This window comes from Scyliorhinus canicula, chromosome 20 (assembly GCF_902713615.1).
Source record: "Scyliorhinus canicula chromosome 20, sScyCan1.1, whole genome shotgun sequence".
Taxonomy (NCBI): Eukaryota; Metazoa; Chordata; class Chondrichthyes; order Carcharhiniformes; family Scyliorhinidae; genus Scyliorhinus; species Scyliorhinus canicula.
In genome coordinates this window covers 33,447,759-33,589,870 of record NC_052165.1, presented here as the reverse complement: position 1 = coordinate 33,589,870, position 142,112 = coordinate 33,447,759, and the positions used below count along the sequence as shown (strand labels likewise).

General features: G+C 47.3%; 1 protein-coding gene across 2 annotated transcripts; it reads left to right on the top strand.

Annotated features, from left to right (window-relative positions):
* The first annotated feature begins 21,967 nt into the window (after positions 1-21,967).
* On the top strand, positions 21,968-105,247 carry LOC119955259 (SCAN domain-containing protein 3-like). Of its 2 annotated transcripts, none has more exons than XM_038781311.1 (2): positions 21,968-22,019; positions 104,115-105,247. In XM_038781311.1, the coding sequence occupies exon 2, from the start codon at positions 104,122-104,124 to the stop codon at positions 105,076-105,078; it is 957 nt and encodes a 318-aa protein (XP_038637239.1). In that variant the 5' UTR covers positions 21,968-22,019; positions 104,115-104,121; the 3' UTR covers positions 105,079-105,247. The 2 variants fall into 2 exon arrangements, with proteins under 2 accessions (XP_038637239.1, XP_038637238.1); XM_038781310.1 differs by lacking the exon at positions 21,968-22,019 and adding an exon at positions 103,898-103,984.
* Positions 105,248-142,112: the final 36,865 nt, after the last annotated feature.

The window sequence follows — 142,112 nt, the reverse complement described above, 5'->3', positions numbered from 1 at the left end:
TGTTGCGTGTAAAACAGGGAACAAAGATTTTGGATTTATTGGTCTTGCAAGATGCCCAGATAATTGTGAACGAGGAAGGCCATTCAGCCCATCTACATTCATCCAACCAGAAAGATTCAGAAGTGGCCACCCTACAGTGTCTAATCATTTCTGGAAAGGTTCCAGGGATTTTTGTCTTCTCTACAATTCCAGGAGTCTATTCTGTAGATTAATCACTTTGAGTGAGGAAAATTAAATTGCTGACATTTAGAAGGAGCACTCTTGTGCAATATTATGTAGATGATGTCTGGACGAACCAAACTCCTTTTATTGAGCTGCAGAACAACAGGGTTGAATCTGGCTGTATCCAAGAACATGTAAAGTGGTGAAAATCAGCCTGGAAAACAGATTGTGCTGTAATTCCAGGAGAACTTAAAAGCTGTCGAGTGAAAATTCAATCCTAGGGCGTCGCTGGTTAGGCCAGCATTTATTGCCCATCCCTAGTTGCCATTCAGAGGTTGGTGGTGAGCTGCCTTCTTGAACCGCTGCAGTCACCGAGGAGTAGGTACACCCAGGAGGAAATTCCAGGATTTTGACCCAGCGACAGTGAAGGAACAGCTATATATTTCCAAGTCGGCATGGTGGGTGGCTTGAATGGGAGCTCTAGGTGGTGAGGTTCCCAGGTACCTGCTGCTCTTGTCCTTCTAGATGGTAGTGGTCGTAGTTTTAGAAGGTGCTGTCTAAGGAGTCTTGGTGAGTTCTCGCGGTGCATCTTGTTGATGGCACACATGACTGCTACTATGCGTTGGTGGTGGAGGGAGTGAATGTTTGTGGAAGGGATGCCAATCAAGCGGGCTGCTTTTACTGGATGGTGTCAAAATTCTTGAGTGTTATTGGAGCTGCACTCATCCAGTCAGGTAGAGTGCATTAATTAATTTCTGGATTCTTTGTTGCTTTAAGAAAATATTCCATGCTCTTATCAGGCTTGTGCAATCATACTTCACAGGAAGAGGCCATTTGGCCCATCGTGCCTGGGCTATCTCTTTTGAAAGGACTGCCCACACGCCAGCTTTTACCCCGTAACCACCAGAAAAGTCAGATTAATTCCACCACCCTTGCGGATAGATTGGAACAACCTTCTGTGTGAATATTTTCGCTCTTTTTTTTCAAGGAATTTCCACTCTTTGATCAAACATTCGAAAGCTCAATACTCTACAAATCAAACCTGCCTAACTATCACAATTACATCCACATTTCTTTGAAAGTGTATGGGTGTGTGTGAGTTGAGCTATCAGTGACGATCAGTAACACAGCTGAAATCCAGCCAAGAAGGCAAAGATTACATCGAGGCTGGACATCTGAAAGAGTAACAGAAAAATGCTGGAAACACTTGGCAGTCGTTCAGTATCTGCGAAGAGAGCTGATGCGTTTGTGTGTCAGCACTGAAATTACTTACTGTTTCCCTTTCCTCATTCAGTGTGAATTTTAATTCATCTGTCAAAAATCCTCATCGCTGATATCCTTTTCGAGCAGGATGGACATCTGGGCTAGGGGAGCATGCTCTTTAATCTAATCATCCAGCCCATGGTGACATGCGTGTTCTCATCTGATGAAACCTCCAGTTATGGCCTTGTACACTATGTTCTCTCTGGTCAAGTTCTGTTCCACAAAACGTCCATTACAAAGAGTAAGAGTTACGTCTGGCTCGTTGAAGACCTTTCAGAGGGAAAAGCTTCTTCGGATCAGTCAGAGATTCAGTTCAAATCTCTTTTCCTTGACCTAATACATTTCCGAGGGGCTGGATTTCATCCAGTCCATCACCATGGGAACCATAGTAGTCGGGCACATGCCATTATATGAGAGGTCCCTGTCAGTCTCTGGGTTGCAGCTAAACCTCTCCTGAGTACACTGCAATTTAGTGATGCCTCAGGGATTTGACGGGGACCTCATGTTTTTCCCATGCCCTCGGAAGGCTACTCAGCAAATGCTATTGGTTTTGCCAGTGGCTTCCCTAGTGGGAAGGATCCCTCATTATTCCTCATTATCAGGCATTCTGCCTCTTCGGGCGGGGCAGAATTCTCCAAATCCGCCTCCTTCCTCTCCCATGACCCTGCATGCCCCTATCCTGCCCTCACTTTTTAGTTTCGGATCCCACAACATTCCAAGACCTCCACATGGATGTTGACTTAGTGCCAATGAGAATCTGTCGACCTCCGACCGGCTGGTAGCTCTTGATGGGCGAGCCTTCTGCTGCCGGGTCCTCAATCATGGGAGAGGCTTGGTGGTGGAACTTGTCCAGTCGAACTGGTCCCAACTGGCGAGTTGAACTGCTCCAAACTGGCAAGTCAAGCTGTTCCAAGTTGGCCAGTCCAGCTGGTTCCAGCTGGCCATTTGGATCGGTTTCCACTCGAACAGTCAAAACTGGTTCTAGCTATCTCGCTCAAATATGCAGATTTGCTAAAAAGTGATCCCACCCTCTATTGGCTACGCTGCCCCACAGTGAGCTGCTCTTCAGGTGCAGCGAGGCCATTGGATCGCGCCCTGCATTTAAATTAAGATACGCAAAATAGTGCAGATGCTGGAATCTGAAACAAGAACAAAGGATGCTGGAAAAACTCAGCAGGCCCGACGGCATCTATAAGGAGAGAAAACGTTTGACTCCTCGTCGGAATTAAAAGAAAGGGAAATTGTTTTGGATATAATACCGGAGCTGGGAGAGATTGCATCAAGATGTAGCAGACTTAAGAACAAGAGACAGGTAGCCTGGTGTGTGTGTGTGTGTGTGTGTGTGTGGGCGGTACCAGAGGTAGTGGTGTCCATGGACGTGGAGAAGGCATTTGATTGGGTGGAGTAGCGGTACTTGTTTGAGGTTTTGGGAAGGTATGGGTTTGGGCCGAGATTTGTGTCATGTGGACAGTTGCTGTATGTGGCACTAAGGGTGAGGACGAATGATATGAGCTTACAAAGCTTTGCCTTCCACTGTGGTACGAGGCAGGGGTGCCCGCTGTCACCGTTGCTGTTTGTGCTGGCCATAGAGCCATTGGCGATGGCTCTCAGGGGGTCGGCAGAGTGGGGAGAGATTATGAGGGGACAGAAGGAGCATCGGGTGTCACTCTATGTCGATGACCTCTTGCTGTATGGTTCGGATCCATTGGAGAATATGGGAAGGATTATGGGCCTGCTGGGGAGCTTTGGAGGATTCTCAGGGTACAAGCTGAATGTAAGGAAAAGCGAGATATTCCCAGTGAATGAGCTGGCAAAGCGGGCTAATTTAGGGAAGTTGCCATGTACGGTAGTGAGGGATACCTTTAGGTATTTGAGGATTCAGGTAGTGAGGGAATGGACGGGGCTCCATAAGTGGAACTTAACGAAGCTGGAGGAGGAGGCCAGGGAGGATTTTAAGAGGTGGGATACACTGCAATAAACGCTGGCGAGGAGGATCCAAGTGGTGAAAATTAATATTTTACTGAGGTTCTTGTTTATCTTTCAAGCTCTCCCGATCTTTATACCAAAGGCCTTTTTTCGGAAAGTGGACTCGATCATCTCTGACTTTGTATGGGCGGGGAAGGTGCCGAGGGTGGGGAGGACCCTGCTACAGAGGCAGAGACAGCAGGGTCCTTCCCACCCAAACTTGCTTCATTATTATTGGGCGGCGAATGTGGACAAGGTGCGGCGGTGGTGGGAAGGAGAAGGAGTAGAGTGGGTTAGGATGGAGGAGGAATCTTGTAAGGAGTCTAGTTTGAGGGCTATGGTGATGGCAGCATTGCCAATGGCTCTGAGTAGGTATTCAAGGAGACCAGTGGTGCAGTCCACGGTGAAGATATAGTATCAGTTGAGCAGGCATTTTAGGGTGGAAGGGATGTCGGTGCTAACGCCGCTGTGCGAGAATCATGAGTTTGAGCCGGGGGGGATGGATAGTGTATACAGGAGGTGGAGGGAAGTGGGGCTGGTCAAGGTGAGGAATCTGTATTTGGAGGAAGGGTTTGCCAGTCTGGAGGGGCTAAGGAGAGGATACGGCTGCCGAGGGGGAGGGAGTTCAGATATCTGCAGGACGATCAACACTTCTCGGTCCCCATTGGCCCCAGGAGCCAGATGACCATCCTCTCTTAAGTAGACCAACTCTACTTAAATGGCATTTTTCTGACCACAATCTATTTGTATATTTACATGGCTTTACAAGGATAGAATATGGTCATAAAATAGTTTTGTATTTTCTGAAAAAGAAGCGTCCAGACACTATAATGTTATGAATACAGTAGATCCTTATGAACACTGCATTGGTTTCAATCTGTATCCATGACTCAGTATTGGATCTGAAAGGATGGAATGATCTGATGAAAGTGTGCTGTTTTTGTCCAATTTTGGTTTGGTGCTTATGCATTTACTTCCAATCACAAACAATCAGTTTTTGAAAGGTGTCTGTGTTTGAGTTCCTGTAATAAGCTTATTTCATACAGTATTGCACATTTTATTGATCAATGGTTGGACAGAGGAATAATGCAAACATGAACAATCCCCGTGAATTGATTCAAGCTGTAAATAACTGACTGTTTCCGATATAATTGGAAGTGGTTGGAAAATGCAATCCTACAAGGGTTGGTAATTTTCTAGGATTATGAATTTCAAAAAACTGAGAAGGAACCAGTTAGTTTGAAATTTATGAAATAGAATTGATGACCTACAGTGGTAAGAACATAAGAACTAGGAGCAGGAGTAGGCCATCTGGCCCCTCAAGCCTGCTCCGCCATTCAATTAGATCATGGCTGATCTTTTGTGGACTCAGCTCCACTTTCCGGCCCGAACACCATAACCCTTAATCCCTTTATTCTTCAAAAAACTATCTATCTTTACCTTAAAAACATGTAATGAAGGAGCCTCAACTGCTTCACTGGGCAAGGAATTCCATAGATTCACACCCCTTTGGGTGAAGAAGTTCCTCCTAAACTCAGTCCTAAATCTACTTCCCCTTATTTTGAGGCTATGTCCCCTAGTTCTGCTGCCACCCGCCAGTGGAAACAACCTGCCCGCATCTATCCTATCTATTCCCTTCATAATTTTAAATGTTTCTATAAGATCCCCCCTCATCCTTCTAAATTCCAACGAGTACAGTCCCAGTCTACTCAACCTCTCCTCATAATCCAGCCCCTTCAGCTCTGGGATTAACCTAGTGAATCTCCTCTGCACACCCTCCAGCGCCAGTACGTCCTTTCTCAAGTACGGAGACCAAAACTGAACACAATACTCCAGGTGTGGCCGCACTAACACCTTATACAATTGCAACATAACCTCCCTAGTCTTAAACTCCATCCCTCTAGCAATGAAGGACAAAATTCCATTTGCCTTCTTAATCACCTGTTGCACTTGTAAACCAACCTTCTGTGACTCATGCACTAGCACACCCAAGTCTCTCTGAACAGCGGCATGCTTTAATATTTTATTGTTTAAATAATAATCCCGTTTGCTGTTATTCCTACCAAAATGGATAACCTCACATTTGTCAACATTGTATTCCATCAGCCAGACCCGAGCCCATTCACTTAACCTATCCAAATCCCTCTGCAGACTTCCAGTATCCTCTGCACTTTTTGCTTTACCACTCATCTTAGTGTCATCTGCAAACTTGGACACATTGCCCTTGGTCCCCAACTCCAAATCATCTATGTAAATTGTGAACAATTGTGTGCCCAACACGGATCCCTGAGGGACAACACTAGCTACTGATTGCCAACCAGAGAAACACCCATTTATCCCAACTCTTTGCTTTCTATTAATTAACCAATCCTCTATCCATGCTACTACTTTACCCTTAATGCCATGCATCTTTATCTTATGCAGCAACCTTTTGTGTGGCACCTTGTCAAAGGCTTTCTGGAAATCCAGATATACCACATCCATCGGCTCCCCGTTATCTACTGCACTGGTAATGTCCTCAAAAAATTCCACTAAATTAGTTAGGCATGACCTGCCTTTTACGAACCCATGCTGCGTCTGCCCAATGGGACAATTTCTATCCAGATGCCTCGCAATTTCTTCCTTGATGATAGATTCCAGCATCTTTCCTATTACCGAAGTTAAACTCACTCGCCTATAATTTCCTGCTTTCTGCCTACCTCATTTTTTAAACAGTGGCGTCACATTTGCTAATTTCCAATCCACCGGGACCACCCCAGAGTCTAGTGAATTTCGGTAAATTATCACTAGTGCATCTGCAATTTCCCTAGCCATCTCTTTTAGCACTCTGGGATGCATTCCATCAGGGCCAGGAGACTTGTCTACCTTTAGCCCCATTAGCTTGCCCATCACTCCCTCCTTAGTGATAACAATCCTCTCAAGGTCCTCACCTGTCATAGCCTCATTTCTATCAGTCGCTGGCATGTTATTTGTGTCTTCCACTGTGAAGACCGACCCAAAAAACCTGTTCAGTTCCTCAGCCATTTCCTCATTTCCCATTATTAAAACTCCCTTCTCATCCTCTAAAGGACCAATATTTACCTTAGCCACTCTTTTTTGTCTTATATATTTGTAAAAACTTTTACTGTCTGTTTTTATATTCTGAGCAAGTTTACTCTCATACTCTATCTTACTCTTCTTTATAGCTTTTTTAGTAGCTTTCTGTTGCCCCCTAAAGATTTCCCAGTCCTCTAATCTCCCAGCAACCTTTGCCGCTTTATATGCTTTTTCCTTCAATTTGATACTCTCCCTTATTTCCTTAGATATCCACGGTCAATTTTCCCTCTTTCTTCCGTCCTTCCTTTTTGTTGGTATAAACCTTTGCTGAGCACTGTGAAAAATCGCTTGGAAGGTTCTCCACTGTTCCTCAACTGTTCCACCATAAAGTCTTAGCTCCCAGTCTACCTTAGCTAGTTCTTCTCTCATCCCCTTGTAACCTCCTTTGTTTAAACACAAAACACTAGTATTTGATTTTACTTTCTCACCCTCCATCTGTATTTTAAATTCCACCATATTGTGATCGCTCCTTCCGAGAGGATCCCTAACTATGAGATCATGAATCAATCCTGTCTCATTACACAGGACAAGATCTAGGACCGCTTGTTCCCTCGTAGGTTCCATTACATACTGTTCTAGGAAACTATCCCGGATACATTCTATAAACTCCTCCTCACGGTTGCCTTGACCGACCTGGTTAAACCAATCGACATGTAGATTAAAATCCCCCATGATAACTGCTGTACCATTTCTACATGCATCAGTTATTTCTTTGTTTATTGCCTGCCCCACCATCTCGTTACTATTTGGTGGCCAATAGACTACTCCTATCAGTGACTTTTTTGCCTTACTATTCCTGATTTCTACCCAAATGGATTCAACCTTATCCTCCATAGCACCGATGTCATCCCTTACTATTGCCCGGATGTCATCCTTAAATAACAGAGCAACACCACCTCCCTTACCATCCACTCTGTCCTTCCGAATAGTTTGATACCCTCGGATATTTAACTCCCAGTCGTGACCATCTTTTAACCATGTTTCAGTAATGGCCACTAAATCATAGTCATTTACGATGATTTGTGCCACCAACTCATTTACTTTATTCCGAATACTACGAGCATTCAGGTAAAGTACACTTATGTTGGTTTTTTTACCTCTGTTTTGAATCTTAACATCTCCAGTTTTATTCCTTTTGTTATTACTGGGCCTATTCACTGTGCTCCCCTCAGTCACTGTACCTTGTACTGTCGCCCTTATGGATTTCTGACTATGGATTTCTGACTATGGATACTGGCCCACCTCCCCCAGAACCGGTCCCAATGCCCCAGGAATTTGAATCCCTCCCTCTTGCACCATCTCTCGAGCCACGCATTCATCCTATCTATCCTGACATTCCTACTCTGACTAGCTCGTGGTGCTGGTAGCAATCCTGAGATTACTACCTTTGAGGTCCTACTTTTTAGTTTAACTCCTAACTCCCTGAATTCCGCTTGTAGGACCTCATCCCGTTTTTTACCTATATCGTTGGTGCCTATGTGCACCACGACAGCTGGCTGTTCACCCTCCCCCCCAAGAATGTCCTGCAGCCGCTCCGAGACATCCTTGACCCTTGCACCAGGGAGGCAACATACCATCCTGGAGTCTCGATTGCGTCCACAGAACCGCCTGTCTATTCCCCTTACGATCGAGTCCCCTATCACTATAGCCCTGCCACTTTTCTTCCTGCCCTGCTGTGCAGCAGAGCCAGCCACGGTGCCATGAACCTGGCTGCTGCTGCCTTCCCCTGGTGAGCCATCTCCCTCAACAGTATCCAAAGCGGTATATCTGTTTTGCAGGGAGATGACCGCAGGGGACACCTGCACTGCCTTCCTACTCTTGCTCTTTCTTTTGGTCACCCATTTTCTATCTCCCTCAGTAACCTTCACCTGCGGTGTGACCAACTCGCTAAACGTGCTATCCACGACCTCCTCAGCATCGCGGATGCTCCAAAGTGAGTCCATCCGCAGCTCCAGAGCCGTCAAGTGGTCTAACAAAAGCTGCAACTGAACACACTTCTTGCACGTGAAGGAGCCAGGGACAGTGGACGTGTCCCTGAGCTCCCACATCGCACACGAGGAGCATGACACATGTCTGGGATCTCCTGCCATGTCTTAAACCCTTGGTAAACTTAAACAACTAGAATTTCAAAATAAAAATAAATAAATTCGACAATGAAAAGAAAAAGAGAGAAAAAAAAAGAAAAAGAGAGACTACTTACCAGTCACTTACCAGGGTTAAAAAGCACCTCCTCACACTCTGCACCGAATTACCTCACTGCACCAAATTACCAAGTTTCAATCTCCCACTCTGTATGAGTCTCACTCCGGATGAGTCTCCTGGAAAAGTGCTCGCTTACTTTGTGCGCTGTCTGTCTGTCTTTTATACAGACCTCAGCTAACTGATGACTCAAAAAATACCTTAACTTCAAAGAGAAGAATACAATGTGCCCCTAAACAGGCCTCAGGTGATTGACAGATAACTGCCTCTCAGCAATTAGGGTGGGGGCAGCTTCAACCAATCAGACACTAAGCTCCACACTGCACTTTTAACTGAAAAACAGCAGAATTAGATTTTCCACTTACCTTTGCTGATTTACCTCACTGCACCAAATTACCAAGTTTCAATCTCCCACTCTGTATGAGTCTCACTCCGGATGAGTCTCCTGGAAAAGTGCTCGCTTACTTTGTGCGCTGTCTGTCTGTCTTTTATACAGACCTCAGCTAACTGATGACTCAAAAAATAGGTAGGAAATGTAAAAGTCTTCTGACCATCTTACTCACCAACATTGCCACTTTCTTGGACCCTATTGAGCCCTGAGAAGGCATGCGGCATGCTTGCCTTCCTCGGCCGGGGCATTGAGTGCAAGAGTTGGCAGGTCATGTTACAGTTGTATTAAACTTTAGTTAGGCCACATTTGGAATATTGCGTGCAGTTCTGGTCACCACACTACCAGAAGGACGTGGATGCTTTGGAGTGAGTGCAAAGAATGCCTGATTTGGAGGGTGTTAGCTGTGAGGAGAGGTTGAATGAACTTGGATTTTTTTCGTTGGAAAGGTGGAACCTGATTTAGGTCTACAAAATTCTGTGAGGTAGAGACAGGGTGAATAGTCAGAGGCTTTTTCCCAGGGTGGAAGAATCAATTAGAAAGAGGCACAGGTTCAAGGTGAGAAGGGGAGAGTTTAGTGGAGATGTGTGGGGGGTGGTGGGTGCCTGGAACGCGTTGCCAGTGGAGGTGGTGGAGGCAAGCACGATAGCAACGTTTAAGATGTGTCTTGGCAGACACATGAACAGGCGGGGAATAGCAGGATACAGATGTTTTGGGCAATAAATAGTACGTCTAAATAAGGAATCTGGACCAGCGCAGGTTTGGTGGGCCGAAGGGCCTGTTCCTGTGCTGTAATGTTCTTTGTTCTTTGTTCTCTTTGTTTTATCGCAGGCAACCATGTACCAACCACCTGGTCATTGCAGCAGTGCTCCAGAGCATGGCCCAGTCACAGCAGGTCATCACTCAGCGCATTGGCGGCATTGCCCGGGCGCTAGCCGATGTGACCCAGTTGCAGAGGGAGATGGCGCAGTCACTGGCTGATGTGACACAGACCCAGAAGGTGGTGGCACAATCACTGGGTGATGTGGAGCAGTCCCAGAGGAAGGTGGATCCACTTCCTGTGCTCCATGGCCGTGAGCATGGAGACCCGAGTCGAGGTGAGAGCGGGCCTCCAGGACTAGCAGTGCCAAGTGGCGGGGGGGGGGGGATCCTCAGGGGTTAGCTCCGGTCACAACCCCATTCCATGGAATAGCCTGGGGGCCATTGGGCACCCCGAGGGAGGAAGGGTTGATGGGGCCCGTGTTGGTGACTCCCGCAGGGGGGTTGCAGGAACACCGCAGGCGCCTCGAACTCCCACCCCCTTCCCCTGTCTCTGGCGCATCACTTGGGCAGCCGGCAGAACAGGGTGGCACCATGCCAGCTGGGACACCTGAGAAGCAGCTGGGCTCATCTAGGCCCGGTCCGCCCACAAGACTGCCACCAAAGGGGACCCAGGTCATAGGGTGGGAATCGCTGCAGACCGCCCCCACTCCTGATGTACTGGCTGGGGTTCCACCTAGAGGTACTGTTAGGGCCCCTAAGGCCAGAAAGGTAGACAGGAATTAGGTTATCATGGGTGCAGCACATAAGATAGCGATAGGGGCTAGGGTATTAACCTGTACATTTTTGTTCACAATAAACACGTGTTCACTATTTTACAACCTGCCTTGGTGCTCAGAAGGGTGTGAGGGATGGAATGGGCTGGCTGAGGGTGGAGGGGGGGGGGGGGGGGCGCTGCTGGGCAGAGGGTCGGGGGGTGCTTGGGTCAAGGATCCCAGTACAGCCAGCACCCCCATGCCCCAACCCCATTCCCCCACGTCTGCCACCCTAATGGTTCGGTGGAACCGTGTGAAAGAATGGCCAGCTCGCATGCAGGGATCACCCAGGTGACGGTGGAAAGTGCAGGGGGACATTGGGGTGCTTGAGCTCATCGGAAAACGGGTTGTCATCATCCTTCATCCCATGGACGAGGTCAGGAAGGAACCGTCATGTGTGCCAAGATGAAGGCATCGTGCACACTGCCAGGTATTGGTTGAATTCCAATATCCATTGTCTTCAGTGGTGAAAGGCCGATATGTTAGCATGGTGTGTACTCCCTTGTCCAACCAGGTCTGAAGGGCTACATAGTGACACTGGTTTGCATGGCGGACCCTGCCCCCATATATCCCCCCCACCCCCACATCTCCGCACCCCCAGCCCCATTGGTGCCTGGCACCGTGGGGGCCTTTGGCCCTGGCGCCTGTCCTTGCTGCCAGGGGTACTGTCGGCTGGTGCTGCCCTTGCCAACGGTACGCTCCATGGCCCCTGTCTGGCGTCCCCTATAGGAGCTACTGTGGGCGCTGTCCTAGGGTAGCATGCAGGGATCACGTGCTGCCCCGCTGGAGGGGGTGGGCAGTTGGGGTGTGGGGAGTTGTAGGGCGGAGGGTGGGGTGTGGGGGTGGTGGTACCCGTATTGTTAACGGCATGCTGCAGAACCACGGGACACAGTGGGCGGTCAGTTGGGTCTGCAACAAGATGGCTGCTTTGCAGGCCGCGGCAATGTCTGTCCATGTCTGGACACTCCAGTCCCATGGGGGACGTCATGGCCCCATGGCCCGTCCCCTGATCAAGCCCCCACCCCTCCCTCCGACACTAGCAAGGCCAACATCCAGATAGCCTGGCCTGTGTTAGGACCGGCAGCCCACGGTCGCACCTCCACGTGTCCAACCTCCTCTCTCTCCCTCATCAGTCACGGCGCCTGCTTTCCAAATTTTAAAAGCACAAGTGGACCTCGCCGTCGGGAATTCCTCCCTGTGGAGGCGGGGGATCCCGGAGGCCCCGGAGAATACCGGGTCAGACCTGCTAATGATATGTGAACGCCGTTTACAGTACGTGCAAATGGAACGCATTGACGCGCGATTTGGCGTGAACCCGGCGGCGGTCACGATTTTGATATCAAGACCGATTCTCCACTCAATTGTCTTTCCCAATTCGGCCGATGGAGAATCCAGCCCAATGCCCTTCCATAAGATAAAATGCCATGGATGAGCTTCCGGTGTGCACCATGGAGTAAGTGGTCACACACAAGGCAGCTCCTGCCCAAGGTTACAGAAAAGAGCTCCTTTTAATCATTACGGGGTGGAATTTTGAAAAAAGATATCGGTGAATGTTGGAGGAGTATTTTCCCCCAGGAATGGTATGTCTCTTGGTTACCAGACCCGGCGGAAACAAGGAAAGATTTGGCTGAAGCTGCAGCAAAGACAAAAGCCTCTTCCAGCAGGCAGGTGGGGGAAGGGTGAGCTTAAAGACCTCAAGCTGACTTGAAGGCCTTTATTAAGGCTGAATTCCGGCAGCAGAGGGAACAACTGTGAAAAGTTCTCGCCGAGGCCATTGAAGAAGTGGTGACGAGACTTCCGGTGGCGCCCATGGAGGAGTAGGTCGCACATTCGGCAGCTCCTGTCTGAAACGGACTCTCAGACCTTTGATCAGGAGTTTTCACGGACTTTTTGGGGCAAATTAGTGAAGTGAACACTGCCAAAGGGATTCCCTCTCTGTTGTATGGATAGCTGGGCCAGGAGTGGCCGGGTGAAGCGTTTAAGTCCCCACAGACGGAAGCGTGTGGAGCGGGCGCCGAGGCACAGCATGGCGGCCGGTATAGACCAGGGTGCATGGGCACAGGAGCAACAGGAGTTCCTTAGGAGCTGCTTTGCTGATCTTAAAAAGGACCTGTTGGCCCCGATGAAGGCATCAATAGACCAAATGATCACAACTAGGCGACACAAGGGAAAGCGATTAAAGAGATGGAGAAAAAGCTATCCGACCATGAGGACGGGTTGGTCGTATTGGCCCTGAAGGTGGTGCAGGATGACCTCCACAAGAAGTGGCAGGAGAGGCTGGACGACCTAGAAAACATGTCCAGAAGACAGAACTTGAGAATTGTGGGCCTTCCCGAAAGTGTAGAGGGGGCGGATGCGGGAGCATTTGTGTCCAAGATGCTGGAGACACTGATAGGGGCGGGGGTATTCCCTCGACCCCTGGAGCTGGATGGGGCGCACAGAGCCCTCACAAGGAAGCCCAAGGTGAATGAACCGCCGAGGGCCATGGTGGTGAGATTTCATCGCTTCTCGGACAAGGAACTTGTCTTGCGGTGGACAAAAAAAGAACGGAGCAGCAGGTGGGAGAACAGTGTAATACGCATCTACCAGGACTTGGGTGTGGAGCTGGCCAAGACGCGTGCTGGATTCAATCGGGTGAAGGCTTCCCTCTTTAGCAAGGGCGTGAAATTTGGGATGCTACACCCAGCGAGGCTATGGGTCATGTACAAGGAACGGCATCACTATTTTGAGACGCCGGACGAGGCGTGGTCATTTGTCAAACAAGAAAAGCTGGACTCAAATTAAAGAAATGCGGCGGTGGGGCTGGGTAACACGGTACCGTTTCTAATATAAGATTATATGCAACGTTGGGTTCGTGTAAGGGCTGTGGTGGTGGCTGGAGGGTGCAGTGTTTTCGGCAAAGTTGAGATACGGAGGGGGGAGGGGCACCCTGTACTTACAGCTCCCGCGGGGGGGCGGACCCGAGGGGGGGGGCGGACGCGGGGGGCGGACCCGAGGGCGGGGCGGGGGGGACTGAGCGGGGGGGCGGACCGAGCCGGGGGGCCACCCTGGGGGCGGGCGGCCACCGCGCATGCGCTGGTTGGCACCGGCTCAACTGCGCATGCGCGGGACCCGAGTCTCTGGCGCCCCCGAGCACATGGCGCCCCGGGCAGTCGCCCGAGTTGCCGGTGCCTTGAGCCGGCCCTGTGTACTTAGTGCGATTTTTCAGGAAGTTGGAGCCTTGGTTCAACAAGAGTCTCCTCACGGAGCAATGTTAGTGTCTTCTGTTTAGTTTTGGTTTCGTATTACTATTTGCTCACTGGGGCTGGACAGGTAGTTTAATTGGTTTATTCACGTGGGGAGAGGGGTCCGGACAATGAGGCGACAGTCTGATCGGCACCAGGGGCGGGAGCTGCCAGGGTCAGCATAGGTCAGCTGACTCTCGGGAGCGTAGTGGGGGTTGAGCAAGTGCCCAGCTAGTGCTTGGCAAGGGGTTTTGGGTTGTGCGGCTGTTGGGGGGGTGGGAGGGTCGGATGCTGCTTTGCTGACAGAGGAGGTATCAATTTTGGGTTACCAATTGAGGGTCGGGGGTGGCGGCTCCCTGTGGGGGCGCTCGAGGAAGCGAAGGGCACAGACTCGAGGTTGGCCAAGGGCGATGGCTAGTCGGCAGGGGGGTGGGGTTTTCCCCCAGTCCAGGCTGATCACGTGGAATGTGAGGTGTTTGAATGGGTCGGTCAAAAGAGCGCGCGTGGTCGGACTTCCAGTTGCGGCTATGCCTAGGTAGGTCACACAGTCAGCAGCTCCCGCCGATAACGGACTTTTGGGCCCTTTTACGGAGCTCCAGCGGCACTTGGACGATGATTGCCGGTCTGGGAAGGAAACAGTACTGTATGGAGTGGAGCGAAGTAGCAGGTGGGTGAACTGTGAGATCCGTATTTACCAGGACTGGGGTGCAGAGCTGGCCAAGAGGCTTGTGGGATTCAACAGGGCAAAAGCGGTCCTCCACAGCAAAGGGTGAAGTTCGGGCTGTTACAACCGGCGAGGCTGTGGGTTACATATCAGGACCGGCACCACTATTTCGATACGCCGGATGAGGCGTGGACTTTTATCAAGAACGCGAAGCTGGTCTTGATCTAATGGACTGCAGTATGTTGTTGGGGCATGCTGGTGGGGTGGTGGGGGCTGGGGGGCGGGGGGGGGGGGGGGTGTTGGGTTTTCTCCCCGTGCTCTCTTTTGTTTTTGTTGCTCCCTATACCCAGGGCCCTCGGGGTTCTGGGTTGGGTCGCAGTTGGGAAGAGCTGCGTCACAAGTGATGGGGTCGGGACAGACAGTGAGAGCAGTTTATTCTCTCAACGTTGGGGGTAGCACCAGAGTTTGTTTGTTTGAAAGAGTTGTGTGTTTTCTCTGTACACACGGGATGTAGGGGGAGGACTCTCTATACCTCACTTAGTTGAGGGGGGGGGAGGTTGGAGACCCATAGAGGGAGCGATATGTTTTGGGTTGTAGGGATGCGAAGACCTCCCTGGATGAGGGCCTGTGGGCAGACGCCCTGGGCAGGGTCAATTCCTCCTCATCTTGTGCCAGGCTCAGCCTGGTTCAGTTTAAGGTGGTACACTGGGCGCATATGACAGTGGCGAGAATTAGCAAGTTCTTTGGGGTGGAGGACAGGTGTGTGAGGTGTTCAGGGAGCCCAGCAAACCATGTCCATATGTTTTGGGCATGCCCGGCACTTACAGAATTTTGGAGAGGCTTTGCAAAGGCTACGTCCAAGGTCTTGGACACTCGGGTAAAACCGAGTTGGGGGATAGCGATATTTGGGGTGTCAGAAGATCCGGGAGTGCAGAAGTCGAAATAGGCCGGAGTCTTGGCCTTTGCCTCCTTGGTAGCCCGGAGAAGGCTCTTGTTAATGTGGAGGGACGCGAAACCCCCAAGCGTAGAGACTTCGGTCAGTGACATGGCTGGGTTTCTAAGTTTGGAAAGGATAAAGTTTGCCTTATGAGGGTCCGTGCAGGGGTTCTCCAGGCGGTGGCAACCGTTCCTTGACTTTCTCGCGGAACGTTAAGTGGAGGTCAGCAGCAGCAAACTGGGGGGGGTGCGGGATGGGTGGTAGATTGATTTTACTTGTAAAGGGCAGATACCCCACCTTGCTTTGTTAAGTTGTTAATTCGTTTTTCTTTATTATTACTATTATGTTTTTGTTCTTTTCTTTCTGTAGTGGTTTGCGCCCACTCTGGAGACTGGATGTGGGGCTGCTGGCGGACGAAGTGGTTTGCGGGCGGATTAGCAGGAACATCCAGGATTACCTGGAAAAAAACAATACGGGTGAGGTAACAGCGGCAATGGTCTGGGAGGCTCTCAAGGCAGTTGTCAGAGGGGAACTCATCTCAATTCGATCCCATAGGGAAAAGAGAGAAAGAGCCGAGAGGGAGAGACTGGTGGAGGACATACTCCGAATGGACAGGAGATACGCGGAGGCCCCCGAGGCGGGGCTACTGAGGGAGCGGCGGAATCTGCAGGCGGAGTTTGAACTGCTGACCACAGGGAAAGTGGTAGCACAGCTGAGGAAGGCAAGGGGGACAGTCTTTGAGTTCTGAGAGAAAGCGAGTAGACATGCTGGCACACCAACTGCAAAAGAGGGAAGTGGCCAGGGAAATTGGGGGAGTAAAGAATAAGGAAGGTAGCATGGTCTTGGATCTGGGGGGGGAGGGGGGGTTAAATGGAGTCTTTAAGGAATTCTATAGTAAGCTATACGAGTTGGAGTCCCCGACGGGAGCGGAAGGGATGAGGCAATGTTTGGACCAGTTCAGGTTTCCAAAGGTGGAAGAGGACCTGGTGGAGGGGCTGGGGCCCCGATGAATTGGAGGAGATTGTCAAGGGTACAGAGGGCATGCAATCGGGTAAAGCCCTGGGACCGGATGGTTACCAGGTAGAATTCTATCAGAAATTTTCGGAAATATTGAGCCCACTCATGATGAGGACCTTCAATGAGGCTAGAGAGAAAGGAACCCTCCCCCCAACAATGTCACAGGCCTTGATCTCACTCATTCTTAAATGAGGGAAGGACCCGGAACATTCCGGGTCATACAAGCCAATTTCGCTTTTAAACGTGGATGTCAAATTGCTAGCTAAGATTCTGGCCACAAGAATTGAGGATTGCGTCCCAGGGGTGATAGAGGAAGACCAGACTGGATTTGTTAAAGGCAGACAACTCAATACCAATGTCCGGAGACTTTTGAATATTATTATGATGCCCTCAGAGGGAGGGGAGGTGGAGGTGGTAACAGCGATAGACACAGAGAAAGCCTTTGACCGGTTGGAATGGGAGTACCTGTGGGAAACGCTAGGGAGGTTTGGGTTTGGTGAGGGCTTTATTGGCTGGGTGAAATTGCTGTACCAGGCGCCTGTAGCAAGTGTATGTACAAGCCAGCTGAGATCGGGGTACTTCGAGCTTCACCGGGGAACGAGGCAGGGGTGTTCCCTCTCCCCGTTACTATTACCCCTAGCTATAGAACCGCTAGCTATGGCGCTGAGAGCCTCGAGGAACTGGCGGGGACTGGCTCGGGGGGGGGGGGGGGGGGGGTGGAACATCGGGTCTCGCTATACGCAGATGATTTGCTCCTGTACATTTCGGACCCTGTGGAGGGGATGGGGGAGGTTCTGTGGATCCTGAGGGATTTTGGTCGTTTTTCATGGTACAAACTGAACATGGGAAAGAGCGAGTTGTTTGTGACCCAGGCCAAGGGGCAGGAGGAGAGACTGAAAGAGCTGCCGTTCAGGATGGCAGAGAAAAGTTTTCGTTCCCTGGGTATACAGGTGGCCAGGAAATGGGATGCCCTGCACAGGCTCAACCTGACTCGGTTGGTGGAGCAAATGGAAGGGGACTTTAAAAGGTGGGACATGCTCCCGCTGTCACTGGGAGGGAGGGTGCAGACTGTGAAAATGACTGTCCTCCCCAGATTTTTGTTTGTCTTTCAGTGCCTCCCCATCTTCATCCCTAAGGCCTTTTTTAAGCAGGTGAGTAGGATCATTACGGGCTTTGTGTTGGCGAATAAGACCCCGCGAGTAAGGAGATCGCTGTTGGAGCGCAGTCGGGGTGAGGGGGGGGGGGGGGGATTGGCGCTGCGGAACCTTCGCAACTACTACTGGGCGGCCAATATAGCTATGATTAGGAAGTGGGCGATGGAGGGGGGGGGGGGGTCGTGGGAGCAGCTGGAGGTGGCATCATGTAAAGGTACTAGTCTGGGAGCTTTGATAATGGCTCCTTTGCCGTTCTCGCCGACCCGTTACTCCAAAGTCCGGTGGTGGTGGCAACACTGCGGATCTGGGGACAGTGGTGGAGGTACAAGAAGGTGGAGGGAGAGTCGGTCTGGACCCCGATATGCAACAACCACAGATTTGTCCCGGATAGGATGGATGGTGGGTTCCAGAGCTGGCAGAGGGCAGGCATCAGAAGGATGGGAGATCTGTTCATAGACGGCTTTCCCAGTTTGAAGGCGCTAGAGGACAAATTTAATCTGCCGCCAGGAAACGCCTTTAAATATCTGCAAGTACGAGCCTTCCTGAAAAAACAGTTAGTGGCCTTTCCGACGCTGTCGCCACTGAGGATACAGGACAGGGTAGTCTCCGGCACCTGGGTGGGGGAGGGGAGGGTGTCGGATATCTACCAGGAGCTACAGGAGGCGGAGGAAACCCCGGTGGAGGAGCTCAAGGGCAAGAGGGAGGAGGAGCTAGGTGAGGGGTTGGAAGCGGGTCTGTGGGCAGAGGCCCTGGGCAAGGTTAATTCCTCCTCATCATGTGCCAGGCTCAGTCTAATTCAATTTAAGGTGGTCCACTGGGCACACATGACGGCAGCGAGAATGAGCAAGTTGTTTTGGGTAGAAGACAGTTGTATGAGGTGCAAGGGCAGCCCTGCAAACCATGTCCACATGTTTTGGGTATGCCCGGAGCTTAGAGTGCTCTGGCAAGGGTTCGCGAGGGCAATGTCCAAGATGCTTAACACACGGATGGTGCCGAGTCCAGAGATAGCGATCTTTGGGAGTGTGAGAAGACCCGGGAGTTCAGGGGACGAAAGAGGCCAACGTCTTGGCCTTTGCCTCCCTAGTAGCCCGGAGATGGATTTTATTAATGTGGAGGGACTCAAAGCCCCCGAGTGTAGAGACATGGCTGGGTTTCTCAGCCTCGAGAAAATAAAGTTTGCCTTAAGAGGGTCTACGCTAGGGTTCTCTCGGAGGTGGCAGCCGTTCGCCGACTTTCTCAGGGAAAATTAAAATGTCAGCAGCAACAGCGATTCGTGGGGGGGGAAGAGAGGAGTGCGTCATTGGGATGGTGTGGGAAGACTGCGTTGCGTGGGGTAATGTCTATTTAATTGTTATTGTATATTCTATTTTTGCACTATGTTAATGTTCACTCTAGTTTGTTTTGTTATTATGGTTGCTACTGTTTTATTATGAAAAATTCTGCCAAACCTGAATAAAAATACTTTTTTAAAAAAGTCATGGAAGAAGAGGGAAGAGAGTGGATTGACCACAGGAATCTGTGCTTGGATCTGTCTCTACAGCTCCCCTAGCTTAAAATGTCAAGACACTAACTTCAACTAGTTTGTGTGCCTGATTATATTTCCAACAATTAAAAAAAAATCTGGCCCAAATTTTTGGGACAGTGCGAACTGACGGATGGAGTACTAATCCGAATGATAGGGCCATGACATTCTCCCATAGGTTAGCTCAAGAACTCAAAATCAATTTTACTCTAGTTTCATAACGGGAGACATTGTAAATGACAAATCATATTTTGCTCATATTATTCATTGAATAAGTATTGAATTAATATAATAACTTTCAGATGTAAACACTTGGAAAAAATGAATGTTATTGACATGGGGAACGTGGAATGAATCAGGCACAATGAGTCTTTTTTCCCCCCTCATGGTTTCACCTGTTCTCCATTATAAAATTATCCGCATCAATGGCAACAATAACATCACATGTGGTATAAATTAGGGCAAGATATTAAATATCAGCACAGGACACCTCAACAGAGTGAATGGACGACCAAAGAATGAACCAAGTAGATTTCTAACATTGTCTGCCAGTTCAGTTACTCGTTATTACCATACTTGGTCTGCTGCTGTACTAAACACCAGCCTCTCCCAATCAACACATGGCAAAATATGATAATAGGTTGTTTGGATCAAGCTTGAAACACTGCGGCCCAGAAAAACTCACAAATCATATTCATCTTGCCGCCATCTATAAGGTGTAAGCCAAGTGCGTGATGGATCACTTTCCACTTGGCAGAATTGTACAACTCCAACAACACGCAAGATTTTTTGGTACCTTGCAGGAGAAAGCAGCCAGCTTGATCAGCAGCACATTCTTTTACCTTAAACAACCATTCCCCCCATCAGAGTGACTGCGGTGTGCACTATCTACAGGATGCACTATTGTCAATTCATTAAGGCTCCTTTGACAGCAGCCCCCTCCCCCTGAATCCTGTCACCTTTCCCACCCTAAAGGACAGGGGCATCTCCAAATTCCCCTCCAAGTCACACACCGCCCTGACTCTGACAGATATCGCTATTCCTTCATTGTTATTCTTTTAAAATTACGCAGTAAATCTTTTTGCTGGTGTTGTCTATTTTGTAAAGAATTTTTTTTAAGAACAGGTACCCCCACCTTGAGGAATATTTAGTAGAACCATCCTCAGGACTTTTTCTGAAGTATTTTTTCAGTTACAATTGTTTTCTTTCCATTAGGTTTGGCCCACAATAAATATCAAGATGGAAAACTAACAAAAGGTGACACAAAAGAATTGACAGCTCCAACACACGGCCTCAACATAGACCGTACAAGACTTAAGGCCATCGGGCTCCGCTGAAAGTGCGGTGAGATGTTTGGCCTGGATTCTCTACCCTGTGTCGTCGGTAACACTGATTGCGATCGGGCAGGGAATCGGGCATTTGGCTGCAATCGAGGTTGACGGCGGGCACTATGCTCCGGTCCCCTGCTAGCGGTGCCAACAAGATCTGCTCCTTACGCCAGCGTCGTCAATGCAAAACTGGCATTTGCATGCATTTACATTTCATTATCAGGTCCGACCCAGTATTCTCCACACTTGCACGCTATTCCGACCCTGTCAGATGGAGGTCACATGGGCGTGCTTCACTACAGGTATTTACAAGCTGGGATTGGGCTGCTGAGGAAGAGAGGGAACGTAAGAAGCATTATTAGCATTTGCTGGGGGGGGGGGGGGGGGGGGGGGGGGGGCGGGAGAGGTGGTGGGCTGCCAGGGATGGGAGGAGTAGAAACGGGGATGTGTCTGTTGACATATCAGAGGATTTAGGGTGTCCTCTTCGAGATTGGGGTGGCCTGTCAAGGACTGCCATTGCTGCAGTATTTGTTTTAGACAATCTATTTGGCACAGGTTCCAGGCCCCTCGCTCTTACTGTCTGACTGCTCAATGTGTCACAGAGCCTCTGGTCATTTGGAAGCCCACCCAGGCCACCCCTATGGCAACCCTCAGACCCCAGCTGACCCATCAATGGGATGGGTGTGGCCAAGCTCAATCAGTGGTACAGCAGGTGCTGTCGCTCCTCAGTGCACTCATCAGAAGCGCAGCCCCACTGCAGAGGAAGCAGGGGAAAAGCAGAGCTCACCCCAAACATGCACCATGGACTCTGGCACCCTCCCTGACATATTGCCCCTTTCGGGGCAGAGACCTCACCAGTGACACTATCAACTAGCCCACTCCGTGGGACCACCAGCTGTTTGAAAGCCATGTCTGCCCAATGCACCCCTACTTCCATCCAGCCTGCCTCTGCACAGCTTATCACGACCTGTGTGTCACACCCAGGACAGCACACTGCAGCTAGGTTTCCAGCCCCATGCTCAATGGGTCCACACACAAGTTTCTGAGCATGGAGATGATGGGCGGCGCACCGTGATCCCCTCCACTGCACAACCAGGTGCCATCCTGTGGAGGGATAACATAGGGCCCAGTGAGGATGCCCACAGTAGACCCCACTTGTGGTGTAAGGACAGCAGCTGCAGAGCCTTCACTGACATAGGTTGCAGCAGCCACTTGTATCCCTGTAGACAGGGGCAGGTGGTGAGGATCGAGGCTCCCCAGTGCCACACACTGATGGACTCAGGGGTGCAGTGTGGAAGGTAACACACCAGGGGGAACAGCTGAGAGGTGGGAGTGGGATTGGAGGGAACACGTGGAGCTGAAGTACAACTCAGCATCACCATGTAGCCTGTTGGAATTGGATAGGCAACGGAATACTAACATTTCTTCTCTTTCCCCCTCCTGCAGAGAATGAATTTAGTACAGCCAGGAATGCTTGCTATCTACTTGGCTGCAGCTGCCATAACCGTTGACCACATCAAGCAGAGGTAAGTGCATTACACACTTGAGTGATTAGAATGCACTTGGTGCTGGGGATGCACTTACCTCTCTTTGATTTGTCTCTTTCTTGAAACCATTTAATAATTCAGATTCTACCGCGCTATGGGTCTGCGGGTTCCACAAACCCTCTGCAAGAAGTAGTTCCTCCTTATCTCAGTTCTAAATCTGCCACCGCTCAACCAATATCCATGACCTGTCATCGCAGATTTCCTCACAAGGGGGAACATTTGGTCTAAATTTACTTTATCAATCCCATTTAGTATTTCATGCACCTTGATCAGATCCCCTCTCATCCTTCTAAACTCCAGCGAGTATAAGCCCAAACTGTTTAATCTCTCTTCATATGTTAACCCTTTCACCCTCAGAATCAATCTGGTGAACCACCTCTGAACTGCCTCCAATGCCACCCCATCCTTCCTCAAATAAGGAGACCAAAACTGGACACAATACTCCAGATGTGGTCTCACCAACACCCTGATGGAGGTGTCTGATGGGGGTGTCTGATGGGGGGGGTCTGATGGGGGTGTCAGAAGGGGGGGTCTGATGGGGGGGGGGTGCTGTGGGGATGTCTGATGAGGTGTCTAATGGGGCTTTCTGATGGGGGATCTGATGGTGTCTAATAGTGTGTTGTGGGGGTGTCTGATGGGAATGTCTGCTGGGGGTGCCTAATAGAGGGCTGATGTGGTCTGATGGGGGTGTTTGATGGTAGTCCAATGGAGGGGGGGGGCAATGGGACAGTCTATAGGGGGTTTGATTGGGTGTCTAATGGGGGGTCTATTGGTGTGTCTGATGGGGAATTATTAGGGGGTTTGATGGGGGTTTGATGGGAGTGTCCGATGTGGTCTGATGGTGTGTCTGATGGGGAATTATTAGGGGGTTTGATGGGGGTTTGATGGGAGTGTCTGATGTGGTCTAATGGGGGTGTCTGATGGGGGTCTGACGGGGGGCTGATGGGGGCATCTATAGGGGGTCTGATTGGGTGTCTGATGGAGATCTGATGGTGTGTCTGATGGGGGTTTAATAGAAGGGTTTAATGGAGGGTTTAATGGGGGGTGTGATGGAGGTGTCTGATGGGGGTCTGATGAGGGTGTCTGATGGGAGTGTCTGATGGAGATGTCTGATGGGGGCTGGTGGGGCGGTCTATAGGGAGTCTGATCGGGAGTCTGATGGGGATCTGATAGGGGGGTCTGATGGGGGTTTAATAGGGGGTCTGATGAGGGTGTGTGATGGGGAGGCTGATGGGGGGTTTGATGAGGGGTCTAATCGGGGTGCCTGATGAGGGTGTCTTCGAGGAGTGGCTGATGGAGGGGCTAGGTGTGGAGGGGGGGGGGTTGGATCTGACCCCCAGGACCCTTGGGGACCTCCCCCACTGAAGCCTAGCAGCAGCAGTGGGGCGCTTTATCAGTACCCTGACCCCCTTGACACCCCCCTCGGGCTCCACCATGGCAGGGCTGCTCTTGCCCAACCTCACACAGAAGCCCGCCCGGTGAAATCCCTGATGTGGCAGAACCGTCTTGTCCTTCCGAAGGTGAGCCTCCCATGACGGGTTCTCCTGAGGCGGCGTGGGTCAGTCACACAAAATGATGTCAACTTTGGTGGGACCGGAATATCCTGCTGGCAACCAATGGCAAGCGGCCTCTCCCACTGTAAAACATGGCTCTGCAGAGTGGGAAAATCCCGGCCCAGGATTCACTGACTGATAGTAAACAGCAGAGGACATGGAGAGATATACTCAGGTCACTCAATTGATCGACAATTTGGGCTGTTTATTTTCAAATATTTCCTTTGCTTAAGTAATCTCTTGTTGTGAACTATATGGAAACAAATAAATTTTAAAAAGCGTTTGGCAACAAGAGGTTTATTTCAGATCAGTTTGGTTTTCTGAAAAAACTCTGGTCCTGAAGGTAAAATTAGACCTAGAACAGATCTTGGAACCCAGCCTGGAAACGTGACATTGAAAATGTTTGTATTGCAGAATTAAATTAACTCTCAGTTCAGCAAATTAACATTTGCAAGAAAAAAAATGATTTTGCTTTGCCAGTGTAAATAAGTGTGTTCTCGCTGTGCAAACATTCTGTCTTATTTTCCTTTAATATTTAAAGAATGTTTGTATCATTTTGCTCAGAGTCACAAGTATTCTTTCACTTTTAACACCGTTGCATTTACATGCTGGCTGTGTTACATATGGTCACAACCCCAACCACTGTTGAATGGTTTCCACTGTGCTACGCAGTCAAAATGTAGGCTTTTTGGGCCAGTGATACAACTTTCAGTGATGTGGATAAGGTTTCAAATAAAGACAGCACTTGATTAACATCTGACTGATAATTTACACTGAGGCTGGGTTGACAGGATGTCAATGGGCTCAACTGAATGCCAGCAGGGTGTTAGCCATAGCTCAGGAACAGGACTTCCGCGGATATTGTCTTTCAGAGATGTTGAACTGAGGTTCCCAACTATCCTCTCAGGTTGATGTAAAATATCTCACAGCAAAATTAAGAACTGGAAAAAGGGAGTTATCCCTGGTGTACTAATGAATATTTATCCTTCAACCAATTCATTACAGAAAAAAAAATCATCTGGTCATTGTCCGTTTGATGTGGAACCTTGCTCTGTCCAAATTGGCTGCTCATAAGTTCATAAGATATAGGAGCAGAATTAGGCCATTCGGCCCATCGAACCTGCTCCGCCATTATATCACGGCTGATATGTTCCTCACCTGCTACCTACAATGTTACAGACCGAGAGCTATATTGTGAAATCAGCCAGAGCATCTCCTCCCTAGAACACATGACCTAGGAGCAGGAGGAGGCAATTTAGCCTCCCGAGCCTAACGGCCTCAATGTGATCATGGCTGATTCCATCCTGGCCTCCACCGGCCTGGCCGTTCTCCATAACCCTTCAACCCATTACCAATTAAAAATCTGTCTCACTTCTTAAGTTTACTCACTGTCCCAGCATCCACCACACTCAGGGGTAGCAAATTCCACAGATTCACAAGCCTTTGGAAGAAGTAGCTTTTCCTCAAATCTGTTTGAAATTTGCTCCCTCTTATTCTAAAATTATGGCCTCTCATTTTAGAATTCCCCACAAGAGGAAGCATCAGCTCCACATCTACGTTATCCATACCTTTTACTATCTTGTATATCTCAATTAGATCTCCCCTTCCAAAGAACTTTGTTTTGAAAATATTGAGGTCATCAAATGTGCTAATTTTCCCCCCTAATTTCTTCCTGGAATACGGACATCGCTGGCAAGGACAGAAAGTACTGCTCACCTTCAATCACCCTTGAGCTGAATGGGCTTGCTTGACCATTTCAGAGGGCAGTTAAGAGTGAACCAATAATGCTGTAGATCTGGGGTCACATGTTGGCCAGGCTGGGTAAGGATGGCAGATTTCCTTCCCTAAAAGGCATTAGTGTACCTGATGGGTTTTCAACAACGAATCAGAGCTGGCCATGATTATCAAGACCAGCTTTACATTCCAGATTTATCAACCAAATTCAAATTCCATCATATGGGATTTGAACCCGTGACCCCACAGCATTATCCCAGATCACTTGTCCAGTGATATTATCACAACTCCATAAACATGAAAGTATTTTATTTGATGACAATTTTATGACAACAAATTTTTTAAAAATTGAGCCACAAAGCGGAACTTGTGGATTGGGACAGTTGGATTAAAGAGGCTTTTCTTTAAAAAGGAAATGCACAATTGGCATGTGACATTGAACCTGATTAATTTTTAATCTCCATCATATCAAAGGTTAAGAATGTAGAGTATACAATCTTTTGGATCATGGGCGAATGATGGATTTTTTTCAGATTATTGAATCTGCCAGATTATTATGCAGAATTGGGGTCATGCATCTAAACCACGTGAGAGAAGGAAAAGACTGGGGCTGGAATTCTCCAGCCATTGAGATTCCCTGTTCCTGCTGACAATAGGAAATCCCACTGACAAACGGCGCAAGAAGCCAATCCCGCCACCACATTTGCTGCCTTCGCCGGGCTGCACTAGGTCCAGGGGGTGGTCGATGGCATGTATGTTGCCCTGAGAACACCTGGGGATCATGGAGTGCCCTATATTGACAGGAAAGGGTTCCAATCATGCATGTTCAGATCATATATGACCAGCAGCTTCGAATCATGCACGTGTGTGCTTGCTACCCTTGGAGTGTGAATGCCAGCACTCGGAGATCCCTGGTGTCTTTGAGGACCATTCCAGGATGATGGGTTGGCTCATGGGGGACAAAGGATTCCCGCTGAGGTCACGGCTGATGACGGAAGCCTGAGATCGAGGCAGAGACCTGTTATAATGAGGCCCACATTGCTACCCGTGCTATCACTGAGCAGTGCATCGGCCTGCTGAAATTGCAGTTCCGATGCCTGGACCACTCTGGTGGGGCACAGCAGTACACCCCCAGAGGGTCTTCTGCTTTGTGGTGGTCTGCTGTGCCCTCCACAATCTGGCACTGCAGTGGGGCGAGATGCTGGAGGAGGAGCAGATATAGTGCTCCAGGATTTCCACTGCGGTCGCCACCCGAACAGTGTTTGCCTCCGGGCCACATATTATCAGCACTATCTCCTGCACCTGCAGCCTTGGGGACTCCTTGAATCGGTCTTGCAGTTGCTGGAGTATCATTGACACCCCCTCCTAGAAGCATAGAATTTACAGTGCAGAAGGAGGCCATTCAGCCCATTGAGTCTACACCAACCCTTGAAAGAGCACACCTCCACCCTTTCCCCATAACCCCGCCTAAACTTTGGACACTAAGGGCAATTTAGCCTGGCCAATCCACATAACCTGCACGTTTTTGATAAATTCACTCTCCTCGATGTCATGGCTATGTCCTATCATCTGCATCAGCTATGGGAGAGTCGTGGCCATTTTACATTTATTATGGGCTAGTGTCTCCTGCGGGGACAAAGAGAGGGAATTGTGAGCCACATGCTTGATGGGTCGGGGGGGGGCTCTATAGCAGATGGCATGTGTAGGCATGGCACCTGGAGATGATTAGGTTCTGGCGGTTGGTACCAGAGGGATATGAGGAACAAGAATGAAGATCGGATGTGGGGAGGGTGTAAGGTATCAGCCAGTGATTTGTTGGGGGGTTTGGAATTTGAGGGGTGGCTGGCGGAATTGATGCCAGGAGAGAGGTGGTAACTTATCCTTGCAGCTCATTGGAGGTTGTTTGTCTTTTTCCTGCATTGGACGGCGGTCCTCCTTGTCATCTGCCCGCACTGACAGCCACTATCTCCCAGGCAGCATTGCTGACCCTGCTGGTGGTCCTCCGATCCTCTCAGGGGAACAGGGTCTCTCACCCACAGCATCGAGAAGCCTTGCGAGATCGGCATCCCCAAAGGGAGGAGCAGGTCTATGCACTGCCATGCTTGTGCGTTGACTAGGAGTGAGTGATGAGGGAAGGTATAAAAGGAGCTCTTCCTTGTTAGGAGCGAGAAGCTGAGGTACAAGTTGGGCGAATCAGACGCTGAAGGTTCCAGTAATGTTGAGAATCTCTTGGGGCTTATTTCTGGCACTGAGTGCCATTGAATACGGGCCGCAATGTCGTCAACAAGGCCATCCTGAAACATCCCCCCCATCCCCCCAAATGTGTCCAAAACCGGACTTTGAGATTTTCAGTTGTATCGTGCTTGCGATATAAATGGTCAGTGACTGAACAGTTAATTTAAGCATGGCCAGTGGGGCTTTCAACTGAGAGAGGAATCACAGAGGAATTTTACAGTTTTTTTTACTCCCTTATTGACTTTTTTGTCCCTCATTGATTAATGAATAGAACCTCAAGTGGGCTGTGAAGATGGATGTGCCGTCATCGTTAACGACCTGACAAGTGTGCTCCCCAGAATACCAAATGGTGACATTTCCTAGGGATCTGATATCTCAATCCAACATTAACACGAGTTAAACTTAATATCCTGTGATGAAAATAACTTGTAAAGCAAATCAAAATAATTATAATCTGATAGTCAGGTTGAAGTCTGGACAATGCTGCACATTCCTCACTGAATCAATATTATTCCTGTCAGCTCCTTTGATTTATTTGCAATAGTTATTGCTGCATGCTTAATCTCAGAGCAATGCAGGGATGACACTAGTTTTTAAGTGCGCAACAGGATTATTTTCAAGAGTTTTAAAGTATCTCTCCAAATGTCTGCACTCGAGGTTATGGTTCAGCTTCAATAACTGTCTGTTTACTTTGACCTGAGTCCACATCCAGGCTTAACTAATCAAGCAAAGTGAGCAGAGATCAGTTACCAAACTCTCAATTCAAACACTAAACAATTGAATCATTGTGGGGTGCATTAAAGTTGAACCTGGAGTCCCACTCAGTAGTTTCTTCACTTCAAGGATATGTTGTCTGCTGTGAAACACTTTGCAACATCCTAAAGTTGGGCAATGAGACTGAACAGTTTAAATTATACTCCTTCGGGGCCAGAGAGGTTGGTTGCCGATCATTGATCGGCGGGCCGGCCTCTCCCCCACCCGGGCCTACTTTGTTTCGCTTCCGGCCCCAGAACCCCCCCCGCCATATTGCATCGGGGCTGGAATGTTGAAGAAGACCCCCGCGCATGCGCGGGTTGGGGCGGCCCAACTGCGCATGCGCGGGTTGGTGCGGCGCCCATTTGGCGCCGGGAAGGAAGGCTGGAGCAGCGTGACCCACTTCAGTGCTGTGCTGGCCCCCTGTGGGGGCCAGTAACGGTAGTCCCTGCACCCGTTTCGCGCCGTCGTGAAACGCAACGGCATTCACGATGGCGCGAACACTTAGTCTCCATTTTGGAGAATTGCGCCCTAAGTGTTCGCGCTGTCGTGAACCATGATGGTGCGAAACGGACACGGGGACTACCGATTTTGGCCAGCATGGCGCTGGAGCGGTTTACGCCTCCCCCCCCCCCCCCCCCCCCCCCCCACAGGCCGCCCCCGACCCTTCGTGCAGTGTTCCCGCTGGCAGCAACCAGGTGTAGACGGCGCCGGCGGGTCTCTGCCGTTTTCGTGCGTCCGCTCTGCCCATCTGGGCCGGAGAATTGGCGGCACGGCCACAGACAGCGACCGGCGCTGCGCCAAACCTGCCAGAGCAAATGGCACTGATTCTCTGCACCCCGTAGAATCGTGTGCCAGCGTTGTGGTGGCATGGCGCGGTTGTGGCTATTCTCTGGCGCGGGGCTGGGAGAATCGCGCCCCCTGTAGGCTAAATTAGTGCTGGTAAAAGTACAGTTGCCTTACAACTATGATTGCATATACAGCAGTAAATTAGATGATTTTGCATTCAGTCTGGTTAAAGGAAGCATCTGCTGCCTCTTCAATAAATAAAAGACTGGTGGCTAAATTGAATTGGCCCTGAAAATGAGCATGGGATCATGATTAACCCATACCAGTCCAATGTAATACAGGCAGCACATCATCTTCCTACTCATGCAAATGATTGCTTCATGCAGCCAGCACTGGCCATGCAGTTAGTTGGTTGCAGATATCGGCAATGGTCAATGATCAAGCTACCACCATCTAAAGCTAACCTAAACTGCTTCATGCTACCGTGTGCTTCCTAAAGGGAAGGTACATTGTGAGTGGAGCAGCTGATAGGACTCATCAAGGAAGTGAATCTGACCTGGGAAAGTGTGAAGAATGGTGGAACATGGGGGAGAGCAGGCTCCAAGAATCACAGAAACATACAGTGCTGAAGAGGCCCATCGGGTCTGCACTGATGCATGAAAGACATCTAATCTACCTACCTAATCCAATTTTCCAGCACTTGACCCGTAGCCTTGAACGTTATGACGTGCCAAGTGCTCATCCAGTCACTTTTTAAACTAGCCTCTACCACCCTCCCAAGCAGTGCAATCCAGACCATCACCACCCTCTGGGTAAAAAGGTATTTCCTTAAATCCCCCTTAAACCTCCTGGCCCTTACCTAGAACTTGTGTCCCCTTACAACTGACCCTTCAACCAATGGGAACAGTTGCTCCCTATCCACCCAAGGTTTCCGGATACTGCCTTACAGGGTTGCTGGATGAGGTGGAGATGTCCCGTTTCCAAAGGGCACCAGGAGGTTTTCCAGACACACACTCAAACAGCAATGAGGGCCAATAGACTTTGAGGCGAATGCCAACTGTGAAGCCCAAGGATCTGGATGCAGTGTGGCAACAAATTCAATAATCTCACATGAATTATTAACAATAATCTCCAGTGAATGTATCTTCAAATGCCATCTCACACACACCGCACCACTATCGTCAGATACTGCACGACACCTATGGCCTCTGAAATGTGCACCAGGGCTTAGACAGAGAGGAACAGATACGCTTGTCCTCATCCTCAGCTGGCCATTATTGCGATTCCCATTGTCTTGGGGCTGAAACCATTCAAAATAATACCTAATCTTCCTTGTGTCATGGAATATGGACCTTTGGAGTATTAATTCCAACTGGACACTTTACTTTAAAACAAATTGGAGGTAAGAGGCCAAATGACCGTCTCTTTCCTGCAAATGCACATGGAAATATCAGATTTTTGAGTTAATCTTCACATCTGGACAAATAATTAAAATACAAATGGCCTTTCTGGTTGCACAAACCAAGCATAAATAGGCAACATGAGTGCATTATGTTTAACTCTCTGAATAAACCCTCAAGGAGGCAAGAAAGATAAATTGTTTAATTTGGAATCTGAATTTGAATCCCGCCCCTGCCGGCAACCGATTTCTCCAGCGCCGGAGATTTGGCGGAGGCGGGAATCACGCCATGCCGGTCGGCGGCCGCTCTCAATGCCCCCCCCCCCCCCCCCCCCCCCACACCCCCCTCCCCCGGCGATTCTCCGACCCGCAATGGGCCGAAGTCCCACACGTTCTATGCAGGTCCTGCCGGCGTAAATTGGACTAGGTCCCTTAGCGGCGGGATCTGGTGGTGCGGGTGGGCTCTGGGGTCCCTGGGGGGGTGTGGGGCGATCTGGCCCCGGGGGGGGGGGGGGGTGCCCCCACGGTGGCCTGGCCCGCGATCGGGGCCCACCGGTCCGCCGGCGAGCCTGTGCCGTGGGAGCACTCTTCTCCTACGCGCCGGCCATGTAAGCCTACGCGATGGCCAACGCGAAGGTGAACTCCCCCTGTGCATGCGCGGGGATGACGTCAGCAGTCACTGACTCTACCGCGCATGCGCGGATCCGTGCCGGCCGGCGGATTTCCTTCGGCCCCGGCTGGCGCAGTGCCAAAGGCCTTCTACACCGGCTGGCGGGGCGCAAACCACTCCGGCGCCATCCTAGTCCCTGAAGGTGCAGAGGATTCTGCACCTTTGGGGCGGCCCGACGCCGGAGGGGTTCATGCCACTCCGTCCCGCCGGGACCCCCCGCCCAGCCGGGTAGGGGGGAATCCCGCCCCGATCTTCTTGAAATTGTCAGACCATTAAGAAAACCACATTTTCAAAAATTCTTTCATGGCAATTGACCTTTATCACCCTTGAACTCAATGCTTCACAGCTCCAGGGTCCCAGGTTCGATTCCCGGCTGGGTCACTGTCTGTGTGGAGTCTGCACGTCCTCCCCGTGTGTGCGTGGGTTTCCTCCGGGTGCTCCGGTTTCCTCCCACAGTCCAAAGATGTGCGGGTTAGGTGGATTGGCCATGCTAAATTGCCCGTAGTGTAAGGTTAATGGGGGGATTGTTGGGTTATGGGTATACGGGTTACGTGGGTTTAAGTAGGGTGATCATTGCTCGGCACAACATCGAGGGCCGAAGGGCCTGTTCTGTGGTGTACTGTTCTATGTTCTATGTTCTATGGCTTTTTTAGCAACAGTTGAAGATAGATTCATGGATACCGTTACTGAGATGAGGGGTGGAATTTACCACGTGACTCGCTGCGTGTTTGGTAGCGGCAGGAGACGGACGGCCATTGGCGGAATCTTCTGGTCCCGCTGTTGTCAGTGGGGTTTCCATTTGAAGGCACTCACTGATGCCCTTTTAGTGGGACAGGAAGATCCCACCGGTATGAACGACGGAAAGGTCCGACCTATCTTTCGATTGCAGATTTAGTAATTCATTGAATTTGAATTTCACCCGTTGCCATGGTGGGATTTGGATCTATGTCCCCAGAACATTAACCTGAGTCACTGGATTGATAAACTAATGACATAACCACTACACCACTGACACCCCAACTACTGTGGAATTGACACGGTGACGGAGACAGCAGGAGCATGCTTCTGCTGTTCAATCTGTGGATGAAACAACCCCCGGGTTTATTAAAAAACACAGGTAATTACAGGCCAGCGAGTCTAATATCAGTGGTAAGGAAATTATTGGAAGGAATTCTGAGCGTCAGAATTAATCTCCACTTGGAGAGGCAAGGACTAATCAAGGATAGACAGCATGGCTTTGCTGGGGGGAATCATGGGCGCAGTTTACCGTCTGCATCCCGGCAGAATCAGAGTGAGACGCAGAGAGTAGATCCTGGGAGAGGCCTCCCCTGGGATTCCTGACGGTATTTGTGCCTTGCGAGATCTAACCAGATCTCTTGAGGCGTTGCGATCAGGATTCCACCCATAATGGGCAGGACCCAGTCTTAAGCAGCCACTTAACCGCACTGACGCTAGACCGGCTCCAGGCATCTAACAACCTTCCCAGAGCCTGCGCCACACAGCTGCCTCCGCGTTCTCCAGCATCTGGCTGCCTGGATTGCCACCAGCACCGTGAAGGCAGCTGCGGCGGGGTCCAAAATACCATCCATAATGTGATACTTGTGAGGAATGAGAGAGAGTGAGAGACTGACAATCAGTTATGGCTTCCACCCTGGTATCCTTGACACCCCTGAGCCTCCCCCACCTACATTCCCTGCCTTCTCTCTGGCTTCCACCATGGTACCCTTGAGTCCCCGAAGCCTCCCTCACCTACGTTCCCTGTCTTCTCTCTGGGTGCTACCCAACAAGCCGGTTGTGCTGCGGGATCCCAGCCAGCAGACGCACCCCTGGACACAGCAGAGGTCCCAGGGCTCAGACCCAGATCCCGCTGGGAACATTACTTGGACTAGGCTCAAGTGCCCCCTCGCTCACACACTCACCCTCTGGTTGCAGGGGTATGCTCAGTGCCAAGGCCCAGCTCCAGGCTGTTTGATTGTTGGCTCCTGCCTCTGTGGTGTTGATGCCTCCAGTGTTCAGGCAAAGTATCCAGGCCTCACTGTCTGATTGGGATGCCAGGCAGTAACACCTGAAAAAAAAACCTGCCTGCAACATGGTACGTCTATAATCGGGAATACACTTGAGAGCTGTGCAGTGCACAAACTACTAACATTGCCACTTCCCTATTAGCAATAGCCATCAACAGTGCAGCCAGAGGCCGGTACGGTCAGTGGAACATCTCCCGCCATGGAGTGCACCAAGGTCTCCAGTGTGGATGCCACCCTTGCAGTGTTGGCTTTGTTGCTTCAGATTAACAATGAAACAGATGGGGAAAGTGTAGGCTAGCGTCGTGCCGACAAATCTGGTATGCATGGGAGGTGTGGGAGCGGGGATATGAGGAGGGAGGAGCTACTGGGGGGATAATGGGGAGGGAGTGGAGGGCGAAAGGACAAATGTTGGGGCGCTGTTAGGTGGCTGGGAGTGGGATCACCGTGGAGGTGTGATGGATGTGTTAGGCAGCGTTTTTCAATCTTATTTCTGGGGACCCATTTTTATCAAATGGCCAACCTTCGGGACCCACGCCGGCCGATCTTCGGGACCAGACCCTCAAGTTCATGACCCTCCAGGGGTCGCTCGCCAAGGTCATCTCAAGCACCAGGGTATGGAAGTCAGCAGACCACCTCATCCTCATCCTGGGGAGAGACCTAGATGTAGCGGGAGGGTGAGAAAGGTGAAGAATAGATAGTCACGTAGTGGGCATGGGTGAACTTAGGCACAAATTGAGATTAATCACCACTAAATGTAATAAACACCACATTGATCGCTCATAAAATGCCTGTTCGCTCTCATTTCATAGAGGCATGCTCTGCCAACCCTGGCGCAATGCCAGCGCATCCTCCATTTTCTCTGAGAGGATGGCAGATCACTGGTTCTCCCCTTCCCTCTGTGATGACACAGTCACGCTGATGTGATCTCGTCCTGACTCTCACGGGTTTTTGCTCTCGCGTCCCCGCTTACACTGACGGCTAATATGGGCTGAAAATCCCAGCCACGATCCGGAATGTACCGCCTGAAAAGCTGATGGAAACAGATTCAATGGTAACTTTTGAGAGGAAATTGATATGAACGTGAAACTTTGTATGGCTTTGTGGAAAGAGCAGTGGACTGGGATAAATTGGATAGTTCTTTGATAAGGGTTAGCACAGGCACAGTACAGAATGGTCTCCTTCTGTGCCATAAGACTACATGATTCTATGAAATTAAAGGCAGCTATTGGGGAAAATTAGACCAAATGTTTAAAATGTTGAGATCACTTAAAATAAATATAAACAGATTGTTGAATTTCAATTGAGACTGGAATTGAGGGCACAGGGCCAAATGGACAAGTTTCAAGTGAAACTAACAATGGGAGTAACATTTTTTCTCAGAGATATTCATCCAACAACTCAACACATATAACAAGAATAGAGATAATGCTGATTGGGTTGAGATTAAAGGCTATGTGGATAAATGTGGGCAGTGGTTCTTGTGTTGTAACCAAAGTATTGTTGTTTACGTAAGGGAACTCTGGGTCAGTGGTTCAAAGTAGAGATTTGGGATACTCAAAGATATTCTGGAGATTTTTTTTTTTAGTTATTCAGGGTAGGAACAATGATAAACAGTTACTCTCTTGAAGGGATTAAATAAGATGGTGGAACCCAAAAAATGATATATTCACCGTTCAACTATAATGGGCGGGATAGTCCGTCGGCTGACACTGGAATCGGGAAGCACGATTGGGCGGAGAACGTGCATCAGCTAGAAATCATGGCCAGCGCCAGGCACCAAACGGAATGCCATGCGGCCCCTTAACACCGGTGTGAATGCGTTCTCAACCACTCGTCGGCATGGCCATGCAAATTGTGCAGTAAGCACTATTGGTTTTTCATTAATGGGCCCGTGCTGGTATTCTTTGAGTCTCCAGTGATACTCCGCCTCCGCCAGGAGGAACTACTGACGGAAAGATTAATTCTTGTATATAAAATCAGGAAGCAGGTGCCGTGGCTGCTGAGGGAGAGGGAGGAGGGGGCGAGGTGAAGGGGTCGGTGGGTGATGGGGGTCAGGGGGTTGCCACATGTGCTATGGGGACATCGCACTCCATTGGGGGCTCACTGGCTTCTCCAATGCCAATCTCCGCCTCGGCGACTGCTTGCTCTCTGGCCCCACCGATATGGTCCGTTCAGCGACAGTGAGGGGCCGCATGTCTGGCGGGCCGCCTCTGGTCTGCTCTCTCTCTACAAGTTGGGGCTGCCTTCTCATGGGGGACAGATAATGTACAGTGTGAGACACTCTGACTTGAGCAGTAAAGGGGATCCGTGGTTGATGGCCTATGTGTGCTGGGTACCTGGCCATGGGGGGCGGTATGGTTGTTGGCATGTGGTGCGAGTTGGGATATGGGCGACCTGCTGCTCCGTGGGGTTCGATCGCCCTCTGGGGGCAGGGGGTGGGGGTGGCTATAGGTGTGTTGGACAGACGTTGGCGCCAGGGTGGCAGCTGCCTTCCCACCCCAGGGAATAAGGTGCCCCATCTCTCCTCCATTGCATCCAGCAGGGTCTCAAGCTCCGCACTGGCAAAATGTGGTGCTGTTCTTCAGGGTATCATCTTGTTGGCTGGAATTAATGTTTGTTGGGGGTGGACTGTTTATATACAGCCGTAGCTTGTCAGGCTCCCAAGTGCCAATCCCCATCTTGGCGAAGCAGACGCCGTCATGCATTGGAATTGCGCAGGTTCCACATGATGCTGGTGCTAGCCCATTAACGGGTCTTGAATTGATCTGGGAGTGGCGTTGCTTTTGTCAACGCAGAACACTCGCGATTCAGTCCTTGCACCAAAACGTAGTCTCTCAACCGGAGAATTCACCCTAATGTGTCTCCTCGCTACCATCCCTCAAAATAGTTTGGAATGAAAGTAAATACTTCTGCTGGTACTTGTCAGAACATGTTGATAAAAGGCCAAACTCGCACAACCAACAGCAAGGTTGTATATTGTAAGGTTGTCTGTTGTCTCATGAATTAGCGTAGAGGCTTGGATGGTTAAACAAAACTGTTTATTAATAATACATAATTATAGATATATATATATAAATAGGATTCAGTCCTGCCTCGGTGCGATCTTGGTGCTAACTCACCATCACACTACTACTCCCATGTGACTCTCTACATCATAACGTGGGCGGTACCGTCTTCCCAGTCCCACAGAAGTCCGAACACCCTCATGCTACAGTGTCCACAGGCAGAGAGAGTGGAAGGAGTACGATAACATGGCTGGCCTGATTCACCGCTTCAGAAGCCAGCGAGCCCAAATCTCCCGTCGAGAAAGTTACATTGCAGAATCTCTCTGACAATTCCATGCTAGCTGCTCTGACTGAGCAAAGTGGAAAGTTAAATCAAAATATGTTTTTGTTCCACAGTATATTAAAGCTGGCCAAGACTTCCATCCGGATTAGTTGTTCCTTCAGCATCTGAGGTTTTGACACAACTCACTTTTGTGCATGAGCATTCCAAGAAGATCTGTCACCACCTCTTTCCTTTTTATGTATCTGAGTGGTTCTTTTATGTTTCCCAGTGCTAAGGACATTTTAAGAAAGATCAAAATTTCAGCAAGAAGTTGTTTACCTTCATAACATTTAACTGTTATGGATAGCTCTCATCTGTTTCTTATTAACTGGGAGAACTCTGTAGTCATTCAGAAGGTGTCTAGAGTGATGGAGTGTCTAGAGTGATGGAGTGTCTAGAGTGATGGAGTGTCTAGAGTGATGGAGTGTCTAGAGTGATGGAATGTCTAGAGTGATGGAGTGTCGAGAATGATGGTGTCCAGAGTGATGGAGTGTCTAGAGTGATGGAGTGTTGAGAAGGATGCAGTGTCGAGAGTAATGGATTGTCTAGAATGATGGAGTGTCTAGAGTGATGAGTGTCCAGAGTGATGGAGTGTCCAGAGTGATGGAGTGTCTAGAGTGATGGAGTGTCCAGAGTGATGGAGTGTCGAGAGTGATGGAGTGTCTAGAGTAATGGAGTGTCGAGAATGATGGAGTGTCTAGAATGATGGAGTGTCGAGAGTGATGGAGTGTCGAGAGTGATGGAGTGTCGAGAGTGATGGAGTGTCGAGAGTGATGGAGTGTCGAGAGTGATGGAGTGTCGAGAGTGATGGAGTGTCTAGAGTGATGGAGTGTCCAGAGTGATGGAGTGTCGAGAGTGATGGAGTGTCGAGAGTGATGGAGTGTCGAGAGTGATGGAGTGTCGAGAGTGATGGAGTGTCGAGAGTGATGGAGTGTCGAGAGTGATGGAGTGTCGAGAGTGATGGTGTGTCTAGCTGCTCTGACTGAGCAAAGTGGAAAGTTAAATCAAAATATGTTTTTGTTCCACAGTACACAGTAAAGCTGGCCAAGACTTTCATCCGGATTAGTTGTTCCTTCAGCATCTGAGGTTTTGACATATCAACTCACTTTTGTGCATGAGCATTCCAGGAAGATCTGTCACCACCTCTTTCCTTTTTATGTGTCTGAGTCGTTCTTTTATGTTTCCCAGTGCTAAGGACATTTTAAGAAAGATCAAAATTTCAGCAAGAAGTTGTTTACCTTCATAACATTTAACTGTTATGGATAGCTCTCATCTGTTTCTTATTAACTGGGAGAAGTCTGTAGTCATTCAGAAGGTGTTGAGAGTGATGGAGTGTCTAGAATGATGGAGTGTCTAGAGTGATGGCGCGTCTAGAATGATGGAGTGTCTAGAGTGATGGAGTGCCTAGAGTGATGGAATGTCTAGAGTGATGGAGTGTCGAGAATGATGGAGTGTCCAGAGTGATGGAGTGTCGAGAGTGATGGAATGTCGAGAGTGATGGAGTGTCGAGAGTGATGGAGTGTCGAGAGTGATGGAGTGTTGAGAGTGCTGGAGTGTTGAGAGTGATGGAGTGGCGAGAGTGATGGAATGTCGAGAGTGATGGAGTGTCAAGAGTGATGGAGTGTCGAGAGTGATGGAGTGTCGAGAGTGATGGAGTGTCTGGAGTGATGGAGTGTCGAGAGTGATGGAGTGTCCAGAATGATGGAGTGTCGAGAATGATGGAGTGTCTAGAGTGATGGAGTGTCGAGAGTGATGGAGTGTCGAGAGTGTTGGAGTGTCGAGAGTGATGGAGTGTCGAGAGTGATGGAATGTCGAGAGTGATGGAGCGTTGAGAGTGATGGAATGTCGAGAGTGATGGAGTGTCGAGAGTGATGGAGTGTCGAGAGTGATGGAGTGTTGAGAGTGTTGGAGTGTCTGGAGTGATGGAGTGTCTAGAGTGATGGAATATCAAGAGTGATGGAGTGTTGAGAGTGTTGGAATGTCGAGAGTGATGGAATGTCGAGAGTGATGGAGTGTCGAGAGTGATGGAGTGTCGAGAGTGATGGAGTGTCGAGAGTGATGGAGTGTCTGGAGTGATGGAGTGTCGAGAGTGATGGAATGTCGAGAGTGATGGAGTGTCAAGAGTGATGGAGTGTCGAGAGTGATGGAGTGTCGAGAGTGTTGGAGTGTCTGGAGTGATTGAGTGTCGAGAGTGATGGAATGTCGAGAGTGATGGAGTGTCGAGAGTGATGCAATGTCGAGAGTGATGGAGTGTCGAGAGTGATGGAGTGTCGAGTGTGATGGAGAATCGAAGTAATGGAGTGTCGAGAATGATGGAGTGTCGAGAGTGATAGAGTGTCGAGAGTGATGGAGAATTGAAGTGATGGAGTGTCGAGAATGATGGAGTGTCGAGAGTGATGGAGTGTCGAGAATGATGGAGTGTCGAGAGTGATGGTGTCGAGAATGATAGAGTGTCGAGAGTGATGGAGTGCCGAGAATGATGGAGTGTCGAGAGTGATGGAGTGTCGAGAGTGATGGAGTGTCGGGAGTGATGGACTGTCTGGAGTGATAGAGTGTTGAGAGTGATGGAATGTCGAGAGTGATGGAGTGTCTGGAGTGATGGAGTGTTGAGAGTGATGGAGTGTCAAGAATGATGGAGTGTCGAGAATGATGGAGTGTCTGGAGGGATGGAGTGTCGAAAGTGATGGAGTGTCGAGTGATGGAATGTTGAGAGTGATGGAGTGTCGAGAATGATGGAGTGTCGAGAATGATGGAGTGTCGAGAGTGATGGAGTGTTGAGAATGATGGAATGTCGAGAGTGATGGAGTGTCTGGAGTGATGGAGTGTCGAGAGTGATGGACTGTCGAGAGTGATGGAGTGTCAAGAATGATGGAGTGTCGAGAGTGATGGAGTGTCAAGAGTGATGGAGTGTCGAGAGTGATGGAGTGTCGAGAGTGTTGGACTGTCTGGAGTGATTGAGTGTCGAGAGTGATGGAATGTCGAGAGTGATGGAGTGTCGAGAGTGATGCAATGTCGAGAGTGATGGAGTGTCGAGAGTGATGGAGTGTCGAGTGTGATGGAGTGTCGAGAATGATGGAGTGTCGAGAGTGATAGAGTGTCGAGAGTGATGGAGAATTGAAGTGATGGAGTGTCGAGAATGATGGAGTGTCGAGAGTGATGGAGTGTCGAGAATGATGGAGTGTCGAGAGTGATGGTGTCGAGAATGATAGAGTGTCGAGAGTGATAGAGTGCCGAGAATGATGGAGTGTCGAGAGTGATGGAGTGTCGAGAGTGATGGAGTGTCGGGAGTGATGGACTGTCTGGAGTGATAGAGTGTTGAGAGTGATGGAATGTCGAGAGTGATGGAGTGTCTGGAGTGATGGAGTGTTGAGAGTGATGGAGTGTCAAGAATGATGGAGTGTCGAGAATGATGGAGTGTCTGGAGGGATGGAGTGTCGAAAGTGATGGAGTGTCGAGTGATGGAATGTTGAGAGTGATGGAGTGTCGAAAATGATGGAGTGTCGAGAATGATGGAGTGTCGAGAGTGATGGAGTGTCGAGAGTGATGGAGTGTCAAGAATGATGGAGTGTCGAGAGTGATGGAGTGTCAAGAGTGATGGAGTGTCGAGAGTGATGGAGTGTCGAGAGTGTTGGACTGTCTGGAGTGATTGAGTGTCGAGAGTGATGGAATGTCGAGAGTGATGGAGTGTCGAGAGTGATGCAATGTCGAGAGTGATGGAGTGTCGAGAGTGATGGAGTGTCGAGTGTGATGGAGAATCGAAGTAATGGAGTGTCGAGAATGATGGAGTGTCGAGAGTGATAGAGTGTCGAGAGTGATGGAGAATTGAAGTGATGGAGTGTCGAGAATGATGGAGTGTCGAGAGTGATGGTGTCGAGAATGATAGAGTGTCGAGAGTGATGGAGTGCCGAGAATGATGGAGTGTCGAGAGTGATGGAGTGTCGAGAGTGATGGAGTGTCGGGAGTGATGGACTGTCTGGAGTGATAGAGTGTTGAGAGTGATGGAATGTCGAGAGTGATGGAGTGTCTGGAGTGATGGAGTGTTGAGAGTGATGGAGTGTCAAGAATGATGGAGTGTCGAGAATGATGGAGTGTCTGGAGGGATGGAGTGTCGAAAGTGATGGAGTGTCGAGTGATGGAATGTTGAGAGTGATGGAGTGTCGAGAATGATGGAGTGTCGAGAATGATGGAGTGTCGAGAGTGATGGAGTGTCGAGAGTGATGGAGTGTCGAGAGTGATGGAGTGTCGGGAGTGATGGACTGTCTGGAGTGATGGAGTGTTGAGAGTGATGGAATGTCGAGAGTGATGGAGTGTCTGGAGTGATGGAGTGTCGAGAGTGATGGACTGTCGAGAGTGATGGAGTGTCAAGAATGATGGAGTGTCGAGAATGATGGAGTGTCTGGAGTGATGGAGTGTCGAGAGTGATGGAGTGTCGAGAGTGTTGGAGTGTCTGGAGTGATGGAGTATCAAGAGTGATGGAATGTCGAGAGTGATGGAGTGTCTAGAATGATGGAGTGTCGAGAGTGATGGAGTGTCGAGAGTGATGGAGTGTCGAGAGTGATGGAGTGTCGAGAGTGATGGAGTGTCGAGAATGATGGAGTGTCGAGAATGATGGAGTGTCGTGAGTGATGGAGGGTCGAGAGTGATGGAGTGTCGAGAGTGATGGAGTGTCGAGAGTGATGGAGTGTCGAGCGGTGGAATGTCGAGAATGATGGAGTGTTGAGAGTGATGGAGTTTCGAGAGTGATAGAATGTCGAGAGTGATGGAGTGTCGAGAATGGTGGAGTGTCGAGAGTGATGGAGTGTCGAGAATGATAGAATGTCGAGAGTGATGGAGTGTCGATAATGATGGAGTGTCGATAATGATGGAGTGTCGAGAGTGATGGAGTGTCGAGAGTGATGGAGTGTCGAGAGTGTTGGAGTGTCGAGAATGATGGAGTGTCGAGTGGTGGAATGTCGAGAATGAGGGAGTGTCGAGAGTGATGGAGTGTCGAGAATGGTGGAGTGTCGAGAGTGATGGAGTGTCGAGAATGATGGAGTGTCGAGAGTGATAGAATGTCGAGAGTGATGGAGTGTCAATAATGATGGAGTGTCGATAATGATGGAGTGTCGAGAGTGATGGAGTATCACAACAAGATGTCACCGAGGTTGGACTTATTGGGGCGCGAGCTGGCATTCTTGCCTTTAATGTAAAATGGTTCTGGATGCGAGTCCCACTCCAGGATGTGAGTGTGCCAAGCAAAGCTTGTGCTCCAGTGCCATTGTGAAGGAGTGCTACACTGTCAGAGCTGTCATCTTTTTGATGGGACAGTTAAACCGGTCTCCAGGTGGTTGCAAAGGATCCCGTGGTGCTATTTTGAAGAAGAGCGGGGGAATTATCCCTAGTGTTCTGTTCAATATTCAACTCTATCAACCTTGCAGGAACAGATTGGTGGAATTTCCCAGTGGTGGAATTGGTGTTCACGTTGGCGGGAACTGAAGATCCTGATGGTGGAAAGTGCTGGAAGATTCTGGCAAATATCTGGTCATTGTCCGTTTGATGTTTGTGGAAGCTTCCTGTGCGCAGATTGGCTGTGGGGATTCCTACATTGCAACAGTAACTACACTTCAAAATAATTACTTCATTGGTTGTAGAGTTCTTTGAGATGTCCAGTGGTCATGAAAGGCACGATATAAGTGAAAGCTCTTTGGTGAGCTCCTGCCCTGGTTTTGGCTTGAATCCACAATTGCTGCCTCCGATTTGGTGGGTTCTATTTGAAGCACTTGAGAAACTGAAGAGATTCATTGAAGGAATGCAAAGGGATTGGATGTGGGCTGGTTATCTCGGTTGGCTAGATGGCTACCATGTGGTTTAGAAGAACACCAGTAGTGCAGGATGTGTCGAGAGATGTTATTATTTTTTATATTTTCGGGGTCTAGTATGTTATTCTTTGAAGCAGGCTTGTGGGTGTGTTAGTGTGTGAAAATAATTTAATTAAGCAGGGGACTGATTGTCTGATGGGATTTGGGTGGCACGGTGGCACAGTGGGTAACACTGCCTCACAGCATGACCCAGGTTCAACTCCGGCCATGGGTGTGTGGAGTTTCTCCCCGCGTCCACGTGGGTTTCCTCCAGGTACTCCGGTTTCTTCCCCCAGTCCAAAGAAGTGAAAATTAGGTGAATTGGCCATGCTAAATTGCCCCTGAGTGTCCAAAGATGCACAGGTGGGGTTATGGGGTTACGAGGATAGGGTTGGGGAGTGGGCCTAAGTAGGGTGCTCTTTTAGAGGGTCAGTGCAGACTTGATGGGCTGAATGGCCTCCTACTGCATGTAGGAATTCTATGGAACCCACAATGTTCAATCCACAGAGGGACATAAAAGGAGCAGAGATGTTAAATGTATGCATTTGAAATTGGTATGGCCGAGTGAATTTCCATAGCAGAGTGGAGTGAGGTTGAGGAGTCCTTACTACAACATTGGATTTGCCTTGTAGTGATACAACTGGAATTTTGTAGTTAAACATCTATTCAGTAGTGTTGCCTAGAGAGTATTTACCCGTATGTCTAACCAAGCGAGGTTTATTTGAGGGATTTACAGTGAAGCATACTTTGACCATGTAAGTATAATCTTGTGTGCTTAAGTTTTCTTTTCTTTTGTAAATAAATACTTTAATTTAATGTTTAAAATCCCAAAAGTGTCACTGGAATTTGTGGCATCTGACCATGAACTCAGTAGATTATTTTTCTCGTTGTCGGAATAGGGTGGCATGGTGGCACAGTGATTAGCACTGCTACCTCACAGCGCCAGGGACCCAATTCTGGCCTTGGGTCACTGACTGTGTGGAGTTTGTACATTGTTTGTGTGGGTTTCCTTTGGGTGCTCCGGTTTCCTCCCACAGTCCAAAGGTGTGCGGGTTTGGTGGATTGACCGTGATAAATTGTCCATTAGTGTCCAGGGATGTGCAGGTTATGTTATGGGATTACAGGGATACGACGGGGTGATCAGGGGAATGGACATGGATAGCATGCTCATTCGAAGGGTTGGTGCAGACTTGATGGGCCAAATGGCCTCCTTCTGTCATGTGGGGAATCTATGATTCTATGAATACAAAAATAAGTTGTGGCACATGAGCCAAGTGTCCCTTTGGTTTGCGCAGCAATTAACAACAACAAGGGTTCAATTGCCATTCTGGTGAATTTGGGGCCTGCACCAGAGTAAAACTGCAGCATTCGCCATGGCTCGGCAACCCTCAAATAATTGAGGACGCCCACCATCAAAGGGTCAGGGCAGACAAACCGATTTTGTTTCCAATTAAGGGGCAATAGTGTGGCCAACCAGTACATCTTTGGGTTGTGGGGGTGAAACCCACGCAGACACGGGGAGAAAGTGCAAACTCCACATAGAAGTGACCCAGGGCCGGGATTCGAACCCGGGTCCTCAGCGCCACAGGCAGCAGTGCTAACCACTGCGCCAAGTGCTGCTCTCAAAAATTACAATTTAATCTTCTTTTCATTTAAGTGTGTTTGGACAGATACCCTGGTTCATAAGTCTTGTCCAATTCTCTCGGTGCAACAAATACAGCGAAATTGGGTTCATTCTGAAGGATGTCTATTGAATCTAGGCACATCTTGGCTTAATGGTTTGGCAAAAGTCTACGTGCAGAAAGTCGGAACTAAAAAAGATTGGAATGTTTCTCCAACCTTGCGCCCAGTTTCTTCATATGAAAGGGCAGATGTAAATTTAATTACCGCTTGTCCACTTGCAGCTGAGGTCCACCCACCCAATTTGTCAAATGGGCATTGAGATTGGCAGATGTGAACCGTGTCAAAATATTTTAAACAGGGCGCAAAGCAATGACGATGTATTCCTCACAACCCCACAAATATCAATGCCATAAGATAAAAGCAAATTACTGCGGATGCTGGAATCTGAAACAACAACAGAAAATGTTGGACAGGGGAGCTGGTGGTGTAGTGAGTGGTATTGTCGCTGGGCCAGTTATCCAGAGACCCAGGGTAACCTAGCTGAATTCACAGCCAAACTGACATTCCCATAACACCCCACCGCTCCAATAAACACATCTCAAGGTGCTCTGTGTACAATAATGATTTAATACTGTGTTGCCAAGTAGGCATCTTAGTAGGAAAGCAAGATCCGACAAATACCAAAATTGAAAGCAAAACACTTTTGAAGTGTTGTCATTTGTTGCAATGAGGAAAGTTAAAGAGCTTCACCTCAATGTCAGGTCCATCGAGCAGAACCTACAGTAATTCAGCAATCTTTCAGTACGGCACTTTGGTGTCACTGAATTATATGTGCTCTAGGCATGGAAGTTGCGTTAAATCCACACGCTCTGACTCTGGATGGTTGGTTTCTTTAGCATGTGAGCCAAACCAACACTTGAAGTTCTCTGAAGTTCAATAACAATTCTAATGACAAAATCCAATTGTGTGGCCTGTTCAAATAGAGAATTAAACTTATTTTGCAGCTAAATATTTAACAGCCGTAATATACCATTATTGAAGGCAACTTATAATTAAGTACTTACAGGCTGAAACCTCGACCAGCTACTTAGCAGCAAGAGCATGTACCTCTGAGACAGATCAATATATTTATTAACGACACCTCCTGTATGAGAAATATTCTGTAACAAAATCTTCCGAGCAAAACACAAAGACTTAATAGGTGGATGTTGGTGAAATGTCCTTGCACCTCGAAAATAGTCAAAGAAAACAGACTGGGTAAGTTTGGAAGTTCTCTCATTTTCTGCATTTGCGACAATTGGATTGGAGCAAACACTGTGGGTGGGATTCTCACAAAAGGGAACAACTCCCCCTAGCGAACATGTTTAATCACATGTTTCCCGGCGCTTGCAGTACTGAGAAACACATGGCTATTCAATGTGACTCGACTGACCGGAACTCCCCAGTGTAGTGAGGGATTGGAGCGCCATTTTGAAATGGCGCCCCAATCTCCAAGGACCCTGATATGATCCCTGATCTCTCCCTAGCCCAAACGCACTATAGGAGGGTATCCGACCTCCCCCCCCCCCCCCCCCCCCCCCCCCCACCGCAACACCCCCAACAACCCCAAGCCGGGCAACCCCGGCCCAATCGCATGCAAAAACGCCAGCTTGGCAGTGCCAACTGTCATAATATCCACTCATGTATATAATGAAATGCAGACAGGCAGTGATTGACACATACGATGACCAATGAACACACAACACAGAACAACCAATCACCAGACAGGACACCACCACTATAAAGCCCACAGGGCATTAAGACTCCCGTTCTCTCAGGACCCAGATACTGAGACAGTCAGAGTGCACAAGTTAGTGGGCACTACTGCCATGTGGTAGCTCGTACGTCTGGTCAAACAGTAAAAGGTCATCAGTAGGATTAGTAGTGTCAACCCATAGCTGAACCTGTACAGCAGTTCATAGTTAAATAAAACAGTGTTGGATCACTCCGGTGTCAGACGTTTGTTTCTAGCTTCCCTGCATCCTGTTGCAGTCAACGTCGAACCAATCTGCCTAACACATCACCAACCTCCACCCAGATGGCACTGCCAAGATGCGGCATGCACCTGGGGGCGTCTGATCCCCTGGGAGATCCCCATAAGTGCCGTTCCGTCTGGTCCTCGTTTGTGGGGACCAGTGCTGACCGGCACTCATAAAACACAGAATACAGAACAGGACAGCACAGTACAGGCCCTTCGGCCCATGATGTTGTGCCGACCATTTATCCTAATCTAAGATCAACCTAACCTACACCCCTTCAATTTACTGCTGTCCATATGCCTCTTCCAAGAGTCGCATAAATGTCCCGAATGACTCTGACTCCACCACCTCTGCTGGCAGTGCATTCCACGCACCCACCACTCTCTTTGTAAAGAACCTACCTCTGACATCTCCCCGATACCTTCCTCCAATCACCTTAAAATCATGTCCCCTCTGACAGCCATTTCTGCCCTGGGGAAAAATCTCTGGCCATGCTTCTCATCACCTGTACAACTTTATCAAGTCATCTCTCTTTCTTCTTCACTCCAGTGAGAAAAGCCCAAGCTCACTCAACCTTTCTTCATAAGACATGCCCTCCAGTCCAGGCAGCATCCTGGTAAATCTCCTCTGCACCCTCGCCAAAGCATCCACATCCTTCCTATAATGAGGTGACCAGAACTGGACACAATATTCCAAATGTGGTCCAACCAGGGTTTTATAAAGCTGCAGCAAAACCTTGCGGCTCTTAAACTCAATCCCCCTGTTAATGAAAGCCAACACACCATACGACTTCTTAACAACCCTATCAACCTGTGTGGCAACTTTGAGGGATCTATGTATGTGGACCCCAAGATCCCTCTTTTCCTCCACACTTCCAAGAATCCTGCCTTTAACCCTGTATTCAGCATTCAAATTCGACCTTTCAAAATTAATCACTTCACATTTATTTAGGTTGAACTCCATCTGCCACTTCTCAGCCCAGCTCTGCATCCTGTCAATGTCCTGTTGTAAACCTGCAACAGCCCTCAACACTATCTACAACTCCTCCAACCTTCGTGTCATCGGCAAACTTACTAACCCACCCTTCCACTTCCTCATCCAAATCATTTATAAAAAACACAAAGAGCAGAGGTCCCAGAACAGATCCCTGCGGGACATCATTGGTCACCAACCTCCAGGCGGAATACTTTCCATCCACTACCACTCACTGTCTACTTTCGGCCAGCCAATTCTGGATCCAGACAGCCAAATTTCTCTGTATCTCATGCCTCTTGGCTTTCTGAATGAGCCTACTATGGGGAACCTTATCAAATGCCTTACTGAAATCCATGTACACCACATCCACTGCCCGACCTTCAGCAATGTGTCTCGTCACATCCTCAAAGAATTCAATGAGGCTTGTGAGGCATGACCTGCCCCTCACAAAGCCATGTTGACTATCTTTAATCAAATTATATTTTTCTAAATAATCATAAATCCTATCTCTCAGAATCCTTTCCAGCATTTTGCTCACCACAGACATAAGACTGACTGGTCTGTAATTCCCAGGAATTTCTCAATTCCCTTTTTGAACAGGGGAACAACATCCACCTCCCTCCAATCATTCGGTACTACTCCAGTGGAGAGTGAGGACGCAAAGATCATGGCTTCCCGTAGTAATCTTGGGTATATCCCGTCAGGCCCAGGGGAATTATCTATCCTGATGCTTTTCAAAATTTCCAGCACAACCTCCTTCTTAATATCAACCTGTTCAAGCCTATTAACCTGGTTCACGCTGTTCTCACGAGCAACAGGGTCCATCTCTCTGGTGAATACTGAAGCAAAATATTCATTTAGGGCCTCCTCTCTGAGGTCCCCGAGGCAAAGGGGTTGAATCCCAAAGCCTCAGGTACCTTCGGAATCTGTACATTACAGTGAGGCTTACTGCCTCACTCTAATATGCAGATTTTACAAAACGTGATTGTGCCCATTGTGGGCGGAATTTACATTGCAACATTTAGCGAGCCAGGTAGATCCCGGGAGCGAGGTCCCCGGCTTTCATCAGACATGCTGTGCCTCAATGAGCTGCTTTTCAGGCAAAGTGTGGCGGTTGGATTGCGCCCAGAATTAAATACAGAGGAGTACTCCCCATAAAACATTACCGCCTGCCCCAAATGCACCACTCGTGCAAATTCATGAAGGGAAAATTGATCAGGTCCCATTCGGGACATGTCTTCCTTCAGAGGTAACCCAGCTTTCCTATATTTGTTGCATTCAGACAAGACTTATCGACCAGAAAGTTTTAAATCTACTTATACGAAAGGTAATTTTAAATGTACATTTGTAAAAACTTGCTTGTCTGTCCTATCCCTTCTTTGGGTAGCATCCTCACTTATTTGCGGCTTGCTAAGTCATGGCTCCTTGTGGCGCGGTGGGCAGCGCCCCTGCTTCTGAACCAGAAGCGCTGGGTTCGAGTCCCACCCCAGGCCAAAGAAGGTGTGTTCATTACGCGGCCAAACAGTTTGAGTGTCAATCTACAGATTCTTCCAAACACCCCAATGGCTGGCAGTGAGAGCAGGAGAGAGTCCTGGTCAGCCCCACATGTTATGGAGTGGCGCACCTGTTCTGGGAATTACTAGCTGTGGAAAAAGACGGAAGTCTGCCTTAGTGCAGGACTAGGTGTGGTAAGAGGATTGGAAAACCATGGTTTATGCTGCAATTTTACCACAGGACAGAGTGAGAAGGCAGACCTCCAAATTGCCTTTATCCGGAATGGGGCTTAAACCCCACATTACTGGTGTTATTCAGAACCACATGCTCACCATCTAGTTGACGGGGCTAATCAGCCTCTTCGCCAGTCCTTTGTATCCCCTCAATGAGGAACTTCAGCTTCCCAAGTGCCCCCAGATGTCAGCTGCTGCACTACTTTAACAGAGAGGCTTTGAACAAAACATTTGCCTCAGTTAGTAACATAATTATTCTTGTCAGTCTGCATGTTCGCACGGTCAAGGTAACACATTAAACAGTCGTACTGTACATTTCAGTAATAAGTTACATTTTTGAACTGTTTTTAAGTATTTTGGAATTGGAAGTTATTGAGCAGCAATTGCAGTATTCTCGAAAGTAAATGAGAAACAGACATGAAAATTGTGACTAACAATGAAAAGAAATGGGAATTATTAACTTGAGTGAAAAATTAGATCAATACAGCTTGAAATCGAACGATATTTCATGGAAAAACAACCATGGCACTGGGTATGAAGGATGGTACATAGAACCATAGATGTTAAGAGCACGAGGCAACCATTCTTACTGAGACAGATTTTCATGGGGTTTAACAGGGTGAATGATGAGAGATTGTTTCCCCTTGTGGGAGAGTCTCGGACCAGAGGACAGAAACTCAGAGTAAGGGGTCATCTATTCATGACAGAGATGAGGAGGAATTTCTTCTTTCAGAGGAAAGTGATTCTGTGGAATTCTTTACTGCAGAGGGCTGTAGAGGCTGGGTTGTTGAGTATGTTCAAGGCTGAGATAGTCAGATTTTTAATCAGTAAGGAAATCAAGGGTTATGGGGATAACACGAGAAACTAGAGTTGAACATTATCACATCAGAGCGGTCATGATCTCAATGAATGATGGAGCAGAATCGTTGGCTCGAATAGCCTATTTCTGCTCCTTCCAATATTGGAAAATGATGGTCTTATGGTCATTTGCTTCATTACGTCCACATATCGTTGCTGCGTCACTGGTGAATACAAGCTCCATACCAAATCAAACCTGATTCGTGCTAATATCAATTGAATTCTGCCCACGATTTACACAGGTAAACTATTTATCAACCTTCAGATCCTAAATCTCAAATTGAGAAGAATACCTTTCATAAATCCATCTTCTGTCTGAAAGACACAAGTTCCGGCAACAGCGATGACAACAAACTGTGTTATCAATATCGGCAACGTCTGGCCCAGTGGATGTCTATTGCCTTTTGCATGGCTCATCTGTCCCGCTGCCAGGGAATCCGTTGTGGGGATCACCGTCAGCAATACCAGAATATCCCACCGACGGGAAGGGCGGGAAAATCCCACCAGAAGGTTTTATAATTTCCTTTGGAATAATCAAAGATATAATTTCTGCTGCAAAGGACAATATAAATTGGACACTAAAGCCATGGTTCAAATTTTATGCAAAATACAAAGAATGTGTAGCCATCTGGGATGGCCACGTCCCAATTACAAAATGGACACTTTGCAAAGATTGCAGGGAAAATGGACAGTACTGAGAGAGCAAGCAGGTGCAAGGTTTGTCTGTTGATTGGAGCCGTAGCTCCCAGACAAGACCGATACTGCAAAGCCATTACCATACTAATGAGCCATCTCCCGGGACAAAAGAGTAACATTTAGGTAAAGCAGACACCCCGCCGCCAGAGGAGACTAGAACAAAGCAGGCCAACGGCCACCTAGGACCCGCCCAGCAATCAGGTCACCCACCCCTTTATTGGAGGAAATCAATAGGAATGATCAAGATGCGGTCCAATTAATTGGGACCAAGTTCAAGGGCCGCCCAAAAGCGCGCGAAGCCCCTTTTGGGTATAAGAAGAAGCCCCCAAGAAAGAATCGCTCTCTTGGCCTTGGCTCTCAGCAGCGAGAGACCTGCCTAGCAGCTGCACCAGACAAGTAAGTCCAAAGTCAACGCACGCTACGAGACAGACGCTCCTAGCTACTATTGGGTGACGTTTGAGGCTGCCTTGTGATTGCGAGTGATGAATCTGGCATTGACACGACTTCTGACGGCTTGAGCATACATGTCGAGTCTAGGGTAGCGGCCTTCCGGAGGGGTCCAATTTGACTCTTTCCTTTTCGGTTGCTGCACTGCAGATCTCGCGGTCTGCTGTTCCGGTTCATTGGTCGTGTCCCTGGTAGGTTATTTGTGCTCTGTTTTGTGAAGACAGAACCAAAGTATGCAGCCAATTCTTCTGCCATTTCTTTGTTCCCCATTACAATTTCCCCGACTTCTGACTCATAGGAGGGTCACTAGCTCAATGTCACGTTAGGGCTGTAATAGTGGTAAACAAATTGCATTTCCCAGCTTCTGGTATATTTAACATAAATCCGTTGATGAGAATAACATCACCCCACAAAGCCAAAGAAAAAAGTAGTTTTGCCACTTTGTTGTCAGTTTGGCTTGTTTGGTAATATCCCCAACACTGAGCCAGGTCGTTAAACATTGAAGTCCCACTCCACTGTTTGGAGACAAAACAGGGTTCAATTCCTGGGCCGGGATTTTGCAGCCCAGCCACATTATGTCGCTCGGCCATGGATGCGACGGACTAATTAAATCGTTGTTTACTTCAGCAAGACGGTAATATCCCATTGGGCGGGAGGTCCCATAAAATCCTAGCCCAGGAGATTCAGTCTGGGATTTTCCAGTCTTTCCCGCTGACAGGGTCCTCTGGTCCCGCCAAAGGTGACCTCCCTGTAACATGTTCCCAGGCGGAGCGGCTGGCAAGCAACGTAAATGGCCATTGACTTTGACGGGACGGGAACATCCTAGCCGGTGGCCAATAGCGGCTCACCTCCGCCATTGGAAATCCCGCTGCAGGTTGGGGGAGGTCGGAAAGTCCCAGCCATAATTTGCCAGGTAAACTGCTAAACCACAGGTCTAGTAGTGTGGATGGACAATTAAAATCCTATGGCATTATTCAAAGAACCTCAGGGCTTCACTCAGGTAGCCTGGCAACACTGCACACCTCCAACCACCCCCCCCAAAAACTAATACTACCAAAAGATGGACCACTGTTTGACAGAATCTTGCCAAGTGCAAAATGGCTTCCCTTTTGCCCCATAAAAACAGTCACAACTTCACAGTCATTTATTGCACATGAAACACTTTGGCCGCAATTTTCTGTTCCTGTTTTTGTCGGACGGGTTCAGTGATGGGCGCAGAAAATCTCGTGACAAGCCCAAATCACGTTTCAATCCAATGTAAACGCCTGATGCGATTGTCCGCTCACCCCGCCAGTGATGCAGCGACATTTGCATACATTAACATCTAAATATGATAGGCGGGATTCTCGTTTGCCCCGACGCTGATATCATAATTGCCGATAAGACAGAGAATCCTTCTCGACGCCCAAATCGGAGACAGCGCCGGTTTGATGCCGTTGTGTGCTGCACGTCATTGGAACGGCATTGACACATCATCGGAAGCCCCTCCCTCGATGCTCTGCCCCCTATGGGCCGAGTTCTCGACAGCACGGAACACTTATGCTATTTTTTCTGTGTCCAGCGTCGCCACCGTCAGAGGGAGGGGGAGCCACTGGCGGCGGGGAAGGGGGGGGGGCTTTGGCGAGGGCTGGGGGGACTGGTTGGGGGGTTGGTCTGGGGGTGGCAAGGGGGTTACTGGTGGTCATTATTTGGCAGGCTGCGTCCTCGCACAGCCGGCACCATGTTGAACGGAGCGGCCGCCGCAGGCCACCGGTGTACACATTCGCGGCCACGGACCCGGCCATTCACCAGCCATTTTGGCAAGGGAGGTTTACCTGCGCGCCTGCTAGCCCTTCACCGGCCCCAGAATCGGTGCTTTGGCCATTTTTCCTGCCGTAAAACGCCCCTGTTCCCACGCCGGCGTCAGCCTTTAGTCTTAAAATTGGAGAATCCAGCCCCAGGCCTCAATGTCTGAATCATGCCCTGCAGGTAAGAAAGTGCATTCACATTGCCGTGCGGGCAGATCAGCGAGAGACCCAATGTGCTATTGCTGTCGGCTGCTTCAATGTCACTTTTCCCGCCCACTGTTGGCCTTTGCTGATATCTGGAAAAATGTTAGTTTTCTCTGAGATGCAGTAAAGTAGTGCATTAGAAGGAATTTGGGTTTTCAAAGTGTCTTTCCCAATCTCAGGATGGTCTGGAGCATTTCACAGCCAATAAGGTCTAGCTGAAGCGCAATCACTGCTTGAAATGTAGAGAAATGTTGGCAGCCAATTTTCACACAGCAAGATCCCACAAAGACAATGTGATAAAAAGAGAAGCAATTGGCCTTTGGTGTGGCTGGTTGAGGAATAAATGTTGACCAGGGTTTTTCTCGTCCTATGGGATCTTTATCCACCTCTGTGAAAGGGCAGTGCAGCGCTAAAGCATCATCCGAGATATTCACTTGTGCTGCCATAACATTTTGATGTGGAAAATGGGATTAGTGCAGTCAGGTCTTTGTTGCCCAGTGTGGACACGATAGTCCGAATTGACTCTTTCTGTAATATAAATATCCATGAATCTATGAATATGAATTTCGTGCTCAAGCCTCTGAAAAGGATCTTAAACCCAAATCTTCTAACTCAGTTGGAATAAGAGGGCGACCACTGAGTCAAGACTGGCACCAATAGCCCTCTCTTCCACACTGAATTTGGGAGAGTTAGTAATATTAGAAAGGTTAATGTGGAAATGATTAAATAATATTCTTGGTGTGGTGTATGTGTGATGGCAGCTATTATTCTTTTATCAAATAAAGTTGGTTAGCATTGCTGCCTCACAGCACCAGGGACCCGGGTTCGATTCCAAACTTGAGTGACTGTGTAGAGGTTGTATCTTCTCCCTGGTTTCCTCTGGGTGCTCCGGTTTCCTCCCACTGTCCAAAGATTTACAGGTTCGGTAGATTGGCCATGTTAAATTGCCCCTTAATGTCCAAAAATTAGATGGGGTTACAGACTATGGGGATAGGACAGGGGCATGGGCCTAGATGGAGTGCTCTTTCAGAGGATTGGTGCAGATTCGATTGGTCATTGCCCTCTAAAGTTGTTTGTCCACTCCATTTTTCTGAGCAAACATGTTGGCTTCCTCTGGGACGTCAGAGTATAGTTCTTTGTCCTGGTGCATGATCCACAGTTTCGCAGGGTAGAGCATGCCATACCGCACCCCACTTTTGTAGAGGGTGGATTTGGCCCTGTTGAATACTTTCCGGCACTTGGTCAGGTCGGCGCCAATGTTCTGGTGCAAGCTGATGGAATGTCCTTCCCACTTGCACCCTCTTGCGCTCTTTTCCCACCTCATCTCTTTATCCTGGTACCTGTGGTGCTTTATGATTATTGCCTGCGGTGTTTCCCCAGCCCTGGGCTGCTGCTGGAGCCATCTGCAGGTGCGATCTACCTCCGGAGGCTTGGCAAAGCCCTCCTCACTGACCACCTTCCTGAGCATCTCTGCGATGTAATCTGTGGGGTTTCTCCCCTCTATTTCCTCTGGCAGCCTCATGATCCTCAGGTTTTGTCGATGCGACCGGCTTTCTTCATCGTCGATCTTGTCCTTCAACCCCTTCTGGGTCTTTACCAGCCTCACCATCTTGGTCTTGAGTGTTGCGATCTCATCACCCTGGTTCATGGCAGCATTTTCGTGGTCCTGTGTCGTCCACTTCTGAGCCTCTAGCCTCTGTTCCATTTTGTCCATTGCCTCACTCATGGGGACCGTGGCGACCTCCACTGAGGCCTCGACAGCCGCCAAGAGGTCTTTTCTCATCTCCTCCCTGTGTCTCTGGAACTTGGAGGTGATAAAGCTCTTTCTTTGTTCTATCAGAGCCCGGGTATGCGCTGGGAAATCTGCGGGGTTGACCCTCACCGGTTCTGTGCCGCCACATGTGCTTCTCTATTCTGAGGCTGAGGTGTCCTTGCCCTTGTCTCTGCTGGCTTTTCAGCTTGGTGGCTGGTTCTTTCCCACCTTAGATAGCAGTGCGGTCGATGGGGGTTAATTAGGTGCCCATTTGTTGGTGTTAAAAGGCTTCAGTTGATGTTCTTAGACAAGAGCCACCTTTCGCGGGACCGCTCAGCTCATGGTCGCCACCAGAAGTCCTTTGCCATTTTATTTATGATTTAATGCAAACTTCATTTTGCTGACTTTGTACCATGAAACAGGTTAGAGAGATGGGAAGAGGGGTGTATTTTGATTTTCAGCAGAGGTTGATGGGTGGGCATACTGGAAATTACAATAATGCACTTCATAGATGGAGTTCAGTAAATTTCATGGAATCACGGATCATCGGGATAGTGTAATTGAGGTGTGATGAAAGGTATTAGTAACTGCTGTAACTGTACCTTGCCTTTAATACATTGGCCCTTTAAGACCGGGCTTGGAACCCTGAGGGACTCCGCCTCTGGCTCCGCCCCCAGGAAACGGTATATAAGATGAGGCCCACTCGGCAGCATGTGGTGAGCACACTTCTCGGCAGCTGTTCAGTTCTCTGATGATTAAAGCCTTTGAATTACCAATCTTCTCTCCTGTGTCGTAATTGAGGGTATCTCATGAGGTTAATTACCCAAAGATCAGCCATAATTTTAATAAAAAGCTGAATCCATCCAGCGGCATTGCTCATCGAAAGTACAAACTCCCCGGGCAATTCCCATGGAAAGATTGATTGATACCTTTGAAGGGTCCAGTGGTGCATCTTCTTACTAATCGGAGGCCAGGGATGTGGGCCACTGTAAATAAAACCCGTTACACGTATATAAACTAGTGGCATCTCTGCATGTTTCCAAGATAGAACATGTTCAACAAATATGACTGGTCAGTATTTCAGAAAAATAACACGATGATCGGGTGTGTGTACATGAGATACATCCAACCTCGGTCATTTAGAAGGGCGAAATCTTGGATTTCTTAAAGGAAATGGCCAATAGCGTTTCTCTCTGAGTTTGAAAGGATTTTTCACTTGACTGCCACAGGAGCAGTTCCGTTGTCCCTCAGCACATGGCTGGCCAGTTGCTAATATATTTGTTTCCAACAGCCCAGTGAGAACAGAATAACCTTTCTTTTTAACTTGCACATTGCTCATATTTTTCTATTTGATTTGAAAGTGGCAGAATGGAAGGAGCTTTTCCTGCTGTCCTAATCATTTTACTTCGTAAACAGCTCATTCATTTTCCTGAAAGTGGAATTTGCAGATAGCTGTGACTTATTTTCTGTTTTGTTACCAGCAGCTGCAATGGGGATAAAAACCAAACCAATTGTGACAGTCAACAATTTTCTGTGTGCTGCTGAAATCACTGATGTGTGGCAGAAATGTAACCCGAAACTTGTATCTTCACATTTTATAAATAAAATGGCTCATGTTCAAATCATTACAGGGTGATGAGGGTTTGAGACAAAGCTGGACGAGAATTAATACTGAGGAGAATTAGTTAAGTTCCCATTTGTTTTAATATTATTTTCAGGTGGATATTGTTTGTCATTTGTAATTATTTTTGTTTATTGCAATGTTTTTGCTCCAATTAGATGAACAATTATGAAGAAGATTGTCCCGGTTGAGATGGGAAAATAAATACATATCCCTGTCAGCCTGACCTCTTCAGAAAATTATTTGTCTTCTCTGTTTTTCAAAATGCACAATTTGTTGGGCGGGTAAAATGACTTCAGCTGACCACATGCTGGCTTCTGAAAATTTCTGAGCAGTTTAAAAGTGAACAAAAGCTAAATTCTCACACTCCCTAGAACGTAACGCTGTTTGCATCGCATAAACATTCCAGCCAAGCCAACAGAATGGTTTTGAAGATGAGATGTCTGCCTCAGCCATCTCATGAACAAAGCATAGGGCACGAGAGTCCATTGCAGGTGAGAATTGAGGGTGTGTCCCCAGGCTACAAGTGACGGGAACGACCCCGCTATCTAACCGTACTCTGGGGAATGCCCTTCTGAGGCCATATATCCTGCATTCAGGAACGCCGAAGAGCGGAGCTCCTCACTGCAGGAATATATCGGGACGCTATTTAAAAATGGCGCCCTGATCTCTCGACCTCCTGGCGTGACTCCTGGATCCCCACCACCTAATGCCCAACTTACCTGTTGGGAAGTCCTCGAGTCCCTCCTGCACCCCATCACCACATAGCAGCAGGGCACCCCTGGGCCTGATACCTGTGACGGACAAAATACCACCCGGGCAACCTGGCACTGCTGGCCCAGCACCTTGGCAGTGCCAGGCTGGCACCCGGGTGCCGGTTAGATCCAGCGGACGCATAGCTAAGTCAGCTTTGAAGCTCTTTTAGTTATGTGAGTCTGTGCCCCGCCCACAATGGGCGACCAGATCCAGATCTCAACGTTTTGCGAGATTCTGTTGCATCTCGCGAGGCATAATGACCATCGGGAATCCTGGGAGAGGTGTCTCCCGGGATCTACCGGTCGCGTCCCGCCCCGATTCCGGCAGGAAGCAGCCAGTAAATCGTGCCCCAAAGTCTCCAATTTAGTGCTAATAGCCTAAGTGTTACCTGTTCCAACACACAATGGCTTTCAACTAGGAGCCTAATTGAACAACCTGAAACCAGTGGCGCATGACCAAAACCTGAGCTGGGTTCCTTTAATTAGCAAGCTGTTAGAAGTTAGAGGCAGTTTCTGTTTGACCTTTGAGGAAAACAGTCGCTCCTGGCATGCAACTTGCGCTGCTGTCTACCATCTTAATATCAAGCAGCTGTCAGCAGAAAGAACTCTGGCCCTTCATCAAAGCTGAGAATGAATAGAACATTGGAACTTGTGCCTTCAAGACAAACTCAACTTTAAATGCTTCCTTCCCTGATGGAGGTCTTGGGCAGGATTCTCTGAAACAGCGGCTAAATGTTGATGCAGACGTAAACACCGGAGCGTTTTACGAAGGCGTCAACGGGCCCCTTGGCCCAGTGATTCACTTACCTGAAGCGGGGCAGCAGGGCGCTGGAGTGATCCGCGCAGCTCCAGCTGCCGATACGGGGCCCTGCACTACCTGCCGCAGGTCCGTGCATGCGCGCGGCTGCCGCTTGTGGTGGCGGCCCCGTGCAACCTGGCAGACCCACACAGCAAGCCGGCCTCAACAATGTCGGCCTCTTCCTACGAAAGGAGACAAGGACGTACCCACAACCGCCACGACAGACACTACTGGAAGACCTACTGGACGCAAGTATCCTAGAGAAAGGGAACTGTAGTGACATGTATGACCGACTGGTAGATAGGGACGACACCGTACTGGATGCAACAAGAAGGAAATGGGAGGACGACCTGGGGATGGAGATAGGGTGGGGACTCTGGAGCGAAGCACTGCATAGGGTCAACTCCACCTCCACGTGCGCTAGGCTCAGCCTGACGCAACTAAAAGTGGTACATAGAGCCCACTTAACAAGAACCCGTATGAGTAGGTTCTTCCCGGAGGTGGAAGACAGATGTGAACGGTGCCAAAGAGGCCCGGCCAACCACGCCCACATGTTCTGGTCTTGCCCCAGACTCGTGGAGTACTGGACAGCCTTCTTCGAGGTTATGTCCAAAGTGGTGGGAGTGAGGGTGGAGCCATGCCCGATAGTGGCGGTCTTCGGGGTTTCAGAACAGCCAGATCTATTCCTGGGGAGGAGGGCGGACGCCCTTGCCTTTGCCTCCCTGATCGCCCGCCGTAGAATCCTGTTTGGCTGGCGGTCAGCAGCACCGCCCAGAGCTGCGGACTGGCTGTCCGACCTCTCGGAATCTCTCCAAATGGAGAAAATCAAATTTGCCATCCGAGGGTCGGACGACGGCTTCCACAGAACGTGGGAGCCATTCATGCAACTGTTCCGGGACCTATTTGTGGCCAATGTACAAGAGGAAGAATAGTCGGGGGAAGGTAGCGGGAGGGGGGGGGGACTACAGGTTCGGTACGGGGGTTTGATGGCTAGCTAAGGCCCAAAACCAAACTAAATAAACATGTTGAGGGGGGGGGGGGGGGGGGGGCGGGCGCAGTTACTACTACGAAGATGCTTACCTGTAAATATGTATGTAAATTTTTGCGTGTTTGTTTGTTTTTTTTGTTTTTTTTTCTCTCCTAACAATTTGTAATTTGTTCAATATAAAATATGAAAACTGAATAAAAACATTTATAAAAAAAAAACAATGTCGGCCTCCCCAGATCATAGAACCATAGAATTTGCAGTCTAGAAGCAGGCCATTCGGCCCATTGAGTCTGCACCGGCTCTTGGAAAGAGCACCCTACTGAAGCCCAGACCTCCTCCCTATCCCCGCAACCCAGTAATCCCACTTAACCTCTTTGGACACTAAAGGTAATTTAGCATGGCCAATCCACCTAACCTGCACATCTTTGGACTGCAGGAGGAAACTGAAGTACCCGGAGGAAACCCACGCAGATATGGGGAGAACGTGCAAAATTCCGCAGTGACCCAAGCCGGGAATCGAACCTGGGACCCTGGAGCTGTGAAGCAACTGTACTAACCACTATGCTACCACACTCGCCGCCAATCGGTGACCCCCAATCGGGATCCTGGCCGTCTTGGAGTACCGCCCCCCCTCCCGGTGACGGATCCCCCTCGCCCCCCCACCAGGGCGGCCACGGTAGCCGCCACTCTGAGTGCCCGCCGGGTAGAACCATGTTAGAACCACGCCGGTGGGAACTCGGCTAGCCGCTGGGGCCTCTTTTAATGGCCCCCGACCGGTGCTGCGTCGACCGCGCGCGCGTGACTTGCGGCGATTCTCTGATCCGCGGAGAATCACGGGAAGGCGTCGGACCCAATCGCGGGTCTGATGCCCCATTCTCTGCCCCTGCATCGAGCAGGCGAAGAGGATCGGAGAATCCCGGCCCTTTTTCCTGGAAAAATGGGTCACCCTCCAGCATTCAACCTCCCATCTGAAAAAGCATTCCAATAGATTCTGGACTCTGGACACACATAAAACCCTAATTTGTATTTTATTGTTCTTTCCCCTTAGCCCTCTTTGTATTATGTAAGTAGAAAAAGGGACATACTGCTTCAGTATCTGAAGAGTCGTGAATGGTGCTGAACATTGCACATCCCCACTTCTGACATTATGACAGAGGGAAGGTCATTGATGAAGCAAATGACGGTGGTTGGGCCTCGGACACTCCAACAGGAACTCCTGCAGCGATGTTTTGGGACTGAGATAATGGCTTCCAACCACCACCACCATCCCCCTTTGTGCTGGAGCTGACTGCAACCAGTGGAGAGCTTTCCCCCTGATCAGGGCCGGTGCTAGGAATTGCGGGCCCAATTAGAAAGTGATGGCGGGGCCCCTACTGTACAAAAGTAAAAATTTATGTATGTTTATATTTCGTGTAGTATGCTCGCCTTTAACAAAAAAAAAACATTAAATGCATGGTATACTAAAATTTTGAAACTTACTTACCCGGGCGGAAGGATTTGGCGGCGCAGGGCTAAAGGATTTGTCGACGGTAATGCGGTGCGTTCCCCAAAAGTAAAAACTACCTCTTAGAATACAGAAAAGGCTTCAAACGGTAACTCTGTCGCCGCTGGTGCGGGGCCCAATTTGATGAAATTGGTCAAATAGGCTTAAAACCAGCCCTGCCCCTGATTCCCACTGACTCCAGTATTGTTCGGGCTCCTTGATGCCAGACTCTGTCAAAAGCTGATGTAAAGGGCAGTCACACTCACCTCACCTCTGGAGTTCCTCTCTGATTTTTTTTAGTTGAAGGCACTTTATAAAGTTGCTGTTGCTATGAATTGAGGCAATGTGTTTGATTACCTCCAAAGACTATGTAATACAGTGAACAAAAATGTTACTTGCCACTGAGCAGCCGAAGCCTGAATTCTATGCAGGTCTTGCTGCATAAGGGCACTCTGCAGTGGTACACTGCCACAGCCTTTTCCAGAGCCCTGATTGGATTCAATTTCAGTCAATTCATTTAACTGCCTGCCACTGAGATTCCTGTGCCTTTAAAGACAATGAGCCTGTCTCCAAGAGCTGGCAGCAATACCACTGGAAGTAGTGACCACCGGCTGGTACTGCAGGAGTGGCTGGAGGACCTAGAAGATGAATAGGGTGGGCCTGCCGGGGCCCATCAGGTAGGCCTTAGCGAGGGGGTGGAGGGCCCACTTGTGGAGGGCAGGGTGACTTTTCTAGCAGGGGTGATCTTATGAAAACCTGCTTACCGGTGCTGTCAATGTTCTGTCAGGTCCACTTAGCTCCAGGTCACATTTCAGACGGGATCCAAATATGGACAAAAGAGCTGAATGGTAGAGGGGAGCTGAGAGTAGCTGTCTGGTGACATCAAGGCGTCATTTGATGGAGTGTGATTTCAAGTAGCCCCAGTAAAAGCGAAGTCAGTGGGAATCAATGCTAACACTCCCCTCTGGTTGGAGTCATACCAAGCAGAAGCTTGTGGTATTTGTAGGCCAGTCACCTCAACCCAAGACAAGAGTTCCTTGGGTTACGATCCTCAGCCCAATCAACTTCAACTTCTTCATCAATGCTCCATCATAATATCAAAAGTAGGGATATTCACTCATGATTGCAAAGTGTTGAGTTCTATTTGCAGCTCCTCTAATAATGAAGCAGTCTGCTCCCACATGCAGCAAGATCTGGACAACACTTAAGCACAAGCAGACATGTGGTAAGTAAGCACACCTCCAGCAAGGGACAGTCCAGCTACTTCCCTTTGGCATTCAGTGGGACTGTCATCATTGAATCTCCCAGAATCACCAGCATTGACTATAAACTTAAATAGGCCAGGCACATAAATAATTTGGCTACAAGAACAGGTCAGGGACTGGATATTCTGCAGTGGCTTCCCCAAAGCCTTTCCACCAACTTGCTTTATCCACCCTCTTTGTTTCATCTTCAAAGAACTGTAATAAAATTGTCAAACACAATTTCCTTTCACAAAATCAGTTTGATTTTACCTGATTGTATTATGATTTTCTAAAATGCTCTGCTATTATCTCTTGAATAATATTACAAGCATTTTCTCAAAGATGAACTGGCCGATACGTTCATGGTTTCTATCTTCCTTCTTTCTTGAATAGAGGTGTTGAATATGTAGTTTTACAATTTGCTGAAATCTACAGAATTGTGGATGATTACAACCAATGCATCTCCTATCTCTTCAAGTCTCATGGCTTCAGGTTAAACATGGGCAAGGAAACCTCCTGCTGATTACCACACACACCGTCCACCATCAGCTGATGAATCATTATTCTCCCTGCTGAACACGGCTTGGAGGAAGCACTGAGGGTGGCAAGTGTGCAGAATATACTCTGGGTGAGGGAATTCAATGTGCATCATGAAGGGTGGCTAGATAGTACTGGCCGGTTCTAAAGGGCATAGCTGCTAGACTGGGTCTGTGACAGTTGGTGAGGGAACCAACAAGAAGGAAAAACATACTTGAAAATGAAATGAAAAGAAAATCGCTTATTGTCACGAGTAGGCTTCAATGAAGTTACTGTGAAAAGCCCCTAGTCGCCACATTCCGGCGCCTGTCCGGGGAGGCTGGTACGGGAATCGAACCGTGCTGCTGGCCTGCTTGGTCTGCTTTAAAAGCCAGCGATTTAGCCTGGTGAGCTAAACCAGCCCCTTGACCTCATACTTGACCTCATCCTCACCAATGTGCCTGCTGCAGATATACCTGTCCATGATAATGTCAATGGAAGTGACCACCGCACAGTCCTTGTGGAGACAGTGTCCCGTCCTACATTGAGGATACCATCCATCATGTTGCTTGGCACTACCACTGTGCTTAATAGGATAGACTTTGAACAGATCTAGCAAGACTGGGCATCCTTGAGGCGCTGTGGGCCATCAGCAGCAGCAGAATTGTATTCAATCACAATATGAAACCCCATGCCCAGCATATCTTTACCATTATCACCAAGCCAGGGGATCAACCCTGGTTCAATGAAGAGTGCAGAGCATGCCAGGAGCAACACCAGGAATACCTAAAAATGAGATGTCAACCTGGTGAAGTTACAACACAGGATTACGTCTGTGCCAAACAACATAAGTAGCAATTTGTAGACAGCGCTAAGTGATTCCGCAACAAACACATCAGATCTAAGCTCTCCAGTCCAGCCACATCCAGCTGTGAGTGGTGGACAATTAAACATCTCACTGGAGGAGGCTCCACAAATATCCTCATCATCCATGATGGAGGAGCCCAGCACATGTGTGAAAAAGGCAGGGCTGAGGCAATCGCAACAATCTTCAGTCAGAAGTGTAGAGTGAATGATCCACCTCGGTCTCAGGAGGTCCTCAGCATCAAAGATGTCAGTCTTCAGCCAATACGATTCACTCTACGTAATATCAAGAAATGGCTGAAGGCACTGGATACTGCAAAGGTTATGGGCCTTGACAATATCCCGGCAATAGCACTGAAGACTTATGCTCCAGAACTTGCCGCACCCCTAGCCAAGCTGTTCCAGTGCAGCTACAACACCAGCATCTACTCGGCAATGTGAAAAACTGCCCAGGTGTGCCTGCACTCATGAAGGAGGACAAATCCAACCTAGCCAATTACAGCCCTATCAGTTTACTCTCCATCATCAGCAAACTGATGGAAGGAGTCATCAACAGTGCTATCAAGCAGCACTTACTCAGAAACAACATACTCATGGACGTTCAGTCTGGGTTCTGCCAGGTTGACTCAGCTCCTGACTTCATTACAGCCTTGGTTCAAACATGGATTAAAGAGCTAAATGCCAGAGCTGAGGTGAGAGTGACATCAAGGTAGCATTTAACCGAGAAAGGCACCAAGGAGCCCCAGCTAAACTAGAGTCAATGGGAATCAGGGGGTTCAACTCTGCTAGTTGGAGTCATACCTGGCACAAAGGAAGTTGTTTGTGGCGGCTGGAGGTCAATCATCTCAGTTCCAGGACATCACTGTAGGCGTTCCTCAGGGTCACCCATCTTCAACTGCTTCATCAATGACCTCCCTTCCACCATAAGGACAGAAATGGAGATGTTCGCAGATGACTGTACAATGTCCAGCACTATTCGCAGCTCCTCAGATAATGAAGCAGTCCATGACCAAATGTAGTAAGACCTGGACAATATCCAGGCTTAGGCTGACAAGTGCCCGGCCATGACCAAATCTTACAAGAGAGGATCTAACCATCGCCCCTTGACATTCAATTGCGTTACCAGTACTGAATTCCCACTATCAATATCCTGGGGGTTACCATTGATCAGAAACTGAATTGGACTAGCCATATTAATCACTTTAAAGCCATGCCTTCTTGAGTATGGGAACGTGAGTATGGGCACCCCATGTGAACGTGAAAATCGCACTGGACAAAATATTCACCACCACAAATATCCTTGAAACGAAACATCCCGAGGCTTGTTCATTGTACCTGGAGTCTTCAATCAGGCCAAGCTCAAGAGCCACCAAGTTACCACCAATACGTCACCTGTTCCACCAGAGACCCAAACATCCTGGACCACTGCTATACAAATATCAAACATGCCTACCGCTCTATCGCCCACACTTTGGCAAATCTGACCACAAGGCTGTGCTCCTGCTCCCGGCTTATAAGCAAAAACTGAAGTGGGAGAATTTGTCAAAGAAAGTTGTGCATTGTTGGTCTGAGGAATCGGATGATCTCCTACGGGACTGCTTAGAGTCAGTGGACTGGTCAGTATTTATAACTCTGCGACCAGCCTGAACGAGTACGCCACTACAGTAACTGACTTCATTAGTAAGTGTGTAGAAGACTGTGTGCCAAAGAAACAAATCCATGTGTTTTCCAACCAGAAACCCTGGATGAACAGGGATATCCACTGCTTGCTGAAGTCTAGGTCTGAGGCGTTCAAGTCAGGTGACCCTGACCTATACAAAAAAGCCAGATATGATCTAAGGAAATCCATCAAAGATGCCAAAAGACAGTACCGGACCAAGCTCGAGTCCCAGGCTAGTCACATGGAAATCCGCCGACTATGGCAGGGTCTAGAAGACATAACGGGCTACAAGATGAAGGCATGTAAAATTACCGGCTCCAATGCACCCCTCCCCGATGAGCTCAACGCATTCTATGCATGCTTTGAACAAGAGGTCAGTGAGAGCAAGCCCTCCATCCCAGAAGCCTCAGATGAACACCATGAGATCACCATTGCAGACATCAGAGCAGCCTTCTTGAAGGTCAACCCTCGTAAAGCCACTGCCCCGGATGAGGTACCCGGACGGACACTCAGGTCTTGCACGGATCAGCTGGTGGGGGTATTTGCAGACATCTTCAACCTTTCTTTACAACAATCTGAGGTCCCTATCTGCTTCAAGAAGCCGACCATCATCCCTGTACCAAAAAAAGGCCAAGCAGCATGCCTTAATGACTATCGTCCAGTGGCTCTGACATCATGAAGTGCTTCGAAAGGTTAGTCATGGCACGAATCAACTCCAGCCTCCCGGATTGTCTTGATCCACTACAGTTCGCCTACTGCTGTAACAGGGTCCACAGCAGACGGCATCTACATTGCCCTGCACTCTATCCTGGAACATCTAGATAACAAAGACACCTATGTCAAACTCCTATTTATCGACTACAGCTCAGCCTTCAACACCATCATTCCTACAAAACTCATCTCCAAACTCTGTGGTCTTGCCCTCGGCTCCTCCCTCTGCGACTGGATCCTGAACTTTCTAACCCACAGACCACTATCAGTAAGAATAGGCAACAACACCTCCTCCACAATCATCCTCAACACAGGTGCCCCACAAGGCTGTGTCCTCACCCCCCTACTATATTCCTTATACACCTATGACTGTGTGGAAAACTCCCCTCCAACTCGATTTTCAAATTTGCTGGGTCGAATTTCAAACAATGACGAGACAGAATACAGGAATGAAATAGAGAATCTGGTGAAATGGTGCGATGACAATGATATCTCCTTCAATGTCAACAAAACAAAGGAGATTGTCATCGACTTCAAGAAGCGTAGTGGAGAACATGCCCCTGTCTACATCAATGGGAACGAAGTAGAAAGGATCGAGAGCTTCAAGCTAGATGTCCAGATCACCAACAACCTGTCCTGGTCCTCCCCTGCTGAAAATATAGTTAAGTAAGCCCACCAACGACTCTACTTTCTCAGAAGACTAAGGAAATTTGGCATATCACCTACAACTCTCACAAACGTCTACAGATGCACCATAGAAAGCATTTTTTCTGGTTGTATCACAGCTTGATATGGATCCTGCTTTGCCCAAGACCGCAGGAACCTACAATAGGTTGTGAACGTAGCCCAACCCATCACGCAAACAGCCTCCCATCCATTGACTCTGTCTATAATTCCCGCTGCCTCAGAAAGGCAGCCAGCATAATTAAGGACCGCACGCACCCCGAACATACTCTCTTCCACCTCCTTCCATCAGGAAAATGATACCAAAGTTTGAGGTCACGTACCAACCGACTCAAGAACAGCTTCTTCCCTACTGCTATCAGACTTTTGAATGGACTTACCTCGTATTAAGTTGATCTTTTCTCTACACCTTGCTATAACTGTAGCATTATATTCTGCAGTCTCTCCTTCCTTCCCTATGGACGGTATGCATTCTTTGTACAGCATGCAAGAAACAATACTTTTCTATACCAATACATGTGACAATAATAAATCAAATCAAAATCAAAAATTCTTGTTCTGATCCTTTTGCAAAAGGAACAGTTTCTCCCTATCTGCTCTGTACAGGCCCCTCATGATTTTGAACACCTCTTTCAAATTTCCTTTCAGCCCTCTTCTCTCCAAGAAGTTCAATCCCATCCTTTCCAATCTATCCTCATAACTGACGTTTCTCATCCCTGGAACTATTCTTGATTTCGGTACCTCCCTTCTGTTTGCCTCTTGATTTTCTACTATTCCTAGGATGCTTTTGTATCTCCTTCTGTGAAGACGGGTACAAAATACTTGTACAAAGTCTCTGCCATTTTCTTCTTTCACATTATTAATTTCCCAGTCTCACTCTCTAAGGGATCAACGTTCACTTTAGACACTCTTTTCCTTTTTTTATACTTGTAGAAATGTTGGTGCCACTTGGTAGCACTCTCGATGACACTTTCCATCACATTGCTGATGAATGAGATTATATTGACGGAGTGGTAATTGAGCAGATTGGATTTTTCCTGCTTTTCATGTGTAGGATGCACCTGGGTAATTTCCTCCTTTGTCAGATTGTTGCCAGTATTGTAGCTGTACTGGCACAGCTTGGCTAGTTCTGGAGTAAAGGTCTTCAGTGTTATAGCCAGGCTGTTGTCAGAGCCCATAGTCATTGCTGTATCCTTCTCCACCTTCACTCTTTCATCCTCTTGATATCACATGGTGTGAGTGGAATTGGCTTCTTTGAAGACCTTAGAAGTAGACAGAGATAGATCATCTACTCAGCATCTCTGGCTGAAGATTGTTGCAAATCAAATAGCCGAAAGTTTTGCGTTATTTTAAATAATAAAGAAATCTGGGGGGGTGGATAGTCAGGACTTTCATATTTAATTCCTCACAATATAGCCTTACTTTTACCCTTGATTTACTGTAATTAATGAGAAAAGCACATTCTTTAGCCCTGGGCTTCCACCAAAATTATTTCTTACTAAAAATTCCATCCTTAGATTAGAGCTCCAAGATAGATGCAGTCTGCTAGGATTCAGGATAATTCATTGAGTAAATATGGAATTTGATCAATGGAAGAATCCTGTCTTGCGTTTGTGTTTCTATACCATGGGATTGCTGCCTTCCAGTACTTTAAAGTGCAACAATTCCCAATTCGTTCTGGTTTTGCTGGTACAATCTGGCAACTTTTACATCTGTTGTTTCCTTTTCTTGATTGAAGATGGTGAAAAGACCTTGAAAACCTCCACTATAGTTTAAGATGTACCAGACATCCCATGCTAAAATAATAGTTCACATTCAATCTTATGGACTGGTTTAGCTCAATGGGCTAGACAGCTGGTTTGTGATGCAGGGCAAGGCTAAGCTTGGGTTCAATTCCCAGACCAGCTTACCCAAACTAGGGGATTTTCATAGTAACTTCATACTTGTGACACTAAAAGGTTATTATTATTAATAATAAAAAACTTTGTTGAATTGTTGATAATAATCATCAAGTTAGACATCAGAAAAACTTGCGAAGCAGTTTGCACAATGTCAAGCTCTGCTGCAGAATAGTGTTCACCAAAAACACTCCGTGCTGGATTCTCCGATTCTGGGGCGGTGTCTCCACGCCGACGTGGGAACGGTGGCATTTTACACCAGAAAAACTGGTGCAAAATGGCCACCGATTCCCTGTTTTGCTGGGGGCTAGCAGGACAGCAGCATAGAGCACCCGGCTTTAGCTGCTGATACACCCCGGGAATTGCCGGGTCCAAGGCCGCTCGTGTGCATGGCGGCGGCCTGCAGCAGCACGCCATGCTACATGGCGGACGCAGTCTGCGGACCCAGCCCGCAAAATAGTGTTCCCATTTGGCCGGCTGGCGTGCCCTGGACCACCCCCCCCCCCCCCCCACAGTGCCTCCAACTCCGGATAATGTCCTCTCTGCCCGCTGATCGGCCCTCCCCCGACTGTGGCAGCACTTGACTGAGTCCACAGCCGCAACGCAGAGTTCCCGACGGATGAGACCATGAGAGATCCACGCCGTCGGGTACTCGGCTTGTCGGGAAAGAGCATCGGGAGGCAATGTCCTGGGCCCGTCGATACATGGTGTACTCTATGAGTACACCGCTTTGGATAGGGTGGAGCATCGCGAAAGCGGCGCCACTCCAGATTTGGTTGGAAACTTGAATTCTCCGCCCATTCACCAAACGCGATTTCGGCGTCGGCAACCGGAGAATCTAGTGTTACATCTTTGAACAGTTATGCTACCTACATAAGTTCTTATTTAAGAAAGATAGTGAGAATCAGTACAAAATTTTAATAATCTTGCACCTGCTGCATTTCTTGCCCATTGTGTCAAGTTCATAGTCATGAGACATTCAACTCCATACTCCCAGAATATCTTGATCCACTGCAATTTGCATACCGGTCCACAGCAGAGGCCATCTCCCTGACCCTGCACTCATCCCTGGAGCATTTCAACAACAAGGTGTCCTACGTCGGACTCCTATTCATTAACTACAGCTCCGCCTTCAACACCATAATCCCAGCCAAGGTCATATCAAAACTCCAAAACCTGGGACTTGGTTCCTCCCTCTACAACTGAATCCTCAACTTCCTGATCCATAGACCACAGTCAGTAAGGATAAACAACAACACCTCCTCCATGATAGTCCTCAATACCGGGGTCCCCCAAGGCTGCGTACTTCATCCATTACTGTACCCCCTGTACACCTATGACTGTGTGGCAAAATCTGGCTCCAACGCCATCTACAAGTTTGCTGATGACATGACCGTGGTGGGTCAGATCTCGAACAATGATGAGTCAGAGTCGTGAACACAACCCAGTCCATCACACAAAACCACCTCCCATCCATTAACTCTGTCTCCACCTCCTGCCGCTTTGGAAATGCAGGCAGCATTATCTTTTTTTATTTAAAAAAAAATAATTTTTATTGAAAAATTTTGTATTTATATAACAACAACGAACCGCAATAAAATACCAACAATAACAATAATGATAACAGTCATAAACATTTGCCCATCCTCAATGAACAACAAAACATATTAACAACAACTTAAATTAACACAATGTTAAGTTAAATAACCATAGAAAAAAAATAGAAACAATAAAGAACACCCTCCTCCCCCCGCCGCAACTCAAAAAATCGCGAGTCCCCAACCTGGTTTCACCCTGGATCCAACCACCCTCGACACCGTCCCCGCCACCCCCTTCCAGAATTCTTCCAGTGCTGTGCATGCCCAGAACATATGGGCATGATTCGCTGGACTCCCTGAACACCTGGTGCACCTGTCCTCACCCCCAAAGAACCTACTCATCCGAGTCACAGACATATGAGCCCGATGCAGCAGGATGAGACTAAGCCTCGCACATGAGGAGGAAGAGTTGACTCTCTCCAAGGCATCCGCCCAAGTCCCGTCCTCTATCTGCTCCCCTAGTTCCCCCTCCCATTTAGCCTTCAGCTCCTCCACTGACGACTCCTCCACCTCCTGCATTACCTTATATATGTCAGACACCTTCCCCTCTCCGACCCACACTCCCAAAAGCACTCTGTCCTTCGCCCCCCACGAGGGCAGCAAAGGAAATTCCTTGACCTGTCGCCTAGCAAACGCCTTTACCTGCAAGTATCTGAACATGTTCCCTTGGGGGCGCCCAAATTTATCTTCCAGTTCCCCCAGGCCCGCAAACCTCCTGCCAATAAACAGGTCCCTCAATTTACTGATGCCCACCCTTTGCCACCCCCTAAATCCCCCATCCCTGTTCCCTGGGATGAACCCCTGATTTCCACCTAATGGAGCCTCCATCGAGCCCCCTGTTTCCCCCCTATGCCGTCTCCAGTGTCCCCAGATTCTTAGGGTTGCCGCCACCACCGGGCTCGTGGTATACCTCTTAGAAGAGAGCGGCAACGGCGCCGTTACCAGGGCACCCAGGCTCGTACCTCTACAAGACGCCATCTCCATTCTTTTCCACGCCGCCACCCCCCCCTCACCCCCCCCATCACCCATTTACACACCATTGACACATTGGCCGCCCAATAGTACCCCAAAAGCGCCAGCCCGCCTCTATCCCTCCCTCGCTCCAGGAAAACCCTCTTCACTCTCGGAGTCCCATGCGCCCACACAAAGCTCAAAATACTGCTAGTCACCTTCCTAAAAAAGGCCCTGGGGATGAAGATGGGCAGGCACTGAAAGAGGAACAAGAACCTCGGCAGCACTGTCATTTTGACGGACTGCACCCTCCCCGCCAACGAAAATGGCAGCATGTCCCACCTCTTGAACTCCTCCTCCATCTGCTCCACAAGCCTGGTGAAATTATGCTTGTGAAGGGTCTCCCAGTCCCTGGCCACCTGCACCCCCAGTACCTAAAACTCTCCCCTGCCCTCCGAAGCGGGAGCCTACAAATTCCCTCCTCCTGGTCCACAGGGTGCACCACAAACACCTCACTCTTGCCTAGATTTAGTTTATAGCCTGAAAGGGTCCCAAACTCAGCTAGCAGCTCCATCACCCCCGGCATCCCTCCCACCGGGTCCGCCACATACAGTAGCAGGTCATCGGCATACAACGACACCCTATGTTCCTCTCCACCTCGCACCAAGCCTCTCCACCTCTCTGAATCTCTCAACGCCATCGCCAGCGGCTCGATTGCCAGTGAAAACAACAAGGGGGACAGGGGGCAACCCTGCCTGGTCCCTCGGTAAAGCCGGAAGTACTCCGACCTCCTCCCATTCGTGGCCACACACACCATCGGGGCCTCATATAGCAGCCTCACCCATCTAATAAACCCTTCACCAAATCCAAATCTCCACAACACCTCCCATAAGTACCCCCACTCCACTCTATCGAAGGCCTTCTCCGCATCCAGCGCGACCACTATCTCAGCCTCCCTCTCAATCGCTGGCATCATGGTGACATTCAACAACCTCTGCACATTCGTGTTCAGCTGCCTTCCCTTAACAAAACCTGTCTGGTCCTCGTGTACAACCCCTGGCACACAGTCATCTATCCTGGTGGCCAGGATCTTTGCCAGCACCTTGGCATCCACATTAAGGAGAGATATGGGCCTGTATGACCCACACTGCTGGGGGTCCTTGTCCCTCTTTAAGATTAAAGAAATCAGCGCCCGCGACATCGTCGGGGGCAATGCCCCCCCCCTCCCATGCCTCATTAAGTGTCCGCACCAGCAGGGGGCCCACTAGGTCCACAAACTTTTCATAAAACTCCACCGGGAACCCATCCGGCCCCGGCGCCTTCCCTGACTGCATCTGCCCGATCCCCTTAACCAGCTCCTCCAGCTCAATCGGCGCCCCCAACCCCCCCACCTGCTCCTCCTGCACCTTCGGGAAAGATAGCCCGTCGAGAAAACTCTTCATTCCCCTCCTCTCCACCGTTGGCTCCGACCGGCACAGTTCCCCGTAAAAGTCCTTGAAGACCTAATTCACCTCTACCCCCTTCCGCACCACATTCCCATTCTTATCTCTCACTCCAGCAATTTCCCTAGCTGCATCCCGCTTGCGGAGCTGATGAGCCAGCATCCTACTCGCCTTTTCACCATGTTCATACACTGCCCCTTGTGCCTTCCTCCACTGTGCCTCCGCCTTTCTAGTGGTCAACAAATCAAATTTAGCCTGTAGGCTGCGCCTCTCCCCCAACAATCCCTCCTCTGGCTAGGAACCCTCTTAGCCGCGACCCGTCCTCCATTGTACTCCCGCCAAAAACCTGACCCCTCCCAAAGTGGGATCGTCCCCCATCCTGTCACTCCTCAAGGCACCGCTCCAGCGCGGGGAGGAACCAGTTAAGGCCCCCTCCCCCCCCCCCCCCCCCCCCCCCCCCCCCCCGTCATCATCTCCAGCCCCCAGCCCCGCAATGCGGGAAACCAGAGGAAAGCCCGCGCTTTCGCACTGCCCCACCACACCCTTCTGACGCAGCTCCCAAATACCAGCCCCACTCCATACCCACAACCCTATACAGAATACAACAAACCCCACTAACCCCCCCCCAGCAAAATACAAAACTCAAACAATGCCCCCCAACAAAAAACAGAACAACACCCCAATAAATAACCATATCAAAATTACAAAAGTACAGAAAAAACACAGCAACAGCAGAAACCAGCAATAAAGTATTACAACCGACCCTGCAACCCCCAATCCCTAGTTCGAGTTCAGCTTCTCCGTCCGCACAAAGGCCCACGCCTCCTCCGGGGAATCAAAATAATAATGCCGCTCCAAATAAGTTACCCACAAGCGCGCAGGCTGCAACATTCCAAACTTTATTTTTTCTTATAGAGCACCTCCTTCGTCCGATTAAACCCGGACTGCCGCTTAGCCACCTCCGCACTCCAATCCTGGTAGATCCGTACTACCCCATTCTCCCAATTGCTGCTCTTCACCCTCTTGGCCCAGCGCAGCACACACTCCCAATCACTGAACCGGTGGAACCTCACCAGCACCGCACGCGGGGGTTCATTCTCCTTAGGCCTCCTGGCCAGTACTCTGTGGGCTCCCTCCAGCTCCATGGGCAGATGGAAAGATCCTGCCCCCACTAGCGAGTTCAGCATCATGGCCACGTAGGTTGTCAGATCCGACCCCTCCAGCCCCTCCGCAAGGCCCAAGATCCTCAGATTCTTCCGCCTCATGCGGAGATCAAGCTCCTTGAAGCGGTCTTGCCACTTCTTATGGAGTGCCTCGTGCCCCTCCACCTTACTCACGAGGATCACGGCCTCCTCCTCTCGTTCAGCGGCCTGCTCCTGCAACACCTGGATGGCAGCACCCTGGGTCGTCTGAATCTACGAAAGCTTTTTATTCGTTTCCTGCAGAGAGATTAGCACCTCAGCCTTAAAATCTGCAAAGCAGCGCAGAAGAGCAGCTTGCTGCTCCTGCGCCCACAGCCTCCACTCCTCTGGTGCTCTGCCGGCCGCCATTTTGGAATCCTTCCCCCGTTTTTTCTGGGGAGCTGCTGCCGTTTTTTTCCCGCCTTCCACTCCGTGTTCGAGGCATTAAATGTGGAGAAAGTTGATCACCACACCTTCTCCCGCTGGGAGACGTTGAAAAAAATTCCGTTTTGGGCTCTAAAAAGAGCCGAAAAGTCCGTTTGAATTGAGAGTTCCGAAATGTGTGGCTTCCTACGTCATCGCCGCCACCGGAAGTCCCGCAGGCAGCATTATCAAAGGTCCCTCCCACCCGGGTTATTCATTCTTCCAACTTCTTCCATTGGGCAGGAGGTACAAAAGTCTGAGAACACGTGCTAACAGATTCAAAAACAGCATCTTCGCCATTGTTATCAGGCTCCTGAGTGACCCTCTTATGGACTGATCTTGTCTCTTCACACATGTTTTCTACTGAATAGTACTGCGCTCCTGTATGCTTCACCTGATGCCTGTGTCTATGTATTTTCACTGTGTATTTATGAGTGCCCTTTTTTTTTGTGTATTTATGTATGCCCTATGTTTTTTTGTGTGTAAGCAATGATCTGTCTGGACTGTACTCAGAACAATACTTTTAACTGTACCTCAGTACTTGTGACAATAAAACAAATCCAATCTCTTATTTCCTATGTAAACTAGTAACACTGCAATTGCAACCTCCCACTTGAGGTGGCACTATAGTGTCACAGTTTTTGAATCACCCAGCTCCTCAGCCTGCAGTACAGGGAAGCTCACGGCTCCAGCCAGACCTACTTGTTAGCTTTCAAAAGTAGGTTTTGCTATTCAACTGCAACTAAAAACAATATTATATAGAAAGCTAGTCAGAAAGTATGGCTTTGAAATGGTCGCCTCTGTGCAGCCTGCTCCAACTACCCTCAGCCATTTAACTCAGTTTACCTCAAAACCACTCTTGGTATACGTTTAAAGGATTAATGAATACTAATGGGTATATGTTGAAAGGATTGCTGTTTAATAATATTTTTTACAATTCTGACAGCAACCTTCCACGAGATGTTTTCATTCTAGCTCATAAGGTTATCCACTGACGTTAAAGTCCAGAACTGCAGATAAATTAAATGTAATAAATTATTATCAAACATTAATGGGCAACAGGTTTAAGATTTTAGCCAAGCCGATCATGACTAATTAAACTTACTTGTCCATCTGCTTTACCTCCTTGCGTTAATCCATCTTTCTTTCTGAAATCAGATTGGCGACCATTCAACTGTTCCTGTTTACAGCTCTCAAAATGCACTCAGCAATTTTGCACAACGGTGCCATGGCCTTGACATGTCTTTATTTTATCCTCCTCCGCTAACACTATCTGGATTTTGAAAGGCACTTGCACAATTACATTCGCTTGACATATAAAAGTCATTTAGCGATTCAATGAATTGAGTTCGCTGGAAAAAGATTATGTAATTGACGACCTAAATATGATCCTGGTCCCTATAATTTCACACAGATAAATATTTCTAATCAATTTGCAGAAGTTATTATAATAATTAACCTTATGTGGTTCATGTAATTTTCTTAATAATATGTTTTTGTTGCTTGTTATGCAATAATTATCCCCAATAAATCTGTGTTCCACATTCACAGCCACGTAAAGCATTTAACATCATCTTCCCAATATCCATAAAAGTTCACTTCTGCAATAAACCAAAGGCAATTTATTAACGAACATGCAATTTGAGTTTCTGCTGTTTGATTTGTTAGGGGCCGGGGTTTAGAGAACCCCAAAGTGTATCATGGAGTTCACCTGACCCACAACTTTTAATAGATTGTGGTATGGGGAGCACACGGCCCACTCTACAGGTGTGGTACAGCAGAAATCGAAAAGTATTTTTTAAAAGTAAAACAATGTTTATTCTATCAACTCAAGTTAACCTTTTTAAAACATACAGTGAACATCTGTGCAACCATAAATTCAAATACAACCCCCAAAGAATACAACACTAAGTAAATCTCAATAACTTCCCAAACAACATCCAGAAGACAGAAGAAACACCCTTTAACAGAAGCACATTAGGTTAAAGTCACTACTGTTCTTAGTTTTAAATCACCAGGATCGATTTACAGTCTTTAGATTACAGAGAGAGATTCATACACCTTCTGGCTGTGACTGCAGCTATCCAGCTCTGAAAAGGAAACTAAAACACACCTTGCAGACTGCTCAAAAACGAAAGAAAAAGCTGACAGACAGCCCAGCTCCACCCACTCTCTGACATCGCTGCAGCAATAAACACCTATTTCTTAAAGGTACTCTCACTACAGATATTTATATACACACCCATTTATAAACACTTATTTCTTAAAGGTACTCTCACATGACAGTAAATTAATTTAAAATAAAGAATTAACAGTTATAAAACAAATTAAATCAAGTCTTGGCCTTCGACAGATGTCATGAGGCTATGCCTCTTTATTTTTGAAAATGTGGGGAGGGATTTACCGTTCCCTGATGCTGATATCGTAATCGCCGATTGGGTGGAGAATCCCTCCAGACGGCCATATTGGGGTTGGCACTGGTTTGACGCCGGGTTTCTATCCACCGCCCCTCCAAAATGGCGTTATTGTGTCGCGCAGCATTCGCTGTTGGAACAACGTTGGCGCGCCACCTAAAAGCCTTCCCCTGATACTCCGCCCGATGGACCAAGTTCCGATGGTGCGGGACACGTGTGGTCTCAGCCGTGCGGGAACCTGGTGTGGCGGCTGTGGATTGTGTCCAGCGCCGCCACAGTCGGCCGAGAGCCGTGCTGCTGGATTGAAGGGGGGGGGGGCTTCCATGAGGGCTGGGGGAACTGTTGGGGGGTGGACAGGGGGGTCACTATTTGGCCGGTCGGGTCCGCGCGTGACCAGTGCCATGTTTTACGCCGTTTTATGCCGTCGCCGTGTGCTGGCACTATTATCCAGCTATTATCCAGCGGTGGGAACCGGCAGTTTTACCCGGTGCGGCTGCTAGCCCCTCACCCGTTGCAGGATCGGTGAGGGTTCAACGCTGATTTTGGCATCGTAAAACACCACAGTTCCCACATCGGCATCGGCACTTAGCCTCAAGAATGGTGAACCCAGCCCATGGTTTTTTAACTTTCAACTGACTGGAGATTTTTCAATTTGAACTGAGACAGAGCAAACTGTAATTCAAGGTGAAGGTGAGAATCAAACAAATCACCCTTAGTGGAGTGTAAAGAAAGAGATATTCCCTATATATAATCCAGACACCCATCAAAACGTAAAGCTATCTGAAGGAAGAGACATTAAAAATGTAAACAATTGGTAATGGAAACAACGGACAGAAACACCCAAAGCCACTTGGAATACACAACATGGGTGAAGTATTTCAAGGCAAGGCTGCCCAGTCACTTGAGAGAGATTGAGAGTGACACAGGTGGCTTCAAAAACATTTTCAGCGGAGGAAACAGGTTGAGGGTTGCTCTCTCTCCCTCTTTCGGAATAAGAGTGTTGCCCAGTTCGAGAAGCCAACTCTACCAGAAACCTGCCAACAAACGGAGGTCTCATAATAATTGCAACATCTTCGACATCTGATTCCATCTAAAAAACCAGCTAACCTAAATCAGGCACAGTTTAAAATTCAGGCCTGAAGGATAATCAAAGGACACTTAGCCACATATTATTTTGTCTATTTGTATGGGACTCTAACTCCCCTTATTTCTGATCTTTGTATGTGTGTGTGTGTGTATGCATGTGTGTTTATGAATATGTATGTGCGTGTATGTATGTGCCTGCATGCATGTGTGTACGTGTGTGTGTCTGTGTGCATGTGCATGCATATATGTGTGTATGTGTGTGTACATTTACATGTGTGTATGCATGCATGTGTGTGCGTTTGTATGGACCTGAATGCTACATGAGGCTCGAATGCTGGATGTCATGTTTTTATTATTTTTCTCTGTCTAGTGATTAATAAATTTGCTCTTTCTTTGATACAAGAATTTAATTGTTGTTTGGTTACTTGTTGCTCCCGGCTTTAATAGTAATTGCATTCTGATTTGGAAACGGTATATCCTCATGAAAAAGAAACTTAAACATTTGTCTCACTTTGTCATAACTTTGTAGAAACTGATTCCTAAGTGAATGCAGCCTGTTTAGTAATCCTCCTTGCCCTAAAGAGAATGATAAGTTGTGATTAGCACTTGAGGTTCCGACATGTACAAACTAAATTGAGTCATTGTCATCCGCTGCAAACTCCAGTTCTACAGTTTGAAACCATTGTTTGGCTAAACCACCATGTGATGGTGTCAAACCGTGACTTTTATGCCTTTTCTCTTTGTGCTGAGTTCCCCATCCAGCACTGTCCATGGAAGAACTTTATTGCACATAAAAAACAGGAAACCTTTACCTTGATCCTCCCAATTAGATCCAGCTTCAAAGCTAACTCTAGAATAATTAAATCAATGAACTTGAAGGTCCCAATGATATCACCCACTTTTCAAATATCCTGATCCCTTTGCCATCATCAACATTCAGCATCGATCTTGTTGCATTTGAGAGCTTCACACCAATGACTAAAGATTTTTGCTCCTTTCCATTTTGAACAGATATCTGCCCTTCAAAGTGACACCATAAACCTCCCATTGAGATTGTTCCATTCTATCCCAATTTGTCCTTAAAGTTCTTTTTGGCAATCATGAGCTAACACCCCCAAAATAGTTCAAATTCACAAGAAAATGAGTGCCCACTGTAATATCCCTCACGGGGTCTATGGGGTTAGAATGCTCGTCTTCCCGTGCTTCTTGCGTAGTACGAACCCCACTGCAAGGGGCGGAGTATCTCCACTACCCAGTGTATGTAAGGTTGGCCAATACGGCACCGACCAGAGAAGTACCCGATCGGGGTCAACCAGGAAATATTCTGCTCGCAAATAAAACATTGTTCTTACTTCTACTCGGTTTGGACCCCTGGGTCCTTATTAAACTCACAAACAAATTTTCTTCATATTTTTCCCCACTGTCACATCACATTTCAACAATAACTTACGAATTATTTACTTCATTAACATTAAACATGCAACATTCTATTTCGTGGTGAGAAAAATGTTATCAGTAGATTTTATTTCCCATTTCACTGTGCGACATACTGGTGAAAACTTTCCTACAAAATCATTCTCATGAAATGGAACTTTAATGTTGTCTTACTAAGATTCTTAGCGGTTGCCTGAAGTATGTCATTAGATGGATTGCATTGCACAATGGGCTGAATTTGTGCCGTACCATTTTATGGCCAATTTCATTGAGCAGAAAAATAGATATTCTTTAGAAAATGCAAATGAAATTGGGCATCTAGTTGTACAAACTGAGTGGTTTCAACATAGCTTCCATTGGTCTGGTAATTGGAAAATGCAGCATGAAAGGCAATGGGCGGGATTCTCTAGTTCCCCAGACGCGTGTTTTTCGTCCGCACGCCGTTCGCTGGAGGTGGGATTCCATCTCCTCACCAGTTGTCAATGAGATTTCCTATTGAAACGACCCGAAAACCCACTGGTAGGGGTGCGCGTCAACGGCAACAGGGAATCACGACAACCGGAGAATTCTGGCCAATAAAGATGTTCCTCAATTAATAACATAGAAATCATGGCCACTCCATCTAACCTGCACATCTTTGGGACTGTAGGAGTAAACCAGAGCACCCGGAGGAAACCCATGCAGTTACGGGGAGAAAGTGAAAACTCCACGTAGACAGTTGCCCAACGCCGGAATTGAATCTGGGTCCCTGGCGCTGTGAGGCTGTTTAGGAAAATCAAAATCAAAGGGCGTCACGGTGGTGCAGTGGTTAGCACTGCTGCTCCTCATCACTGAGGATCACTGTCCATGTGGAGTTTGCACATTCTCCCTGTGTCTGCATGGGTCTCACCCCCACAACCCAAAGATGTCCAGGTCGGTGGATTTGCCATGCTAAATTGCCCCTTATGGAATCATAGAATTCACAGTTCAGAAGGAGGTCAATCGGCACATTGAGTCTACACTGGCCCTTGGATAGAGCACCCCACTTAAGTCCACCCCTCCACCTTATCCCCGTAACCCACCTGACCTTTTTGGACACGAAGGACAATTTAGCATGGCCAATCCACCTAACTTGCACATCTTTGGACTGTGGGAGGAAACCGAGCACCCGGAGGGAACCCACGCAGGCAAGGGAAGAAAATGCAGACTGCAGAGACAGTGACCCAAGCCGGGAATTGAACCTGGGACCCTGGAGCAGTGAAGCAACAGTGCCACCGTGCCGCCCACAAATTGGAAAAAAAAAATTGGTACTTTAAATTTTAATATATATTTAAATTTAAATAAATAAATAAATACGTACATAGATCCATACATAAATAAAATAAAAATTAAGAGTATGGAGTAGGCCATTTAGCCCTTCAAGGCTGCTCTATCACTCAATACTGTATTATCATCGAACAAAGAACAAAAAAAATGACAGCACAGGAACAGGCCCATCAGCCCTCCAAGCCTGCAGCAACCATGCTGCCTGTCTGAACTAAAACCTTCTACCCTTCCAGGGACCATATCCCTCTCTTCCCATCCTATTCATGTATTTGTCAAGATGCCCCTTAAACTTCACCTGTCTCCACTACCTCCCCCAGCAGCGGGTTCCAGGTTCCTACCACTCTCTGTGTAAAAAACATGCCTCGTACATCTCCTCTAAATCTTGTCCCTCGCACCTTAAACCTATGCCCCTAGTAATTGACTCTCCGACCCTGGGAAAAAGCTTCTGACTGTCCATCCCCTTCATAATGGGCTGGAATTCCCTGGCTGTTGGGATTCTCTGTTCCCGCTGGCAGCCTACCCGCAGATTTCCCGGTATTGTGGAGTGGCTTCAACGGGAAATTTCACTGACACGCGACGGGAGTAGAGAATCCTGCTGCCAGCGAACGGCGCGCTGCCGAGAAACACATTGGCTGGGCGACCGGAGAATCCAGGTCAATTTTTTACTTCAACACCTTCCCGCATTGTCCTCATTTTCCTTAGTTCAAATTCAAAAATCTATCCATCTCTGTGATGAATATGCTCAATGATGGAGGATCCACTTCCCGGTGGGGTGGAGAATTCCAAAGATTCACAACCCTTTGAGTGAAGAAATTTCTCCTCACCACAGCCTAGTTGGCTGACCCTTTATTCTGAGACTGAATCCTCAAATTCTGGGCTTTCCAGCCAGGGGAATACGTTCTCCCGGAAAGTAACATGTTCTTAAGAATTTTATGAGAATTTTGTACCTCTGAACAAGGGCAATTAGGGATGGGCAATAAAAGGCGTAGCCAGTGACCCCCACCTCCTGTAAATTATTTTGTAAAATAATTGAGGTCAATTTGGGCAGTCATAGTCATAGATGTTTATAGCATGAAAACAGGCCCTTCGACCCAACTTGTCCATGCCACCCAGCTTTTACCACTAAGCTAGTCCCAATTGCCCGCATTTGACCCATCTCTCTATACCCATCGTTCCCACAAAACTGCAAATGAATTTTAAAAGACAAAATTGTACCCACCTCTACTATTGCCTCTGGCAACTTATTCCAGGCACTCACCACCCTCTGGATGAAGAAATTGCCTCTCTGGACTCTTTTGTATCCCCCCCCCTCACCTATGCCCTCTAGTTTTAAACTCCCCTACTTTTGGGAATCATGTTGACTATCTACCTTATCTCTGTCACTCATTATATTATAGACCAACCCAAAGCCTCCTACGCTCCAGTGAAAAAAATTCCAGTCTATCCAGCCTCTCCTTATAACTCAACCCATCATGTAAATCTTAATCAGTAAATCTTTCCTGCAATCTTTCTAGTTTAATAATATATTTTCTATAATCGTCATGACAGAGGGACTGAGTCCAGTTGGAACAGCTCTGTATCTGAAACAGTTTTTGGCATTCACCCATTAACTTGCACTAAATCTAGAACCAAGTAAGTTACATGCACCATAAAAAATAAATCTGTGGTGTGTTTATTTATTTCAAATTCATTTAGTTTCATTTGCACCCCACTCTCCTTGCTATCTAATTTAAGTGTCAATCACATTTCAGAGACTGTGCTACAGAATTATAAAGACTGCCAAAATACAACACTGACTCATTTATATTTATTGTTTAATAATAACTGGTGGGAGTTGGATATAAATTCTCCCAATATCTATTTCCAGCAGTAACTTGTTTTGACAGCAACCTTCTGCAGAAATAAGAGTTATATTCCCACGGGTTGGCATGTTAAGACAGTTTCAAATGGCATGCCTAGGTGCAGAATAGTAACACATAAATGCACATCATGCTTATTAAAATATTATTTAAATTTTGCTCATAAGAACTGAAAAAATAAGTTGGCCCATAATTTGCATCATTCAGTTTGTCCCCTCAGTTAGACCATACTTCGCAGCCTCCACCTTGAAAAATGTTTCTACCACATGTGCTGGAAGGGTGAGCTGAAGGACAAGGTCAATGGGGCATCTCGGACCCGAATGAGTGATGGGGTAAATAGTTTCCTTAAAAGAGGAGAGTTAAGGATCGAGTACGAAACAGAAATACTAGAGAAGCCAAATTAGTTACAGAAAGAGAGATAAAGAGACTGGATTTAGAGAGGGAAATAAAGTGACAGGAAGGAAAGATCAATTCTAAAAATTTAATTTGTCACGGCCACAGTTAATGTTATTGCTGAAGAATCCAGTACCCCAAGCGAAGTCTGTCTTGCTCACCAAAAACCTTTTCTTAATAGTGAAAATGAGGAGGAAGAGCTACTGGTCTCAAAAGAATGGCACTCCACTTTAGAATGTTAAAAATTAAAATAATTATTTTAAAAAAAATTTAAGCACACAAGATAGAAGTTACACAGTTAAAAGAGTCTTACTGATCAACCTGCCAAAATACCGGCTTGGCCAAAAGTAACGAATTAAACTACCTTTATGGCAACAACACCCTTATAGATTTTTAATCATAAAATCCAGTAGATATTCCCCAAGTTAAGGAATTGTCGTCACATGGCTTCTCGGACATTTCCACTCTGATGTGGAATTCCAAAAGGAGATTCAGAAACAATCTGCTTCCCAAAACAAAGACTCTCCTGGCTTAACACTGGGTTGCTGCCTCCAATTCTAAACATTCACAGCTTCTCAGCATCCCACACAAAGAAGCTTGTCCACAGGGCTTTCCCTCACAGCAACCCAACTCAGTTAAAAATCCCATTGCTTAAATATCTTTTCCCCCTTTCATCTCAGGTTAGATTGTCATTAGTCACAACTTGAAACACAACATTTCCAAATAGAAAAATCTTTCATGTTTTCTATTTTCCTCTACTTTCAGGTCAATAAAATTTAATATATCTTCCTCTGTTTACTTATAGAACCCCTGAAATGTTCCTTGTCCCCTCGGAAGACCCTTTTAAAATTCCACTGCTGAATAAATAATTGCATCACTTATCTCCTAAAGCAAATTTCAGGTTCAACCTATTTACTTGTAACTCAACCCACCACAAACTCTCATAAAAAATGCACTAGCCTAATACCTTTAACCTTTCATCTCTTAGACCTCACAGACAAACTGTGTCTAGTAACTCCCCCCCCCCCCCCATTTAATTAACCCTGGTCACACACACACAGTTTTCTTTAAAGATGCAGCAAATATAGTCACTAAAATATATAAATATACGTCTCTCATAACAATATAAATATTGAAATATCTCCAGCAATGGCTTGCTTCTTAGAAAAGTGACACCACACAATTTAAATTAATTCTTATACTGGTCAAAGAGATTGATTGCCATTGCAGGAACATGGATCTCTTCTTAAAAGGGGCCCTACGCTATTAAATACCAACCATAGCATTTTACAGTGAGGTTAATTGGTAATGAACGTATAATTACTTGAAACTCCCAAGGGAGGTTAGTGATGGGCTCCAGTTTTCAACACGCAGACATGGAACAACATAAACCACCCACAATTCTCTTTCTCACTGCAAACTGCTGGGCAATTAACACATGAATAGAGGTGTGAGTAACATGAGTACACAAATAGGAGCAGAAATAGGCCATTTGGCCCCCCGCCATTTAATAATATCTTTGCTGATCTGTTTGTGTCTCGAATTCCACATTCGAACCATCCCCGATAACTTTTGATTCTCTTGACGAGCCAGAATCCATCGACCTCTGTCTCAAAAATATTCAATGCCCTCACCTGTTGTGGCACAGCAATAGTGTCCCTACCTCTGGATCAGATGCTCTGGGTTCAATCCAACACCAAGACTTGTAAGCCAAGGAAGGAGAACTCATAATCTGAATCAACAAGCTGATAATCAGCCTGGCAATCCATCTGCCCCTTTTCAACAATTCCCTAAAGGGAAAAAATATGTGTGTGTGTGTGTGTGTGTGTGTGTGTGTGTGAAGATATGCTAAATAAAAGCTTCCACCACTGTTATGTATCTGGGAACTGCATCATGTGATGTGTAGTGACGTCAGCAGAATGATTGCACAGGCCTTGGGCAGATCACCATCTTAATTGTATGAGCAGCATCTATGAATAAACCTCTCATCATGTTTAACAAGAAGCCAGAATGTGAAACCTCCATACCTTCTTTCTTTGTGGCAATAAAGAAATATAGTAACTACCTTCTGAGGCAGTGAGTTCCAAAGTCGTACAACTCTCTGAGAAAAACAAATTCTCCTCATCTCTGTTCTAAAAGGATGACTCCTATGTAGAATTTTACACTCCCCTCCTTGGCAGATTCTGAGGCTGGGTGGGGAGCATAAAATAACATGGATAGAATTCCTTCCAGTCTCCAATCCACTCCACGTATGTCCCATTAAGGCCCTTATGTGGCCACTTTATGGCCATTGTAATGAACTCCAATTGGCTTTATTGGTTGGCCAATTGGAGTATGAGCTCCCTCAATGATAGCTCATTGAGGGGGCCCATATAATCACCTGTGTAGGCTTTGTGAGCAGTCTTAAATTGACTGGACTGCTAGCAGCACTGTTTGTAGCTGCTCCTGTAATATCGTTATTGTAAATAAATAGTGGTGTGGTGACGGAACTCCTGCCTCCCATGGATTACTACAGCCATTTAAGGGCCTTTTCCCACCCAGCCTCAGTCTCTCGGTAGGCAGGGAACCGATGACTGAGCCTGGGAAACTGAAAAAGTTTTCACCTTCAATTTTGGGTGGGAAGGGGAGGTTGGGCACTTTAATCTGAAGGACTGGGGGTGCGCTTCCCTTAGGGGCCTTTGAGCTCTGGCCACCCCCCCCCCCCCCCCCCACTGGCCTACCCCTCGACACAGAGATCACCTCCTCCAGACCCCCCAGACCCCTGCCCACCACACCTCCCTAACTGTTAATTTAAAAAAAAAAATGTTTTTTATTGAGTTTTCATATTTTATATCCAACAAATTACAAATTATTAGAAAAAAAAACACGCAAAAATTAACATGTATATTTACAGGTAAGCATCTTCATAATAACAACTGTGGCCGCCCCCTTTAGCCGGCATACATATTTTACATTCCCCAATATGGCCGAGGCACATGTTTATAGGAATTTATTTACAGTTTGGTTTTGGGCCTTAGCTAGCCATCAAACCCCCATAACGAACCCGTAGCCCCCCCCCCCCCCCCCCCCCCCCCCCCCACCCGGGCTACCTTCCCCCGATTCCCGTCCATTTTCCCCTGATTCTTGGCCACCCGACTATTCTTCCTTTTGTTCGTTGGCCACAAACAGGTCCCAGAACAATTGCATGAATGGCTCCCACGTTCTGTGGAAGCCGTCGTCTGACCCTCGGATGGCGAATTTGATTTTCTCCATTTGGTGAGATTCCGAGAGGTCGGACAGCCAGTCTGCAGCTCTGGGTGGTGCTGCTGACCGCCAGCCAAACAGGATTCTACGGCGGGCGATCAGGGAGGCAAAGGCAAGGGCGTCCACCCTCCTCCCCAGGAATAGATCTGGCTGGTCTGAAACCCCGAAGACCGCCACTATCGGGCATGGCTCCACCCTCATCCCCACCACTTTGGACATAGCCTCGAAGAAGGCTGTCCAGTACTCCACAAGTCTGGGGCAAGACCAGAACATGTGGGCGTGGTTGGCCGGGCCTCTTTGGCACCGTTCACATCTGTCCTCCACCTCCGGGAAGAACCTACTCATACAGTTTCTTGTTAAGTGGGCTCTATGTACCACTTTTAGTTGCGTCAGGCTGAGCCTTGCGCACGTGGAGGTGGAGTTGACCCTATGCAGTGCTTCGCTCCAGAGTCCCCACCCTATCTCAATCCCCAGGTCCTCCTCCCATTTCATTCTTGTTGCATCCAGTACGGTGTCGTCCCTTTCAACCAGTCGGTCATACATGTCACTACAGTTCCCTTTCTCTAGGATACTTGTGTCCAGCAGGTCCTCCAGTAGTGTCTGTCGTGGCGGTTGTGGGTACATCCTTGTCTCCTTTCGTAGGAAGTTTTTGAGCTGCAGGTACCGTAGCTCGTTCCCCCGGCTTGCCGAAATTTCTCTGTCAGTTCGTCCAGTGTTGCGATCCTGTCGTCTGTGTATAGGTCCCTGACTGTCAGTGTCCCCCCGTCCTGCCTCCACCTTTTGAAGGTGGCGTCAGTTAGTGCTGGTGCGAACCTATGGTTGTTGCAGATGGGAGCCTTGTCCGACATTTTGGTCAGGCCAAATTGCTGCCGCAGTTGGTTCCAGGATTGGAGGGTGGCTGTCACCACTGGGCTGCTGGAGTGTTTTTTGGGTGGGGATGGGAGTGCTGCCGTGGCGAGGGCCCGGAGGGAGGTCCCCATGCAGGAGGCCTCCTCCGCACGCACCCACTCAGCTTCTGGCTCCTGGATCCATCCCCTTACTCGCTCGGCTGTTGCTGCCCAGTGGTAGAATTGTAGTTTCGGGAGGGCTAGCCCCCCCCCTGGATTTTGTTTTTTGTATGACCTTCTTTGGGATCCTAGCATTTTTACCCCCCCCATACGAACGCCATGATAAGTTTGTCCAGCCCTTTGAAAAAGGCCTTGGGGATGTAGATCGCAATGGATCTAAACAGGAAGAAGAACCTGGGCAGTACGTTTATTTTGATCGTCTGGACTCTCCCCGCGAGGGAGAGCGGGAGTGTGTTCCATCTTTGCAGGTCCTTTTTTACTACCTCCGTCAGGCTGGTGAGGTTCCATTTGTGGATCCCTTTCCAGTCATTGGCTATTTGGATCCCTAGGTAGCGGAATTTGTGTCGGGCTTGTTTGAACGGAAGCCCATTTAGTGCTGCCCCTCCCTTGCGGGTGTACTGGGAAGATCTCACTTTTGCTCATGTTGGGTTTGTAGCCTGAGAAGGCTCCAAACTCTTTCAGGAGCACGATTATTCCGTCCATGCTGCTTTGTGGGTCCGAGATGTAGAGGAGCAAATCATCTGCATAGAGTGAGACTCTGTGCCCTAACTGTTAATTACCTGAAGCGCAATAGTTGTCATTGGCCTACACCTTTCCAAGGAGTGACTTCCATCCAAATACGGCCAGATGTCCCACGTTCTGCTAATCAAAGCTCATTTAAGCATGAAATGGCAGGGCAGCACGGTGGCACAGTGGTCAGTATTGCTGCCTCACGGTGCCGAGGTCCCAGGTTTGATCCCGGCTCTGGGTCACTGTCCGTGTGAAGTTTGCACATTCTCCCCGTGTTAGCGTGGGTTTCACCCCCACAACCCAAAGATGTGCAGGCTAGGTGGATTGGCCACGCTAAATTGCCCCTTAATTGGAAAGAATGAATTGGGTACACTAAATTTATTTTTTTAAAAGCATGAAATGGCAGTGGGACTGTCGGAGTCGGAGGGGATATGTTCCCCGCCAACTCTCGACAAACAGTCGCTACAGGGCTCTACCCCTGCAGGTGGGGAGCGAGGGCAGTTGAGTTCTTTCAATGCATTATAACCTCATGGGAGAACAAGAAACTGCCCCCGCCATCCCTTCAACGTGGTGCCAGATTCATAAGTTCACTGTGACGCCTTGCATTGGGGGCCACATCTGTGTCACCTCTCTGATATGTAATGTGAATATGACCTTTGGAGTTCACTGATTTTGATGAACACTAATAACCAAGTAAACTAAATCAAATAAACTGAGGGACAAATTAAAGGGACAGCCCCTTAAAGGGATATTGCCACACTTTTAACACACTTTAAACACCGCTGGTCAGAAACCTGATCAATCAATACAATTAGGGCAGCACGGTAGCACAATGGTTATCACTGTAGCTTCACAGCCTCAGGGTCCCAGGTTCGATTCCCAGCTTGGGTCACTGTCTGTGCGGAGTCTGCACATTCACCCCATGCCTGCGTGGGTTTCCTCCGGGTGCTCCGGTTTCCTCCCAAAATTTCTGAAAGACGTGCTTGTTAGGTAATTTAGACATTCTGAATTCTCCCCCTGTGTACCTGAACAGGCGCCGGAATGCGGCGACAAGGGGTTTAATGTAAGCATACTTGTGACAATAAAGATGACATTTTTTTAAAAATCAAGAAGAAAATCATATGCTTCAACTCTGAAAATAATGGCCAAAAAGTGTTTATTCGGTACTCTCACTGATGAACTCTTAAGAAACTGTTGAGTGTGTGGAATAAAAAATGGATGTTTTTTTAAAAAAAAATCTTTTATTGAAATTTTTACAAAATATAAACATCTTAACTCTATTAACAAACATCCGCAGTAACACCCCAAGGACAATACCCCCCCAACTTCAAGAACAACTTCAAACAAAAGGAAAAAGGAAAAGAAAAACAAAAAAGCACCCAAACAACAAAAGGGAAAGAGATAGCACCCGCCACATCCCACAGACCCATGTACACAGTTCTTCCTCCCCCATTCCAGACCCCCCCTCCCTCTGCCCCTGCCCCCCCCCCCCGGGTTGCTGCTGTCGGCCTATTTCCCTACCGTTCCGCCAGGAAGTCCAGGAAAGGCTGCCACCGCCTGAAAAACCTGATCCCCTTAGGGCAAATTTCACCCTCTCCAATTTAATGAACCCCGCTATCATTGATCCAGGCCTCCACGCTGGGGGGCCTCGCATCCTTCCATTGGAGCAAGATCCTCCGCCGGGCTACTAGGGACGCAAAGGCCAGAACACCGGCCTCTATCGCCTCCTGCACTCCTGGCTCCGCTGCCACCCCAAAAATTGCAAGTCCCCAGCCTGGCTCGACCCTGGATCCCACCACCCTCGACACCGTCCTTGCTACCCCCTTCCAAAACTCCCCCAACGCTGGGCACGCCCAAAACATATGGGCGTGGTTCGCTGGGCTCCCCGAGCACCTAGCACACCTGTCCTTGCCCCCGAAAAACCTACTCATCCTCGACCCAGTCATGTGGGCCCTATGCAGCACCTTGAACTGTATGAGGCTAAGCCTCGCACAGGAAGAGGAGGAATTCACTCTCTCCAGGGCATCTGCCCACGTCCCCTCCTCAATCTCCTCACCCAGCTCCTCTTCCCATTTACCCTTCAGTTCCTCCACCGAGGCCTCGTCTGCCTCCTGCATTACCCGGTATATGTCCGAAATCCTCCCTCCTCCAACCCACACCCCCGAGAGCACCCTGTCCCGTACCCCACGTGGGGGCAACAAGGGGAACCCCTCCGTCTGCCGTCTGGCAAACGCCCTAACCTGCATGTACCGAAACATGTTCCCCGGGGGAGGCCAAACTTCCCCTCTAACTCCCCCAAGCTCGCGAACCTCCCCTCCACAAACAGGTCCCTCAACCTCCTAACCCCTTCCCTGTGCCAGCCCAGAAATCCACCATCAATGCTCCCTGGAACAAACCGATGGTTCCCCCGTATCAGGGCCTCCATCGAGCCCCCCATTTCTCCCCTGTGCCGTCTCCATTGCCCCCAAATTTTGAGGGTAGCCGCCACCACCGGGCTCAAGGTATACCTCGTTGGAGGGAGCGGCAGCGGCGTCGTTACTAGCGCCTCCAAGCTCGTGCCCACACAAGACGCCGCCTCCATCCTCTTCCATGCTGCCCCCTCCTCGTCCATTACCCACTTACGCACCATCGCTGCGTTGGCAGCCCAGTAGTACCCACAGAGGTTGGGCAACGCCAGCCCCCCCCCATCCCTGCCTCATTCCAGGAACACTCTTCTAACCCTCGGAGTCCCATGCGCCCACACAAATCCTGTGATACTCCTGTTGATCCTCCTAAAAAAGGCCTTCGGGATAAGGATGGGAAGGCACTGGAACAGGAACAAAAACCTCGGGAGCACCGTCATCTTAACGGACTGCACCCTCCCCGCCAGTGACAGCGGTAACATATCCCACCTCTTAAACTCCTCCTCCATCTGCTCCATCAACCTTGTGAGGTTGAGCTTGTGCAGGGCCCCCCAACTCTCTGCCACCTGGACCCCTAGGTACCTGAAGCTCTTCCCTGCCTGCTTCAATGGGAGCCTACCAATCCCCTCCTCTTGATCCCCCGGATGCACCACAAACACCTCACTCTTGCCCAGATTCAACTTGTACCCCGAGAAACCCCCAAATTCACTAAGAATCCTCATCACCTCTGGCATTCCCCCCAACGGGTCCACCACATACAGCAACAGGTCGTCCGCGTACAACGACACTCGATGCTCCTCCCCACCCCGCACCAGGCCCCTCCAGTTCCCTGACTCCCTCAGTGCCATGGCCAGGGGCTCAATTGCCAGCGCGAAGAGCAAGGGGACAGGGGGCACCCGTGTCTTGTCCCCCGGTACAGCCGAAAGTACTCCGACCTCCTCCTATTTGTGACTCGCCATCGGGGCCTCGTAGAGCAGCCTCACCCACCGGATAAACCCCACCCAAACCCAAACCTCTCCAACACTTCCCACAAATACTCCCACTCAACCCTATCGAAGGCCTTCTCCGCATCTAATGCCACCACTATCTCCGCCTCCCCTTCCACAGCCGGCATCATAATAACATTAGGGAGCCTTCGTATGTTTGTGTTCAGCTGCCTTCCCTTCACAAACCCCGTCTGGTCCTCGTGAATGACCCCGGGCACGCAATCCTCTATTCTAGTGGCCAGGATCTTTGCCAGCAGTTTAGCGTCGGCGTTCAGCAGCGAAATCGGCCTATATGATCCGCACTGCAGAGGGTCCTTGTCCCGCTTCAGGATCAAGGAAATCAGCGCCCGTGACATAGTTGGGGGCAAAGCCCCCCCCTCCCTTGCCTCATTAAAGGTCCAGACCAACAGGGGGCCCAACAGGTCCACATACCTTTTATAGAATTCCGCCGGAAACCCATCCGGCCCCGGCGCCTTCCCCGACTGCATGCTCCCTATCCCCTTGACCACCTCCTCCAGCTCGATCGGCGCCCCTAGTCCCTCCACCTGCTCCTCCTCCACCCTCGGGAATCGCAGCTTGTCCAAGAAGCGCCCCATTCCACCCCCATCCACCGGGGGTTCAGACCGGTACAGTTCCCCATAGAAGTCCCTGAAGACCCCATTAACATCTACCCCCCCTCCGCACCACCTTCCCAGCTCCATCCATCACTCCCCCAATCTCCCTGGCCGCATCTCGCTTCCGGAGCTGGTGCGCCAGCATCCTGCTCGCCTTCTCCCCGTATTCATACACCGCCCCCTGTGCTTTCCTCCACTGAGCTTCCGCCTTTCTGGTAGCCAATAGGTCAAATCTGGCCTGAAGGCTATGCCTCTCCCCCAGCAATCCCTCCTCTGGGGCCTCCGCATATCTCCTATCCACCTGCACCATCTCCCCTATCAGTCTCTCCCTCTCTCTCTGCTCCCCCCCTCTCCCTATGGGTTCGGATGGAGATCAATGCCCCCCTCATCACCGCTTTCAATGTCTCCCAGACCGTCCCCACTTGAACCTCCCCGTTATCATTAGCCTCAAGGTACCTCTCGATGCACCCTCCAACCCTCCCGGCCACCTCCTCATCTGCCAACAGCCCCACCTCCAAGCGCCAGAGCAGGCGTTGGTCCCTCTCTTCCCCCAGCCCGAGGTCCACCCAGTGCGGGGCATGATCTGAAATGGCAATGGCGGAGTATTCCACATCCTCCACCCTCGAAACCAACCCCCTGCTCAGGACAAAAAAAATCGATCCTCGAGTAGGCCTTATGTACGTGGGAGAAAAACGAGTATTCCCTGGCCCTTGGCCTCGCAAACCTCCAGGGATCCACCCCCCCCATCTGGTCCATGAATCCCCTCAGCACCTTGGCCGCCGCCGGCCTCCTACCCGTCCAGGACTTGGATCGATCCAATGGGGGATCCAGTACTGTGTTGAAGTCACCCCCCCATGATCAGGCCCCCCACCTCCAGGTCCGGAATGCGGCCCAACATACGACGCATAAACTCCGCATCGTCCCAATTTGGGGATTATACATTCACCAACACCACCCGCTCCCCCTGCAGCTTGCCACTCACCATCACATATCTCCCGCCACTGTCAGCCACCACATTTAACGCCTCAAACGACACCTTCTTCTCCACCAGGATCGCCACCCCCTTACTCTTCTCATCCAGCCCTGAGTGGAATACTTGGCCCACCCATCCCTTCCTCAGCCGAACCTGGTCCACCACTCTCAACTGTGTCTCCTGGAGCATGGCCACATCCGCCTTTAGTCCCTTCAGGTGCGCAAATACCCAGGCCCGTTTGACCGGCCCATTCAGCCCCCTCACATTCCAGGTTACCAGCTGGATCCGAGGGCTCCCTGCCCCCCTTCCCTGCCGATTAGCCATACCCCATCCCTTGCCCACCCCCGGCCAGGGTCCCCCGCTCTGCCAGTTTCCCATGGCGGCAACCCCCCCCCCTCCAGCACCCCCTACGTCCTCCAGCTCCTTCCTGACCGTATCAGCAGCAACCCGGTACCCCCCCTCCCCTCTCCCCCCCCCCTCCCCCCCCTCCCCCCCACAGGCTAGGACCCCTCCTAGCCGCGCCCTTCCCTCCACAGCACTCCCGTGAGCCAGCTAACTTCTGCTGACCCCGGTGACTCCCGCCCTACCTTCGGCTCCCCCCAACGTGGGACTGCCCCTCCTCCATTGTGCCTGTCAACGGGTCCACCCTCCCCCCGCTCTTGCGCGGGAAAAGAAAACAGCCAGCAACAACCCGCGCTTCTCAGCCCCGGCCCCGCCCCCACCATCTCACAGCGCGGGAAACCCGCAGAAAGCCCGCACTTTTGCCCTGCCGAGCCCCGCCTCCTCCAGGGCCACTCCCATTGTCAGTCCCCCCCCACCAGCTCCCCGAACTCTCAGTTTACCCCTCTGCCCGAACCCGTGCACCCGACCCCTGCTTAATAACCCCTATAGAAAAAACAGTACGACATTCTTACACTAAACCAAGCAAATGCAAATACAATATTATACAACATCCCCCATCCTAGACCCTCAGTTTGAGTCCAATTTCTCGGCTTGCACAAAGGCCCACGCCTCCTCCGGGGACTCAAAATAGTGGTGCCGATCCTTATAGGTGACCCACAGGCGCGCCGGCTGCAACATGCCGAACTTCACACTCCGTCTGTGGAGCACCGCCTTCGTCCGGTTAAACCCGGCCCCCTGCCTCGCCACCTCCGCACTCCAGTCCTGGAAGATCCGCACCTCCGTGTTCTCCCACTTGCTGCTCCGCTCCTTCTTGGCCCACCGGAGCACATACTCACGATCCACGAATCAATGCAACCTCACCAGCACCGCCCATGGCGGCTCGTTCGGCTTGGGCCTCCAGCCAGAATTTTGTGGGCCCCCTCTAACTCCAGGGGCCCCTGGAAGGACCCAGCCCCCATCAGCGAGTTTAACATAATCACCACGTAGGCCACGAGGTCCGACCCCTCAAGCCCCTCCGTGAGGCCCAGGATCCGGAAATTCTTCCTCCTCGACCGGTTGTCCAGCTCCTCGAACCGCTCCTGCCATCTTTTATGGAGCGCCTCGTGCATCTCCACCTTCCCCGCCATGGCCACGACCTCGTCCTCCCTTTCGGAGGCCTGCTGCTGCAGCTCCCGGATCGCAGCCCCCTGGGCTGTCTGGGTCTCCATCAGTTCCCTGTTGGTTACCTTCAGGGACTCCAGCAGCTCCAACTTCAGCTCCTGGAAGCAGCGCAGCAGAATCGTCTGCTGCTCCTGGACCCACTTCCTCAGCTTCTCGAGGCCTTCGCCGGCCGCCATTTTTTCTTCCTGCCCCCGTTTTTTCAGAGGCACTTTCCTTGTTTTTTTTTCTGCCCCGCTCCTGGTCCGGACCATGGGACCGTTGGGGTCGCCTCCTGTCTTCTTCCCCCGTTGGGAATCGCCGCTGCAGCTCCGTTGGGGGCCCTGAAAAGAGCCCCAAAGTTCGTTCACCGCGGGAGCCGCCGAACGTGCGGCTCAGCTGATCATTGCCGCCACCGGAAGTGGAATACACAACGATGTTGTGCGCAAGCAGTTGCTTCACGAACAAACCTAACGGCATTAATTTTTATATGTTAAACGAACCGTCTGAGAAGAGCACTAGAGAATGAAAAAGAGAGACAGAAGTCTTCCCAGTATAGAACACACCCTGAACTGCAGTGAGCAGCAGTCTTAAAAAAGAAGCAAATGTTTGCATTCAATAAGCGTTGTATAACTGTGGCAAATGGAAACACATTGTCAAGTGTTGCAGATCAAAACCACATCAACATGCCACTACCATAAGACATGTTGCAGCTGGCTACAACTTCAAGGCTCAGCAAGTAAACAAAGTGAATGAGCTGGAGGTAAATCAAAACTTTGAACCCCTGAAAGTATTTCACTGCAAAGTGTCAACCTCATCACTCAAAAGGGTGAAATATTTTCAACATTAATCATTGCTCACAATACCAAACTGAAGGGAAAAATAGACACTTTCAAGAGCGCCATGATTCCCTCCATGCTACTTTATGGGTCTGCAACATCGAGGAGCAGGTCATCTGCATAGAGCGGGACTCTGTGCTCTCTGCTTCCTCTTCGGATCCCCTTCCAGTTCTTGTCACTCTGAACGCGATCGTTAGTGGTTCGATCGCTAGGGCGAACAGCAGCGGGGGCAATGGGCATCCCTGCTTTCTGCCTCAGTGAAGCTGGAAGTGCTTAGAACTGATGGTGTTCATCCATACTCTCGCCATGGGTGTGCCGTACAGGAGTTTCACTCAGGTGGTGAACCTCGCTCCAGTCCCAAACCACTCCAGTACCTCTATGAGGTACTTCCATTCGACTCTGTTGAAGACCGTTTCCGCATGCAGGGAGATGATCACCACTGGTGTTCTCTCCCTGGGTGGGGTCATTATCACATTCGCAGGGGCCTGATGTTCGATGGTAGCTGTCTATCTTTGACAAATCCCGTCTCATCTTCTGCCACCACCTCTGGTACGCAGTTCTCCAGTCGCTTGGCTAGGGTTTTGGCCAATATTTGCATGTCTACGTTTAGCAGCGGTTGGTCCCACATTCTATTTGGTCTTTTTCCTTTTTTTTTGGTAAATTTAGAGTAGCCAATTCATTTTTTCCAATTAAGGGGCAATTTAGTGTGGCCAATCCACCTACCCTGCACATCTTTGGGTTGTGGGGTCGAAACCCACGCAGACACGGGGAGAATGTGAAAACTCCACATGGAGAGTGATCCAGAGCCGGGATCGAACCTGGGATCTCGACGCCGTGAGGTAGCAATGCTAACCACTGCGCCAACGTGCTGCCCCTTTTGGATATCAGTGAAATTGAGGCTTGTGCAAACATAGGCATCAGGGTGCCACTCGCCAGCGAGTCTGTGAACATCTCCTGCACGTGTGGGGTCAGTGCTGCTGTGACTTCTTTGTAGAAGCCGCTGGGAATCCATCTGGTTCCTGCGCCTTAACCCCCTGCATGGAGTTGATGCTCTCCGTGAATTCTCCCAGCTATAATGGTGTTTTCAGCCCCCGTTTATGATCTTCCCCCACAACTGGCTTGTCCAGTCTATCGAGGAACTGTTTAATCCCCAAGTCCCCTCCGGGGGTGCTCAGAGGTGTGTAGCCCCTAGTAGAAGGCCTCGAATGCCTCGTTGACCTTTTCTGGCTCTCCTACTAGTTTGGCTCTCCTGTCTCTGATTTGGGCTCTTTCCCTCGTTGGTGGCTGCTTTCTCAGTGGTGAGCCAGCAGGCCACTGGCTTTGTCTCCGTACTGGTAAAGGACCCCCTGTGCCTGGCAGAGTTGGTGCACTGCTTTCCTAGTGGCTAGCAGGTCAAATTCCATCTATACCTTCGTCCTCTCCATCAGGAGCTCTACGGTGGGGCCTTGGAGTATTGCTTGTCTACCTCCAGTATGGAGTCGACTAGCTGTCACATAGATGCCCTCTCTTCCTTATTTATTCATGCTTCATAAGCAATAATTTGCCTCCTGATCACAGCCTTCAGCACCTCTCAGAGCTTGGATGATGAGACCTCCCCGTTCCCGTTCTTAATAATGTACTCGTCTATGGCCTGTGATATTTTCTTGCAGCAAGCTGTATCGCCAGGAGGGCCATGTCCAACCTCCATGGGGGGCATTGGGCACAGCCCATCTCCAGCCTTATATCCATGTAATGTGTAGCGTGGTTGGAGATCATGATTGCGGAGTAGATAAATACAGTGATGATGAGGCTAACGTAGCCAATCCGGTAGAGAAAGTGACCATAGAAGTTATTAAGTTCTGTCACAGATTGATAGATGCACTCAAACAACATTTATAAGTGATTAAGAAATAATGTCAATCATAAAATAAAGGACAAAGTTATGAAACAAAGAACAATGTTGCGGAGGCAGATGGAGTTGGAAGAACCAGCCAACAATGCCTCTCTGACAGAACCCATAAATCCTCTCTACAAAAAAGAATCAAAGATGGTGCCACAGGTAGGAACTTATTACAGGTACCCTGTGTTGATTGATACTGCTTACATATCTAACCAATTAATTTATTTTAGACTATAGCTAATCTAGATTTAGGCTATGTAATGTAAGCAGCACTAATCCTAATCCTGGGCAGCATGGCAGCACAAGTGGATAGCACTGTGGCTTCACAGCGCCAGGGTCCCAGGTTCAATTCCTCGCTGGGTCACTGTCTGTGCGGAGTCTGCACGTTCTCCCCGTATCTGCGTGGGTTTCCTCCGGGTGCTCCGGTTTCCTCCCACAGTCCAAAGACGTGCAGGTTAGGTGGATTGGCCATGAACAAAGTGCCCTTAGTGAACAAAAAGGTTAGGAGGGATCATTGGGTTCCGGGGACCGGGTGGAAGTGAGGGCTTAAGTGGGTCGGTGCAGACTCGATGGGTCTCCTTCTGCACTGTATGTTCTATGTTCCACACGTGGTATCCAAAAACCCAAATTATCTCAAATTGAAAACCCAATTGGTCTTGAGGATTTCGGCTAATGGAGACTCAACCTGTACCCTCATGGATTCCTTCCTTCTTCTGTACCCAGCCAAAACTTGGCCTTGCAGATTCTGTCTTAAAACTTGATTGACTTTATAGTCTTGATGGACCTGATTACTTGTGTCGCCATCATTTTCTTTAACAACATGAAGGTTTAGTCCCATCATATCAACCCCTATTGAACATCTAGGACCAGGGAATTACCAGCATAAAGGTATGAGATGTTTCTCAATTACTGAGACCAGGAAACAATTTTTTAATGGTTGTGCTTTCTGCCAACATTCTGCATGTGCAGTTTTACTGTTGCACCATTTTGATGCTGAAGTGGACAATTTAAAGGCAGCAAACTAACAAACAGAAAAACAGGGAGCATCTTGCATTGAACACCCCCCCCCCCCCCCCCAGGGTTTTCTGTTTCTGAGCTGCAGCATCAGCAATATTTTTATTGTCTCTTTTGTGAATTGTTAATGATGGCTCTTTGACAATTATTTGATATCTTTAAAATATTAGAAGGGGTCATGTTGAGAAAGCAGCTATTGTTTGGTGCCCTTGCTGTCAGAACATTGTTAATGGAAATGCAATAATTGAATTATTTTTCTGCCATTCACCAACCGTTATGAAATATTTTGATCTGCTTACATTTTCTATCAAAAAAGCCATGTTTTGGGCATAGCAGCATGACATGTGGACCAGTGTGCATGCGCTGACAGCCATATTGCATTGGTCAAAGATGCTGCTGTTTTTAATCATATACAATCATTTTGGAAATTAAATTGTACATCTTAACTCACAAGCCCTTAACCACCACTTGCCTCAGTGATGAGTTTAAACTCATGGATTTACATTTTGCTTTAAAGGTCTAACATGTTAAGGAAACTCTTTGCTCCATATCCATCTTGTTCAAAAATAGCCACAAACACCAAAACTGCGACAGGAAACGTATCGGTCTCCTAAAGCCATAAATGACTGCTGTCCAGCGAGAGGAAAGATTTACATTAAACACGTCCTTTACTGTCCAAACGAGAATGCAACAATTAAACAGTGCTAGGAAACATGTCCTGAAGGAGTTCTTCCAAGGCTAAATAAACTCTCCAGTGTTATGTAAATACCACAATATTCAACACCGACTTATGTTCCAGCGATGTTTGTTGATGTACGAATTTATGAGGTGCTCAGTTTCCAACAGGGAGCATGCATCATTATGGGGAAATAACATTTCTTTTTTTTTCTTCTTTTTTTTTCTTTTTCTTTCACCATCTTTCGGTCCTAACACCTGCACTCCTGCTCCGTCTCCCCGCCGGAAGGGGTGAGACGGGCCGGTGGTGCACCTAAGGGTAAGAACATTTCTGTTCAGAGTAGAAAATTAACTCATCTGACTCCTGTTGACTAAACATAGAGGGCCCTCATCTTAGTCAACTTGAAGGTGTAAAAGTGTATATATGGTTGAAAAGAAAAAGAAAATTGAAATAACGCTCTGGGGTGGGATTCTCCATTTGCTGACGCTGAAATCGTGAGACGCGATTGAGCGAAGAATAGGTTCCGATGCCAAAATCGCGGCGGGCAACTATTTGACATCAAATCGCGATTCTCCGTCACCTCGACAGCGGCGACAATGCATACCAGAACGCACATACAGTAAACACACTGTTTGCGCATCATTAGTGGGCCCGACCCGATATTCTCCTCCTCCGAAGGCACGGTTTACTTGTATTTTTAAAACTCGTGAAACTAGCGGGTTGGCTACTGAAGGAGAGAGAGAGGAGGTAAGGCATGGTTGGAGCGACTGCGGGATGCTGGGCCAGACACTGACCAAACTGGCTGGGGTTGATAGGGCTAAATCTTCAGAGCTAACCTTCTCCAAGTTGTTCAGCAACACCTTACAGGTTTTCAGGTGAAGAAAAGCCCAGTAACTTTTACCGCGTGATGCCTTTAATTCTTTCTTGAGGTGCCCTCTGAGGTTTCCCAGCAGTTGACTTATCAGATCTGACTGTATTCACAATGCATGCTGGGAGTTAACTAATTATTCCTGTTGTTGGCTGAGATAAAATAGTGACATTCAAAGGTTTTAGTATCTTCTTAAATATATTCTTTCCATAGAATCCACAGAATTGTTACAGTTCAGAAGGAGACCATTTGAACCATTAAATCTGCACTAATCCTCCGAAAGAGTACTCTACCTGGGCTCATTCCTCCGGCCAATCCCTGTTACCCTGTAATCCCACCAAAGAATAATCTTTATTAGTGTCACAAGTAGTCTCACAACAACACTGAAATGAAGCTACTGTGAAAATTCCCTGGCCGTCACACTATGGCGCCTGTTCGGGTACGCAGAGGGAGAATTCAGAATGTCCAATTCACCTAACAAGCTTGTCTTTCGGGACTAATGAGAGGAAACCGGAGCACCCGGAGGAAACCGACGCAGACACGAGAAGAACGTACAGACTCCGCACAAACAGTGACCCAAGCTGGGAGTCGAACCATGGTCCCTGGCGCTGTGAAGAAACAGTGCTAACCACTGTGCTACCGTGCCACCCATAGCATAGCCAATCCACCTAACTTTGGACTCTGGGAGGAAACTGGAGCACCTAAAGGAAACCCACCCAGAGACGGGAAAACATGCAAACCTCTCACCCATTTTCTTTAGAACTGCTCTTTCCCAGAATTGATAAACTTAATCTCTTCACTTTAGAGTTTTAGAATTTAAAAGAAAAATAAACTCACTTTACCTATGACACCTTTCTTTCACCCCTTTGCATATCTTATCCTTTGAACCTCAACACCCATTCAAATCTATTCCTGTTCTATACCTATCCTTATTCTGTTATCTGAGGTAAACATCTGTTAGAAGTCTTGCTTGGCTCATTAATTTATCAAACTTGCTTTAATTACCATGAATGCACCGTAATATTAAAAAAATGACCAGAATATTACCAACAGAAAACGATTACAATTTCTTGGGGTTACCAACATATTTTCTTGACAGCAGTGACTCAGTTGTCAGGAGAAAATCCCTTGACTTTTCACTGTACCTCGGTACACCTGACAATAAACAAATCCAATCCAATCCAATCCTTGTGTTTTGGGCATTTGTGGTAGCTGGTTATGAGGAAAACTATGAGATGGAAGCTCAGTATTTGGGAACAAGAGAAGATGAGAGGGTATCATAGACAACTTTAGTACATAAATATTGGAGTCTTGAGTAATGTGCAGCTAAACAGTTTAGAACTGTTCAAATTACAATTCCAAATTTTATTTTTATTTTAGCCTGGATGCTGTTTTGGATGGAGGGCCAGTGACTGATACAAAATAAAACCAGAAAACTGAAAGGACTCAACAGGCCAGACAGCCTCTGTGGAGAGACAAACTGAGGTCACTTTGACCTGTAACCTTTCGTTAGAATGGAGGAAAAGTTAGAAATGAAATAGGTTTTGAGCAAGTGAAGGGAGGGGTAGCAAGTGGGAGCTGGTTGGTGGAGTGCAACAAAAGGGAAGGTCTGCATTGGGTGGAAACAGGAGAGAGGAAAAGATGAAAAGGTTCATTGTCCAAAAGCCATTGGGAGTGGTAATGGGGCAAGTAAAGAAACAAACAATGTGCCTTGATGAGGTGTGAATGCCATATTAATTGCTATTTCTTTTTTTAAATATAATTTTTATTGGAATCTTTTACAGAAAATATAAAACATAACGACAAACAATGAAATGCAACAAAATAACCCATAATAACCGTACCACCCCCAGACCGTATCGACGCATGTATCACATCCCCCCACCCCCCCAACCCCAATGAACAACAAAAGAACTTCAAAATAAATTTAAATTAAATAAACAAACATAGTCATCGTCCGCTCCCCCCCCCCCCCACCTTTTCCCTCCCCCCCCCCCCCCCCCCCCCCCCCCCCGGGTTGCTGCTGCTACTGTCCCCGTACCCTATCGTTGAGCCAGAAAGTCGAGAAAAGGTTGCCACCGCCTAAAGAACCCTTGTACTGACCCTCTCAGGGCGAATTTGACCTTCTCCAGCTTAATGAAACCCGCCATGTCATTGATCCAGGTCTCCACGCTTGGGGGCCTCGCATCCTTCCATTGTAGCAAGATCCTTCGCCGGGCCACTAGGGACGCAAAGGCCAGCACACCGGCCTCTTTCGCCTCCCGCACTCCCGGCTCCACCCCAACCCCAAAAATCGCGAGCCCCCAGCCTGGCTTGACCCTGGATCCTACCACCCTCGACACTGTCCTCGCCACCCCCTTCCAGAACTCCTCCAGCGCCGGGCATGCCCAGAACATATGGGCATGGTTCGCTGGACTCCCCGAGCACCTGACACACCTGTCTTCACCCCCAAAGAACCTACTCATCCTTGTCCCAGTCATGTGGGCCCGGTGCAGCACCTTGAGTTGGATGAGGCTAAGCCGCGCACACGAGGAGGAAGAATTAACCCTCTCCAGGGCATCAGCCCATGTCCCGTCTTCGATCTGTTCCCCCAGTTCCCCCTCCCACTTAGCTTTCAGCTCCTCTACTGACGCCTCCTCCGCCTCCTGCATAACCTTGTAGATATCAGATATCTTCCCCTCTCCGACCCAGACCCCCGAAAGCACCCTGTCGCTCACCCCCCTCGCGGGAAGCGAAGGGAATCCCTCCACCTGCTGCCTAGCAAATGCCTTTACCTGCAGATACCTGAACATGTTTCCCGGGGGGAGCCCAAATTTCTCCTCCAACTCCCCCAGGCTCGCAAACCTCCCATCAATAAACAGGTCCCTCAGCTGTCTGATGCCCGCTCTGTACCAACCCTGAAATCCCCCATCAATGTTCCCGGGGACGAACCTATGGTTCCCCCTTAACGGAGCCTCCATCGAGCCCCCCACTTCTCCCCTATGTCGCCTCCACTGCCCCCAAATCTTGAGGGTAGCCGCCACCACCGGACTCGTGGTATACCTCGTAGGAGGGAGCGTCCATGGCGCCGTTACCAGGGCCCCCAGGCTTGTATCTCCACAGGACGCCCTTTCCATCCGTTTCCATGCTGCCCCCTCCCCCTCCATTACCCACTTGCGCACCATCGACACATTGGCCGCCCAATAATACCCCGAGAGATTGGGTAACGCCAGCCCCCCCATCTCTACCCCGCTCCAAGAAGACCCTCTTCACCCTCGGGGTCCCATGCGCCCAAACAAAGCTCATGATGCTGCTCGTAACCCTTCTAAAAAAGGCCCTAGGGATAAAGATGGGCAAACATTGAAAAAGGAACAAGAACCTCGGGAGAACCGTCATTTTGACGGACTGCACTCTACCCGCCAACGATAGCGGCACCATGTCCCACCTTTTAAATTCCTCCTCCATCTGCTCCACCAGCCTGGTAAAATTAAGCTTATGGACAGTCCCCCAACTCCTGGCCACCTGCACCCCCAGGTATCTGAAACTCTTCACTGCCCTCTTAAATGGGAGTCTCCCAATTCCCTCCTCCTGATCACCCGGGTGTACTACAAATACCTCACTCTTGCCTAAATTTAACTTATAGCCCGAGAAGCCCCCAAATTCTGCTAACAGCTCCATCACCCCCGGCATTCCCCCTTCTGGATCCGCCACATACAACAGCAGGTCGTCCGCATACAGCGATACACGATGTTCCTCCCCACCCCGCACCAGACCCCTCCATCTCCCTGACTCCCTCAACGCCATAGCCAAAGGTTCAATCGCCAGTGCAAAGAGCAAGGGGGACAGGGGGCACCCCTGCCTGGTCCCATGGTAGAGCCTAAAGTACTCCGATCTCCTTCCATTTGTAACTACACTCGCCATCGGAGCCGCGTAGAGCAGCCTCACCCATTTGATGAATCCCTCCCCGAATCCGAACCGCTCCAGCACCTCCCACAGGTACCCCCACTCAACTCTATCAAACGCTTTCTCCGCATCCAGCGCCACCACTATCTCCGCCTCCCCTTCCACTGCCGGCATCATAATAACATTTAGCAGTCTCCGCACATTCGTGTTGAGCTGCCGTCCCTTGACAAATCCTGTCTGACCCTCATGTATCACCCCTGGCACATAGTCCTCTATCCTGGTGGCCAGGATCTTCGCCAGCAACTTAGCGTCAACATTGAGGAGCGAGATAGGCCTGTATGATCCACACTGCAAGGGGTCCTTATCCCGCTTTAGGATCAGAGAGATCAGTGCCCGCGACATCGTATTGTGCTTGGAGAATTTAAGACTTGATAAGTAAACATGAGCTTGGAGGGAGAGTGGGCTTAACCACCAGGAGCCACTTTTTAGGTTGGAAGGTTTTTTTGAGTTTAGTTTTGACCTGAACCCATGACAATCAGAGCTAGGAATGTGGAGGGGAGGGCAACTCTCTCAGTCCTGCTATATGAAAAGCCATACCATGGAGAACTGGGAAAAGGGGGTGGATGGTTCTGGAGACCAGAGAGTGAAGAGAGATTTCAAGGAAGAATTAAGGAGCAAAAAGAAAATGCCATCGGAACAGGATATTGTTCTTTGGAATTAAAATCAGAGCTGAAAAGTGCAGTCCAGGTGGAGTTAGCTTGTGAAAAGCCAGTAACATCTGAAGCACTCCTAAGGTTGGTGATATCTTACTACAGATTGTGACGTAAAAAGTTGAAGCAATTGTGAAGCAATTGGTGGCTGGATCCCTGAGAGATTGTGAAAATTTGAAACTTCTGGCTAATCAAAGACAAAGAAATACTGAAAAGTGAGTTGGAAAACCTGGACATGAATCCTTAATGAAAACAGTAAGAAGTCTTACAACACCAGGTTAAAGTCCAACAGGTTTGTTTCAAAAACGAGCTTTCGGAGCGCAGCTCCTTCCTCAGGTGAATGGAGAGGTATGAATGGAGAGGAAGGAGCTGCGCTCCGAAAGCTCGTGTTTGAAACAAACCTGTTGGACTTTAACCTGGTGTTGTAAGACTTCTTACTGTGCTCATCCCAGTCCAACGCCGGCATCTCCACATCTTAATGAAAACAGCTGAGGGAAAGCATTGTTTGAAAGAAGATTTTAAAGCGTGTATTTTTGAGCGTGGAGTTTGGATACAGTCATGAAACAATCATCTAGGGCAATGGTTCTCAACCGGGGTCCACATGGACCCTGGGGGTCCATGTAACATTACTGGGGGTCCACACAAATAAAATACCGAATTGGGGGTCCACGGTGATATTTTAGTGGTCCATAGAGCAATTCTACTTCAGAACAAATTAGACTCTCTCTCTCTCGCACTGACAAAGGTCAAAGAGAGATTATAATCTATCTAATTTACCTTGAGGGTTGAAGGAGCTCAGAACCAAAAAGGTGCATTTGCTGTGGCCCTAATTGTCCCACTAATCTCCCTTGGATTAGTTTACCACGCTAATAAAGGAAGGATTAACGGCATTAACTTCTTTAGTAGCAGATACGATTTCGGTTGAAACTATCAACTCTCAGGAGCTATAAATATCGACATGACCCAAGCAGGTCACTTCAGTTCTGTGCAAAACTCCGTCGCAACAAGATAAGAGATATTAAAAGTATTGGTTCATAAATATATGTTGCATTTGGTGCAAATTTATCTTTTAGTTTTGTTAACATTTTACATATAATTCTTAATTATAAACTGTAATATATGTTATAACAGCTTCTATTACATTTTTTTTACAGATAACCCATGGCTGCTCCAACAAAGAAGAAGTGCCGACAGTATTCTGTTGACTATTTATCTTACGGATTTATTCCATCACCACATAATGCAACAAAACCAATGTGCCTCATATGTATGGATATACTTTCAAATGATAGCATGAAACCCTGTAAGCTTAAAATCCATCTGGAGACCAAGCGCAAAGGAAAGAAAAACCAACCAGTAGAATACTTTAGAAAACTCCGTGATGATTTTCAAACAAGAAAAACAGTGACTCAAGTGTTTAATAACAAAGTAAGTAAAATGAATGATGGTTTACTGGCATCTTATAAAATTAGCAAGATAATAGCAAAGGCTGGGAAACCCCATAATATTGGTGAAACAATAATTTTGCCAGCTTTGTCTGTTATAATTTCATCAGTTATGAAACAAAATGCAAGTGAAATTACTAATTCCATCCCTTTAAGCAACTCATCTGTGTCGCGACGCATTGATGAAATGGCAGAGGATGTAGAAAAACAATTAATAGCTAATTTGCAAGTAAAACAGTTTGCCCTTCAACTTGATGAATCTACCTTAAGAGATAATGAAGTCATTCTATTATCATATGTGAGATTTATAGATTATCAAGGACCCAGAGAGGAAATGCTCTTTGCCAGAAGTCTTAGGACAGACACAAAAGGTGAAACAATTTTTAATGAAGTTGTTACTTATTTCAAGGAAAGCAATATTCCACTCAAAAATATAATTGCATGTGCTACTGATGGTGCACCATCCATGACTGGCAAATGCAAAGGTTTTATTACACTCTTGAAAAAGGCTGTCCCCGAAGTATTTTGCATACACTGTGTGATACACCGTCAACACTTAGTTGCAAAGCAATTGGGCGGACGTCTGCATGATGCCCTTAGTGTTGTGATAAAAGTGGTTAACCATATTAAATCAAATTCTCTTCGAGATTGCTTCTTTCGGAAATTTGCATGAAAATATGCAAGCTCGGTTTAGTGACCTACTCATGATGGATATACCAACTTGGGTGGCAATTCCTTTTGAAGTTAATGCTGCCGATGTAGACATTTCTTTACAGGAGACCCTCATTGAATTACAAAGTGATGAAATATTGCACGCAAAATTCAAAGATGGGAAGCATAATATATGGAAAACAAATGACACTGCTAAAAAGTACCCACTACTCTGGGATAAAGCACAGCTCTACGTTATAGCTTTTCCATCATCTTACCTTGTTGAATCAGGATTTAGTTGTGTTCTTCACTTATTATCAAAAGCTCGTAATAGACTCGACATTGTGAAAAAGGGTGATCTTCGACTATCATTGACCGCCATGGAGCTGAATATAAAAAAACTCGCTGAGCAGCATCAACCACAGGGATCTCATTGAATAAATCTGCATTTTTTCTTAATTACTCACTTAGGCCTATCTTAAAATGGTTTATTATGAATTATTTACTAGTGTACATAATGCTCTATAGAATTTAATTGTTAAATATGTTTATTTGCAATAAATTAGTTTTCCTTCAAAATAAAGCATAATCAGTTACTATTTCTTTAATATTTGATACAATTCCTTTACTTTTTTGTTAGTGAAAAATATAAGAAGCTTGTTTTTCTGTGGAATGGCTATGGGGGTCCACAAAAAAAAATTAAGAGGAAAAGGGGTCCATGGGTTAAAAAAGGTTGAGAACCACTGATCTAGGGGGTTGAGGAAAAATCCACAGAAGTGCAGTTGGATGACATCTACCACTTGGTTTCAGAGTAGGGTGTTATCTGAGCACAGTGAGCCTGTTGGTTTACAGGAACTGTGTGTTTACAAAAGCATTATTGTCAAAAGATGTACAGGTTAGATGGCGTTATGGTGATAGGGCAGGGGAGTGTAGGGTGCTCGTTCAGAGGGTTAGTGCAGACTCGATGGGCTGAATGGCCTCCTTCTCCACTGTAGGAATTCTATGGTTCTAAGATATATTTTGGAACCTGTGTTTCCTTTTAAATCTGTGTACATCTGTGAAGATAGGTGGGTGAGAAGGAAATGGTATTATTGTCAAACTTTTCATGTTTGATAATTTTCAGGTTGTTAAAAGCTAATTGGCAGAATTGAAATGAAATGAAAATGACTTATTGTCACAAGTAGGCTTCAAATGAAGTTACTGTGAAAAGCTCCTAGTCGCCACATTCCGGTGCCTGTTCGGAGAGGCTGGTACGGGGATTGACTCTGTTCATCCATCCATTCTCAAAAAGCAAGTAAAACCTAAATCTTTTGAGCCGGGGTTCCATTCCGGGATCTTCCCGCCCAACAGTAACATCAACTGGAATTGTAACAGGTGCTGTTGCATGAGCTTACATTGAACTTCATTGGAACACTGCAGCAGGCCAAGGGCAGAAAGGTCAGCGAGGAAGCAAGGTGGAGAATTGAAATGATAAGCAGCAGGAAGTTCAGGGTCACGGACTCATGGAGATGTTTCACAAAACAGTCACCCAGACTACATTTAATATAGTTCACTAAATTGTAAGAAGTAGAAGTAAATCATTGTTTCGCTTGGAAGGAGTATTTGGGTTCTTGGATGGTGAGAAGGGAACAGGCTATCCCCAGAAATAGAGGCAGAGAAGTCAGGGAAGGGAAGGAAAGAATGAGAGATGGGCCACGTGGAAGTGTAAGAAGGGTGGAACTGGAAACAAAGTTGATGAAATACTCCACTAGAGCGCAATCGCGAAGTGGCGCTGATACATTCATCAGTATACCAGATAAAGAGATAAGCGAGAAGGCCTGGATCAGATGAGAACAAAGTGTGTGGCACCAGCTCCACAAGAAGGCAAGCATAGCTAGGACCAACTTTCCCTAGCATTAGAACGTACTCAAGCCATTGGAGTGTTTCCCCTCTGATTCCCATTAACTTCAATTTTGTTGGGCCTCCTTGATGTCATATTCAGTCAATGCTGCCTTGATATCAAGAGCAGACACTCTCACCTCACCTCAGAATGTCAGGAGACAAGTGGTCCACTGCCAGAAGCCAAACTGAGCACCAGATGATCAGGCCTTTTCAGAGAAATTGCCCTTTGAAAATACTGTGAAGGGCACTATCTGTTTTGTTAAGCTCTTGACGTAGCATAAGCTGCTTCCTTGATATGCACTCTGACAAAGGAAGGTTCGGACTTGGAGATAGCTTTAACACATTTATTAAACTGTTAACAATTCTCCTACTTGGATTCAACTCTCCTGTTAATCCTGCTATAGCTACTCAGACTAACCAGTCTGCTACAATCCACGTGGTGGGTGTGATGTGTTTCAAATCAACCCTGTGTACTCACTGACTGTCTCCACTGGAAAGAGGAAGATCATGTTTGCTGTGTCCTTTTATATGGGTTGTTGTAATGCCCTCCTGTGGTGGTGTCACCTCTGTGTGTGCTGTGACTGCCCATTGGTCGTCTCCTATCTTACTGACCTATTGGTTGACTGTCCATGTGTCATGTCTCTGGTGCTCCCTCTAGTGTCTATCTAGTCTATGTGTATTTACATTAACCCCATGTGTATTTACAGTGATGCATATCACCACACTATGGGCGGAATTCTCCGCAAGGCCCGACACCGTCGTGAAACCTGGAGAGGTTCACAACGGCGTCGGAAGCCTCCCCCGGCCCCCTATTCTCCCCTACCCGGGGGGTAGGCGGGCCGTACCGGGAAACTCGGCGGCCGGGCCTTGTCCCTGGCTTCAAGGCCCGGCGCGCCAAGAATGACGCGGCGGCGGCGTCTAATGACGTCAGCCGCCCATGCGTGGGTTGGACAGCTCAAACCCGCGCATGCGCGGTTGCCGTCTTTCCCCTCAGCTGCCCCGCAAGACGTGGCGGCTTGATCCTGCGGGGCGGCGGAGGGGAAAGAGTGTGTCCCCTTGAGACGCCGGCCCGACGATCGGTGGGCACCGATCGCGGGCCAATCCCCTCCCGAGCACGGTCGTGGTGATCGATCCCCGATCCGCCCCCCCCCTAGGCCCCACACTTACCTGGTGCGCCATGTTCACGACGGCAGCAACCAGGTGTGGTTGGCATACTGGCCAGGTAGGAGCTGACATCTCAAAATGGTCCCAACTGAGACATTGTTGCTTTGTAGAGATAGTTCCTAACTGAGAGTTGGAAATGGGAACACAATCCGACACGCCGCTCGGCCCATCCGGGTCGTGAAAAACGGCGGCCCGCGTTTCTCCGAGCGCGTGTCGGAAAACCGGACACGCCATTTTGGGGGGGTGGGAGAATAGCGGGAGGTGCGGGAGCGGACCTCCCGCTATTCTCCCACCCATTGTGGTTGCGGAGAATCGCGGCCTATCACTTTGCTGGCAATCAAGAGGAGACTGAGGGGGTGATAACTGCTCAGGTTGGATTTGTCCTGCGTTTTCTGGACAGGACCTACCTGGGCAAGTTTTCACATTGTTGGGTCATGTTATAGGTGTACTGGAACACCTTGGCTGGATGTGTGGCTTGCTCTGAGCACAAGGCTTCTAGTACTACGACTGGGTTGTGGGCAGGGCATGAATCCAGGGCATTCAGTTGTTACTTTGTATCATATGGAGCAAGTTGAACTGGCTGAAGAGTGACGTCTGTGATGCTGGGGACCACAGAAGGAGGCCGAGATGAATTTGCCAAGCGGCACTTCTGGCTGAAGATGGTTCCAAATGCGTCAACCATGCTTTTTGTAATAGTGTTCTTGGCTCCCACATCTTGAGGATGGAGATGTTTTTGAAGTATTCATATCTGGATGTGGCAGGCGTGCGGAACTATTATTGTTGTAAATGTTGCCAGATAATTACTGCATATTTAGACATTACTTTAATTGTTAATGCCATGTGAGTAGCCAAACTCACCTTATTTTCTTCCAATTTAGGTTCCATAGTGTTACAAGGTTGCTTAAGTCTGTTGTTTCTGCACCAGACCATACATTCTTCTTGACAGTTATGTATTCCATCCAAGCCTTCAGGAATGTTATTTTCGAAAACTTAAAGTGATGGAAAGAAGTCAAATATTTGTTCACTGTGTTTTTAAACCTGTGATTATCAGATGTGGCTACGGGGCGACACGGTAGCATGGTGGTTAGCATAAATGCTTCACAGCTCCAGGGTCCCAGGTTCGATTCCCGGCTGGGTCACTGTCTGTGCGGAGTCTGCACGTCCTCCCCGTGAGTGCGTGGGTTTCCTCTGGGTGCTCCGGTTTCCTCCCACAGTCCAAAGATGTGCGGGTTAGGTGGATTGGCCTGGCTAAATTGCCCGTAGTGTTCAAGGGGGGGTTGTTGGGTTACAGGTATAGGGTGGATACGTGGGTTTGAGTAGGGTGATCATTGCTCGGCACAACATCGAGGGCCGAAGGGCCTGTTTTGTGCTGTACTGTTCTATGTTCTATACCACCACAGAGGCTGGTGGAATTTAGATTCAAGAAATAAATCTGGAATAAAAAGGCTGGACCCAATGAAAGTGACTCTGAAGCTATCATCGATAGGCAGAAAAACCCATCTGGTTCACTAATGTACTTTCGGGTAGGAAATGAGCTCTCCTTACCTGGCCTGCATGACACTCCAGACCTACAGCAATGCGGTTAACTTTGAACTTCTCTCTGCAATGGTCTAGTAAGCTACTCAGTTCAAAGGAAATCAGAGATGGGCAGCAATCAGAGATGGGCCTTGCCAGTGGCCCCCAATCCTATGAAAGAATAAAGAAAAGAAAAAAAACACCCACGGCTTCTTCTGAGCCCATCCCTTTCCAACATGGAGACAGTGAATTACTGCTGCCTTCTGAACTCCAAGGGCTTCTCCTGAACCCTCACTACCTGATGCTGGCCAGCAGCAGCACCTTTGCTACCTGCAGCTTCTTCCACTCTGTCGTAGTCATGAAGGAGCCCGAATAGTAGAGCTAAAGTAGTTAATTTCCAACTCTCAGTTAGGAACTATCTCTACAAAGCAATAATGTCTCAGTTGGGACCATTTTGAGATGTCAGCTCCTACCTGGCCAGTATGCCAAGACAACACCACATTTATTAATCAGGGGGAACTTTCTCATGGAACTCTCAAGTCCCAGCCAACATGAGTTCCTCGACCATGTCACTAAAACATCTTCAATGCTCATTCCTGTTTCTGGATCATGCTGTGTGCAGATTAACTGCTGCGATTGCCCACATCACATCAACAATCACACTTCAAAATTAACTCACAGGCTGCAAAACACTCTGGGACACCTAAGGCCATGAAAGGGCTATATAAATACAAGTTTTGTTACATACATGCAGATGAAATCCCAACCATTTCTCTCTCTGTTCTACAAGTTCAGTTTGGAGCCAAAACCATTCGTCTTGGTATTCAATGGGATCAAAGTTGGGCAGGGTTTATATGGGCAGCTGAATTTATTAAATTGAAGAGGTGTAGGTTAGGTTGATCTTAGATTAAGATAAATGGTCAGTACAACATTGTGGGTCTGTACTGGGCTGTACTGTTCTATGTCTATGTCTGTAAATGGTATTTTAATTTGGATATTGTTTAGAATGATTCCCATGCTTTAATTTGCGATGAAAATAATTTCCACTGTTGGTCCTGTCATGTGAGAGTACCTTTAAGAAATTAGTGCTTATCAAATAGCTGTAGTGGGTGTACCTTTAAGAAATGGGTGTTTGTCAAATGGCTGCAGTGATGTCAGAGAGTGGGTGGAGCTGGACTGTTTGTCTGCTTTTACTTTCACTTTGAACAAAAGCTGGTGTGTGTCTGTGAGTTTAAGTTTCGTTTTGAGAGTGAAGATCTGCAGTGAAAGCCAGCAGGTATGCATGGATATGTTCAAGAGTGTTCATTTGGGTAATTTAACAGTGATAACTCTCTGTTGCACCTCACCTGTAAAAGCAGGCTCGTGTACTCCCCATAACCACAATCTATTAAAAGTTGTGGGTCAGGTGAACTCCATGATACACTTTGGGGTTCTCTAAACCCTGGCCCATAACAGTCCAACATAAATATGATATTTCACTTCGAAAATGAGCAATATTAATACATCAGCCACAATATCTCAGGTGCTGAAGAAATATTTACCAGTCCATCTGGAAAAAATTGCAGCTCAATGTTGGGTTGTTTAAATAAGTTTAATGCTTCCATGTTGTTAAAACCTAGAAATCAATTACAATATCCTTCTCAGCATTTGCCCCATTGCTTCATCAAACTGCAATAGTTAAACAAACAAAAGCAATCATGCTCAATCCCTTGACACAATAACACACAGCCACTCACCATCACACCAACTTAATTGGCCAAGAACATTCATACTTGAATCAAGATTTCATAATGTTGTAAAAACAACCCACTTGTAAATTTTCTGACCACAGCCCACTTCACTTGTGTTTGATTTATTTTCTGCTGTAAAGAGAGATGGTATGGTGGTGCCCACACTCTGGATTCTGATGAGAGGTTTACAGATGCATAACCAGCAATAATGTATTCCCAGAAATGTAACACACCTCCCTATTTACTTCATTAGTGCAATGACAACAATTAATGCTTATGCAACAGATCCCTTTGTAAGTAATTTCTGTACACGCACACAATTCAAGAGGACAGGCTCAGTAATAGGCGCCTCTTCCTTTTTGGTAGGATTCAGTGTTCTTGAACTCAGCTAATTGTGACCTCAGAAGTGTCCTCATTCCTTTCTGTAGGTGCTACTTCTTGAGGAGTTATTTCAGTATCTGTCCCTATCGGCATTGAAAAGTCCTCAGAAACAGAATCTGACCTCATCACTCTCTCTGATCTCTGTTCCAAAGTATAGCTCTCTAGATATTCTAAAGGTAGAACCACTTGAGAAGTTTCTGTAAACTCAGTTCATGCAGCAAGTAACTGATCAGCATGATGTCGCCAAACTCTTCCATTGTCCATCTGTATAGTGTATGATATTGGACCTTCCTTTACTAATATCATAGCTGGTACACATTGTTTGTTCGTAATGTGAGTCCCAGGTAACGCTCTAACTCGCTGGTTAAATACAAGTCTTTTAGAATTTTCTCCCTCTCAGCGGAGTTAACAAATCAAACTATGTTCGTAGTTTCCTCTTGATTGACAGCATTGCTCGTGGACTTTGCATGGCAGCATGTACAGTGTTCCATGATAATGTTCCCTGTTCCTTTGACATTTTGATAGAGTGCTTTAATGGGTGCACAAAATATTTGGCCAATTAATACAGTGCTGGTGATATGGAGCTGATTTGATATGGTATTTACTGTTCCCTTTCAAATAGTCCTCAAACTCCTTTGAAGTAAACATCATCACTGACAATCTATTCTGGTGTTCTGAATTTTGCGAATACTTTACCTAGTTTCTCAATGGTCTTCTGAGTCGGCGTTGACTACATTATCGCGACTTCTGGCACCATTTTGAGTGCACATTCACAATCCCCAAGAACGTGTGGCCCTCCAGTGGACCAGCATTATAGATGTGCATTCTCTGCCATGACTGTGTCAGCCATTTCCACGGTTGTAATACTTGTAATGGTGGTGTGTTCCTTAGTTTTGCACAAGATTGACATTGCCCAACTTTCTCTTCACTTTAAGCGCCTAATCCTGGCCAGCAAAAATAACTGCATTCTGTTACGCACTCTGGATGAGAGCACAGTCAGTTCCAGTCCCAAAGGCCCCGGGGTCCTAATATTATTGAATTAACCAATAATTTGTGTATTTTCCTGAGATCTTTAACCCTTGACTGCTCCAATGAGTTACAGGCACCAGATTTATAAGCAAAACATTAAAAAGCTGTTTATTTATAACAAGAGTAAAAGATGAACTTATAATGGAAATAATTGAACAATGGTCTACTAATCTAATTATTCCCAAAACCCCATCCCACCTTCCACACAGACAGACACAATACAAACATACAGAAGGGGGTAGGGAAATGACTAAAAACAACAGGGTTTAAAAGGGTATGAGAGATTTGAAGATCTTTGTTGCTGAAGTTGAGGTCCTTGTAGGTGGTGATCTCTTCAGAATGCAAGGTGTGCAAGCCATCAGTGAGTTTAGATCTTTTAAGGACTACCATCCATTTGAACTTCCAGACTATCTTCCTCTGGAGAATTACCTTCAGGCGATTCAAGTCTGTCCAATTCAGTCATGCAGCCACCAGATGGACTCTCAGTCTCCTTGAGATACTACCTGAGAGTTTCCAGTAGATTTTAAATCCACTCTCCCTATCAACTGATTGCCTGGTCTCTGTGCAGTGACTCTTGCTGTAACGTGAAGAGAATTCTCAGACTGGGCTTTTCCCAGCCATTCGGACAGATGATTCATTTTATTTATAGGTTTCTACTATATTCTACTATGCTCATGGAACTTAGTGAGTTCTCGAGCACCCCTTTTGGTATTTCTTCAGAAGTTGTTGCAAGTTGCTCTTTGAATTCAGTAATTGATTGACTGTTCCCCAGTTAAGTCTAATCTTAGTCAACCTCTGCAAAATTGGGCAGGAGGATTTCCACAAACAATGTGAAGAGGAAACGTGACCGTCTGCCCATTTTCTTCTATTTTCACCATAATGCACTCTTTTAATGGTACAACCTCTTCAGCGAATGTACATTAGGCCATGTTGGATAGGTTAAAAGACAGATACCTCAGCTTTTGATGATAAATTGTCTCGGGTATTAGCAATACTGCTATGTATGTATTCACCATCAATATAATTTCATGACCTTCAAGTTTTGGATATGTCCAAAATCATTGTTGATATGCCTGCATCAACTAAACTCCTAGATGTCTCTTTTGCTGCAGTTCGGTTTCGTTGTCTTTTGATTGATCTTGAGCTTCATCCATTAATTTGCAGACACGGCCGAATTGTTTACTTGTATTGTTCTTCTTGCAATTTCTTGGTGTAGAAAAGGTTTTCTGAGCCCAACATGTTTTGGCAATGTAGCCCTTCTTACCACAATTCTTGCATGTATCTGATTTACTCAAACATTCCCCCATTGTTTGTCCAACCTGTGTAGAATGGTGACATGCTTACACATTTGCAGCCTTGTTCTTTGAGAAATCCATTGTGTGTATCTTTTTTCCAGCCCTTATCATGGCAGGCTCCATAGATGTGACAACGTCCACATCAGCTTTCAGAATTAAATTATTCACCATAAGCAATTTCTTCTGAAATATTTCACTGCAATACCCACAAACCAGTCTGTCTCGAAGAGTATCATCAAGTGTTGTACCAGATTCACAATATCTAGCTAGTTAGTCTTCTTAAAGACTCTATAAACTGTAAAATGGTTTCACCTTCTTCCTGACTATGATGGTGGAATCAGCACATTTCTGAAATCAATAACAGTTCAGGACAGAAATGGCCCTCTAAATTTTCATTAAGTCACTGTAGGAACTGCCTCCTGGTTTTGCTGGGTGAACAAGATTCTGGAGCACCATAAACGTTTTACGGCCAACTGAGCTGAAAAATGTTGCGACCTTTAGGTCCTATGAACAACAATTGGAATATTTCTTCATTTGAATTCCATGTTTCATCATCCTCATCAATGCATCTACAGCGCTCATTTTTACTGGCATTTTTGGATCCCGGCTTCTAGGTTGTACACTTCTCCCCTTTCAACTGTGTTGGAATGTATGGCACAAACTGTACCTTGAGAAAGCAACTAGGAAATCGTTCCCCTTTTATGCCTGAAGATTTTGACTTTTCTACCGAGTAGTGGCCCGCACAGAGTTGGCAGACTTCGAAATCCTCATTACCTGCAGCCCATGTAGGTTTGCCATGTGCAAGGTGTAGTGATATCATGGTTGTGTTGTAATTCACTGACTGACCACCAGGGGTCTCATTAATATAAAAGTGAATATCAGAGTCAGGTGACCTCAGACTGACTGGGGAGCTGGAAGAGAGGTTGCTTGTGTATGGTCATACTGTTATTCATGTGTTGTTCTGTATATATTTGACTCACAGTTAATGTAAATAAGTCGTTTATAGCTTTAGCTACAAGTATTCTTGAATTATAAATCAGGCCATCAAACAAGAACATTACATGTACCATGGCTGGATGGTATTAAACACTGAGAAAAAGCTATCACATCATCAAGTGAAGCCACGAGGTCCACAGAGATTTGAAGATTTTGCAGACTGTAAGAATGAATCACATGGAGTCGCGGAAGACGCCAATGAGTCTCAGATTTCATGGTAATGTGGACAACAACTGCCCTGTGTTTAAACAGCAATTTAATCTGTTTCGTAGTGCAGTAAACTTAGGAGATCAATCAGATTTGCGTCAGGTAGTAATGCTCCTAACAGTGGCAGTGTCTGAAGCAATTGCTGTGTTTAATATGTTTAAATTTGCAAACGATGTAGTAAAAATTTTAACCAAGTAATTCAAAGATTTTATGAATATTGCACCCCCAGAGTGAATGACATTTATGAATGCTATGTGTTTAGATCACGTTTACAGATGACAGAAGCGCCCACAGATCATTTCATCATTGATTTAAAGTGAAAAGCTAAAACTTGCAGTTTTTCTGCAGTGGAACCTGCATGATTCAGGACAAGGTTGTGTTTGATGTGAATGAAAGTAAGCTGAGGGAACGGTTGCTGAGGGAATCGGAGCTGTCTTTGGAACAAACAGTGAAGATTTTTCAGGCTCATGAGTTAGCAGCACAGCATTCTAAAATGTTTCTCAGTAATGGCGGCGTCTTCTTGGAGGAAAGCACTCCAGTTGCTGCCATTTTTCCAAAAAGGCGGGAAACTTCTGAAAAAAGGCAGCTGCTCGCACATTAACAAACAGGTTAAAGAGCATGATGAAGCATATCTGTGTAAAAGATGTGGTCAAAGGTGCAAATTAAGGCAGTGTCCAGCATTTGGCAAGTTTTGTTCCAGATGCAAAGGAAAAAAAAAATCACTTTGCTCAGAATTGTTACTCTTACCCCGATCAGTCAGCACAGTGGAAGATTCCAGTGATGAAATATCTTTGTTTGTTGGAATAACAGTGCAGAAGAATAATTTTTTGGAGACATCAAAAACTTCTCCAGCACTTAGAAAAATGCAAACTGATACTCCATTTAAAATAAACCTGGTTGAAGAGGACAAATGGCTGCTACAAATTGAAGTGACTGGTACAGTGGTCCAATTGAAAGTTAGACACTGGTGACAAAGCATGTTTAATCAGGATGACTGATTTAAAAAATCTTAAAATTCAGCTGATTAGAAGAAATCACAAAATATCTCTGAGAGATTATAATGGTTCAAGCTATAATGTTATGGTGCTTGTGACCTGAGTGTGGTGGTGAAGAACATAGTTTATTCTGTCCCATTCTATATTGTATCTGAGGGCTTGGATTCATTATTACGTGATCAGTCCTGTGTAGAATTAGGTCTAGTGCAGTTGGTATATGGAATCCACAAAGGATTGGATCAACACTCCAATGATTCTGACAACATTTCAGCAAATTCAACAATGTGTTCACTGATTTTAGTGCACTATCATTCCCAACAAGATACAATTTAAAGAAGATGCATTATCTAAAGCACTGGTACAAACTATTAGTAGTAAAATTGCTGAAGATGTATATCTGCATGTCAATCTCATATCTACCCTACCACCTGTATCAGATACAAAACCACAAGTTATCAAGAAGATAGAAGAACTACCAATCGAGTAAATTCCATGGTATGCGTAAAAGAAAAAAATGGTGATGGTAGTATAGGCTTGGATCCCACAGATCTTAACGAACAAAGTGTACATATTGTAAAACAATACAGCAAGCAATGGACAGCCAATCACACAAAATCACGTCACAAAGCGCTACCATTGTCACATGGTAGATCACCAGCAGCATTACTCATGAACAGAAGGTTGCGTACTACACTTCCATACTTGGAAAAGAAGGAGGAGAATGCAGTGGTATTGCAGGAAATGCAAAACATTAAAGCAAAACAATAGCAGTTCTTTGATAGAATGTCTAGAGCTTTACCACCTCTGAGTAGTGATGACATTGTGAGAGTAGAAGATTCAGGGAATTGGTCAAGGAAAGCGATTGTACTTGGCGAAGTAGCACCTTGTTCCTACAATGTACAGACATAGGAAGGGTTGGTTTTATGAAGAATTTGTCACGCGCTCTTGAACACCAGAGAAGACTTTCACAACAACGTGATGGATGACGAATTTCTGTCGGAATCAACACCAGCTACGGTGTCAGATAGTTCAGCAGTTCCTGAGCATGAGAGAACATTGAAACTACAAGTTCTAAGTAGCAAGGTCAAACTTTGAGAAGATCAACCAGAGTCAGAAGAGAACTTGATCGATTCAATTTGTAGATTTGGACTATTTGTTCATACTATGCTTGCTCTTATATATATCTGTTAAACCAGTTTTTAAAATTTTAAAGAAAAAAATTAATGGTGTTACACTCACAGGCTAATGAAATGAAAAATGAAATGAAAATCGCTTATTGTCACGAGTAGGCTTCAATTAAGTTACTGTGAAAAGCCCCTAGTCGCCACATTCCGGCGCCTGTCCAGGGAGGCTGGTACGGGAATCGAACCGTGCTGCTGGCCTGCTTGGTCTGCTTTAAAAGCCAGCGATTTAGCTAAATATACTGACGATAATGCATTAATTTATTTCTTCAAAGGAAAGGGGATGTAGTGATACCATGCTTGTGTTGCAATTCACCGACTGACCACAGGACTCTCATTTGTATATACGTGAATGTTAGAGTCAGTTGATCTCAGACTGACGAGGGAGCTGGGAGAGACGTTGCTTGTGCATGTTCATACTGATATTCATCTATTTTTTTGTATATATTTGATCCACAGTTAATGTTAATAAATCATTTATAGCTTTAGCTATGAGTGTTCTTGTAATATAAATCAGGCCACCTGACAAGAACATTACACTCGGTCCCTGCAGCACAGACCCCACTCATTCAATGCAAGCAAGACTTCCCTGACTGTTGGTCATTTTGCTCACAGTTGCTGTCCAAAGCCTTTGTTAAACCTTCACACCGGAGTATTGCATTTGTGTGTACGTGTCCAGTCCCGAGAATCTACCATTACTTCCAATGACATCCCACAATTTGTTGCTGAAAATCTTCTTTCCAGTGATTTTACTACCTCAATGCTTGTCGCCAGATTTCTCTCCTGTTATATTTCTTTGTTGCTGCAAAGAGAAAAGATATGGAGGTGCCCACCCTCTGGATTTTTGTAAAACACGATATAAGGTTTATTAAGAGTGTTGCTCAATACAATCAAGATGGTGATCTGCTCCAGGCCCGCACAATCACTCTGCTGCTGTCACTATGCATCACGTGATGCATAATCAGCCAGATACATTAAAACGTTTTTGAAAATTAAGCATAAAAATATATTTCAGAACACATAATAAAATAAAAACACATTTTGCAAAAAGGTTATGGGGTAAAATTCTTTGTTTTGGTCTTCCCAATAAAAATGCCAGCAAGTTACAAAATAGGAAGTCCATCTGCACTCAAGATGTTATCTCACTAAAATCACACGATGGAGGAAAATGCACTGTTTCTCTGTGGGATTTCACAGTGATTTTCTCAAGATATTTATCTTTTTAAAAGACTACTGGGGATAGAGTTGATTCCTTGCCCAGCGTAGGTCGACTGTTTGGACGATGCTGTCATAGGAGAGCACTGTTGCAGTATATCTAGTGGATGGTACACACTGCTGCCACTGTGTGGCCATGGAAGAGGGAGTTAAAGTGCTGGATGAGTGTCAATCAAGGTTGTTGCTTTGTCTTGGATGTCATAGAGTCATAGAGTTTTACAGCACAAAAAGAGGCCCTTCAGCCCATCATGTCTGCACTGGCATTCCAGCACCTATCTATTCTAATCCCATTTTCCAGCACGGTCTGTGGCCTTGTGCTATGGCATTTCAAGTGCTCATCTTAAAGCTTCTTAAATATTGAGGGTTCCGCCCTCTATCCCCCTTTCAGACAGTGAGTTCCAGATTCCCACCTCCCTCTAGGAGAAAATATTTTTCCTCAAATCCCCTCTAAATCCTTACCTTAAATCTATGCTCCCTGGTTATTGACCCCTCTACTAAGGGGAAAAGTTTCTTCCTATCTATCCTATCTATGTCTATGCTCCTCATAATTTTGTACACCTCAATCAGGTGCCCTCCTCAGTCTTCTCTGCTTGAAGAGTGACAACCCCAGCCTAACCAACCTCCCGTCAAAGCTGCAATGCTCCAGCCCAGGCAACATCCTGGTGAATCTCCTCTAATGCAATCACATCCATCCTATAGCATGGCAACCAGGGCTGCACACTGTATTCTAATGAGTGTTTTACACAGCTCCATCATCACCTCCCTGTTCATAAATTGTATGCCTTGGCTAATAAAGTCAAATATGCCATATCCTTCTTAACCACCTTATCTACCTTTCCTGCTGCCTTCATGGTCCTGTAGACATAAAGCCCAATGTCCCTCTGTGCTTTCTAGAGTCTTACCATTCACTGTGTATTCCCTAACCTTGTTAGTCCTTCCAAATGCACCACCTCACACTTTTCAATGTTAAATTCCATTGGCCATTCTTCAGCCCATCTATATTGCTGTGTAATCTAAGGCTTTCTGCCTCGCTGTTTGATTTTTGTGTCATCTGCGAACTTACTGCTCATACCCTGCCACCGCCTCCCAACCTCCATATTCATGTCTAGATCATGAATGTAACTTGGAATGTTTGAGTGTTTTTGGCAGATAAACTCACCCAGACAAATGGGGAGTAATCCATCACATTCTTAACTTGTGCTTTTTAGATGGTGGAATCAGGAGGTAATTTACTCATTACAGACTTCCTAGATTCTAACCTGCTTTTGTTGCCATTTATATTGTATTTATGTCGTTGGTCCACTTAAGTTCATGCTCACTGGTGACTTCAAGTTGATATTGGGGCATTCAATGATAGTAATGCCAGCGGTTAGATTCTCTCTCTTGTTGAAATGGTCATTGCTGGACACCAAATGTATGGTACAAATGTTACTTTTTAAATTTCAGAAGGCCTTACCATAGCTGACCTCATTCATGGTTTCTGAACCATGAGTCGAATTATAGCATTCAATTGCTTTGTATACACATGATGTGGAGACGCCGGCGTTGGACTGGGGTGAGCCCAGTAAGATGTCTTGCAACAAGTTAGCAGTGCTCCGAAAGCTGGTGCTTGAAACAAACCTGTTGGACTTTAACCTGGTGTTGTAAGACTTCTTACTTTGTATACACAAACATACATGTGCATTGATATTTTTAATAATAGTATCTAATGACAAACCAAACATTCATGTTTCACCTGCTAGGGGGCTTTCGTTGTCTGTTTGATGAGAAAAAAAGTGGCATGAAGCAAAAAGTAGCAATATGAGTGACAACAGTTTGAATCACCTGTATGTTTTGCTTAAGTCTGAATATCTGAGCTCCTGCATCAGTTGCCACGTGAAGCACATCAGGTAAATATCTGGGTGAAGGTTATGGGTGACATGTCAGCCATAAATCCAAACAGTACTGTCCAAATACGCTTCCTCTTGGCAAACAATACCTCCCTAAATATCACTGACTTTGGAAAGATCTGCAGGTTTTCTGCCCAATTCCCTTCTATCTCTGTTGAAACAAAAATGCAATAGCTATCAATCCTGAAAAAAAAATCTAGAAAAAAAGTGTTTTTTATCCAACTGTGTTGCAAATATGAAATTACAAAAATAATTAAACACAGTAAGCAATAGTTTCACAGTTGTGATGACTTCCTTTAATTGTAGAGATATATCAGTTTCTATTTCATTTTCCAATTTATTTTCGCTCACATAGGTGGTAATTAAAGACCATCCCTGTTGCATTGTTCTTTAACTTGTCTTTGAACCGTGATGTTGGTGACATTGTTCCCTTTGTTACAATCTCTATGAGACCATTAACTTTCTTTTAAAAAAAGACGAGATCTGAAATCCCAACTATTTACTAAAAGAACAAAGTCATAAGATGTCACGGTTTACTATACGAGAGTCAAATAAAGCAAACATTAAATTATATCTCAAATTCCTACCTTTCTCTCAAACTCAGAATCAACTTAAGTTAAATATCAATTAACGGGCAAATTGCAGGCAATTATAAACTATAAATTGCACATTAAATTCAACTAAGACGGATCTTACCAAGTGGCTCAGCAGACAACACAGTACATATTTTGTAAATCTTTCTCACAGGGTCTTTCAAAACTGTGATTTCTTCATGAGGGATGTCAGCTTCTCTACTCTTAGGATTCAACCTGATCCCAGTGGACAGAAACGTTCAAACGAGTGGAATTTCACAATCATATTCCTCACCAAGAAATGGCCAGGTTCCTGCAGAACTTTCTTACCTCAGTCTGGATGGTGTAGGTCCACCACTGTTATCTTCAGGTAATGTAAACAGGAGCGACAACCACCTCTTTCTTTATTCGCGGCTTTTGGATCTAACCTCTGCCTTCTTCAGCCTGCCTGCACTGCACCACTGGACTTGTCATCCCCTACTGAGCTTGGGAGGCCTCTGTATCCTTTTATATGTTTCACACAGTCTCAGTCTCTCAGAAGTTTTGATTTTTAATCTCAGTGTTTGTTAGCAACACAAAACTTGGTGAGAATGTGGTGAGGGGGATGTTCAGATGTTGCAAAGTGATTCAGACACGTTGGGTGAGTAAGCAAATACATGGCAGACGCAGTGTAACATGGATCTATGTGAGGTTACCTGTTTTTGATGGAGAAACAGAAAGGCAGAGTATTATTTAAATGGTGAGAGATTGGGAAATGTTGACAAACAAAAAGACCTGGGTATCCTTATATACCAGTCACTGAAAGCAACCGTGTGTTAGCCTACATTGTAAGGGGACTTGACTACAGGAGTCTCACTGCAGCTGTACAGAGCCTCGGTGAGACCACACCTGGGGTATTATGTGTAGATTTGGTCTCCTTGCCAAAGAAAGTATATGCTTTCCATGGAAGAAGTGCAGTGAAGGTGTACCAGACTTGGAATAGCAGGAAAGATTTGAGCTACTGGGTCTGTGTTAACTGGAATTTAAAAGAGGGGATCTCACTGAAAAATATATAATTCTGACAGGGCTGGACAGATTGGGCGCAGGGATACTGTTTTCTCTGGCTGGGGGTCTAGTACAAGGGATCACAGGTTCAGGGTACAGAATACATAGGCCATTTAACACTGAGATGAGGAGAAATCTCTTCACTCTGAGGGACAATAAGCGATTATTATTATTATTATTATTATTGAACCGATGGAATTTTCTACCACAGAAGGTTATGAGGCCAAATCACTGAATATATTTAAGAAGGAAATAGATAGACTTCTAGACTCAAGGGTATGGGGAGAGCGCAGGAATATGGTGTTGAGATAGAGGAGCAGTCATGGTCACATTGAATGGCAGAGCAAGCCGAAGGCCTACTGAATGGCCTACTCCTGCTCCTATTTTTTATAAGAAAGTGGGAATTCAAGGAGTTCCTATACAAACAGATGATCATGATTTGGAAAACGTTAGTAAATATATGAATTGTTGTCAGACTATGTGGCTGCATTCCTTGGACAAGAAATCTGTTTATTTGTTTAACAGTATAATTGAATAAAGCACCCAGTTGGCAGAAATACATGAACTGAACTTCATGAGCGTGTTTACTGAAATGGAAGAATGAACCAGACCTCTGCAGGCACTGGGTCCCACTGGTTTTCACTTGTATAGGTCAAAAGAAAATTGAAGATGGTAGAAATTTACAAATATAATTTAGAATCTTGCATGCCCCGGGATTAGAGGTCCTCTCACGTCACGGCTTCAGTAAGGGTGAAGTTGTAGTTTCTTACTTCAGCCCAACTAAGTCTGGCTGTTAAGATTCTGGGACTGCCGCCGGATGTCACCTCTGAAAATTCTCAAAGACATCACGATTGATACCATTACAACCATTATTATATCGCATATGCTCCAAAATGAGGCACTGATAGACAATTTCATCTCTAAATGGGTTCAGCATTGGCCTGTGATGAAATAATGAGCAGTTCCGTGCTGCTTCATTGAACCACATTAGGCGAGACAACAACATTTTGGGTACAGATAAAACAGATTTTAGGGTATGCGGGGAGAGGGAGAGGCCTTGAGGAGGGTGGGAAGGTCTGGCCCTGTGGGGGGAGGAGGGGATGTTAGGCCACATGGGTTTAGGGAGGGTTCAGGCCTCAGGACGTTGTAGGGTTACAGGCCTTGAGGGTCCCGGGGGCGGCGGCGGGGGGGGGGTGCTTTAAGATTGCGGGGATAGGGTATGGCAGCAGCCGTCAGGGTTACTGGGAGACGGCAGGAGTACACCACTATAATAAATACTCACTTGGCAAGCTCATGCTGACACAATGGGTCAAATGGCCTCCTTCAGCTCTGTAGCAATTTTGTGATTCTGTGTTGCTTACAGATAGGTGAAGGCCTGCAGAACTGGTTCAGAAATTGTGATTGTTTATAAGTGAACATACGTTTGGTTATTTGTTTACAATCTGTAAAACTATTTAAATGTGCATTAGATTATTATATAACTTTACATGTGGCATGCTTAAAAATGTTTGTATGTTTTAATTTAGATTATGGTCATAAGATTTTAAAAGCACTCCAGGGCTTTTTGCTGTCACTGTCCATGTAACATCTGATATTTTTTTGATTAGTGTTTATGGAATCATTGCCATGCAGAAGAAAGCCATTCGGCCCATTGAGTCTGCACTGACACTCCGAAAGAGCACCCTACTCAGGCTAACACCCCCATCATATCCCCATAACCCTACCCAACCTTTGGACACAAAGGGGCAATTTAGCAAGGCCAATCCACCTAACCTGCACATCTTTAGATTGTGGGAGGAAGCTGAAGCCCCCGGAGGAAATGGCAAGGTGACGCAGTGGTTAGCACTGCTGCCTCACAGCGCCAAGGACCCGGGTTCAATTCTGGCCTCGGGTGACTGTCTGCGTGGACTTTGTGCATTCTCCCCTTGTCTGCGTGGGTTTCCTTCCCACAGTCCAAAGATGTGTAAGGTTAGGTGAATTGGCCATGCTAAGTTGTCCCTTAGTGTCCAGGGATGTACAAGTTAAGTTTCAGGGATAAGGCAAGGGAGTGGGCTATGTAGGGCAATCTTTCAGAGGGTCGGTGCAGACTTGATGGGCCAAATGGCATCTTTCTGCACTACAGGAATTCTATGGTTCTATTCCATGGTTCTAGGAAACCCATGCAGACATGGGGAGAATGTAGAAACACTACAGTCTTCCAAGTTCCAAATTGAACATCGAACCCTGGTGTTGTGAGATAGCAGTGCTAACCAATGTGCCACCGTGTTACCCATGTTATTATGTTTCTGCCTTGTTTACTTCAAATATCTTATTCATTTATAATTACCTCATTGTTAAATTGTGGTGGGCGCTGATTTGACACCAAATTGTAAATCTCCGTCACGTCGACAGCGGTGTAAAAGTGTACCGAAACGCACGTAAAGTAGACACTGTTTGCATTCTATTAGTGGGTCCAACCTTATATTCTCCAGGGCCTCCGCAATGCTAATCTTCCCGACGGCGCGGTTTACTTGTGCTTTTAAAAACCGTGAAACCAGCATCGTGTCTGCTGAGGGAGAGGGAGAAGGTAGGGAAAATGTCCAACATCGCCATAGTTTGCTGACAGTTGTGCCGCTGGCCTGGGGGAATTCTGCCAGGGCCGGTGGGTGAAGCGGGGGTGGTGACCAGGAGGTGGACTGTGGGGTTGGGGTGGATGGGCATGGAACACCATTGCTGCAGCTGGCAAGGCAGTCATGCAGCTGCGCAGGCCGCTGATTGTCCATTGTGAAATTAGGGTCACAGGTCATAAAGGTGTTTCCCCAGGACACCGTCCTAGGTGTCCTCAGGCTCCAGCCGACCCATCAGCGGTATGGGCGTGCTCCAGCACAACCAGTGCCATCTTGTTAGCTGGGATGAGCGTGTGTGGGGATTGTAATGTGTATGTGTAGGGGGCAGCAGGGTAGCATGGTGGTTAGCATAAATGCTTCACAGCTCCAGGTTCCCAGGTTCGATTCCCGGCTGGGTCACTGTCTGTGTGGAGTCTGCACGTCCTCCCCCTGTGTGCATGGGTTTCCTCCGGGTGCTCCGGTTTCCTCCCACAGTCCAAAGATGTGCGGGTTAGGTGGATTGGCCATGCTAAATTGCCCGTAGTGTCCTAATAAAAGTAAGGTTAAAGGGGGGGGTTGTTGGGTTACGGGTATGGGGTGGATACGTGGGTTTGAGTGGGGTGATCATGGCTCGGCACAACATTGAGGGCCGAAGGGCCTGTTCTGTGCTGTACTGTTCTATGTTCTATGTGCGGCTGCAGCTTGTCAGCCTCCTGAGTGTTAATCACAGACCTGTTGAATCCCGCATCATTTCTCATTGGAATCGATTGTGTTCCACGTGGCGCCGGTGCTAGCCCCTCCACTGTAGCAGAATCGGTGCAGGTGTGGCACCAGTTTTGCTGTCGTGAAAGCTCACGAATTCTGGGTTGGCGTCAACACTTAGTCTTAGAAATTGAAAATCCCACCCATCACCTAATATGTCCGGATGTTTTTGTATTACCATGAGTTGTAATATAATGAAAACTTTTCTGTATCAATTGTCAATGTCACTAATGCAACCTACTTTATTTGGATTCTGGTTCAGTTCTGATCATCACAAACAAATAACACATTGGTGCCAGATAAAACGAAAACAAAGGTTTAGGTGTGCTGAGCATATGCGAAAGAACAAAAGTGTATAATCGGTGTTACAATCAAATAGAGCATATTAATGTGTAGCAGAGTTTTATTGGACAACATCAGATTTTGTATGCAAAAATGTATCACGCTCACACCACCATTCATATTAATAACACAAGAATATTCAATATTGAAATTTTGATGAAAGGTCGTCAACTGTCATTCTAATTCTGTTTCTCTATCCATAGTAGCTGCTTGACCTACAATACTGTCTGGGTTTTTTTGTAGATATTAAAGCACATTGCGTGTGTCAGCCATAGCTCAGTTGGTAGCACTCTCCCCTCTTGAATTGTGGGTTATGGGTTCCAGTCCCACCCCAGAATTTGAACGTGAGGGGGAAATAAAAGATGTTTACTACTGAGGGAGTGCTGCACTGCTGGAGATGCTGTCTTTTCACTGAGGTATCAAACCAAGGCCCCACCTGCCTGGATATGGAGATGCCGGCGGTGGACTGGGGTGGGCACAGTAAGAAGTGTCACAACACCAGGTTAAAGTCGAACGGTTTATTTGAAAGTGCAATCTTTCAGAGCGCCGCTCCTTCATCAGGTGAAGTGAGACTTCTTGTTGTGCCCATCTGCCTGGGGATACCAATCATCCCGAAATGGCTGAGCATTTCCTGTATCAATTGTTAATGCCACTGATGCAACCACTTTATTTGGATTCTAGTTCAGTTCTGATCATCACACACAAAAAACACACTGGTGCCAGGTAAAATGAAAGCAAAGGTTTAGGTGTGCTGAGCATATGTGAAAGAACGAAAGTATATAATTGGGGCTACAATCAAACCTCCGAGTAGCTTTTAAAAACAATCTGGAAGGGGCGGCACGGTAGCACAGTGGTTAGCATTGCTGCCCTACGGCGCTGAGGACCCGGGTTCGAATCCCGGCCCTGGGTCACTGTCTGTGAGGAGTTTCCACATTCCCCCCGTGTCTGCGTGGGTTTCACCCCCACAACCCAAAGATGTGCAGGTTAGGTGGATTGGCCACGTTAAATTGCCCCTTAATTGGAATAAATGAATTGGATATTCTAAATTCATTAAAAAAAACAACAATCTGGAATCCTATATTTGTGAGGGCCATGAAGAATCCAGCATGAGTTTTCAGGATACAAAGAAATAACATTTATTTACAAATTAACATATATATATATATTTTTCTCTATATACAACAGCAGCAATAACTTCCCTTGCTGCCAAACTCCTCTCTCCCTGGTTCCAAACTGGCCAGCTCAATTTATGCAGGGAGTCTGCTAATGATTTCTCCGCCCCCCTCATTGGGGAAGCTCATACTCCCATAGGATTGTGGGATTGTCATTAGTCCCCAGCCAATGGTAAGCAGGCAGGTTATAACACCTATAAAAGGAAAAGGGTTCACTTTTTCCCTCCTTACACCTGTCAGGTTCATTTCCCTTCATTATCTTGGGAAGACGTACATTTCTGAATCAAAAAAATTCACCCTACTCGGTACTTAGTAAATCTCAGGTGGGTAAATCTCAGGTGGGTAAATCTCAGGGGCAGCAGGGTAGCATGGTGGTTAGCATAAATGCTTCACAGCTCCAGGGTCCCAGGTTCGATTCCCGGCTGGGTCACTGTCTGTGTGGAGTCTGCACGTCCTCCCCCTGTGTGCGTGGGTTTCCTCCGGGTGCTCCGGTTTCCTCCCACAGTCCAAAGATGTGCGGGTTAGGTGGATTGGCCATGCTAAATTGCCCGTAGTGTCCTAATAAAATGTAAGGTTAAGGGGGGGGGGGTTGGGTTACGGGTATAGTGTGGGTTTGAGTAGGGTGATCATGGCTCGGCACAACATTGAGGGCCGAAGGGCCTGTTCTGTGCTGTACTGTTCTATAAACGTGGCGAATTTGAGGTTATGCACCAGCAGCGAGCAAGCTCACCGACAGGGACAGAACAAGGCTGGAACAAGTTTGTCTGACGGAGCGAGGAAGAGGGATTGAGCAGTTTAGGCCTATATTATTTGAAGTTTAGAAGAATGAGAGGAGATCTAATTGAGGTGCATAAATGATAATGTAGAGTTGAGGCTGAGAGGAGCTCAGTCCTAATCATATTGAATGGCAGAGCGGGCTCGAGGGGCTGGATTTTCTACACCTGCTCCTAGTTCTTTGGACAACAGTGTGGAACCATAGTTCTAAGCTGTTGTTGTTCTGTAGACGTGGTTTGTGCACAGAACACTTTCAGGTGGTGGGGTGGAGCACACGCTCTGCCAGTTTTGTGCTGGAAGTATGGGCGGCAGAATAAAACATTAAAATTAAATATCAATAAACGGCGGCCAAATCCGACTGGGAGAAGTGAGGGGCAACATCGGCACCAGACCCACTCGAGGATTGCCCTCTGGAAGTGCCTCGCCGGCACGAACGGATGCCTACTGACATATATATAGATATATCATATCCCGTGTACAGAACGGCAAAATATACTCTGTGAAAAAATCCAATAAAAAACATTTATTAAAAAAAATTAAATATCAACATTTCAACTCAGTTCAAGTAGTTCTTTTAGAGGTGAGATAGACTGAACGAGTGTCCTGTATCCATGCTGAGGTCTGTCTGCCAGTTAAAGGCGCTGGTGTTATTGTTCATATCACTGATCTGGGAAGGAATTCCGAGGGTTTTTATTAAATTCAGCATCACATCAGTTGCAGTTGTTGCCAAATTTGAAGCCCTGTTAAGTTCAGTGTTGTTTTAATAATTTTCCTCCAATTTGGGGCACTGAACACAACCAGCAATGGACGTGGAAGCCAGAATTAAATATCTGTATGATGGAGCAGGTTAGATGGGCCGACTGACCTACTCCTGCTCCTATTTCTTATGTTCTTATGACTTTTGTGTGGTTTTGTGCTTTTTCAGGAACGGTCAGGAACTGGTAGCGAAGAAGATTAATCTCAGGATAACATTATGTGTCGGAATCTACACTGGGGCATTTTCCATCCTTCAGAAAGTGACTGTGCGATGTTCTCGTGCCTGTGTTCAGCTTGCAATGAAGTTTATGTTTTTAGCATACAATGCATATTAACCGGATGAGAGAGAAGTCATGTAGGATTATCAACTTAGTGTCTCGTCATGTTGAAGCCGGTCGTGTTCACAGTAGCATTATTGGGATGGGGCTTTTCAAAGCTGGCATTGTTTTTTTGTGCAAAAAACATTCATTCTGACAAGAACACAGCGGCTCGCTGCAGGCATCCCACAATCTAATTCATACCCATCCCACCCTTACTTTTCATTTCCCGCTGAGTTTCCTCACACCGTGTAATGTATAATCCATCCGATTAATCGTTACATTAATTAAATTAACCAAATGGAGTTGAATCGTGGACTGTGACACTAACCCGTGAGTTAACTCATTGCTGGATGGTGCACTGAATTCTGCACAACAAATGGCAACTTGAAAAAGTCTGACCAGAGAAAGAACAAAAGCTCATGATATTTCAGAATACTTGGGCCGGGATCCTCCAAAATCCTAGACGACACTAAGATGAGTGGTAAAGCAAAAAGTGCAGAGGATACTGGAAGCCTGCAGAGGTATTTGGATAGGTTAAGTGAATGGGCTATGGTCTGGCAGATTGAATACAATGTTGACAAATGTGAGGTTATCCATTTTGGTAGGAAAAACAGCAAATGGGATTATTATTTAAACGATAAAATATTAAAGCATGCCGCTGTGCAGAGAGACCTGGGTGTGCTAGTGCATGAGTCACAGAAAGTTGGTTTACAGGTGCAACAGGTGATTAAGAAGGCAAATGGAATTTTGTCCTTCATTGCTAGAGGGATGGAGTTTAAGACTAGGGAGGTTATGTTGCAATTGTATAAGGTGTTAGTGAGGCCACACCTGGAGTATTGTGTTCAGTTTTGGTCTCCTTACTTGGGAAAGGACATACTGGAACTGGAGGGTGTGCAGAGGAGATTCGCTAGGTTAATCCCAGAGCTGAAGGGGTTGGATTATGAGGAGTGGTTGAGTAGACTGGGACTGTACTCATTGGAATTTAGAAGGATGAGGGGGGATCTTATAGAAACATTTAAAATTATGAAGGGAATAGATAGGATAGATGCGGGCAGGTTGTTTCCACTGGCAGGTGAAAGCAGAACTAGGGGACATAGCCTCAAAATAAGGGGAAGTAGATTTAGGACTGAGTTTAGGAGGAACTTCTTCACCCAAAGGGTTGTGAGTCTATGGAATTCCTTGCCCAGTGAAGCAGTTGAGGCTCCTTTAGAACATAGAACATAGAACAGTACAGCACAGAACAGGCCCTTCGGCCCTCGATGTTGTGCCGAGCAATGATCACCCTACTTAAACCCACGTAACCCGTATACCCGTAACCCAACAATCCCCCCCATTAACCTTACACTACGGGCAATTTAGCATGGCCAATCCACCTAACCCGCACATCTTTGGACTGTGGGAGGAAACCGGAGCACCCGGAGGAAACCCACGCACACACGGGGAGGACGTGCAGACTCCACACAGACAGTGACCCAGCCGGGAATCGAACCTGGGACCCTGGAGCTGTGAAGCATTGATGCTAACCACCATGCTACCGTGAGGCCCCTTTATTAAATGTTTTAAGGTAAAGATAGATAGTTTTTTGAAGAATAAAGGGATTAAGGGTTATGGTGTTCGGGCTGGAAAGGAGCTGAGTCCACAAAAGATCAGCCATGATCTCATTGAATGGCGGAGCAGGCTCGAGGGGCCAGATGGCCTACTCCTGCTCCTAGTTCTTATGTTCTTAAGTATTGACACCGGCGTCAACAGGCCTCTTGGCCCAGTGATTCAGTGGCCAGCACGGCGCCGGAGTGCTCCACGCAGCTCTGGTGCCGATACGCGGCCCTACACAGCCAGTGCAGGTCCGCCCAAGCACGCGGTGGCCGCTTCCACACCAGCGCTTGAGCGTGATGGCCGTTTCCGCGGGCCTGGCCATCGTGGAGGTCTGCCCCAGAGTCTGGTCTACCCGCACACCCCCCCCCCAACCACGGCCGCAGGTCCGAGCTCCCGCCAGGTGGTACCATATGTGAACCATGCTGCCGGAACTCGGTGGGAACTTGGCGGGTCAACCACGGAGAATCACCGCGGGGGCCTCTTTCAACAGCCCCCGACCGGTGCCGCGTCGACCGCGTGCACCTGCCGCCGATTCTCCAGTTGGCATCGGCGCGGCGTGGCGGGAATTTTTGGCGTCAATGGCGTTTCTTCGACTCAGCGCGGGCTCGGAGAATCCCGGCCTTTATTTTTCTAGATGTTTGTTTTATTTCCTTCCTCCATGCGAGCACAGTCGGTCACATGCAGTCCTTGCCTCATTGTACTGTGACTTGTGTAAGTGTGTGTGTAGGAATTCATTCCCGTTACTATACTGTATTTTAAACAGGTCAAAACCTCCCTCTTTACAGACTGCAAAGGAATTCTGTCCTGTCTTTATCACTGGACTATAATAAAATAATTACTTGACTGTAAAAAAGAAAGAACTAAACACCGGGCAAAGAAAGGAGAAGCTGCAGAGAGAAATAAAAATCAAATCCTGAATCTGACCTCGCAAATGGGTGTCAAAGATTCTAAAAAATTCCAAGAAAAGCAGGAGTGTTATCCCTGGAAACTTGTCCAATATTTATCCCTCAATCAACAACACAAAAAATCATATCATCTGGTCATTGCTGTTGATGGAAGCTGACTTTGTGCAATTTGGTTGCTCACCTTCCCACCTTACTGTAGTGAGATGTATAATGTAGGGAGTGTAAAGGGTTAACAAGATGATGTTCATACATCTCAACACTAGATGGCACCACGGAGTAATTATATAAATATACTGTGACTCCTGGAATAATGGAAGAAAGTGTTAGTGGTAGTTTAAGATAGGTTTCATTGTATTAGCGAGAGATTAGAAGCATAGTTAGATATTGTAGATTTCTGTAGCGTAGATTTGATACTGTTCTTTTCTTAGCTATTACTTAGTAAGGTGTGCCGATCATTTAAAGTAGTATAAATAAACTACTGTTGTTTGAAATACATAGCTTGATGTTCGTTGTCAGCACTACAATTTTTAGCCATCTTGAGGGAGTCCAGAAAGAACATCACACTTACAACAGTGACCACACTTCAAAAATACATATTGGCTGTAAACTGCTATGGCACATCCTGTGGTTATGAAAGGGGTTATATTAATCCACAAATTTGTTTTCTTTCAAATCTATACAAGTACCGCAATCTATATCCTAAATTAATTGCGGTGTTAATGTACACTTACTTGTGACGCTAATAAAGATTATTATTTTTAAAATTCAATCTTAAAAATAAGTAGAAAACACTGAATTAAAAAAACACCATAGTAGCGGGAGCTGAAATAGTGTGGATAATACTACTGAATTATTGACAAGAACAAAATGTTGAATTCTGTTTATAAGCGCAAAAGCTTTCAAAGGGATAATTAGGTACAATGATATCCAAATGGAATGCTGAAGTTCCTTTGATGTAACATGATCGTTATAATGGATACGGATACTTAATTTATTTTCCTCTGCAGATTAATACAAACTGCTTTGACTTCAGGGCAGTAGGTACACCTCCCTGAGGTGTAAGAGGATGCTAAGTATCACAAGCAGAACACAAAGCATTCCCCAGGTTTGAGTACTCACCAGCTTTAGTCGATGTGATGCTTCAAGTGGAGCAAGTTGACATACTGTTCCAATTTAAAACCAATCAGGGTTTTGTGCGCAACTGCATGGCTCCAGAATTTTGTCAGAAGTAAAAGCTGCCAGAATCTCGAATCAGACTTGGCTCAGTTGGTAGTATTCTTACTGCTGAAGTCAGAAGGTTGTAGGGTCCATTATCACTATGAAGATTTGAGCACATAATCCAGGCTAATTCTCAATTCGCTTAAATCTGTGCCAGCTGCACGCTTGTCAGTACAAATATTCATTCCTTGAAAAATGCTCAATTGTGAACACCTCTGTTAGGTTTGCCCTTCTCCTCAGAATTAACAAAACTCTAGCCAGGTTCTAATATTGTAGAATACAGATGTGATTGGAGAAATTGCCGAAGGAATTATCTTTGGTCATGTGAATTGGGACATGAAAAGATGAGAGGATATAACGCTCTTTCTAAACTCATGAGGGACGAGCTTTTTGTATGACGCCGTTTCATAGGACGTTGTTGGGAGAGGCTGTTGCATTAATTGCTATAGACTTATAGGACACGGATCAGATTTAAGACAATTCTTACTGGCATAACCTATGGAGTTGTATGGAGATTTCTGTGACAGGATGAGCAACGCCTGTGTCATACAAGGCTACAGACTAAGTGCTGGAAAATGGGATAGGTGCTTGATAGCTGGTGCAGCCATGATGGGCCGAAGGGCCTATTTCGGTCTGGTAAATCTCTATGACTCTGTAACTATTAGCAGCCAGTTTTGAATGTGAGTAAGGCCCACTGGTGTCCCACTGTATCCTCAGCTCTCCAAGTAGACACTCTGGGCACACCTTGGAACCTCAGCTCAGCTGACAAGCTAAACAAAGTGAGGATATTATCAACTTTATCTGGGGTGGATGAGGGATGTCACCTTCTAAGTGTATGAAGTCTGGAACAATGGAAGAGGCAGATGACCGGAATAAGAGGACAATGGTTCTGATAAAAATGAACACTAGTAAGATGTGTGACAACATCCAGAAGACTTTGCTGATAAAGTAGACTTACAAGCAGTGACCTTGGAAAAGACTGGGGCCTTGGCAAGTCTCATCCCCTCATTAATAATGAAATCTGGCAGCACAGTGGCGCAGTGGTTAGCATTGCTGCCTCACGGCGCCAAGGTCCCAGGTTCGATCCCGGCTCTGGGTCACTGTCCACATTCTCCCCGTGTTTGCGTGGGTTTCGCCCCCACAACCCAAACATGTGCAGGCTAGGTGGATTGGCTATGCTAAATTGTCCCTTAATTGGAAAAAAATTAATTGGGTACTCTCAATTTATTTTTTTTTAAAAATGAAACCTAATCAGAAAAACAATGTTGTGTACAGTAGAAGCAACCTGCATAACCTTGTGTCCAACCCATGGTGAGAGGAAGGAACCTGAAGCAGACTGGGAGAGTATCGATAATCAAACCACATACAGCAAAGGGTGAAGCATCTGAATAACAAACATGGGAAAAAAGACAACACTATGAAGGAAATATTCCCCAATATATTGTTTTAGTTATATATGGATCATTTGGTTAATCTTGCAACAACAAATCAAATTTACCATTTGATATCGGCACTTATTGCATTCATCCATTTTTAATGCACATTGGAGGTTCCCTTGCCTATCCTGTAGAAGGTCAGACTTTGCTTCGTAGTCAACACTCTCCCTTTTGTAAGTGCCCGGTTGACTCAGTTGAGTTCATAGGAACATCAGTAGGATAGCTGATAGTCCCTCGAGTATGTTCAGCTATTCAATTAGTGTTTTTGATATGTCTTTCTTTTTCATCAACCAAGCCCTCCCACACCTCCCCACTGAGCACTGTCCTCAACATCTCCTACCCGCACACCCACCCCCACCCACTTCCCTGCTGCCACCCCTCCCTCCTCCTCTCCAATCTGACTCACAGGGCCCTGGAGCTGGACACATCTTTCTGGGATCCCATTATTCACATCCCACCAACCAGAGTATCCTACTCCCTGTCTCCTTACATTCAACCAATTTCTTAACCTTGCTAACAATTTACCTTCAATTCTATGAACTTCAACTTTACCTAATAGTTCCCTGTGAGGCATTTTTCAAATGCCTTTTTGAAGTTCAACTAAACAGTATTGATAGACATTTTGCTGTCCACCACATTTGTTACCTCTTCAAAAACTTCAAGCTGGTTCATCGGGTATGATCCACCCTTTATTTGTTTATTCCTTTTTTTTCAATTAAGGACAATTTAGCATGGCCAATCTTCCTAACCTGCATATCTTTTGGGTTGTGGGGGTTTTGCTCGTTATGTTCTCCTTAATTTGCTCTGTTTTAATTACGTTTGCTATAGAGTCGCCAGGTATCTTTTCAATACCGCCACAAGGTTCAAAACTGAATACTGATCAAAGACTCGATACACCAGTTAGTAAGTTTGAAATCAATGCACATTTATTTACACACACACTCAATTATACTCATGCACAAACTCTACTCACCAAACTACAACTATTACTAAAAGCCTATACTCAGCTTCGGGTGCCCACTCAGTCAGAGGAACAATGGCCGTTGTCCGGTTCTGAGGCTGCTGGCATCGAACTTGTATAGAATAGTAGCTAGGAGCACCTATCTCGTAGCGTGCGTTGACTTTAGACTTATTTGGCTGGTGCTTGGCGGGTCTCTCGTCGCTGAGAGCCAAGTCCAAGATGAAGGTGACGAAGAAGAGCGATCTGTCTTGGGGGCTCCTTTTTATACCCCAAAGGGGCTATGCGCCCTTTGGGCGGTCCTTGAACTTGGCCCCAATTAATTGGACCATGTCCTAATCATTTTTATTGATTTTCCCCAATAAAGGGGTCGTTCCTTGATCGCTGGGCAGGTCCTAGGTGACCGTTGGCCTGCCTTTGTTTTAGTCTCCACTGGCACCGGGGAGTCTGCTCTGGTACCGATTGCTTAAATGTTTCTCTTTTGTCCCCGGAGATAGCTCATTACTATGCTAATGGCTTTTAGTATCGGTTTTGTCTGGGAGCTGCAAACTTCAATCCACAGGCAAACCTTGTACCTGCTTGTTTTCTTAGCATTGTCCAATTTTCCCTTTACTCTTTGCAAGTGTCCATTTTGAAATCGGGACGTGGCCACCCCAGGTGAGATCCACGCAGACATGGGGAGAATGTGCACACTCCACACAGACAATGACCCGGGGCCGGGATCGAACCCCTGTCCTCAGCGCCATGAGGCAGCAGTGCTACACATTGTGCCACCATGCCGCCGTGCCTTTATAAATCTATGTTAACTCTCTTAGATCAGCTGAACATTTTCACTTTATCCTGAATTATAAACTATTCCCAACAACAATGTTAGGCTAACTGGTCTGTAATCGCCTGATTTTCCTGTTACATTTCTTAAATAGTGGAGTGATTGTGTTTTTGTAATGATTTGAAAGCATCAATCAATCATTGAGTGAACACGTTGTGGGTTCATTTCTTCAGACTAGGCATATGGGAACATTTATATACAGGCAGGAATCTTGGACATCAGCAGTAGAGCTACGTGTGTGTTCTCTACTCAAAAACAAAGATGAAACTAAGGCTGGATCGCATGGCACACCTACTTTCCAGTAATGTCATGTTGCTTTCTCTTGAATTGATTACATAATGTCCAATTTTCCAATCTAAGGAATGATACACAAATGGAGAGAACTTTAAAAGATTCAAGTTTCAGAACATTTTCCCCAAGCCCTTTGCAATCTTGGAATGAAAACTATTTGGTTCTGGAGATTTGTCACTTTTTAGTGCCATTCTTTTCTTTTTGACACAATTGTGATTATTTTGCAATAACTTTGTTGAGTACGTATTCTAATTCAAGGTAAGTTAATTTGTCAGGGGGCTGGAAAAACGAGCTGTAGTCCAGAAGCCAGTGTTGAGAGTAGTGAGGTACTGAGGAGGGTATCAAGGTCACAGGAGTGTACCGGCAGACAGAAAGGTGGGTTGAAGTGTGTCTACTTCAATGCAAGGAGCATCCGGAATAAGGTAGGTGAACTTGGAGCGTGGATTGGTACTTGGGACTACGATGTTGTGGCCATTAGGGAGACATGGTTAGAACAGGGACAGGAATGGTTGTTGGAAGTTCCGGGGTACTGATGTTTCAGTAAGAGTAGGGAAGGTGGTAAAAGAGGTGGAGGAGCAGCATTGTTAATCAAGGATAGTTTAACGGCTGCAGAAAGGCAGTTCGAAGGGGATCTGCCTACTGCGGTAATATGGGCCGAAGTTAAAAATAGGAAAGGAGCGGTCACATTGTTAGGAGTTTTCTATAGGCCCCCAAATAGTAATAGAGATGTGGAGGAAGATATTGCAAAACAGATAATGGGCGGTATTCTCCGCTCCCGATAAAAATCGGGATGGCAATCGTGAAATTGGCCGAGCTTTACGACGGCCCGATACGGCCCCGCTCCCGAGCTCTTCACGCCCCGGAAATGGGCTACGAGCGGGGCTGCGGGTGTCACGCGTCAAATGACGCGAAAAGGCTGCGACTCCAGAATGACGCCACAATGCTGCTGCTCCGCGTCTTAAAAAGGCGCGAGCAGCCCCCCTCCCTCCCCCTTCTCCTTCTCTCCCTTCTCCTTCTCCCCCCACACCCCTTCCCCCCCCCCACTCCCTCTCCCTCCCTCTCTCTCTCTCCCTCCCTCCCCCCTTCTCCTTCTCCCCCTTCTCGTCCCCCCCAACCCCCTTCCCCCCCACTCCCTCTCCCTCCCTCTCCCTCCCTCTCTCTCCCTCCCTCCCCCCTTCTCCTTCTCCCCCCTTCCCCTTCTCCTCCCTCCCCCCACCCCCTTCCCCCCCTCCCTCCCCCCCACTCCCCTCCACCCCACCCCCCTTCCTGCTATTCTCTGCACCGGCGTGGGGTCGGAGAATTCCGCCATCTGGATAGGTGTGGAGGTCTCAGGGTAGTTGTCATGGGTGACTTTAACTTTCCAAATATTGATTGAAATCTCTATCGGCCAAACAGTTCGGATGGAGCAGTTTTTGTCCAGTGTGTGCAGAACGGTTTCCTGACACAATATGTGGATAGGCCGACATTGGATTTGGTACTGGGTAATGAACCGGACCAAGTCCAGGGCAGCAGGGTAGCATGGTGGTTAGCATAAATGCTTCACAGCTCCAGGGTCCCAGGTTCGATTCCCGGCTGGGTCACTGTCTGTGTGGAGTCTGCACGTCCTCCCCCTGTGTGCGTGGGTTTCCTCCGGGTGCTCCGGTTTCCTCCCACAGTCCAAAGATGTGCGGGTTAGGTGGATTGGCCATGCTAAATTGCCCGTAGTGTCCTACAAAAAGTAAGGTTAAGGGGGGGTTGTTGGGTTACGGGTATAGGGTGGATACGTGGGTTTGAGTAGGGTGATCATGGCTCGGCACAACATTGAGGGCCGAAGGGCCTGTTCTGTGCTGTACTGTTCTATGTTCTATGTTCTAAGTGTTAGATTTGTTTGTGGGAGAGCACTTTGGAGATAGTGACCACAATTCGGTGTCTTTCACTATTGCAATGGAGAGGGATAGAGCCATACGGCAGGGCAAAGTTTATAATTGGGGGAGGGGTAATTATGATGCGATTAGGCAAGAATTAGGGAGCATAAGATGGGAACAGAAACTGTCAGGGAAAGGCATAAATGAAAAGTGGAGCTTGTTCAAGGATCAAATACTGTGTGTCCTTGATAGGTATTTCCCTGTCAGGCAGGGAGGAAATGGCTGTATGAGGAAACCAGGGTTCACAAAAGAGGTTGAATGTCATGTCAAGAGGAAAAAGGAAGAGTATGTAAGGATGAGAAAACAAGGTTCAGTTCGGTCGCTTGAGGGTTACAAGGTAACAAGGAATGAGCTAAAAAAAGGTTTAGGAGATTTAGGAGGGGGCATGAGAAGTCCTTGGCGGGCTGGATCAAGGAAAAACCCCAAGGCTTTTTACTCTTATGTGAGAAATAAAAGAATGACCAGGGTGAGGGTAGGGCCGGTCAGGGACAGTAGTGGGAACTTGTGCATGGAGTCAGAATAGGAGAGGTGTTGAATAAATACTTTTCTTCAGTGTTCACCAAGGAGAGGAGCCATGTTTTTGAGGATGAGAGTGTGATACAGGTGGGTAGGCTGGAGGAGGTAGGTGTTCTGAGGAAGGATGTATTAACAATTTTGAAAAACCTGAGGGTCGACAAGTCCCCTGGGCCAGATGGGATATATCCAAGGATTCTTTGGGAGGCAAGGGATGAGATTGCAGAGCCTTTGGCTTTGATCTTTGGGTGCTCACTGTCCACGGGGATAGTGCCAGAGGACTGAAGAGTGGCAAATGTTGTTCCTCTGTTCAAGAAAGGGAATAGGAATGACCATGATAATTATAGTCCAGTTAGTCTTACTTCGGTGGTCGGTAAGTTAATGGAAAAGGTCCTGAAGGATAGGATTTGTGACCATTTGGAAAAATGCAGCTTAATCCGGGATAGTCAACACGGCTTCGCGAAGTCTTCCCTCACAAATTTGATTGAATTCTTTGAGGAGGTAACTAAGTGTGTAGATGAAGGTAGAGCAGTTGATGTCGTATACATGGATTTTAGTAAGGCGTTTGACAAGGTTCCCCATGGTCGGCTCATGAAGAAAGTAAGGTGTGGGATAGAGGGAAATTTGGCCAATTGGATAAGTAACTGGCTATCTCATAGAAGACGGGGTGGTGGTGGATGGAAAATTTTCAGACTGGAGACCAGTTGCCAGCGGTGTACCACAGGGATCAGTGCTGGGTCCTCTGCTTTTTGTGATTTTTATCAATGACTTGGAGGAGGGGGCTGAAGGGTGGGTCAGTAAATTTTCTGATGACACCAAGATTGGTGGAGTAGTGGATGAGGTGGAGGGCTGTTGTAGGCTGCAAAGAGACATTGATAGGATGCAGAGCTGGGCCGAAAAATGGCAGATGGAGTTTAACCCTGATAAGTGCGAGGTGATTCATTTTGGTAGAAAAAATTTGAATGCGGATTACAGGGTCAACCGCAGGATTCTGAAGAATGTGGAGGAACAGAGAGATCTTGGGGTTCATGTCCACAGATCTCTGAAGGTTGCCACTCAAGTGGATAGAGCCGTGAAGAAGGCTTATAGTGTGTTAGCGTTTATTAACAGGGGGCTTGAGTTTAAGAGCTTAAGGGGTTATGCTGCAACTATACATGACCCTGGTGAGACCACATTTGGAGTATTGTGTGCAGTTCTGGTCACCTCATTATAGGAAGGATGTGGAAGCATTGGAAGGGGTGCAAAGGAGATTTACCAGGATGCTGCCTGGTTTGCAGGATAGGTCTTATGAGGAAAGGTTGAGGGAGCTAGGGCTTTTCTCTTTGGAGCGGAGGAGGGTAAGAGGTGACTTAATAGAGGATTATAAGATGATGGGGATAGATAGAGTGGATGTTCAGAGACTATTTCCTCGGGTGGGTGTAGCTGTTACAAGGGGCCATAACTATAAGATTCAGGGTGGGCGATACAGGAGAGATATATCTGGGGCAGCACGGTAGCATGGTGGTTAGCATAAATGCTTCACAGCTCCAGGGTCCCAGGTTCGATTCCCGGCTGGGTCACTGTCTGTGCGGAGTCTGCACGTCCTCCCCGTGTGTGCGTGGGTTTCCTCCGGGTGCTCCGGTTTCCTCCCACAGTCCAAAGATGTGCGGGTTTGGTCGATTGGCCATGCTAAATTGCCTGTAGTGTCCCTAAAAAAAAGTAAGGTTAAGGGGGGGGGGGGGGGGGGGGGGGTTGTTGGGTTACGGGTATAGGGTGGATACGTGGGTTTGAGTAGGGTGATCATTGCTCGGCACAACATCGAGGGCCGAAGGGCCTGTTCTGTGCTGTACTGTTCTATGTTCTATGTTCTATATCCGAGGTAGGTTCTTTATTCAGAGAGTGGTTAGGGTGTGGAATGGACTGCCTGCTGTGATAGTGGAATTGGACACTTTGGGAATGTTCAAGCTGTTATTGGATAGGCACATGGAGCACACCAGAATGACAGGGCGTGGGATAGCTTTATCTTGGTTTCGGACAATGCTCGGCACAACATCGAAGGCCGAAGGGCCTGAACTGTGCTGTACTGTTCTATGTTCTATGTTCTACTGTTGCTGGTAATTAACGTTATGGAATGGTGCAAAATTGCAAGTTTTGACTATTCGGGATTCTCCTTCGTCTGACGCCAAAATTGGGAAATACAATTGGGCAGAGAATAGATTCCAACGTCAAAATCGAGGCGGCCACCGATTTGACACCAAATCGCAATTCTCCGTCACCTCGACAGTGGCATCAATGCAATCTGGAACGCACGTACAGTAAACACCATTTGCATATCATTAGTGGGCCTGACCCGGTATTCTCCGGGGCCTCCACGATTCTTCATCTCCGATGGGCCGAGTTTCCGATGGTACGGTTCACTTCTGCTTTTAAAAATCGTGAAACCAGCGTTATGGCTGCTGAAGGAGAGGGGGAACGGAAAGTGTCCAACATCGCCATAGTTTGCTGCTGGCCGGGGAGGGGGCATCTGCCAGGGCTAGGGGGATTAGGGGGGTGGGGAGTAGCGGGGGGGTGGTGGCCAGGAGGTGGGCTGTGGGGTCGGGGTGGATGGACACACAGCACAATTGCTGCAGCCGGAAAGGAAGCCATGCAGCCTCTCCACAGTCGTGGAATCGGTCCAGGTTCGGTACCAATTTTGCTATCATGAAAGTCCGCAAATCCTGCCCCGGAGTCAACATTTAGTCTCCGGAATGGAGAATCCAGCCTGGGAAATCTGTCAATGCACTAATAATTACTGTGTGTGGCAATTACCTGAAGGGTGGCAGGAACAAACCTGTTGGACTTTAACTTGGTGTTGTGAGACTTCTTACTGTGCCCGCCCCAGGTCAGCGCCGGCAACTCCACAGCAGGAACACTTTGCGGTGATAGATTCTTGTGGGTTAGTAGCTATGAGGAAGTGTCTTACAGTAAATCAGCTTGAACCCAAAAGACCAGACTGGGGGGGGACAATTTGAAATTTGTGAATGCCAATTTAGGTCAGTAGGCACAGGAATGATAGGCAATCCCATGTCAGTGACTTGAGCACAGAATCTATGCTGACAGTCTACTGCAGTGTTGAAGATGTACCACACTATCCAGGATGATGCATTCAACCATTTCTTACCTCACAGGTGGACATATGAACATACAAATTAGGAGCTGGTACTCAGCCGCTCGAGCCTACTCCACCATTCAATAAGATCATGATTGATCTGATTGTAACCTTCTGTCTACTTTGGATAACCTTTACCTCCCCCCACTTGTTCATCAAGAATATATCTACCTCTGCCTTAAAAATATTCAAAGACTCTGGGTAGAATTCATCAACCCTGCCGTGGCGTGATTTAGTTTTCCGGGGGTGGAGGCGGCTTGCCATTGGCTGCTGGTGGGATCTTGCAGTCCTGCCATTGGCCGCTAGAGGGATCTTGCAGTCCTGCCATTGGCCGCTAGAGGGATCTTGCAGTCCTGCCATTTGCTGCTGGTGGGATGTTGCAGTCCTGCCATTGGCTGCTGGCGGGTTCTTGCCGTCCTGCCAGTGGGTCACTTTTGGAGGAATTGGAAGATCCATCCGGTGGGAATGGACAGAGGC

Bases quoted from the DNA above. Each gene is read 5' to 3' on its own strand.
- LOC119955259 (XM_038781311.1), top strand. From the start codon at position 104,122: ATGGCTGCTCCAACAAAGAAGAAGTGCCGACAGTATTCTGTTGACTAT.